The sequence below is a fragment of the Ornithorhynchus anatinus genome, chromosome 5 (assembly GCF_004115215.2).
Source record: "Ornithorhynchus anatinus isolate Pmale09 chromosome 5, mOrnAna1.pri.v4, whole genome shotgun sequence".
Classification (NCBI taxonomy): domain Eukaryota; kingdom Metazoa; phylum Chordata; class Mammalia; order Monotremata; family Ornithorhynchidae; genus Ornithorhynchus; species Ornithorhynchus anatinus.
In genome coordinates this window covers 71,884,424-72,001,499 of record NC_041732.1, presented here as the reverse complement: position 1 = coordinate 72,001,499, position 117,076 = coordinate 71,884,424, and the positions used below count along the sequence as shown (strand labels likewise).

Sequence of the window (117,076 nt, the reverse complement as noted above, 5' to 3'; positions counted from 1 at the left end):
CCTTTCGCCCCCACCCCCCCGGTTAACCGACACCGTCTGCTCCGGGCGCCCCTTTGCAAACACAATCACTGCAGTCCATTTCCCTGTTGCTCTTTTCCCGCCCGGTCGGGTTTTTTGAGTTTCCAAACGAATGTAAATAGGCATCCGTTTCCCAGCTCCTTCGCCCCCCACCCCTTTCATACGTAAATTTCCATTCTCCCCCAGTTAACAACTGCGGGGGAGACAACCGCTACGGCTTCCTGTGAGACCCCAGTTTCGGGCAGAAGCTGCCCGATTCTTTAGCCTGGCTCTAAGGGGACGATTTGTCCAAGATTCCTATTTCACAGGGGAAAAACTGTCCCTCAAGGTCAAATCTGCTCAAAGGCCCGGTGAGTCGGTGCCGTCAACCAGTCAATGGTATCTACTGAGCGCTTACTATGTGCAGAGCACTGTACGAATCGCTTGGGAGAGTCCAATACAACAGAGCTGGCAGATGCGTCCCCTGCCCACAGTGAGTTTTCGGTCTAGTTTATACTCTAGGCCTCAGGCCAACTTAAGTCACCAATACCTTCCTGCACGGTATCCGGGGAGGAGGCAATCACCGCACTCAAGTCCATACAGACCACCCCCAGTCGAACAAAATAAGCCTGAAAAGGATGTTCTCAATCATTCGGTGCCCGAAAGCACGAACGTTTTAAATAGCGATGGCAAAATGTCGATTAGACGGTAAAGGTAAGCCCGGCAATGGGCAGGGACTGTCTCTATCTGTTGCCGATTCGTACATTCCAAGCGCTTAGTACAGTGCTTTGCAGATAGTAAGCGCTCAATAAATACTATTGAATGAAAATGACCCCAAAGTAGGATTCAGCCGGATAGAAATGTATTAATTTAAAACAATATGCCCTCGTGCCTCAATATCGATGGCAAAATGACCCCAAAGTAGGATTCAACAGGATAGATGTATTAATTTAAAACAATGTGCCCTGGTACCAAGCGCTTGGAAGAAAAAACTGCCATTTATAAATTCCACTTATGGTAAAGTCTGCTTCCCGACCAGTCAGTCCTTGATTTCATTGACTAATGCCTGAATCAAGAATTACACAAATGCTTCCTGTCCTCCCGAACCATTTTTCATTTCGTTCTCCACTCTCACTTTCCCATTTGCTGAAATTCCGGTGTAGTTTTGTACCGAGTACATGCATAAACAAGAAAATACACACAGGTATACCACGGTGCTGCTTATTGCCCATAGATGGGCAGTTCACAAAGCTATTAACAGCAGCAACATTCCTCAGCCCAGGAGTTCGTGCCAATAAATTACTTGCACAGGCAGTGTGACAAAGCCAGAGTAGGCAGTTACTGTGATATTTGTAGGAAAGAGGACCACAATCATTTAGACTGGAACTACAGGCTTTAAGAGCACGTAATCCTTGCAAGTAATACGAGGGTTATTCAGCATGACTGCAGTGTGTATCAGCTTAACAAACTGGACATCATAAACAAAACATTAAACTGATTCATCTCCTGGACTCCACAAGTCGTAGCCAAGTGGAGAGGGGACAACGCCGGAGCAGAATGGGACAAAATTAGACCTAGCAGCTGTGGGTAGGCTTTCGAATTCCTACTTCCAGGCTCTACTACCCTTTTTTGCCTGCCCCCATCTGGTAAACAGAGAATGTGAACCGTGGTCATAAATGAGCCACAAGGCCATTCTGCGTGAACCGCACACCCAATAAATATAATCGATAATAAGGGGAGATTTAAGGTCCTTCCTGTATAGGCACTGTATTTCCCCCTGCCCCCTCCCCCCCCAACAACATGCCACAGTCAAGCACACTGACGTGACGTTAAGAAAAACAATACTCCCGCAACAAGTCATCCGGTGGCATCACTAGCCAAATGCACACTACCAGACTACCGAGTATTTGCCAAAGAGGTGCTTCTATTGGAAGGCTGCTGGACGGAAAATCATCCACCCCTCCTCAAAATGTGACCAAAGCATGACTGACATTCTTCCAGTATCTTGTTCTGAAAAATAAATACCTATAATTTCACTGTCGCATCTTTTTTTGTGGACACCGGCCTTTTGCTGATCCCAGTATTCCCAACTCGCTAGGAAACAGTTGAGGACGGATGTTCTTCAGGGCTAAAGAAAAATAAGCGGTTTCAATGATAACTTTTGCACACCCAGATTTATAGAAACACCAAGAAAGACAACTGAGTTTCAGTTCCTTCACCCATCAAATTGGCCATTCATTTTTCCCGAGGCTTCAGGGTACTAAGAGCAGTTCAATTATGCTAATAGCTTCCATGTGTGGGGAGAAAATAAGTTTGGTTTCTTTATAAAGACTTGTACTTTACACATGCAAACCACCGGTTCCCAAATTTCTTTCAGTGCCAGATGCACATATGCATTGCCCTGGTGGAACATTTGGTTTGTTTGCCCATAGTTTTAAGCAGTGTTAGGAAGGGCTAAAATATAGCTCGACATATAAATAGGATATTAGACTGTAAGCCGGTCATTGGGCAGGAATTGTCTCCATCTGTTGTCAAATTGTACATTCCAAGCACTTAGTGCAGTGCTCTGCACATAGTAAGCGCTCAATAAATACTATTGAATGAATGAATGAATATTAATAAACTACTACCTGATGGAGGCTACAGAATGCTGGGACATTTGAATATCCTCCACTGGGTCACTACAGTGAAGCAGGGCAAGGACATGAATAGAAAAATGATTAACATCCAATTATCAGTATTTAAAAAAAACGACGATGAATCCTTCACATAACCTCTGAAAACAAGATAGGAAGACTTCTCGAGTGGGGACGGGGGCAGGTGCGTAGATGTATTAACTGGAGGAAAATCCTTCAGAGGAGAAATAATCCTTGTGAAAGATAGACACTTTCAGAGAAGAGGTACAAAATAGATTACTTGGGAAAATTCTAATCCACCAGTTGATTGGATTGAGAAAGCTAAAGCCACACACATTTAGTAAATGACTATTTTTTCTAGTCATCCTAAAATAAGTGGTATTCATCACATTTTTAAACTTGCCCCAGCATGCTTTAGTGTTGCTCTACTCTTCTCCCAGTACTTTTATTCAAATTCATCTCAGAATTTACATTCGCCTACTTTTACAGAAAGGAATTATGTGCAGGGATCGGGATGGATCTACTCAGAGTTAAACTGGATTATTTCCAGATTCACCTCTTTATGCCGATGGTGTAGTACAGCTCAGCTGACAAATAGAACATTTGCTCGTATCTGCTGCAGTAACTAGGGCTCTCTAACACCCTCCCAAACAACTGCTCATGGGAAATAATAATAATAATAATAATGCTGGTATTTGTTAAGCACTTACTATGTGCCAAGCACTGTGCTAAGCGCTGGGTAGATACAACGTATTTGTTAAGCACTTACTATGTGCCGAGCACTGTTCTAAGCGCCAGGTTGTCCCACGTGGGGCTCGCAGTCTTCATCCCCATTTTCCAGATGAGGTAACTGAGGCCCACAGAAGTTAGGTGACTTGCCCACAGTCACACTGCTAAGTGGCAGAGCGGGATAAGAACCCACGATCTGTGACTCCCGAGCCCGTGCTCTAAGCTAGAACAATCATAAAAGTAGAAAAGTTGAAGGTATAGATTAAATTCCTACCATGAATTTTCACTTCTTGCTGCACATTCATCGAGCTATTGAGTTCAGTTGACGGATACTGTTCTATCCTTTAAAATACGAGGAAGCGTTAGTTAAGCATCTAAATCTCCTTAGATGTGCTAAATCTTCCACAGGAAGATCATCGAAAAGACAGACCGACAAAAAAGTCCTAACTGTTTTTTATTTGGGGCTGGGGGAGAGGGGAGGGGGCAGAATTCATTCATTCATTCATTCAATCATATTTATTGGACACTTTGTGTGATCAGAGCACAGTACTAAGCGCTTGGGAGAGTAGAGTACAACAATAAATGGACACATTCCCTGCCCACAACGACCTTACAGTCTAGAGGCAATGCAGGAAGCCAAGTACAGAACACACTCTCCTATTTCATCAAATCTATTTTAAAGTGTCGTAGGTTCCAACAGTAATAAGAATTTCCCCCTTTAAATTGTAAAAAGATTGCCTCACAGTAGAGTCCGTATTAAGCTCTTCTTTCACCAGTTTGGGCGAGTTTTCTAAACACAGCGAGTCAGGAATGAGAATTTTAAATTTTCATCTCTTTTTCTACTACTTTATGCACCTGGGCTGGCCATTTCACCTGTTTCTTCATTGGCAAAGTGAAGCTTCCATTGATTGTACTTAAGAGTTATGAGGAGCACCACTCTGAACATACAAACTGCCTTATCCTCTGCTCCCCCTTCCCTCCCCATCGCCCCGACGTGCTGCTCCCTTTGCTCTACCCCCTTCCCCACCCCACAGCACTTGTGTATAAATGTACATATTTATAATTATAATTCTATTTATTTTTATCAGTGATGTGTGTATAGTTTAGACTGTAAGCCCGTTAATGGGCAGGGATTGTCTCTGTCTGTTGCCAAACTGTATATTCCAAGTGCTTAGTACAGTGCTCCGCACACAGTAAGCGTTCAATAAATACTATTGAATGAATGAATCTATAATTCTATTTATTTATAATGAGGCTACTGACGCCCGTTTACTTGTTTTAATGTCTGTCTCCCCCCTTCTAGACTGTGAGGCCGCTGTGGGCAGGGACGGTTTCTGTCTGTTGCTGAATTGTACTTTCCAAGCACTTAGTACAGTGCTCTGCACATGGTAAGCGCTCAATAAATACAACTGAATGATTACTAACGATAATACTCATGGTGGTATTTATTAAGCGCACTTTCTTTGGACTAAGTGCTGGGATAATCCGATCCAAAAACAAGGCCCCCGTCCCCTATGGAACGAACAGTCTAAGAGGTCGGGAGAGCCGGGTCCTTTCTTCCCAGTTACAGAGGAGGAGACTGAGGCACGGGGACCGGGTGATTTGACCAAGGTCACACGGCAGGCCAGAGGCAGGGTTGGGGCCTAGGATTTGGGTCTTCTGACTCACAGTCCCGTGTTCTTCCCACTGGGTAACACTACTTGTAGTCAAAAGAATGGATAACCCCGTCCCTCTCAAATCCCGGCTGTGGACTCGTGTGGATGACCTCATCAGAACCACCCAGATCCCCGCCCTTATTTTTTGTTGCGATTTTTTGAAATGCCTTATTCCTGGTGTGCCCCGCCCCGTCTTTGGCTTTGCTGGTTGAGGGCCACTTGACTGCCCAGAGAGGAACTTTGACCTCCATCTATCACCCATCTTCCTATAAGGACCTCAGAATAGCACTGACCTTTTTTTGCAGTTGTATCATATTGCAAACTGTTACCTCATTTCATGTCTACCCTCAATTCTTAGGATACTCCCACCCAGAACTTCCATTTAAATTCGTCAAATTTAATTTCAGTCTTTTCTGAATTTTTCTCTCATTAATATTTGTTCTTTCATTTGTTCTACTCTCCTTAAGCCTCCTTACCGGCTTTCTCCATCTTGACTGCGAATCCCAAGGACTCTCAATTTCTACTCTTAGTACAGATGGATTAGGAGGAAAGGGTTTATCTCCTTTCCTATGGTTATCCAAAATATTAAAAGATACTAACGATAACAACGGTGTTTGATGAGTGCTGAGTAGGTACTAAGCGCTGGGGTAGATAAAATCGAATCTAATAGATCAAATCTAATGAGGTTCTCATCTAAAAATCTAACAGTGGTTCTCGCAGCGTCAACCAATGGTATTTAGGAGGACCTACTGTGTGCAGAGCGCTGTACTAAGCGCTTTGAAGAGTCCATTGCAATAGGGTCAGAAGACACGCTCCCAACCCACAAGGCCCTCACAGTTTAGAAGGGGAGAAGCTCCCTCTGGGCAGGGAATGTGTCTATTATAGTGCTGTGTCGCTTAGCGCAGTGCCCTGCCCTCAGAAAGTGCTCAATAAATTCAAACTCATTGATTGATTGGGAGACACATTAAAGTAAATGAACTAGGGTGAGGAACATAAGTGCTGTGAGACTGAGGGTGGGGTGAATAGACTGTAGTCTGTCAGCTCACTGTGGGCAGGGAATTGTGACTGTATGTCTCCCAAGAACTTAGTCCAGTGCTCTGCCCACAGTAAGCGCTCAATAAATACAACCGACTGATTGACTATCAAGTGCCGGGATTGTCTCTATCTGTTGCCGAATTGTCCATTCCAAGCACTTACTACAGTGCTCTGCACATAGTAAGCGCTCAACAAATACTATCGAATGAATGAATGAGTGCTTAACGGGTACAGATTCAAGCAGCCATTTGAAACTGATTCTGAAGATGAGAGAAAACTGTTTTCCATTAAGGATGAGATTTTACGTTTCACAAGTAACGTGAAAAATAAGTACTCAAATCCCTTACTCATTTTTTTGATTTGATGGTATTTGTTCAGCACTTACTATGTGCCAGGCACTGGTCTAAGCATTGGGGTGGATACAAGCTAATCAGGTTGGACACGGTCCATGTCCCACTTGGGGCTCACAGTCTTCACCCCCATTTTGCAGATGAGGTAACTGAGGCCCAGTGAAGTGATTTACCCAAGGTCCCACCGAAGACAAGTAGAGGAGCGGCAATTAGAACCCAGGTCCTTCGGACTCTCAGGTTCGTGCTCTATCCACTAGGCCAGGCTGCTGCTTTAATCTTCAAAAATATATGTCACCAATGGAACTACGAAGTATATATTGACTGCCAATAACCGGAACAAAATATTGCATTTTCATCTCCTGAATTGGTCATTTCACCCCATCCAAAATTATAAACGGGCACACTGAAAAAGCCATTTCAAATAAAAATAATAACTGTGGTATCTGTTAAGTGCTAACTCTATGCCCAGCGCTACGCTACAGGTTGGGGTAGATACAATACCCTCCGATCAGACAAGGTTCCTGTCCCATAGGAGGCTCGTAGTATAAATAGGTAGGAGAACAAGTATTTCATCCCCATTTTACAGATGAGGAAACTGAGGCTCAAAGAAGTGAAGACATTTGCTCACGATCACACACCAGGCAAGGGACATGGCTGAGATTAGAACCCAGGTCTTCTGACTCCCAGCCTTGTGTTTTTTTGATATTTTATATATATAATGTACTGAAACACTGCACACCAAACATAGGAGGAAAGAGGCCAAGAGAAGCAGGATGGCCTAGTGGAAAGAGCCTGGGCTTGGGAGTCAGAGGTGGTGGGTTCTAATCCCAGCTCCGCCACTTGTCTGCTGTGTGACTTTGGGCAAGTCACTTGAATTCTCTGTGCCTCAGGTACCTCATCTGGAAAATGGGGATGAAGACTGGGAGCCCCACGTGGGACAACCTGATGACCTTGTATCTCCCCCAGTGCTTAGAACAGTGCTCGGCACATAGTAAGCACTTAACAAATACCATCAATATTATTATTATTATTAGTGGGTCGTGCACAAGCTTGGGAGTCAGAAGGACCTGGGTTCTAACTCCGGCTCTGCCACTTGTCTGCCGTGTGACCTTGGGTAAGACGTGTAACTTCATTCATTCATTCGTATTGATTGAGCGCTTACTGTGTGCACAACACTGTACTAATGCTCGGAGTGTACAATTTGGCACCAGATAGAGACAATGCCTGCCCAACAACGGGCTCACAGTCTTCTCTGTACCTGTGACCTCATCTGCAAAATGGGGCTCAAGACGCTGAACCCCACAGGGGCGGGAGGCGGGGAGAGAGAAACCCGATTAACTTGGAGCTACCTCAGTGCTCAGCCCAGTGCTTGGCCCATAGTCAGGGCTCAACAGATACCATTTTTAAAAAAAATAAAAATCTCCAGAGGGAAAATTGAGGGGAGCTCTCACAAAAGGTGCGGGCGCGTGGCTCAGTGGGAAGAGCACGGGCTTTGGAGTCAGAGGTCATGAGTTCAAATCCCTGCTCCGCCACTTGCCAGCTGTGTGACTGTGGGCGAGTCACTTAACTTCTCTGTGCCTCAGTTACCTCATCTGTAAAATGGGGATTAAGACTGTGAGCCCCACGTGGGACAACCTGATTCCCTTGTGTCTACCCCAGCGCTTAGAACAGTGCTTGGCACATAGTAAGCGCTTAATAAATACCAACATTATTATTATTATTATTATTCATTCCAAGCGCTTAGTACAGTGCTCTGCACGTAGTAAGCGCTCAATAAATACGATTGACTGAATGAATGGGGGTTAAAAAATGTGAGCCCCAAGGGGGACAACCTGATTACCCTGGATCTAAACCCTGGATCTACCCGAGCGCTCTGAACAGTGCTCACCCCATAGTAAGCGCTTAGCGAATACCATCGTTATTATCGTTTGAGAATATTATTCTTTATTAGTAATATTATTATTATTATTAGAGAAGCAGCACGGGTCAGTGGAAAGAGCCCGGGCTGGGGAGTCAGAGGTCATGGGTTCTAATGCTGGCTCTGCCGCTTGTCTGCTGTGTGACCTTGGGCAAGTCACTTCACTTCTCTGTGCCTCAGTTCCCTCAGCTGTAAAATGGGGATGAAGACAGTGAGCCCTACGTAGGACCACCTGATGACCTTGTATCTCCCCCAGCGCTTAGGACAGTGCTCGGCACGCAGTAAGTGCTTGGCCCATAGTAAGCGCTTGGCACATAGTAAGCACTTAACCAATACCATCATTAAGGAGAAGCATTGTGGCTCAGCGGAAAGAGCCCGGGCTTGGGAGTCAGAGGTCATGGGTTCTAATCTTGGCCCCGCCGCTTGTCTGCTTTGTGACCTGGGGCAAGTCACTTCACCTCTCTGGGCCTCATCTGGAAAATGGGGATGAAGCCTGGGAGCCGCACGTGGGACCACCTGATGACCTCGCATCTCCCCCGGCGCTTAGGACGGCACATAGTCGGCGTTGAACCGAGGCCAACATCATCATCGTTAGTAGGGAAGGGGAGGAAGCAGAGGTAAAGCCAGGAGGAGGAGGAGGAGGAGGAGGAGGCGGAGCCGCCGCGCTCCCTCCTTCCTCCGTCGACCCCCCGGCGGAGAAGAAAAGAGGAGGGGTCGTGTGGGGAGCCGCGTCGTCCTCCTCCCGGGCGGGCGGGCCGGTCCTTCGCGGGCCGCCCTCCCCTCCCCTCCCCTCCCCTCCCCCTTCCCGCCGGAGCCCCGGCCCCGCCCCCTTCGCGCGGCCCCATGGGGCTTGGAGTCCCCCGCGCGGGCCGGCGCGTCCCCCCGCCGCCGCCCGAGACTACAACTCCCAGCAGCCCCGGCGCCGCCCTCCCGCCCGCCTCGGGCAGGGGGGCGGACTACATTTCCCGGCAGGCTGCGGGCCGCTCCCGCCCGCCCCTCGGAGACACGAGCCGAACTGGGCGTCGGGTCGGGGAGCCGGTCCGGTTCCCGCTCCCCGCCGGCCCTCGGCCCTCGCTCCCTCCCTCCCTCCCTTCCTTCCTTCCTTCCTCCCTCCCTCCGCCGGTCCCCCCCCCCCGCCCCCCGCCGATCTCCTGCCGGTTTCCACGCTCCCCTCCGCTGGAGCCGCCGCCCCCGATCATGGACTCCGGCTCCCGCGCCTCCGCTTTCCACCCCGAGGTGAGTGGCGCCCCGGCGGGATGGCCCCCGGTTCCCCCTTGCCCGCGACCCCGGTCCCTGGGGCCCCGCCGTGCCCCTCTCCGCCCCCGTCCTCTCCTCCCCTCCAGCTCCGGCCGCCTTTTTCCCCCCGGCCCCGGCCCGCCCTCCCCGCGGACGGGGGCAGGGTGTCCCTTGTCCCCCATTTTCTCCTCGGCGCCTCCTTCCCCTCCCCTCCCCTCCCCGCCCATCCGTCCCCGCCCCCGGGGCCCCAGGGGCCCCCCGGAGCCCCCCGGAGCCCCCCGGGCCCCGCCCCCGCCGCTCGGGCCTCTCCCCCCGCCGCGGGTGGGAGCCGCCCCCCGGCCTCCCTCCTCCTCCCGTGCCCGGAGCCGAGGCGGCCGGTCCTTCCCCCCATCCCTATCCCCATCCCCATCCCCACTTGTCGCCCTTCCTTCCTCCGGGATGATCGTTTCCTCCGCTGCCCTCCCCGGGCTCCATCCACGGACGCCCCCCTCCCCCTCCCCCTCCCCCTCCCCCTCCCCCTCCGAGGATGCCATCCCCTCCCCCCCAGGCCCCCCAGGCCCTCCAGGCCCCCCAGGCCCCGACCCTTTCTCCCCCCGCCCCCAGCAGCTCCGCCGGTCCTTCCCCACGCCCCCCGATCTCCCCCCATCCTCGGCCCCTTCGCGAGACCCCCTCCCCCCTCCTGCCAACGTCGTGCCCGCCCCCTCCTCCTCCTCCTCCTCCTCCTCCTCCCCCTCCCCGTCCCCGCCCCTCCCGGGCGGGCGATCGGTCGGTCGGTCGGTCGGTCGGTCGGTCGGTGTGTCTGTCGGTGGGCGCGGCCGGTCCCCGCCCCTCTCCGGCCCCGGGGGCGGGTCCCGGCCTTGTCCGGCGGGGGAGGGAGGTGGCGCCGGGGCTGGATGTGGCCGGGCCGGTTTGGGGGACCCGCTCCTCCTCCCTCCCATCCCCCTCTTTCTTCCCCCCGAGCCGGCCTCCGCCCCCCGCCCCCTCCCCGGCCTGGGATCCGCACCTTCCCGGGCTCGGCGGGAGAGCCGGGGGAGGGAGGGGCCTCCGGGCTCCGCACCCGCCGGCCGCTGCGACTCGGAGACCACCCAGCCCGGCCGACCCCCCCCTCCCCCATCCCCCGTCGTCACCCCCCGGGGCTCAGGACGGGCCCCCCGGGCCGCACCGGCCGCCGTTGCCCGTCCCGGGGGCCCAGCTCGCCCTCCGCCACCTGCTTCCCCGCTCACTTTCTTTTGCAAGTTGCCCGGTGAAATGGGGCGCTTTCGGACGGATGGTCCCTCCAGCCGGCGCGGGATTCGGGCCCGGTCCCTCCGGGGGGGATGGGCCTGAGGCCCCGCTGCCCGGCCGGGACCGGGGGGCCGGGAGGGGGTGGGTGGTGTCCCTTTCACCCTGCAAGGGGCGCGAAGGGGAAGCCTTGGACGAGCACCTCCCGGGCCCCGGGCCGGACGAGGTGCTGCTCCCTCCGGTCTTCGGGGCCCCGGGAGGAGCCGGGATGGAGACTTAATGCGGGATCAGAGACGGGAGACGGGCCCAGGGGTAGAATCTGAACCCCAACGTTGCCTCCCATGAGACCGCCCGCCTTCTTGCCGCCACCTGGTTCGGAGGGAGCGGGCGATGGCCGCAACAGAAAATGTGCACCGTCGTCGGAGCTCCCGATGGCGGTTGTGGAGAATGAATGAGGTGGAGGGGAAACCTCAGAGTAAATCCCTCATCTGGAAAAAAAAAAAATAACCCCACCTAACTACTGAGTATGGTGGCCTTGCCAGATAGGCGGTCAGGAGGTTTTTCTCCACCCTGCCCCCCTTCCGCCGAAACAGACGTTTCGGGGCCAGATGTCACCAGGCGGTCCGGGAGGCATCGAGTCGCGCCTCTCCACCTACAGTTGTGGGGAGAAAACTCGGGGATCTCTGGATGACTGTGTGAAATAACCTTCGAAATCGGTAAAAAGCCATGTCGCTACTGCAGCAGATAGGGGGAAGAAAATGTGTTTTTAAAATGGAAGGTGGCCAGATCGGTAGCGGAAGGATAGTCGTTAAAGCTCCTGCCGCGGGAAGGGACGAGGCGACGCTAATGGGGCACCGGGTTATCGGGACGATTTGAAGATTTTGAAAAGAATATATTCCGATCGCTTACCCGGTTTCCAGAATGCGCAGCGGGGTCTCGTAATATTTGTCTTTCACCCTCGTCGTTTTTCCCCCCGCGCGAGTGTACGTTCTTGCCCCTTTCACGTTTCTAAGCGTTTCACGTTTCTAACGCACGGAAGAAGAAGAAAAATCGTGAGTTCTCCTCCGACGTTCTGCTGGCTCGTTATTGGGATTATTTTCAAAATCTAAACTTCCTCTTCTGCTCTCTCCGTTTCTCGAACAGGAATACTCTCCCAGTTGCAAGAGGCGTAGAACCGTGGAAGACTTCAACAAGTTTTGCACTTTTGTCTTGGCTTATGCTGGCTACATCCCCTATCCAAAGGAGGTAATTTTTTTTTTTCTCCCTACCCCGGGCTTGTCCATTGTCACAGGAGGCTCGGCTCTTCTCTCGAGGGCTCAAAGAGAAGTGTTCTGTGATAACTTGGTGAGGGCCACCCGAGGCGGGTCATTACCGTGGGCACGGACTTCGGTCACCCGAGGCCTTTAACTTGAATATTTTGTGAAATTCATCCGAGAATATGGGGACCTACCGACTGTGTTACAAAGCGGTTGTGACGAGGAGGTGACTGTTTAGATTTCCAGAGTCTTTTGGGAAGGAAATCGATCCGTCGGTAAACACGAATGATTGATTGAGTGATTGGAAGGAAATCACATAGGTGGTGTCAGTCTAGAGAGGCTGAGCAATCATTTGATAGTTTTCACCTGTTGCTGAGGTGGGCTTTCTTTGCCCACCGCAAAGTTACCCAGATGTCGTGTTGCCAGGTGGTCTGAGGCGGTCACCTCCATTGGAGCTCACGGTCTCCCCAGGGACGATTCTTCCCGACTGTCCTGTCGGCAGAATCAAAGGGTGCGAATATTCGTAAAGATCGACGGGAATCACAGATATATGCGCGGTACAGCTTAGCGACTTGTGGCAGTGGTGAAAGAGTTTACCCAACTCGCCCCGTAAGCCCAAAGAGGGGGGTGGCCCCTACAGCTGGGAAACGAGGATCGAACAGAGGCCGAAGGGGGAAACTCGTGAAATCCACCCCCCGCCCCGAAAGCGTACTTTTAAATCAAGTAGCTGGTGGCTGAGATTCCCGTCAGGGACTCCAGAAACCCCACAGCTAACGGAAGGCCTTGTTTCTCTCTCTCTCTCTCCCCCCCCGGGTAGGAGCCCACTTTGAGAAGCAGTCCCAGCCCGGCCAACAGCACCGCTGGCACCGTCGACAGCGACAGTTGGGATGCCGGCTTCGCCGACCTCCCCTCGGCCGTGTCCCTGCCGGTCAGCGACCGATGCTTCACCCACTTACAGCCTTCCCTGCTGCAGCGAGCCAAACCGAGCGGCTTCTTGCTGGACAGAAAGAAAACCGATAAGCTGAAGAAGAAGAAGAAGCGAAAGCGAAGAGACGCCGAAGCGCCTGTGGCGGAAGAATACATGGGAAGCCTGCTGAAGCTGGAGGCCGCGGGTCCGTATGCCGAGAGGCCCACCAGCCCGGCCCTGCAGGACATCCCCCAGGCCCCCGGCGACCGCTGCTCGGGGTGGGATTCCGACACTCCCTCCAGTGGCTCCTGCCCAGCGGCGACTCCCGATCAGGGCGTAGAGATTAAGACTGAGGGCAAACGGACTGTCATTCGGCAAGGGAAGCAGGTGGTGTTCCGAGACGAAGACAGTACCGGCAACGACGAAGACATAATGGTGGACTCGGGTAAGAGGCCTCCTTTCCTTTTATCGAGCGGGAGCCGGGGAGAGACCGCTTTTGCCACCCCCCTCCACCCCCCCGGGTTGGGAACCGACTCTTTTTAACATGCCAAGGCCTAATCTCACGGGATCCGGGGGGCCTCGTGCCTTCTGTTAAATCGGAGGAGAGGGTCACCCTTTTGAACCCCCACCCCCAGAAGCTGGGCCGGCCCGGGTGGCCTAGTGATTTTCATTCCTCGGAGGCCCGGTCGGGGGGAGCCGTGTGTCTCTGGATCCCTTTAGCGGGGCAGGGCCAAACGTGAAGATGACCTGAGAGGTTTTCTTCATTGAGATGTATTTCCTTCCTTCTAGATGATGATTCCTGGGACCTCGTCACCTGCTTCTGCATGAAACCTTTCGCCGGGCGACCAATGATCGAATGTAACGAGTGCCACACCTGGATTCACCTCTCCTGTGCTAAAATCCGGAAATCCAACGTTCCCGAGGTATTCGTTTGCCAAAAGTGCCGGGACTCCAAGTTTGACATCCGCCGCTCCAACCGTTCCCGGATGGGCTCCAGGAAGCTGTTTCTGGACTGACCAGCGAGCGGGAAGACTTTGAAGGAACGGAAGTGCTGACGCGTTTTCCTTTCCAACCTGAGCTGTAAGCAGTGGTGCAACCGTAGTCCCTCTGACATCCAGGTGCCTAAGTGAAAAGGACAGGTTGTCCAGTGTATGAAACTGTATATAGCCTGTGACTTGGGGGGGGGGGGTTAAAAAGTCTTTGTCGGCCAAAGCTGCTGCTAGAGCCATGTCCTCTGCAGTCAAGGTGGACTAAATGCCCAAGTGTTCTGTGGGGGTTTGGTTCCGCTGAAAATGAGGGTACGTGTTCGATATGAATTTTTGTTATCGTCCCCGACTGGAAAAGTGCTAGTTTTCACTCCCGCTTTCGACTCTGCCAGGGGACGGGCCTCCAAGGGGGCAGTAGCCGGGGGAGCGGGGAGGAGGAGGAAATCTCTGGTCTCTGTGGATTAATAAGTAAACAGCCATATGTTTTAACTTAACCGTTCGCTTCTTCCCGAGTGTAAGTCTTTGCCCTGAGTGTCTGTCTGTATAGCAAACCTAACACCGCTCTTTCCTTAGCTAACTGTCACTCGCCCGCTGCTGCCTACCGTCGGGGGGAGGAGCCGGTGGACCGCACGGGGGATCTCACTCTAGCCTTGCTCTGGGGAGAGCGCCGCACCTACGATGGCCGGGCATTCGCAGATCCTCTGCCGGTGCATCGAAAGGAGTGGCTTGGGACCGCTGCGGTTTGGAGGGGTCGGGCGGAGGCAGCCAGAGTCTGAAACGTTTTCCCGTGTTGCACGATGTTTTAAAAAAAGAAAAAACAAAAACAAAAAAACCCACACAAACATGTCTCTTTTGCACGATGAAGGCCAGACCGAGTCTTTGGCAAATTCTTAGTTTGCCCAGTTCTCTCGGAACGTGTCCCGTTTTGACTAGCCAGTGGGTAGAGAGGATTCGCTTTCTCAAGTTTTGGAGCAGGTTGACTCTCTCTTCTTCCTCGAAGAGACCGAGGCAGGACCGTAATAGGCGGTCATTAAAGGATGCTACTATCGCTCCTCCTTCAGTGGGGCGTGGAATTCCACTCCCAAGCTGATGGAAATCCACCCTGTACCCAGTGGGCTGCCTGGGCCCTTTGGAGCTGAGTTTTTGGTTTTTTTTTCTTTTTCTCCATCAATGATTTCCCAGGCTAAGTTGTGTAACGTGACGGTCTCTCTCTGTCGGTTTGAGTAGACGGATGTCAAACTTCTGAATCTCGGCACTCTGCTGGACCACAGAGCAGGCCTAGAGAGAATCCTCTAGCTAAAACCGACCTGTATTTAGGGACCCAGGACTATCCTGAAGGAAATGAACTGAAGAAAACCAGGGAGTTTGGGTGTCTGTCATCCCAGGTAAACTCTGCTATGGGGCAGTCGGCTCTATGGACTGTCCGACTGTCCTGCTTTGGGGGTCTGAGACAAGAACTTAACGCTTCTTTCTCTGTAACCCAATTGATGAAAACACTGTATTTATTTAGCAGTTCAAACTTTTGTTCTTGAAAATGTTCCTTGTTAGTTGATCGATGTGTTTCATAAACATTGTGCCCTGAAAGGGGGTTTGGAGGGAAGGATGGAGATGCCCGGTTTTTTTTTTTTCACTGGTTTTTTTCTGTTTTGTTTTGTTCCCCCCAGAAGAGACTGACCGGCAACCCCTCCCCCTTTTTGACTAAGCTGCCACTTTCTCACTTTGGTTTTCTTGCAGCCGGGGCATCAGATCAGAACCTTCCAATTTCCCTCAGTGGAAAGCTGTAATACTGTCTCACTACAATCTCCATTTAATCACCCCCTCCCCCTTTTGTGGCGTAGTGTCCTCTACACGGACGGTTTATCCTGCAAATTGTTCTTCGAGTTCAGATACAGTTAGAATAAAAAGGAGTGAAAAATGGAGGTCCTGAAACCCAAACCCAAGGGCAAATTTCTACTATAGAAAAAAAAATGAAAAGCCGGTTGTAAAATCATCCTCTCCCCTAAAAAGCTGTCCTACACTGGCTAGGGCATGGCACGCACCAGAAGCTCCAGAACAATTTGCCAAAGAATTTTTTTCCCTATAGAAAGTCTGCCCATTTGTCTCCACCAAGAGAAGTAACCAAAGTATGAGAATTTTTTTTTTTTAAACTCCACAAAGCGCTCTGGACGCTGTGATCTTGAAAATTCAGGAATAAGTGTGGTCTCGAAATGTAACCGTCCGCAAAGTCTGCTGGAAATACCTGTGGAATGTTCTCTGCCTGGAAATTGATCCGAGAGGTCACAGCCCTTGGTTTTTGTTTTTCTTGTTCTATCCCTTAATATCCTCCCCTCTCCTCACCAAATGCCTGTGAGTGGGGTCGGAAAAAATCCAGATTTGTTGTTTTCCTGTATTAGATTGAGTTGGGGAGGCTGCAATCGGCTTCATTTTATGCGAATTAGGCATGGCCCCTTCCCGAAGGCCAGGCAGGTGGAGTTTGGGGCATCTCCCTCAAACGGGCTCTCCCTTGGGTTGCGGCCAGACATTTAACATCGTTTACAAGGTTTGGGGTAAATACAAAGTCTATGTGTATAAAGAGAAGCTGTTTCTGTGAAACTCTGTATATTTGTAAATAAAAATATTGATACTTTAAAGTTCATGCCCGGCCTCCCACGTCTAATTTGTTATTGATGAAAAATTTTCCGTTTCCTCGGGGACTAGACTACGTGTCGACGACTGGGTAAAACCAACCTCCTTTGCCATAGAGAGAGGTGAAAACTACCTACAGCTTCTGGATGGTATTAAGATCAAGCTAATTCTTAGGAAAGCAACCCTAAGGCTAACGGAGGTGTGCTTCACCTCCGAGGGGGATTCGCCTTCCATTTTGTGGATGATTGGCTACTAAGATGTGATAAGTAGGCCTTTACCGACTAGTAATTCCAACATCTCAGCACACCTCAGACAACGGAGGTGACAAAAAAAAAAGGCCTGGACTTGATTTTTTTTTTATGCTTTTTGCCCGGTAGATACTTTGTTCTTCATTAGCATCCTATCCATGGTTAAATGGGCAAGGAAGAACTAAAACTCAATCCATCATCAGTGGTATTTACCAGACGGCTAATCGCAGATTACTTTTATGGACAGGTTTACCGTTGGACCTCGTTCCTGTCCTCGAGTTTCTTTCAGCATGTCTTTCCAGTTTCCTCCTGGTTCTTGGCGAAACGTTCGATTACAGTTTTGCTAAAATGGGCGTGTTTGGCCATAATCCATCGGGTATTTATTAAGAGTTTATGGTGGGCCCGGCACTGAACTAAACCCTTGGGAGAGTGCGATACAGCGAGGGTCTTTGGGAGGGTTCCTGGGTGCGGGGGGGCTTTCCCCTTATCCTCCCCGATGCCCATCGATTAGACGTAATGTGGAGTTGACGGCAGTAGAGAAGGCTGTAAGCCCTTCTCCGATAGAGTTTGGGGGAGATGTGCCTTGGAGAAGCCCAAGACTCAACTGGGATTTGAAGATGATGATGGTATTTAAACGCTGACTATGTGCCAAGCACTGTCGTAGTGATTTGGTGAGGGGCAGGGGGGAGTAGGCCCTGGGTTGGGGAGGGAAGGGGGACAATCGTTCAGACCGGTAGCTTGGCAGCAGGGGTCGGGGAGGGTCGGGGCAGGGGCCAGCCGCTGGGAAGGGCCCTCCGCTTGCACAGCGCCTGGCCAGGGGTAACGCGTCCGGCCTGATTCGGACCCCGGCGGGGTGGCCACCGGTCCGGGGGTCCACGGGTCAGCGGGTCTGGGCCGGGGAGCCAGCCTGGGGGCGGTGGGGGGCTTCCCGGCGGGCTCGGGATTCCCCCCCGCCCCCCATTCATTCATCCAGTTTCTGTCACAGCGTTTAGTACAGTGCTCTGTACACAGCAAGCGCTCAATAAATACGATTGAATGGAGTGTTTGCTGTGTATTGAGCACTGTATCAGCGCTTAGAACAGTGCTCTGCACATAGCAAGTGCTTAATAATAATAGTAATAATAATAATAATAATGATGGTATTTAAGTGCTTACTATGTGTAAAGCACTGTTCTAAGCGCTTGAGGGGGATACAAGGTGATCAGGTTGTCCTGCGTGGGGCTCCCAGTTTTAATCCCCTTTTTACAGATGAGGAAACTGAGGCCCAGAGAAGCGAAGTGACTTGCCCAAAGTCACACAGCTGACAAGCGGCTGAACTGGGATTTGAACCCATGACCTCTGACTCCCAAGCTCGGGCTCTTTCCACTGGGCCACGCTGCTTTTCAATACAATAATAAATGTGATTGAATGAATTAATTCAATCATATTTATTGAGCCCTTGCTGTGTACTGAGCACTCTATCAGGGAAGTGAGAGAGAAGCAGCATGGCTCGGTGGAAAGAGCCTGGGCTTGGGAGTCAGAGGTCGTGAGTTCTAATCCCCACTCTGCCCCTTGTCAGCAGACCTTGGGCAAGTCACTTCTCTTCTCTGGGCCTCAGTGACATCATCTGTAAAATGGGGGTGAAGACCCATGGGGGACAAACTGATGACCTTGGATCTCCCCTGGTGCTTAAAACAGTGCTTGGCACATAGTAAGCATTTAACAAATACCAACATTATTACTATTATCAGCGCTTAGACCAGTCCTTTGCACATAGTAGACGCTTAAGAGAGGAGCAGCGTGGCTCAGTGGAAAGAGCACGGGTTTGGGAGTCAGAGGTCATGGGGTTTGAATCCTGGCTCTGCCACTGTGTGACTGTGGGCAAGTCACTTCACTTCCCTGAGCCTCAGTTCCCTCATCTGTAAAATGGGGATTAAGACTGTGAGCCCCATGTGGTTCAACCTGATCACCTTGTACCCCCGCCCCCCTGCACTTAGAACAGTGCTCTGCACATAGTAAGCGCTTAACAAATACCATTACTATTGTTATAAAGAGATGCCATCATTATTATTATCGTTATTATGTAAGTGCTTAACAAATGCCATTATTATGATTAGTCGCTTGGACAGTAATAATAATAACAACGATGGCATTTGTTAAGCGCTTACTATGTGCGAAGCACTGTTCTAAGCGCTGGGGGGGAATGGAATACAAGGTGATCAGGTTGTACCCCGTGGGGCTCACAGTCTTCATCCCCATTTTGCAGATGAGGTCACTGAGGTACAGAGAAGTGAAGTCACTTGTCTAAAGTCAAAATCTGCAACAAGCAGGGGCCACACCGTGCTCACAGTCCAGAAGAGGGAAAGAGGAGGGGAAGGAGGGGAAGGCGGGGAAGGGTCGGTCCAGGAGGCGGCCCCTCCCCCTGCTGAGGACTCCTCCTCCCCCTTTTCATTCATTCATTCATTCATTCATCCATCCATCCATCCATCCATCCATCCATCCATCCATCCATCCATCCATCCATCCATCCATCCATCCATATTGATTGAGTGCTTACTATGTGCAGAGCACTGTACTAAGTGCTTGGAATGTACAGTTGGGCAACAGAGACCATCCCTGCTCCATGAGGGGGGGGTCACAGTCTAATAATAATAATAATAATTATTATGGTATTTATTCATGTGTGCCGAGCACTGTTCTAAGCACTGGTGTAGATACAGGGTAATCAGATTGTCCCCCGTGGGGCTCACATTTTTGAATCCCCATTTTTACAGTTGAGGGAACTGAGGCCCAGAGAAGTGAAGTGACTTGCCCAAGATCACACAGCTGACACGTGGTGAATCCGGATTAGAACCCACGACCTGTGACTCCCAAGCCCGGGCTGTTGCCACTGAACCACGCTGCTTCTAGACGAGGGAGACGGACAGCAGGGCAAAAGAGAACGAAACAAAAACAAGACCACATCATCAAGATGAATAGAATCAAGGGGATTCATGCATTCATTCAATAGTATTTATTAAGCGCTTACTATATGCAGAGCACTGTACTAAGCGCTTGGAATGGACATTTCGGCAACAGATAGAGACCATCCCGGCCCAATGACGGGCTCACTCTTCCCCCTCTGTCTTTCCCCCTCTAGACTGTCAGCTCCTTATGGGCAGGGAATGGGTCTATCGACTCTGTGTACTGTACTCTCCCGAGCGCTCAGCTTGCCGGCTGTGTGACTTTGGGCGAGTCACTTAACTTCTCTGTGCCTCAGTTACCTCATCTGTAAAATGGGGATTAAAAAACTGTGAGCCCCACGTGGGACAACCTGATTACCTTGTATCCCCCAGCGCTTAGAACAGTGCTTTGCACATAGTAAGCGCTTAACGAGTACCACCATTTATTTATTTATTTATTTTTACAGTGCTCTGCACGCAGTATTCATTCAATAGTATTGATTGAGCGCTTACTATGTGCAGACCACTGTACTAAGCGCTTGGAATGGACAATTCGGCAACAGACAGAGACCATCCCTGCCCAATGCCGGGCTTATAGTCTAGTCGGGGGAGACAGGCAGACCAAAACGATAGCAATAAATGGAATCAAGGGGATGTACACCTCATTAACAAAATAAATAGGGTAATAAAAACCTATGCAAAATGAGCCCAGGCGGAGGGGAGGGGAGAAGGGGAGGAGCAGAGGGAAAAGGGGGCTTAGGTGAGGGGAGGTGAAGGGGGGAAGGGGGAGGGAGCAGAGGGAAAAGGGGAAGCGCAGTCTGGGAAGGCCTCTTGGAGGAGGTGAGCTCAGGATGTCCACCTCACTCAGAAACTAAAGAGGGTAATAAATGATGTATAGTAATGAGGCCGGGCTGAGGAGGCTTGGGGGCCCCGGGGGGGGCCGGGTCAGGGGTCAGAGGTCAGGGGTGGAGGCCAGAGCTCCCCGGGCCTCCCTCCTCCTCGTCCTCCCCCGGTGGTTGGGCAGGTCCCCCGCGGGTCCCCGGCGCCGCCGCCGCCGCCATTTTGGTGCGGGGAGGAGCTTGGGGGGGCGTCGGGGGGGGGAGGGGGGGGAAGTGGGGTGCGGGGCGGAGCGGGGCGCGGGGCGGAGCGGGGCGCGGGCCATGCCGAAGTCGTGCGCCGCCCGCCACTGCTGCAACCGCTACAGCAGCCGCACGAAGCAGCTCACCTTCCACCGGTCAGACACGCACCGCCCGGGCCCCACCAGAACCCGGGGGCACGGAGGACGGGCAGGGAGGACGGGCAGGGAGGACGGGGCCGGGGGGGCACCGGGAGGGAGAGGCCGGGCCGGGCCGGGCACAGGCCGGGGCACAGGCCGGGGCCCAAGCCGGGGCACAGACCGGGCGCGGGCGGGCCCGTCCCCGTCCCCTCCTTCTCCCCGTTTTTGCCCCCTGCCGCTCTTCCTCCTCCTCCTCCTCCTCCTCCTGTTGCCATGCCCCCCGGCCTATGCCCCCCCCCCCGGCCCATGCCCCCCGCAGCCCGGCGCCCAGGGCACAAACCCCAATCCCCAAACCCGGGCCTGGGACCGCGGGGGCTTCTTTCCCCCAACCCCTGGCCCCGTGGCGGCACCGCCCCCCACGATCCCCCTCCGTCTCCCCTCCCCGTCCCGGACCCCCCCGATCCCCCTCCTGGATCCCCCCCGAGATCCCCCTCCCCCTCCTGGGCTCCCCCCCCGAGATCCCCCTCCTCCCTCCTGGACCTCCCCCCCAACATCCCCCTCCCCCCTCCTGGACCCCTCTCCCCGAGATCCCCCTCCCCCCTCCCGGACCTCCCCCCCCAATATCCCCCTCCTCCCTCCTGGACCCCCCCATATCCCCCTCCCCCCTCCTGCACCCCTCTCCCCGATATCCCCCTCCCCCCCAGATCCCCTCCCTCCTCCACCCCCTCCTCCCCCGAGACCCCCCTCCCTTCCCTTTCCCCCTCCGGCCCGGCCTGGGGGCTCTGGTGCTTCAGTGGGTGCCGGGGAGGGGGCTGGAATTCTAACCAGGCAGGAATGACCTTGTCGCCCCAAATTAACACTAACACACACCCGCGCTCTCTCTCTCCCTCTCTTTTCATTCATTCAGTCGTATTTCTGGAGCGCTTACTAGGTGTAGAGCACTGTACTGAGCGCTTGGAATGGACAGTTCGGCAACAGGTAGAGACCAACCCTGCCCAACAACGGGCTCACACTCTAAACGGGGGAGACAGACAACAAAACAGATCACTTAGAGACACACACACACACACACATGCACAACCCCCCGCCCCCCGTCCCCAAGAGTGACCATCATCAGCAATATTTACTGATATCCACACATCTAAGCCCCCATTATCTCCTACCTCTGCGTCGCCAGCTGTGTGACGTTGGGCAAATCACTTTACTTCTCTGTGCCTCAGTCACCTCATCTGTAAAATGGGGATTAAGACTGTGAGCCCCACGTGGGACCACCCGATCACCTTGTATCCCCTCAGCACTTAGAACAGTGCTTTGCACATAGTAAGCGCTTAACAGATACCACCGTTCCCCGACTAGACTGTGAGCCCATCATTGGGCTGGGATTGTCCCTATCTGTTGCCGAATTGTACATTCCAAGGGCTTAGTACAGTGCTCTGCACATAGTAACCGCTCAGTAAATACTGTTGAATGAATGATCTGTGCACTCGAATTCCCCCCTTTTAGCACTTGCTATTCACCCCTCCTCAGTCCCATAGCACTTAGGTACTATCAATCAACCATATTTTGAGCACTTACTGTGTGCGGAGCACTGGACTAAGCTCTTGGGAGAATAAGATTCAACAGAGTAGGTAGACCCACGTCCCCCGCCCACAGCGAGCTTAAAGTCTAGAGGGGGAGCCGGTCGCTAATATAGATGCATAATTTATAATATCAAGAAGTATTGTGTCATGGGTGGTGGGAATCAGTGGTGTGACAAGATGCTTCATTGATTCGATGTTTCAAGTGATTGAGTTCCTATTCACCCAAACAATAGCCGCCTCGTAGATCAAGTGTGGAGGAGAGGTTTTTTAGCAGTGGAGAGAATAGGACCGGTCCCTTCGTTGAAACAGATGGATGAGGTGCTAATGAAGAGGATGTTTTCGAGGTTTTTTGGGAGCGCTCTCTCTACCAGCAGAGACTCGGGGACACCATTTTCTCAAGCTCTTGGACCATGGCCTCCGGGAAGGTTGATTGAGTCGGGGTTGGGGTGAGGGAGGGCAGGAGGAGGGGTAATAATAATAATAATGTTGGTATTTGTTAAGCGCTTACAATGTACCGAGCACTGTTCTAAGCGCTGGGGTAGATACAGGATAATCAGTTTGTCCTATGTGAGGCTCGCAGTCTTAATCCCCATTTTACAGACGAGGGAACTGAGGCATTGAGAAGTTAAGTGACTTGCCCAAAGTCACACAGCTGACAGGTGGCGGAGCCGGGAACAGGTGGCGGAGCCGGGAGTGTCTCCCTAGTTTTAGTCAGAAAAACCTGGCAGTGGCCTGACCGTTCCCATTTTGCTCTCCCCCGCAGGTTTCCGTTCAGCCGGCCAGAGCTGTTGAAGGAATGGGTATTGAACATCGGCCGGAGCAACTTCAAACCCAAGCAGCACACCGTCATCTGCTCTGAGCACTTCAAACCCGAGTGCTTCAGCGCCTTCGGGAACCGCAAAAACCTGAAGCAGAATGCAGTGCCCACGGTGTTCGCTTTTCGGGAGGCTGTGCAGGTGGCAGCAAAGCCCGGTCCTTTCCTTTTGCCCCATGGCGGGAGCGGGAGGCGAGAGGGGAAGTTCTTCCAGTGGGTGAGATTCTCAGGGAAGTCAATCAATCAGCGGTGTTTATTGAGCGCTGGCTGTGTGCAGAACACGGTACTAAACGCTTGAAATGAAGCCCCGGAACTCTAGAACGGACACAGCCCCTGGCTGTTGGGCAGAGAAACATATCATTTGGCAGAAGTAAGGGAACTTGTCTTTCTGGGCGACTGTGATTTAAGATCCCTTAAGAAAAAATCTCAGTAAAGAACAAGATGCCCAGCCGATAATGGCCCAGGCCTTTTCCCTGCTTCCGACCTCCCTTCGGGCTCATGCCCTTGTGCCTGGCGGTGACCTTTCTGAGGCCACAAGGAGCAGATTCCTAGCAAAATTCAGATCTCCATCGTCTGTCTGCCTCAGTGCTTAGCACACAGTAAATGCTGGATGAAAACCCCAATGTAGTCATTGGGTCCTAGCCCCAGGAGGCTGGAGGTTGGGGCCTTTTTTCTCGTATGACTCCAGATTGATTCAGAAAAAATCATTCACCCTAGCAGGTGGAATGTAGGATATGAAAAATTTCCTCAAGTTGAGCAGTGGTTTCCCTGTCTCTGTCAGGGAGCTCAGGCTTTTGAATATAATAATAATAATAGTGGTGTTGGTGAAGCGCTTATTATGTGCCAAGAACTGTTCTAAGCATTGGGGAAGATACAAGATTATCAGGTTGTCCCACGCGGGGCTCACAGTCTTAACCCCCATTGTACAGATGAGGTGACTGAGGCACAGAGAAGTGACTTGCCCACAGTCACACAGCTGACAAGTGGTGGAGCTGGGATTAGAACCCACAACCTCTGACTCCCAAGCCCGTGCTCTTTCTGTGAGCTTCCCCAAAGCCTGAATAATAATAATAATAATGACTGTGGTATGTGCTAGGCGATAAGCATATGTCAAGCATTGTGCTGCCAATTTCTGGGATAGACACAGTACCGTCAAAGTCAGGAACAGTCCCCAGCGCACATAGTGCTCACAGTTTAAGGGGGAAGGAGAAACGGGTATTTAATCTCCATTGTACAGCTGAGGAAACTGAGGCCCAGAGAAGAGAGCCATCCTGTTAAACCCACTCTCAAAGTTTGTGCTGAGTGAATGTTCCTCTTGCAGCTGGTCACGGAGAACGCAGGCCCCTCCCAAGGCAGAAGAAACGCAAAATTACAAAAAGAATGTATGTCCGAGTCCCGGTCACTTAAAGGTTTCAGAGAGAATAATAATAATAATAATGTTGGTATTTGTTAAGCGCTTACTATGTGCCAAGCACTGTTCTAAGCGCTGGGGTAAACACAGGGGAATCAGGTTGTCCCACGTGGGGCTCACACTTAATCCCCATTTTACAGATGAGGGAACTGAGGCACAGAGAAGTTAAGTGACTTGCCCACAGTCACACAGCTGACAAGTGGCAGAGCTGGGATTCGAACTCATGAGCCCTGACTCCAAAGCCCGTGCTCTTTCCACTGCGCCACGCTGCTTCTCTAGAAGCCGGTGCCTCATCTCAAGTTCAGCATCTTGGATACAGTGGAGGTTCAAATGCTACTGACTCAATTATTTACTGAAGCTGAGGATGGGCAACTTAAACTCTGAGCAGATGGTAGCCTTCCTACCTCTATGTTGTTACCTTATTGTACCGGAGCTCTCAAATCAAGACCTGTTCCCCCTCCTACTTAGATCGTGAGCCCTAGGTGGGACTGGGACTCTGTCCGAACCGATTATCTTGTACCTACCCCAATGTTTAGTACGGTACTTTTTTTTTTAAGGTGTTTATTAAGTGCTAATGATAATGGTATTTGTTAAGCGCTTACTATGTGTCTGGCATGTACTAAGCTTTGGGGTGGATACAAGACAACAGGTGAAGACACAGTCCTTGTCCCACATAGGCCTCACAGTCTTAATCCCCATTTTACAGAAGAGGTAACTGAGGCATAGAGAAAGTGAAGTGACTTGTCTAAGGTCACACAGCAGACGAGTGGTGGAGCCGGGATTAGAACCCAAGTCCTCGGACTCCCAATTCCCCGCTCTTTCTCATTGTAAGCGCTAAGCAAATACCAAGATTACGATAATTATTTCCTAAATCCACCTATAAGGAAAGTTGAGTAAAAGACTTTCCCCATCATCACATTTTCTCCATCTTCCCTTTCCATCAAACTGCCAGGGTTTTCAAAGAGGTCAGAGGTTTTGGTTCCCATTTAAGAGTTTCTAATTTTCTCTCTAGCGCCAGGAAAAGATTATGTGCTTCCACAATTAGGAAAGCTCAGGGCTGGTTGGCTGCTGTTACTTCTCTTAGGAGAGGCCAGTGTTGGAAGGATTTCACGGGGGAGAGACGGGTAGCGGCTGATGGATGTGTCTGGCCTGACTACCAAGCCCAGAGGGGGCGAGACCCACACTAATTTTGTGTTGCTGCTTTTCAGGACTTCCCAACTGCAGTGGCCGAGAGCAGAGGGAGCAGCCCCGGAAGGGATGTGGAAATCGCATTTTGTGAAGAGCGACAGTTACTTACTGGTGCTGAGGCCCCTGACAATGAGGTAATACGTTTTACGCCTGGTGGCTCACAGTAATAATAATAATAATAATAATAGTAATAATTATGGCATTCGTTTAGTGCTTACTCTGTGCCAAGCACTGTTACTTGGTAGGTACAAATTAAATGGGTCAGACACAGTCCTTGTCCCCCATGGGGCTCTCAATTCTAAGTAGGAGAGAGAAGAGGAATTGAATTCCCATTTTACAGGTGAGGCACAGAGAAGTTAACGTGACTTGCCCAAGGTCACCCAGCAGGCAAATGGCAGAACAGGGTTCATTCATTCATTCAGTCAGTCATATTTATTGAGCACTTACTGTGCGCAGAGCACAGTACCAAGCGCTTGGGAAAGTACAATACAACAATAAACAGTGACATTCGCTGCCCACAACAATGGGCAGTATAGAGGGGGGAAGACAGATATTGACACAAATAAATAAAGTTACAGATATGTACATAAGTGCTGTGGGGCTGGGAGGCCGGAAGAGCGAAGGGAGCGAGTCAGGACGATGCAGAAAGAAGTGGGAGATGAGGAAAAGTGGGACTTAGTCTGGGAAGGCCTCTTGGAGGAGATGTGCCTTCAGGAAGGCTTTGAAGTCGGGGGGGAGAGAAATTGTTGGATTTGAGGAGGGTGAGCGTTCCAGGCCAGAGGTGGGATGTGGGCCGGGGGTCGGCGACAAGACAGGCGAGACGAAGGCATAATGAGAAGGTTGGCACCAGAGGAGCGGAGTACGCGGGCTGGGTTGTAGAAGAAGAGAAGCGAGGTGAGGCAAGAGCGGGGAAGGTGATGGAGGGCTCTGAAGCCAATGGTGAGGAGTGGATGGGCAACCACTGGAGTCTTTGGGTCTTCTGGCTCCTGGGCCTGTGCTCTTTCCCTAAAGCCAGGCTGGCTAGAAGAACAAAGACTGTGTTTAGACTTGGGCAGGGATTGTCTCTATCTGTTGTCGAATTGTCCATTCCAAGCGCTTAGTACAGTGCTCCGCCCACAGTAAGCGCTCAATAAATAAGATTGAATGAATGAGCAAAGGAAGCATTCACGACGGTAGGGGCTCACCACCTGGGGTGAATACTCTGAGCAATCAGTGAATCCATGGTACTTACTGAGCGCTTACTACGTTCACAGCACTGTACTAAGCATTTGGGAAAATACAATATAACAGAGATGGGAGACACATTCCCTGTCCGCAAAGAGCTTACAGTCTAGGGGAACAAGGAATGTGCCGGCCGCTTGGGGTAGTAAACCAATCAGCCTGCGTGGAGCTCAACAGAAGTAGCAAATTCGATCCCTGCCCTCAAGCTCTACTATCTGTGCTGGAAAGTTTGCAAGAATGCCTGGGACCTGCCTTGATTGGCCTACCGTGAGTTTTGTCAGATTATTTTAGGGTCAGTTTGAGCAGGGACTGTCTCTATCTGTTGCCGATTTGTACATTCCAAGCGCTTACAGTGCTCTGCACATAGTAAGCGCTCAATAAATGCTATTGAATGAATGCATGATTTGGGGCTCTCTCATTTAGACTGTAAGCGCACTGTGGGCTGGGGACAGATCTATCAATTCTGTTATATTGTATTTTCCCACGTGCTCAGGACGGTGGTCTGCACCCAGTAAATGCTCGGTAAATGCCATTGATTGATTGACCAGTCAGTTGAAAGCCATTGATTTCAGCTGTTGCAGAAGTGGATTTTTTCAGCTGTGAAATGGCATCCTCTAGCCTGGCTCCCCACTGTGCCCCCTCCCCGACCGGCAGCGGCCTGGAGCAGCAGTTGCTCCCCTGGCCCCCAAGAAGCTCCATCTCCCCACCCCCTCATGCTCTCTCCCTGTAAGTGCTTCCCCTTTTGCTTGAATATTTGAGTCCCAAGAAGAATTGGCCACTAGAAAATGAGGGGTGCAAAATGGACCATACAGATCAGGTCTTTGTTCTGGATTTTCATACGTGGTCAGGACCTAGCTGAGACAAGGAGATGGGATGTGGCATAGTAATAATGATAATAATATTAATGTTGGTATTTGTTAAGCGCTTACTATGTTCAGAACACTGTTCTAAGCGCTGGGGTAGATTTACAGGGTAATCAGGTTGTCCCACCTGAGGCATATGGTCTTAATCCCCGTTTTATAGATGAGGTAACTGAGGTACAGAGAAGTTAAGTGACGTGCCCACAGTCACACAGCTGACAAGTGGCAGAGCCGGGATTAGAACCCATGACCTCTGACTCCATCCCGTGCTCTTTAATGGTATTTATTAAGCACTCACTCTGTGCCAAGTACTCTTCTAAGTTAAGTGACTTGCTCAGGGTCATATAGCAGACAAGTGGCAGAGTTGGGATTAGAACCCAGGTCCTTCTGACTCCCAGGCCTGTGCTTTACCCACTAGGCCGTGCTGCTTCCCCTAATAGTATATTCTGTTAATGAGATGTACATCACCTTGATTCTATTTATTGCTATTGTTTTTGTCTGTCTCCCCTGATTAGACTGTAAGCCCGTCAATGGGCAGGGACTGTCTCTATCTGTTGCTGATTTGTACGTTCCAAGCTATTAGTACAGTGCTCTGCACACAGTAAGCGCTCAATAAATACTATTGAATGAATGAATAGTAACGATGGGATTTGTGAAGTGCTTACCACGTGCCAGGCACTGTACTAAGCACTAAGGTGGATAAAAGCAAATCGGGTTCCTCTGTGAGCCCTCAGCTCCTTCAGTCATCAGCAAATCTCCTTCCACCCTATGGAACAACTGCATGCTGTGGTTTTTTGAAAATGGTATTTGTTAGTGCTTACTGTTTGCCAGGCATTATTCATTCAATAGTATTTATTTATTGAGCGCTTACTATGTGCAGAGCACTGTACTAAGCGCTTGGAATGTACAATTCGGCAACAGATAGAGACAATCCCTGCCTATTGACAGGCTTACAGTCTGGGATGGAATCAAGCTAATCAGGTTGGATACAGTCCATGTCCCACATGGGGCTCCCGGTCTTAACTCCCATTTTACAGATGAGGTAACCGAGGCACAGAGAAGTTAAGCCACTTGCCCAAGGTCACACGGCAGGCAACTAGTGGAGCTGGGTTTAGAACCCAGGTTCTGATTTTGTTCCCCAAAATTGAGGGGCCACCGTATTGTAAACTTTGTTAGTCTGTAAGCTTCTTGAGGGCAGTGTATAGTGTAGTGTATAGTGTAATTTCCCGAACATTTAGGACGGTGCTTTGCGCCCAGTAAGGACTCAACAGATACCACTGATTGATCCAAAGATCGATGGAACAGAACTCCTCGGATTGATTAGCTCCTTGCTTAACCAGGCACCGGCCACTCGGAAAGCCTGCCTGTGAAGCGGCATGGCCTAGAGAAGAGAGGCAGCATGCTGTAGTGGCCAGAGCACGGGCCTGGGAGTCAGAAGGACCTGAGTTCTATTTCTGACTCCGCCACTTGTCTGCTCTGTGACCTGGAGCAAGTCACTTCATGTCTCTGGGCCTCAGTTACCTCATCTGTAAAATGGGACTTGAGACTGTGAGCCCCACAGTCTCCGATCTGCTTGTATTCACCCCAGCCCTTAGTACAGTGCCTGGCACCAAACACCATAGTTATTATATATTAGTGGATAGGGCACGGGCTTGGGAGCCAGAAAGACCTTTCATTCATTCATTCTTTCAGTCATTCAGTCGTATTGAGCGTTTACTGTGCGCAGAGACTGTACTAAGCACTTGGAACGTACAATTCGGCGGCAGATGGAGACAATCCCTGCCCCACAACGGGCTCACGGTCTAAAACAGGGAGTCAGACGTTAAAACAAGTAGGCATCAATACCATCAAGATGAATAGAATCATAGAAATATCCCGGCTCCGCCACTTGTCTGCTGTGTGACCTTTTGCCAGTCACTGGACTTGTTGTAACCCCGTGCCGCTTTTTGGAACCCCAACAGCAGCCTGGGCTCCCCGAGCTGCCCTGCCCATCTGGGCAAGGCCCGAGTCTCACCCTGGACCCGGAAGTGGGCGTCGGTGTTCCCCCCCCCCCCCCCCGGACCACAGTGGCCCGTGGCCCACGGGATTGCTCTCTAGCCTGTGTTCACCACCCCTCCCCCACCTCTGTTCCCAGGCCTTTCTCTGCGGAGCCACTGAAGTGGCATCTCGCCTCCTGCCTCCTACACCCGCTGAGGCAAGAGGCTCAGCCCCAGTTCAGACTGCGGATCACAGCTACGCCCTCTTGGACTGCGAGTCACTGAAAAGAAAGTTCCTCCTCACGCTGGAGGAGAACGAGAGGCTTCGGAGGCGTTTGAAGGTGCAGAGGCAGGAGGTCCGGAGGCTGACCGGCTGCCTGAGGGCCTGCAGCTGCCTCGGGGCCCGCGAGGTGAAGCGGCCGCCGCCGCCGTGGCGGAGGAGGAGACCGCAGGCCCGAGGGCCGCCCGGGAAGCGGAGACTGCGGGCCCGAGAGCGGCCCGGGACCGGAACCTAGCCTGAAGCCCCCGACCTCTCTCTCCAGTCGGTCAGTCGTATTTATCGAGCACTTACCTTGTGCAGAGCACCGTACTAAGCTCTTGGGAGAGTACAGTGTAAGAGAGGCGCTCCTCCCTTAACTCACCTGTGCCGTGAGGGAGTGGTGGCGGGTGGCAGGTGGTCCGGTGGAGAGGAGAGAAGATGCAAGGGAGGGATGGGAGCAGAGAAGTTGTACAGACTGGATTGACACCCCCCCCCCCCCCCCCGGAGGTCAGAGATGGGGGAGGCCGAAATCTGCGGAGGATGAGGCCGAGGGGGCAGAATCCACGATGTGTAAGTGGGCGTGCGGATTGAGGGCGGTGCCGGACAGAGCCTCTGGGCCGGGATCAGCCTGCCCCGGAGCCTATTCGGCTCCGCCTGGTTGAGCGCCTGTTCCAGATTTGAACAGGGGTCAAGGAGCAGATGCAAGCGGGGGCTGAGACACCCTTCACCCCCTTTCCCAAGACGGAGACCGGGGCTCCAAATCAGATTGCACCCTCGGGACTGGGCGGGGGCTGAAGAAGCAGCTTTTCCCAAAGTCTGGGAGAGATCAAGCCGTTTCCCGGATCCATTCCTTTCCCTCAGCGGCTACCTTCCCCCCGTTTGGGCCCTTGTCCTGTGCCTGTGATGGTAACCCTGACTACCATTCCAGCCCCCTCACCGTTCAGGCCGTACTTGGCATTGTTGCCCAGATCATCTTCCCAAAACATTATGCTGCACATCTCCCCCGCCCCTCGATATCCCCTACTTCCAACGTAACTTCCCTCGCCTCGAATCCGAGCTCAGCATTAGGTTCCCGGCGGTCTGCTCCCGCACTCCATCTTACCTATCTACTTTTCGCCCGCCCCACCGTCGGCTCACCCGTTTCCGTCCTCCCGCTCTCACCTAAAAGTACCTCGCTCTCATCTCTCCTCCCTCTGGCCCCTCCTGGTTCAATCTTTCCCCCTGGCTTGGAACTCCTTCCCTCCCCTGAAAAAAAAAACTACCACACCTCAGCGGTCACCTCCAGCACTGATCTATTTATTCCTATCTATCCATCTACCACCCTCACATATATGTATAGTCACTTTTTTACTATCCTCTTTGTAAATATCTCTACGTCCATCTTCCCCCATAAGAGCCTAAGCTCCTGGGGTGGGGACAGCGATTGTGTCTTGTGTTTCTGTTGTACTTTCCACAGGTGTTGCATTTAACGGATGCTCAGTAAGTCTCCTTTTCAGCTATCGTTCCTGGTGATGGGCTCTCCCTTCAGGAAAGACAGACGGGCCTCCGTCTTGAAACTCCAGGACCCAATAATCATCGCAAAGACATTGCTTTTAGGGTTAATGGCCTGTTAAGCACCACTCACGTTTTGGTCCTGCCAGTCATGTTCCTGCCGGGGCCCGGGGCGCGGTGAGCGAGTGGAGCGAGTCCTCTGATGATGATATTTGTGGTATATGTTAATTACTATGTGCTAGGCAGTGCACTATGCACTGGGGTAGATACGAGATAATCGGATTGGACCCAATCCCATTCCCACATGGGGCTTACAGTCTTAACTCCTGTTTTACCGATGAGGAAACTGAGGCACAGACAGGGTAAGTAACCTGCCCAAGGTCACACAGCAGATAGTCTCCCCACCTTCAAAGTCTTATTGAAGGTGCATCCCCAAGAGGCCTTGACTAAGCCTCTTCTCCCACTCTGCATCACCTCGACTTGTTCCCTTTATTCATCCCCCCTGCCCAGCCCCAGAGCACTTAATGTACATATCTGTAATTTTTTTATATTAATGTCTTCTCCTCTAGACTGTAAACTCATTGTGGGTTAGGAAGTGTGTCTGTTATATTGTACTCTCCCAAGCACTTGGGACAGTATTCCGTGCACAGTAAGCGCTAATAAATACAATTGACTTACTGACCGGAGTTGGGATTAGAACCCAGGTCCTCTGACTTTCAGACCCATGCTCTTTCCACTAGGCCCATGCTGCTTCCCAGGGCCTTAGCTCCGTGTGGGCAAGGATCACGTCTACCAGCTCTCTTGTACTTTGCTTTTGTAAGTGCCCAGTATAGTGCTCTGCACACAGGAAGTGCTCAATAAATAGCACTAACTGATTAAAATGGTTTTTCGTATGCAAGGCCCATTTGTAGCCAAAGCTATTGCAGAAAATCCCGATTCCACTGTGGTCCTTGCCCCGCCACCTAGCCAGCTAATTTACCGGATTCCGGTTGGGCCTGTCCACCTTGCAGGATACCTTAAAAAAAGAACAATAATAATGAAAACTGTGGCATTTGTTAAGCACTTTCTATAGTCCAAGCAGTGTACTAAGTGCTGGTGTAGATACAAGATAAGCAGGTTGAACGCAGTCCCTGTCCCACATGGGGCTCACAGTCAAAGCGGGAAGGACAACAGGTTTTGAATCCCCTTTTTACAGATGAGAAACCAGAGGCCCAAGGGCAGCACGGCCCAGTGGGTAGAATACAGGTCTGGAAGTCAGAATGTTATAGGATCGAATCCCAGCTCCCCCACTTGTCTACTTTATGACCTTGGGCAAGTCACTTAACTTCTCTGTGCCTCAGTTACCTCATTGGTAAAATGGGGATTAATACTGTGAGCCCCACATGGGATAACCTGATTACCTTGTAACCTCCCCCCCACCCAGTGCTTGGCACATAGTAAGCACTTAACAGATGCCATCATTATTTTTATCTACCCCTGCGCTTAGTATAGTGCTCAGTACATAGTAAGCTCTTAAAAAAAGGAGCCATTTGGCCCACGTCACCCAGTGGCAAATGGTAGAGATGAGATTAGAACCGGATCCCGTTTCCCAAACCTAAGCCCCACTGCTTCCTTAAGTGGTTCTTCTATCAGAAACCTTCACCTTGGATAGTTTAGGGTCAGCAGGTAGAACCGGAACTAGACCCCAATCTTCTTCCCAGAGCACTGCTCTTTTCATTGAACCACCAGCAAGGCTAGCTGGCCTCAAGGAAGTTGGCCTGCTGCTGCTGCTGCATTTCAAGGTTTGACCCTTCAGTTTGGACACCTGGGATTCAGATTCTTCGGCCGTCTGTGGAACCGTACCTTTTCTCTCAGATTAGGGCTAGGGGAGGGCCTGACTGGTCGCTCACGTATCATCGTTTCCCAGTTTTGGCCAGGAACGGCTAAATGCAATTGAGAACTTTCAGTCTTCCTCAGTTGTGGGTCGGGTGGATGACGTGGAAAAGACTCATTCATTTTGGGAGTGGTTTCTCTTTTTTTTTTTTTATTTTATAGATGAGTGAATGGAGCAAGGGTACCTGTAAATCACCTGTGAAGTCAATTAAAACTAAAGACACTCCAACACTCGGTTTCTCTTTGCCTCCTGGGTTCCCTGTGGGTGTGTGACGGTTTCCCAGGTCTGCCCCAACCACCCTCCCCACCTAGAAGAGATAAAGGGGAAAGGTCAGGCCCACCTTGCTGGGGAGAGAGAGTCTAGATCCGGGCACCACCGATGGTTCGGGGGGAAAATGGGAGATTTGCTTCGAAAGGGCTCCGTGCAAGTCCCACTGGCCACACCTTGCTCTCGCTCATAAAAATAAGCCCCATCCCCGGCTTTCCGAAAGGGTTTATTACGCCAACACGGCGTCTCCCGTAGAACCGGCTCCCGACACGACCGACGCCCGGAGGAGCCGTCGGAGGTCCCGGGATCCCCCGGCTGTCGAAACCGGCCGTACGGTCGGCACGAGGTTTATCGCGCGACCGACAGTCGGAGCTCCGGGTCGGAGGGACGGTCTCGCGGCGGAGGCGGACCTAGCCGAACTCCCGCCGCCGCGACGGTAACGGAGCCTGGGATGAAGGAAGGGGCTATTCCCGATTAGTCCGATCCCCGGGGCCGAGGAGTCGGAGGGCACGGGAAGGGGACCGGGCGTCTCGGCGCTCTCCGGGAGTGGCGATCCGGATTCACGCTGAGGCGACCGCATCCGTCGGGAGGGCGGCGGGGCCCGGGGGGAGGCAACGGACGACGCCGTTTCGCGACCGAGACGAGAGGCCCGTTTGCGTGTCAGGTGATTGTTTACTGCGGCAATCTGCCAGGCTTTTCAAGTGTACAGTGGCCGATCCCATCTAGTACCTTTGCGTCTCCGGGACGGGGTGGGGTGAGGGAGGGGAGCGCCGGACCCTGTGCCACCTACAGGGAGGAGCGGCAGTGCCATCTCCTGGATGTCTGTCAGCCCAGCAAGGGCCCGGACAGGCTTGGTTCACCTCCTGCCCCTTTCAGAGGTTAGGCGGAGTGACCGTGGGATTTCCTCCACCCCCCCACTTTGGCACATCCCCAAAACATCGTCTCGGCTCTTTCCCCCTCACCCGCTCCTCGGGACCCGCTCCCCGCCCACCCAACGCCTCCTCCCTCAGCGGGCCGGGGAGGCGATCTCCGGACCGGGGTCGGCCCCGCTCTCCCCCGCGCCGCTGGCGAGAGGCGTGGGCTTTCACAGGGCTCCGGTTGCCCCGGCGGTGGCGGCTCCGAGGACAGATGCGGGGGGAAGGTGCGCTCTGAGTGCCCCTCCCCCCCGGGGACGGGAAAAGCAGACAGGGCCTTCCGAGCCCACCGATCCCCCCCGTCACGGTAGGGCTGGCACATCGGGGATCCAGAAACCACTTCGAACCTACGTCCCAGAAACCACGCCAACGGGAAATGGAGGGGCTGCGGGGAGGGGCTCGTGCTCTCGATCCTAGAAGCGGGGCAAGAGAAGAGACTCTCTGATCTCCTGGCTGTGGATTTCATTTTCAGTCTGGTCCTCGGGAAAAGTGACTCTCGGAAGCCAGCGAGCCCGGGATGTCCCACGTCACCCCCACGGCCCCCTCTCCATCGGGGGTGATCCTCAAGAGGCCGGACGACCGTCGGCCGTACGGCTCTGGTCCGGGGCAGTCGTCGCCGTGACGCCGCAGTCCCCAAGAAAGCCGGGGCAGGCGGGGTTTGTGCGTCCCTTCGCGGAACCGGTAAAGATACCACCTTCTACGGGAATAATATAAAATAAAAACATCTGTTGGGCTTCTCTTGCTCTGTTTCCGAACTCATCGACTCCCAAGCGAAGAGGCTTGGCGGCTTCTGGGGAGTGAAATCCCGACCCCTTGTTTCCTCCGGACCTTTATCCGTCTGCGTCCACCCTGTGTGCTGTTGGAGGGGAGAGAGAGGCAGGATTGTAAAGGTGACATTTTCCAGGAGATACCTCCTCCTTCAAAACGCCTCCAAAGGGCCTCGAGGCTCAACGGCCAACCAGAGCAAGGATGACACCGTCCTTCCTTATCTGACAATTATTCTCCCCCCTCCCTTCAAAGCCTTATTGAAGACGTATCTCCTCCAAGAAGCCTTCCCCGATTAAGTCCTCATTTCCTCTCCTCCCACTCCCTTCCGCACTGCCCTGACTTACTCCCTTTATTCACCCCCCCCCCCCCAGGCCCACAGCACTTACGTACATATCTGTAATTTACATTAACGTCTGTTTCCCCCCTAGACTGTAAGCTTGTTGTGGGCAGCCCTCGCGAGTGCTCAGTACAGTGCTCTGTTTGCAGTAAGTGCTTAATAAATACGACTGACTGACAGCACCGCATGCGTCGGGAAGAAAACGGAGCGGGAAACCAAAGGGGCAACTCAGGCTCTGAAGAATCATCCAGATAAAAGGCAGACATTCAATACGGACTTTTCCAACTCAACTGGCGGTGAGGTTGCAGCCCCGACCACAGCGATTCGGGCCGCAGAAGACGGGACGAAGCCAAATAGGTTTCTTAAAATCTGATATCCTGCTCCCTGCCGTGGGCAACCGAACAGAACGTGCTGCGGTCCCCTGGAGCAGGAGCAGGGTGTGGCGCGGGGCGGGGAGAAGAGTGGGTCAGAGACGCTACTTACATTGCTTTGGTATCCTAAGGGCCTCACTGTCAGCTGACATCACCTGGTGCAGAACTCCTCGGAACTGGTAGAGGACCTTCAGGCTCTTTTCTTCACCCACGCAAGGATCGTAGAACCCGGGCAGGCCGGCCTGCAACAGATGGGGGAGGAGTACCCTGAGGACAACTGGCCTGTGGCCAAGTGACTGGAGCACGGGCCCGAGAGTCAGAAGGACCTGGGTTCCAATCCCGGCTCCGCCACTTGGTCTGCAGTGTGACCTTGGGCAAGTCACTTTAACTTCTCTGTGCCTCAGTTACCTCACCTGTAAAACGGGGAATAAGACTGGGAGCCCCATGTGGGACAGGTTCTGTCCCCCACCTGATTAGCTTGTATCTACCCCGGCACTTAGTACAGTTCCTGGCACATAGTAAGCGTTTAACCAATACCACTCCAGCTATCCTACCGCCCAGGGCTCAGGGCAGGGTGGGCGACTATCGTGACCTGAGGAGCGCCCGCTAACAGTGAGGGGGAGGGAAGGAAGGAGGGTTTCGACTCTGGACACGCAGCCGCTTCGGTCCGTGGAGGCTCCTCCTGGATTCTGAGCCGGCCCCAGATAGTTTGTACCTACCTGCACATTTCTCAGGGCAGACACTGCTGATCTTGGAGTCACCACAGTTGGGAAGGATTGAGGGTCACGAATAAATGCCCTGCTTTACCGGGCGATTAGTACGATGCTCTGCCTGCAGCAGGCACTCCATAAATACCATCCATTGGGAAGAAATGTCAAGGGTAGTGATAAATATTATTATTATTGTGGTATTTATTAAGGGCTTGCTAAGGGCCAGGCACTCTACTAAGCGCCGGGGGAGATACAAGGTAATCAGGTGGGACACAGTCCCTGTTCCACACAGGGCTCACGGTCTTCATCCCCAGTTTAAAGATGAGGTAACTGAGGCCCAGAGAGGTGACCTGCCTAAGGTCACAGAGCAGACACGTGGCGGAACCGGGGTTAGAACCCAAGTCCTCCAGACTCCCAGACCCCTGATCTACTCAGACCCAGCCCGAGTCTAGTCAGTGGACCAGAGCCAATCCATCGGAGGCCGGGGTCAGGCCCGGGGGCCGTATTTTGCTCACTACCGATGTAGCGTTCTTCCCTTCCCCCGAGTCTGCCTTCCCGGTTTTGCCAGAACGTGGTGATTCTTGAAGTTCTGAGTGCCAGAGGCAGCCATTTTAGTCATCATCGAAAGCATTTTATTGGCCTACTTTTTCTTGGCTCTGAAGCTGTACGCAAATTCAGGGTCAGTAGCCCCTGTGACTAAGCTAGAACTAGATGAGACCAGTTCTGAGCAAGGACACTGGGTTGGGCCCTGGGGACAGGAAGGGAAGGAAGGGGAGGAAGCCACAAAGTGCAGCGATTCGCTCCTGCTGGGGCTGAGACGTGTATTTTACCAAGGGAGTCGGCTCGGGGGGGCCCCACCCATTCCCGGTTTTCAGGCGGGAGCCCAGCGAGGGACCCGGGCGGCCTCGGACCGGCCGCGCCGGGCGGAGGAGCGGTTACCTTGGGGGCTTCCGTGAGGATGAGCTTCGAGTCTTTCACCAGGCACTGAAGGGGGACCGTCACGTCGATCACCTTCACTTTCTCGTTCTTCCGGCTCTTGTCATTGACGAACTTCCCGTACCAGGCGTTCACGATGATCAGCCCTGTGGCACACGTGCACGTACACAGTGACCCACGGGGGTCCCCTCCCCCGGGTCTGGACACCCGCTCTGAAGCCCAGCCCCCTCCCCACTAAAAGACGAACCCCACCGGCGTACCCATTCTCGACTCTTCTGCCTCAATGATCCTTCGGACGGATTCCTGCATTAGCCGAACCTGCCAAGGAGGGAAGAGAGGCCGTTAGCACGCTCTCTGGGTCCAAGCGGCCATGAACAGAGAGAAGAAACTGGAGGAGCGCACAACAGGTCAACGGGTTTAAAAAACCAAATCCCGACAGAGACCACGAGGGAGCTGAAAACCACGCGTGGAGACTGAGGATGCCATGACCCCCTCAGACGTCACAGTCCCCAGCCAACCAAGCTCTGCATCCTTCAGACTGCAAAGGGGGATCCGCTTCCACCAGTACTTACTTCGACAGTGTCCTCACCGGTAACTAGAGCACCGCCCAGGCTCGGGGAGTCGGAAGGACCTGGGTTCTAATCCCAGCTCTGTCACTTGTCTGCTGGGTGACCTCAGGCAAGTCACTTTACTTCTTTGTGTCAATTCCCTCGCAGGACCTGCTTACCTTGTATCCACCCTAGCACTGAGAACAGTGCCTGGCACATAGTGAGCGCTTAACAAACACCGTAAAAACCAACAGAATAGGGGTCCTAAACCTAGGGTCCACGTTGCCCCCTTTTTGCCTTTGGTGCCGCCACAGGTACACGGTTGCCCCGTGGTTCCCATAAGCCTTGGTGGTCCAAGAGGTCTCTGGGAAGAAATGTCAAGGGTAAGGATAAATAATAATACTATTGTGGTGTTGGTTACGCTCTTGCTAAGTGCCAGGAACTCTAAGCGCTGAGGGAGATACAAGGTAATCAGGTGGGACATAGTCCGTGTTCCACATAGGGCTCACAGTCTTAATTCCCCAGTTTACAGATGAGGTAACTGAGGCCCAGAGAGGTGAAGTGATGTGCCCAAGGTCCAGATCTGACTGCTGAGGCTCAGGGGCTCAGTCTGGATGGGGCGGAAGGGCTCGGGCCGTCCAGAAGTCTCCAGGAGCCGAGGTGATGCAAGCAGCTCCTGGGTTAAGGTGAGCAGGCTGGAGCCCTCTGTGGCATCACCAATCGGGGTGCGAGGAAAATCAGTAAGGCCCGGTCACTCTCCGCCGCGGCACCTTCTAGCCCCGGGGTGAAATGAGTGGCACAGCTGGGGGTCAGGGAGGATTCTTGTCCAAAGCCGTCCAAGGCTCAGGGCTGTTTAGGGCAAGGTGTGGGCAGGGGGTGGAGAGAGCAGGCTCGTTTCTCCAGGCATTGGGGCAGGCGGTGCTTACAACAGTGCTTGGCACATAGTAAGCGCTCAAAAAATACCATAATTATTATTACTATTATAATCCAGGCTGCTCCGCCACAAATGCCATAACATTCAGAGAGTGGGCCAATGGGGAATGGGGGTCGGGGAGAGGGGTCTGGCCCGATGCAGGGTGAAGGGGGTGCCCCCTTCAGCGGAGTTTTCAACAACACTCACCGCAGCCTCGGCCTCCTGCTTCTTCTGGAGAATGTCCGTGGCGGTGCTTTCCCTTTGCTTCTCCAACTCCCTTATGCGAGAAAAACACAAGGTGCTCGTGAGCTCCACGTTTTGCAGCAACGGTTCAATCAGGCCCTCTTGCTGGATTCGGGCCAAGGCCCGTTCTAGAGCCCGTTTGATCTTGGCTCTGCCGTTCTGAGGCCCCATCAGGCAAAGCCCGTCAAACGGAGGCCTTTCCGTTTAACCTACCCCATTCAAAACACCAGGACGCCCGGAGCTCTGTTCAGAAATCAGATCTCGCCCTCAGCTCCCCCGCTCCACGTCCAATCGGACAAAACCTCAACAGAACCATGGGAAAGTGAGAGGTTCAAGTCGCCAGGTGCGGGTCTCCGGGAACACCCAAGCCAGCACGATTCTCTTCCCACGGACAATACCTCGTCTTAGATGTCCTTTTCCTAGCAGAGAGCCCCCTCTCACTCTCAGTTTCATCCCTTTTAGGAGCAAGGCTTTGGGGTACTGGAGCTTTCGGTCAGTGAATTCTGAGGGCTCTGAGTCACAGTCAGTCATCAACCACTGGGGTAACCCGGGATAATGAGATTGGCACAGTCCCTCGTCCCACCACAGGGTTCACAAGTGGATGAAGAGATAGGGAGAGCAGGGATCTTACTCCAGTTTACACAGGAGAGGCACAGGGAAGTTTAGACAACTTGTCCCAGGTCACACAACCGGACAGTGATCTAGCATGAATCATCATCAGTGGCACCTATCCAGTGCTTACTAGGTGCAGAGCACTAAACTAAATGCTTGGAAGAGTACAATACGACACAGTTGGGAGACACGTTCCCTGCCCCACAATGACCTTACAGTCTAGAGGGAGGAAGACAGACATTTATACAATGTGTGACTTACAGATATGTATGTAAGTGCTGTGGGTTTGAGGGTGAGGCAAATATCAAACGCCCAAAGGTCACAGATCCAAGTGCATAAATGACGCAGAAGGGACAGGGAATCGGGGAAAAGAGGATTTAATCGGGGAAAAGCTCCTGGAGGAAATGCGACCTTTGTAAGGTTTTTGAAGGTGAGGAGAGTGGTGATCTGGTGCATATGATGAGGGAAGGAGTTCGGGGCTTAAGGGGAGGATGTGGGAAAGGGGTCAGAGGCGAGACAGATGAGATCAGGGCATAGTGAGTAAACTGGGGCTAGAGGAGCAGAGCGTGCGGGCTGGGCTGTAGTAGATCAGTGAGGCAAGACAGGAGGGGGTGAACTGACGGTGCTTTAAAGCCAGTAGTACGGAGTTTCTGTTTGATGTGGAGGTGGATGGATAACCATTGGAGGTTCTTAAGGAGTGGGAAGACGGGGACTAAATGCGCAGCAGAGACTGGACTATTTGGTTCCTCGGATGCCAACCTTCCCACTGTATCTCAATCTCGTCGCCAACCTCTCACCCACGTCCTGCCTCTGGCCTGGAACACCCTCTCTCCTCGTAGCCGACAATTACTCTCCCCCTCCCTTCAAAGTTTTATTGAAGGTACAACTTCCCCAAGTGGCCTTCTCCAATTAAGCTCTCCTTTCCTCTTCTCCCACTTCCTTCTGTGTCTTCCTGATTTTTCTTCCTGTATTCACCCCAGCTCCCAGCTCCACAGCACTTATGTACATATCTGGAATTTATTTATATTAATGGGTCTCCTCCTCTAAACTGAAAGCTCGTTGTGGGCAGGGAAAGTGTCTACTGTTATACTGCATTCTCCCAAGTGCTTAGTGCTCTGCACACAGTAAGAGCTCATAAATGCAACTGACTGACTGACAGGGTGAGGGGGCAGATGCAGTAGTCAAGGCGAGATAGGATGTGTGCTTGGATCAGTATGGTAGTAGTATAGACAGAGAGGAAAGGGCAGATTTTGGCAATGTGGTGCACAAAAGGATCTGGTGACAGATTGAATATATGGGTCGAATGAGAGAGATGAGTTGAAGACAACTCCAAGGTTACGGACTCGTGAGATACAGAGGATGGTCGTATCCTCTCCGGTGATGGGAAAGACCTGGGGAGAAAAAGGTTCACTAAGGAGTTTTGTTTTGGACACGTTTAGCTTGAGAGAGAGAGATGTCCTGAAAGCAGGAGGAAATTCGAGGCTTCAGAGAAACAGAGAGGTCGGGGCTGGAGATGTAGATGTGGGAATCAACTGCACACAGATGTTAGCTCTAGTCATGGGAGCAAAGGAGTGCTCCATGAGATTGAATGTGTATGGAGAATAGAAAGGGAACCAGAACTGAGCTTTGAGGGACCCCTATACTATCAAAGGTAGGGGGGAGAGGAGGACCCTACAGACGAGACCGAGAAAGAGAGGTCAGAGAGACAGGAGGAGAACCAAAAATGGGGAGTCAGGGGTCCTAGTCAACTCCCAGGTCCAGTTCTGCCACTGGCCTGCTGTGTGTCCTGGTGCTAGTCACCCAAGTGCTCTGGGCTTCAGTCCCCTCAAATAGATTGGGAGCCCTATGGTGAGCCCATTTGCATATATTTTTATTACGCTATTTATTTTGTTAATGAGGCCCCCTTGATTCTATTTACTGCGATTAATTTGTCTTGTTTTTGTCCATCTGTCTCCCCCAATCGGACTGTAAGCCCATCAATAGGCAGGTATTGTCCCTATCTGTTGCCCAACTGTACATTCCAAGCGCTCAGTACAGTGTTCTGTACATAGAAAGTGCTCAATAAATACGATTGAATGAATGAACGAATGGTGGGTCAGGGACTGTCAATCTCATTTCCCCAACACCCGTGTGATGTTTCGCAAGTGGGGAGTGCTTAGTAACAGACAAACTCGGCCTCCTGCCCTGCAGGAGTCGTCAGCTGGAAGGCAGATCCTGAACCAGGCCCGACTCACTTCTCTTTCTGAGCCCTGAGGTAGGGTCGGATGACCAGGCGGTGCATGGCGAAGTAGACCACCAAGGGTCCCACGGTGGCATAAAACACGGCGCTGGGCAGGAGCTGATCCGTCAGGTGGATGGGGAAGAAGTACGTCTGGCTGGCCCTGTTGAGCCTGGAAAACAGTGAGCGGAAGGGAAGCCGGGGGTGAGCTGTATCGTCAGACGTAGGACCGACTCCCATTCATTCATTCATTCATTCATTCATTCATTCATTCATTCATTCATTCGTATTTATTGAGCGCTTACTATGTGCAGAGCACTGTACTAAGCGCTTGGAATGTACAAGTCGGCAACAGATACAGTCCCTGTCCTTTGACGGGCTTACAGTCTAATCGGGGGAGACAGGCAGACAAGAACAATGGCAATAAATAGAGTCAAGGGGAAGAACATCTCATAAAAACAATGGCAAATAAATAGAATCAGGACCCACAGCCACTCTTTCCTGCCATGTCCACAGGCACACAGGTACTCTCCATCCACAGGAAGGAAGGGAGGAAGCGTTTTAAATCAACTAATTCTGGGGGTAAAAGCTGGGTCTCCCAGGGAAGAACGGTGGGGCCTGGTTTTAGGAGAGAGAGAAGTGGGGCTGTCGCCATTCTTTTTCACACTCTCTTCGGACTGTTTACACCCTATCCTGGGGAGGAGGAAATGGAAGCTCACACCCGGTGCTGGAAAAAGTTTGGGAAAAGCAAAATTCTCGGAGGGAGCAGGCTTCGTGGGACTCTGGTGCCATCTGCTGGCAAAACCGGAGATCACACTCCAGCCCGAGAACCAAGGGCTCAATGGAGGTTTGGCACCTGGACACCACATTCAAGTGAGAAATGTTTTGGGTTTTTTTTGGGGGTGGACACAGCTAAAATGAGACAGAAGAGTAACATTCTGGGAGTGCATTTTAGCCACTCATCCCAGATAGGAAACGGCTCACACAACAGACTGTTTGGAAGGGGGATTCTACAGCTGGGGAGGAACGGGGATACCCACGGCAGAGATGGAAACGGGACCCAGGAATTCCCTCCCCCTTCCCCGACCTCCCCGGGGGTGGGGGGGGAGTGGGGGGAGAGGGTCCAGGAGGGCGTGGAACTGGGAGGGGCAGAATGCCCAGCTGTGCAGCCCCCGACCTCGTTCCGAACCGCGGGGCCCCGCCTGCCTGGTCACACTTACTTGATTTTGAGAGACACTCCCTGCGGAACGCCCACGCTGACGGTCGCTCCCAAAACACTGTGCCTGGAAATCTTCCTCTCTGCTCCGTATTCCACCACCGTCCCGAAAAAGCCGGCCCTGCGGGGAAAGAACCAGTAACCGGGACTTCGGGGAAGACTTTGCAACCTCCACTGGACTCGGGCACTGGGCACGACCCCTCCCTCCGTCCCCTCCTTTCTCTCCCTCCCTCTCTCCCTCGACTTACTTCAGGGAACCTTTCACCCGGGTCTGGTCGTCATCCTGGAATTTGTGCTGGTAGCTGATCATTGCGAAGGAGTGGGGGATCCCGAGCTGAGGGGAGACAGTGACGGGGAGGGAAGGAGAGGGGAGGTTTCAAGCACCCTCCACCCTAGGGCGATACATCCCCGCGCTCTCAGCTCCAGATAAGCCTTCAGAGAAGCCATGCTTTCGTTACTCGGGGCTCCCACCCTTTCAGCTGCTGAAGACAAACCTCGGGGTTTCCATTTCCCTTTCTTCAGCTGGGACAGGGGTGGGGGTAGCTGGTCGGTCCAAATGAGTGCTCTTCTACGGCACAGCCAGGGCTCACGAAGTGGATGTGACGTACTTCGTGGTACCTACATTCTGACGCCCCCCCGGACGACGAGAGTACAAATGCTCCCACTCTAGACTTGAAGGTCCTTGGGGCACGGAACGCATCTGCCAAATCTACTTTATCAAGTGCTTAGCACACAGTGAGTACTCAACAAATACCATGACTGACTGACAAATAGAGTTGGCTCCTTGAAGGCAAGGACTGGGCCTTAAACTTCTGGATACTCCCCAAGTGCCCCATACACAGTGCTTTGCTCAGGGTAGGCATCAGTCTCTATCAGCAGCAGCAGTAGTGGGAGGCAGCGGGGCCTGGTGGAAAGTGCACGGGCCCGGGAGTCAGAGGACCTGGGTTCTAATCCCGACTTTGCCACATACCTGTGGTGTGACCTTGGGCAAGTCACTTCACTTCTCTGTGCCTCAGTTCCCTCATCTGCAAAATGAGGAGTCAATACCTGTTCTCCCTCCTACTGAGACTGTGAGTCCAATGTGGGAGTAGATCATCTTGTATCTAACCCAGCACTTAGTACAGTGCTTGACACATAGTAAGTGCTTAACAAATACCACAAATTATTATTAGTGATTGAGGTACATTTGGTCTGGACAATCTGGACAAAGGGAACCTCCTCCGGTGATCCACCGTAAAGGTGGGATTAGAGCCAGGCTTTTTGGGTATCCAGTATTTGCCTGGAGTTCCACGCCCCGTTCCCTACGGTGCAGGATCTTGCCTTGCAATTTGAAGTGGGGCAGGGAGTTTGCCAACAGGACGTCAAGCATTGCCCCGGGGGTGGAGGCCCCAGCTAGGGACATCAGAAACCGGGCAGAAACCCTGCAGGTGGCTCTGGCCCCTCTCCCCACAGGCTCCCCCGTCTCACCTGAAAGGCCACGGTGAAGTGGCTGGTTTTCGTGTCCCGGACGATGCTGGTGTTCATGGCGGACTGGATGCCCCACCGCCACTGCAGGTAGCCCATGGTGTTCTTGTCCAGGTTCCGGGCCAGCACGGTGGTGAGGCCGGGCCGGATGCCCCGCGATGAAAACTGCAGGGCGCAGTTGGTCGTCACGAAACTGGTGGGGCGGAAGTCGCAGAGGCGGGAGGGGTCACCAGCAGTGGACAGAGATGTCTCTTGCCCTCTGCCCTTTCCGCTCAGCACTGCCAGTGTCCTGCCCTCCCTTTTTACAGCAAATTCCCTAGTGGGAGAGCAACCCTTCTCCATCCTCTCTCCTCCAACCCGGGACTCGGCAGGGAAGGCCGGTTGAGGGGTTCTGGAGGCTCCCGGGAGCTCTGGACGCGAGGCAGCCAGACCCGCGGGCACCGACGCCTCGCTCGGGCTACAATGAACTGGCACGCGGGCGCGAACCGAACCCGGTCCGGACGTGGCCGCGGCTGCCTGGCCAGAATCAGGCGAGGGAGTGAAGTCAAAATGAGGGGTGTGCGATGGACCCCAATAAGAGGGGGGGCTTCACTTGCTGGTAGTTGCCTAGGAAGGTTAGTTTTAAAGGGGAACCTGTGCCATCTGCTCATTTCAGATGGGTGTTCAGGCCAAGAGAACAACGTCCGCCTCAGTCTCCGCTTAACTGAGGGGGGAAAGTGAGGAGGAAGCCAAATCTTCCCCAAACCAATGGAGTTGGGCACAGCTCAGTTTTCTTCCGCATAACTGTTTATGTGTGTTTGTGTATGTGTATGCACGTGTGCACTTAGGTTATGAAAGCACTAATGGTAAGGCACGCAAGGAATTTTCCTTTGGAGCCCACAAAGTCAAAATATTCACAGAGCCATGCCCCCAACCAAGATTCATCTGGGTTGTCTGAGCTCACACCGAGGCTAACTTGTTCTGCCGGCACAACCCGCACCCTTTCCCCACTGGAACTCAAACGTAAGCTTCCACAATGACAAAAACCATCAGAGCCTGTTACTTTCGGTGGTAGCGGGGGGACAGTGCGAGCCGAGGGGAGGGTGAGAAAGGGCTCTCTGGGCTTAGTGTCAACTCATCGCTCTCTCGGAGTCGGCCGGGAAAGCAAAATGAGAACGTTTCACACAGCAGAGGAAGGGAGGAAGGGTTTCCTTTCCTCGAGCAAAACGTGGAAGACCACGTTTCGGAGCTGAAGAAAGATCTGTCTCTTCCCTCTCGGCAAGAGTCGGTAACAGGGACGAGCGCACATACTTACCATCGTGGCGTAAGATTACGGAACAGCTTCAGGCCAAAGAGAGGCCCCTGAAGGTCTCCAGCTCCAAATTCTAACTGAAGTTTAAACATAGAGGAAAAGAGTTAGAAATGCTTCTCTCCCACCACAGGTCTTATTTAGCTTCACGCCCCCACCTTAAATTCAGTGAATTCTACTCGAAAAATACCATTACTCCTACCTGGTCAAACAGACTTCACTTAATGTTCCTCCCTCCCCCTCTTCCCCTCACGGCCGCAGGTCTCTGGTCTGTCCTGGACAGAATCTCAGTTCACCTTGATTCAGGGGCGGGGTGAGAGGCTACCGGGCCGAGGGAGGGGAAGGGGTTTCGGTGTTGGTGGTCAGGAAGGGGAACCAGAGAGGAAAATGGGTAGCTTCTAACACCTGTTCTCAAGGCCCAGAGATTTCTGCTTCACTCCCTCGGAAGAGGAAAGGGAATTTAGTTTCCCAAATTTGAGAAGACAGAGAGGAGAGAGAACAGAAAGGAAGAGCGAGCCTCTGCAGAACCCCGGCTTGCGGTCACATGGTGGCCAAACCCTCCTCCCTCTACTCCAATGCTTCTTTGCCTACATTTCCATTTAGTTTCCCTCCACTGTCTATGGGTCTCGCCGGTGACTGGAGACGGATCTTAGGGGTCTGGGGTCAAACTCCACCCGCAATTCATCAGTGGCACGGCCTTGGGGTTTTGCCAACGCTCCCGCTGTCACATTTACTAGTGTCAGTGACTCTCAAGGCAACTATTCAGTGCTAATTTGAGGCTGAATGGGCTGATCTGCAGAAGAGGCAGTTACACTAAGCTACCTTCCTGAAACAGTCAAGTGGTGCCACGTCACGGAAGGAAAAGATATAGTAGTAATAATAATGGTGGTTGTTAAGTGCTTACGAGGTGCTAAGCACTGTTCTAAGCATGGGGGTAGATACAAATTAATCAGGTTGGACACAATCCATGTCCCACATGGAGCTCACACTCTTAATCCCCATTTTACAGATGAGGTAACTGATGCCCAGAGAAGTGAAGTGACTTGCCCAAGGTCACACAGCAGACGTGTGGCAGAGCAAGACCAGAACCTGGGTCCTCCTGACTACCAGGCCCGTGCTCTATCCACTGAACCGTGCTGCTTCTCTCCAGCAGACTCTCAACTGTACAGTCTTTGTGGTTAGGGAACGGGTCTACCACCTCTGCTGTATCAGACTCTCCCAAGCGCTTAGTACAGTGCTCTGCACACAGAAAGCACTCAGTAAATGCCACTGATGGATGGACAGAGAGTGTTTTATATACTGAGAGCCGAGGGCTACAAGGTAGGACTGGAGATTCCCAAGGAAAATCTAATCTTCTCCCTCTGCCCTCAAGCCAGGGGCTGATGGACATGTCTCCAGACTTCTCCCCACCTGAGAATCCAAGCAGCTGGCCGGGGAGGGGCGTGACTGCAGACCGTGGGGTGGGAGATGGGTGACCACGCCAAAATTTACAATTTGTGGCCCAAGATGCCCCATCTATTCTGACATCCGGGCGGCTCCTCTTCTGTGCTGCGTACGGTATTCACGAAACCGTTTCTTTTGAGCTTAATCGAGGGGTCTCTGGGAAATGACTAGAAAGGAGGGGGTCCGGCCGAAAACTACACCCGGCCCGCGGTCTTACCTCTCCCCAACCCTTAGCAGAGGTCACCCTCCTGAGAGCAAAGTTAATCGATCCGCCTCCATTTCCATTCTGAGTCGAGAGGCTTCCAGAAAGGATGGCCGTGTCTGTCGCCGTCAGGGGGGCCTGGGAAATGACATTTACTGGCATTGAATGAACCCGGGCTATAAGCAGCTCCAATTACAGCAGCCTAATGAATACATCATAAGTACATAGTCAAAACTGCAGATGATTACACGGTTCAAAAGCAAACGGGGGATGGATAATTATCCAAACTGCTTTACTTTCCTCTCAGCTGTGGTGCTTGGCTATTTGAACTGCAAGTGGCCACCACGTTAATATGTGGTGCACGGGCCTTTCGAGCCAAACTTTGCAAATCCGGGGGAAGCAAATGGCCCGGGGCTCTCTCACCCTACCCGACGGCATCGCCCGGGACCCTCCCCTCCTCGACCTTGCCGGTCAGACCGGGGGGTTTGTTCTAGGAAACTGGCCTCGGCAGCTCCCTCCTGGGTCAAGGTTCCCGAGGCCTGGACAGCCACACTCAGGGAGAGCCATCTTTCAAACAGAGCAATCATCTCTACTTGGCTCTGGGAATAATAATAAAAATAACTGTGTTATTTGTTAAGCGCTTACTATGTGCCAGGCACTGTACTAAGAGCTGGGGAGGATACAAACAAATTAGTTGGACACAGTCCCTGTCCCACATCAGACTCAATCCCCATTTTACATCACAGTCTCAATCCCCATTTTACAGATGAGGTAACTGAGGCACAGAGAAGTGAAGTGACTCGCCCAAGGTCACACAGCAGACAAGTGGCAGAGGGCAGATTAGAACTCACGAACCACTGACTCCCAGGCCCGTGCTCTATCCACTATGCCATGCTGCTCCTCGGGACGCCTCTCACCCCATCCCACCCGAATCACAGCTCACAGATTACAGGACATGGTAACTGCGAGGAACTGGCAGCTGTTTTAAAAAAACAGCCATGTTCACTGTGGCTTCCCTGGCTCCCTTCCCAAGAACCACTCTGAACCTCTACATCACCTGAATCTATGACAGGGACTGTGGGCCGACCTGATTATCTTGAATCTACCCCAGCGCTCAGGACAGTGCTTGGCATATAGTAAGCACTTTCAAAATCCAATAATGATAATAAGGATGATGCTAATAATAGTAACAGCATTTGTTGAGCACTTACTGTGTGTCAAGCACCGTTATAAGCTCTGGGGCAGATACAAGCTAATCAGGTTGGACACAGTCCCTGTCTCACAAGGGACTCACAGTCTTAATCCCCATTTTACAGATGAGGAAGTGAGGCAGCATCTCCCTCCAAATCCAATGCCGGTGGCTTCATTGGGTGAAATGTCAGGGTGGCAATTAAAACCAGGCCCAGCCATCCCGGGGACTCTTTCCTCCGGTTGATCATCGGTTCCCTTCCTAAAAAAAGACGTGACCACCCCTCCGCCCTCACCCCGGCAAGGCCCCTTCCTTTCATTACGTCACAGTCCGGGAATGGGGCCTGCCTTGCCGGTACCTCAATTGACTGGGAGATGTGCATTTTGTTAATTTCAATCTGGGGGAAGCCGCTTCCCGGGACATCTTCGTATTCCTCGTCGTAGCGATCAAAAAGGTCAGTGGCATCTACTCCAACACTGATGGTTCCCTGGGGGCAGACAAGCAAAGCAGGCCGTCAGCGGGAACGCGGGCCCAGTGGGGGCAGGCTCAAAGGCAACAGGACCTTTCGGCAGCTGCCACGGGTTAATTAAACAACTCATCTGGCGACACGTTTCACCGGATCCAGGCAGGGCACGGCCACTTTCCTCCCAGCGAGCTGGGAAGGAAGCATGAATGTCACAGTTCTGAGCTGAGCCATTTCAGAAGAACGCGTCAAAGGCACCTGAGCTACGGGAGGAAATAAAGGGGATGTGGTGTGAAAATTAGGCCACGGGGAAATTGGCACAATGGGTCCCATCTCATGGCTTTGCTGAATGAAACCTGGGAAACTCCCGCCACCCGAACAATTGGCTACTCTGAGCAAGAACTCTTCTTGCCTCCAGAATCTCTCCCTTGGAGAGTCGATTCTGAATCCCAGAGGTGAAAAGCTTCTTCCTTAAACGCAGAGAAATAAAACAACAAACAGGAGAGTAAACAAATCACCTCCTCCTCCAGATATCGGTTCATGAGCACAGAACAAACTCATTGAAGGATAAAAATATACCCGAAGGAAGCCAAGCTCCTCTGCTGAATTTCTAGTTCAATTCTGACGCTTGGAACGGAGCGGGCCGCCGGCTGGAATGCTCATTACCCAGAAAACGAAGGCAACCTCCTTCTGTTTATTTTTTTTTTTTTCTGGATCTTCTCAGCCCAACTGCCCGGCAAATTCAGGACTTCATCTGAGGCGTTAAACATGACTGATCTTCCCACGCTGAGACGAACCCACAAAATGTCTTCAAATCCTAGCTGGCTTTTTGGTTTCTCGACAACGTGCCCTTCCCGCTGGCCTCATTTTTTCCGGCTGCCAGAGCGTACATGCACTCGCAGCCTCCGAGAAGGCCGCCCAGATTCCCTTGGGAAAGAAAGGCTCTCGGCCGTTTATTCCTCCACACTTACACTTTCCCGTCTGGAGTAGCTTCGAAAGAGCATTTTTAGGTAGCGAATGACTCCTGTCCTTCTGGATCTACCGGCTCGGTGGCGTTTTATGAGATAAAGGTAAGACCGAAGATGAAAATAAACGTCGAGCCCAAGGGGTTCATTCTGGCTTTATTTCCCTTTCCATAAGCACACATCCATTTGCCTCCAAACTTGGTTTAGGACAAAGTTTTCGCGGGAGCTGGTGTTTCTCAACAGGTCACCGGGGGCACATTAGCTTTCAGGAATTTAAACCCAGCCATCCCTCAGGTTGTGCTCTTTCTGAGGCTCCTTAAAACAGGACCAAATTAACGGCGAAAACTCCAGTGTGTCAGGAGCCGTGGAGGCTCTGCAGCTCTCTGGTGCTGCTCCAAGCCTATGGGAAGTGATTGAAACGGAACAGCCAGAGGAAGCTAAGCGGAGATTTCAGGTTCAAGTGCCAACTACGCTTGATGAAATTCAAATAAATCTGTTCCACAGTGTGATTGATCAAGTGATTTTGAGTTTACAAGAGCATTTCTTTTCGCGGGGAGAGGGGGGCCGTGCGGATGCTTGTCGGCTTCTCTTCAGCCGTCTCGAGGAAATAACCTCTCGAGAATGCAACGGTCACAGCAGCGGCAGAACTAGATGGATTTTCAACTCCAAGTGCCAAACGGGGGCTTGGCTGCTGCTTGTAATTCCCTCTCACCTTTGAGTTAATGTGCTTACACAAGTAACCAGAAGTTTGGAAAGGAACAAGAGTCAGATTTCAATTGTGAAGCGAGAAACAATAACCCAAAACAATTTAGCCCAAAGCGGAAAACAAGGATCACCTTCCCTTTCCTCATTTTTTCCTGACTTTCAGGCTCCAACCACTGTCACTGATGAGATCCTTGCTTTACTCCTAGAAACAACTTTGAAAAAGTCGAATAGGTTTGCAACACAAAACACTTCTCATAAATTCAATAATTTGAATAAGACCAAGGTCTTGGATGTTTTTTCCCAAGCACCTTCAAATCTATTATTATTACTATTACGATTAATAATTGTGGTATTTATTAGGCATTTCTGCCTCAAACACGATGTTAAGCGTCATGGATACATACAAGAAAATTAGTCCCAGGTCCTGTCCCACAAAGGGCTCACAATCTAGGAGATAGAGAGAGGCAGGGGTCTTACCATTTTCTATGAGGAAACTGAGGCCAAGCGGAGTTAACTGATTTGCCCATGGTCACCCAGCAAGCCAGGGATGGGGTGGCGGCTGGGGGAGGGATGAGAACACAAGTGTCCTGACTTCCATTCCTCCTTACATTTCCCTTAGCCACACTGCTGCTCAAGGATCTCATTTCATTCTCACAACATCCTGTGAGTAGGAAGAGGCAGTTATTATTATCCCCACTTCACACTTGAAGAAACCAAGGTCCAGAGGGGTTAAGTGGCCTGCCCAAGGTCACACATCGGTTCTGCGCACATCTCCTCGTTCCTCAGAAACCTCCGACGGTTGCCCATCTAGTTCCTCATCGAACAGGGACACCTCACTTGGTGGGTTTTGAACACTGAATCAGCTCCTCCCCGCTTCTCACCAATCGATGTTCCTCTCCCACTACGGCTCAGCCCGTTCACTTCGCTCCTCTAACACCGGATTACTTACTGAGCCTCCATCTTGTCTCTTCTGCCACGGTCCCCTGGGTTATACCCTCCCCTCCTGCCGGGAACTCCCTCCCTCTTCATCCCTGACAGACCACAACTCTCTCCTTCTTCAAAGTCCTACTAAAATAAAAAATCAGATCTCCTTCAGGAAGCCTTCCCTAACTACCAACTTCTCCCCCTTATCCTCCTCTCTCTTCTGTTGTCGCCTCTGCACTTGGGTCCACATCCCCTAAACACCCCCACCTCGCCCCCCCCGGCATACGCTTTTACCCTGCCGTAATTTATTTTCATGTCAATCAAGTGCATTTCCTGAGCGCTTACTGAGGAGAGTATAATATGATAGAGTTAGTAGTCACGCCCCCTGCCCCCAAGAAACTCACAGTCTAGAGGAGACAGACATTAAAATAAATTTTGGATATGTACAAGTATACTGTTGGGCTGGTGGGGTGAATAAAGTGTACAAATCCAAATGCAAGGAAGATGCAGAAGGGAGTGGGAGTAGGGGAAATGAGGCTTTAGTTGGGGAAGGCCTCTTGGAGGAGATGTGATTTTAATAAGACTTTGAAGGTGGGGCGAGTGACAGTCTGTCATAAATGAAGGGGGCGGGAGTTCCAGGCCAGAGGCAGGACGTGGGCAAGAGGTTGGCGGCGAGATAGAAGAGCTGGAGGTACAGTGAGTAGGTTGGCATTAGAGAAGCAGAGTGTGCGGGCTGGGCTGTAGTACAAAATCAAGGAGGTAATGTAGGAGGGGTGAAGATGATTGAGTGCTTTAGAGCTGTTCGCGGAGGTGGATGGGCAAACTAGACCAACAGTTCCTGGCGAGCAAGGATCACCGTCTTCTGACTCTATTGCACTCTCCCAACCACTTAGTACAGAGCTCTGCACACAATAAGTGCTTTATAAATACAACAGATTGGTCAAGCTTGGCCTAGACTTAGACTCTCCCGACTCCCAGCTCCTTGCTCTTTCCATTCACATTGCCTCAATTTGCACATGTATATTCTGGCGCCTGGTTGGAGTCACATGAAGTCACTGAAGTGTGTCGCTCATTTCTCTTGCCATTATCCCCCCACACTCTGCCACCTCCCTCTAGCCCTCTGTTCCCTATTCGGCTACAATAGAAGTTCATCAATTCTGGTTCAATTTTTCAGTTATTCTAGCCGGACACTGTCCCACTGAAGCCAAGGAGTTTGTGAACTTCACCAAGGAGGAACGGATGATGGAGAGGTAAGGGGATGAAAGGGCTGCAGAGTAAATGACCAATCTGCTAATGAAAACTCTCCCATTCCCCCTCTTCCCCTCTACCTCCCTTCTCCTCCCTGATCCTTCGGCTTCTGAAAGAAAACATCGGCAGCTGAAGGGATTCACGGAGCAATTTCTGCTCTGCCCACTCGATCCCCAAGAGAACACCCAAGCCCCAAGAAAACAGAAATGGTTGCACCTCTTCTTCACCTCTCCATTTCATCTCCATCTTCCCTCTTCACGCCGGCCAGATCTACACTGAAAAACCACCTGGAGAACTGGGGCCCCAGATGCTTTACTGGACTCAATTACCTAGATCTTCCAAGATGAAGTAGTTTCTTGGCCTGGACTGTCTAGATAATTTGGACTTGAAATTAAGATTTGCCATTTGACTGTAAGCCCGTCAAAGGGCAGGGACTGTCTCTATCTGTTACCGATTTGTACATTCCAAGCGCTTAGTACAGTGCTCTGCACATAGTAAGCGCTTAATAAATACTACTGAATGAACGAAGGTTTGAGAGTCCAGAAGGTGCCTGGGGCCCCTGTGCTAGAAGGCAGGTTACCACTTAAAACGGCAACCAAGTTTTCTGCTCCTCCCAGTCTTTCTAGGTGCGGTTCTCTGTAGAAAAGACGCTCTTCAAATCAGGTGTTTTCCCTTTGAAGATTCGTAACCGGGTCCATGTCTAATTCCTCCTCTAGACTGTAAGCTCGGCATGGGCAGGGAACATGATTGCTACTTCTGTTGTACTGTACTCTCCCAAGTGCTTAGTACAGTGCTCTGCACATAGCAAATGGTCAATAAATTTGATTAATTCCCATCCCCAGCACTTAGTATTCATTGAATAATTATATTTATTGAGCGCTTACTGTGTGCAGAGCACTGTACTAAGCACTTGGGAGAGGACAATGAGAAGCAGTGTGGCTTAGTGGAAAGAGCACAGGCTTGGGAGTTAGAGGTCATGGGTTCTAATCCCTGCTCCACCACTGGTTTGCTGTGTGACCTTGGGCATGTCACTTGATTTCTCTGTGCCTCAGTTCCCTCATCTGTAAAATGGCGATGAAGACTGTGAACTCCACATGGGACAACCTGATTACCTTGTATCTACTCCAGTGCTCAAAACAGTGCTTGGTACATAGTAAGTGCTTAACAAATACCTTCATTATTATTAATTATTACAATACAACAATGAACAGACATTCCCTGCCCACAACAAGCTTACAGTGCTCTGCACACAGTAAGCAGTTAATAAAGGGGTTTATTATTTTCCAAAATACAAGCTGCTCACGAGCAGAGAGGATCCTACATTAAGCCAGCAGCTGCTCTGCCATTCTCTCTACCGAAGAAGTCTGACAAGCCACTTTCACTAGACCCACCCCACAGAGCCAAGCCAGTTCATTTAAAAGGTTGAAAAAGAAAGCTGGAGCATCTCTCCTTCATTTGGTCACATCTGAGCGGATGCCTCATAAGGGATGGTCTGGCTCCAATTAGCTCTTCCTTCCTCCTCCGCCCCAGCTCCCAAACAGGACCTAGAGGCGGGGAAGGCTCGGTGTCTTCGGCAGACCCGGCTAGTCACTGTGGGATCTCAGAGCAGCAGGATTTTCCGCTCGAAAGAGAGTGGTTGCCCAACTCTGGAGCACCAGAGCCCTCTGAGGCCCAGGACTGACTTGCACCGTGGTTCGGGGGAAGGCCCCATGGTTGAGGATTTCTATCTAATCAGAGCTCCAGGGATCTCTGTAATTGAAGTTCTCGGTATATGGAAGATTTAAGCACGCTCCCCTCTCCAACTTGCTTGGTTGGCTGGGGGAAGAGAGGGGAGGGAGGTTGCTGTATAGGAGAGGGGGACATTGGCTTGCCTTCACTCTCCCGTCGTCCCTCAAGAGAATAATAATGTTGGTATTTGTTAAGCGCTTACTATGTGCAGAGCACTGTTCTAAGCGTTGGGGTAGATGCAAGGTCATCAGGTTGTCCCACGTGAGGCTCAGTCTTCATCTCCATTTTACAGATGAGGGAACCGAGGCACAGAGAAGTTAAGTGACTGGCCCACAGTCACACAGCTGACAAGTGGCAGAGCGGGGATTCGAACCCACGATCTCCGACTCCCGAGCCCGGGCTCTTTCCACTGAGCCACGCTGCTTCCCAGAGAAGCAGCATGGCCTCCAGGAAAGAGCACAGACCTGGGAGTCAGAGGGCCAGCGTTATAATTCTGGCTCCGCCACTTGTCTGCTGTGTGGCCTTGGGCAAGTCACTTAACTTCTCTGTGCCTCAGTGTCTTCCTTTGTACCATGGGGGTTAAATCCTACTCCCTCCCAGTTAGACTGAGATTCACGTGGGACAGGGACTGTGTCCAACCTGATTATCTTGTATTTTGCCCAGTGCTTAGTACAGTGCTTGGCAGATGTTAAGCCCCTAGCAAGGACTACAGTAATTATTATTTCAGACCCACATGAGGAGACGTGCTTGATTCATCCCAGTCTTCATCCTAGTCCCGCCGCCTGCCTTGAAGTCAATTTCTCAAGAGCATGACTGGTATGGCGGGTGGCTGGTTTCGCCAAAAGCTTGAACCTCAGAGTCTCGTGCCTGAGCGACCCATAGCGTGGCTTAGTGGAAAGAGCCCGGGCTTGGGAGTCAGAGGTCATGGGTTCTAATCCCGGCTCCGCCACTTGTCAGCTGTGTGACTTTGGGCAAGTCACTTAACTTCTCTGGGCCTCAGTTCCCTCATCTGTAAAATGGGGATTAAGACTGTGAGCCCCCTGTGGGACAATCTGACTACCTTGTATCTACCCCAGTACTAAGAAGAGCGCTTGGCACATAGTAAGCGCTTAACAAATACCATCATCATTATTATTATTACCAGGCCAGGCACAGGACAAAAATGTATTTTTTTTTTTAAATCAGGAAATAGGAAAAATATTCTGAGCATTTCAAATTCTGGTGGTCTTGATTAGATGCTGCAATATTGCCATAGTAGAACCAGTAATAATGTAGTGCCTGTGTGCAAAGCACTGTGCTAAGCACTGGGACAAAACACAGGAGACAAGCAGGCGTAGTCCCTGCCCCTCAAAGCGCTCCCAATCTAAGAATAGAGGGGAGAGAGAGAGGGCTGGAGACGGAGATGTAAAGAAAGATAAAAGGTCAAAAACAACATGAGACAGATAGAAAAAGATAAAAACAGCAAGAGCAATAGGGTGCCGAGGCTAAAAAAGCAGAGTTTCCGGCTCCTCGTAGGTCAGAGTCCAAGAGTCAGGGCTAGAGGCCGCATATTGAAGGCCCTAAGCCCCAAGACGGCAGAGAAGGGGAAATGGGAGCTTCACAATGGTCTAACTGGGTCATATGGGGGCACGGAAGGCTACCGCTGCTTCTGGCATCCTTCCCGCTGAAGCAAAGCAAGCAGAAGAGTGAGGGTCCCAGGCTGGATGGAGGGGACGGAGTGCCGGGGATCCCCGTACCGTTTTTAGGGCAGGAAAACTGTAGCCTTACAGCAGAAGCCTTCTTTTGTGCTCTGCAAATGAAGAATTCTCTCTACCAACTCCGATTCAGCTCGCCGCGGCTCCGTCGCAACAATTTCCCGGAGATTTCATTAACCCGACTTTCTTTCCTTTTCGCGTAACAAGGAAACTTTCGAGTTTTTCCCATTTCAATAGAAACCCATTTCTGCATACGGTAAATTGCCCCTTGCTGCTTTTGAAAACTGCCAAACATATGGGTTGAAACAGCTTTTCTTCTTCTGCGAAATTATCCTGTCAGCAAAGTCACAAAGCCAGTTTTATGACATCAGAAGCATTTCCACAAAAAACAGACCAAAGTCATAATCATAGGTTCGCTCTCTGACAGGTACAACAATCAGGAGCAGCAGCGGAGGAAACTGCTTTTTTTGCAAAATGTCGCGCTCCCTTAAATCCGAGTAAAATCACCATAAATCTTTTCTAAAAACATTCCAGGCTTATTTAATAACTTTACAGAAAATATGCCTTGGTAAATGTTCCTGGTAAAGTTTAATTGATTTAAGGGAATTGGCAAAGCCCAAGTCAGGAAAGTAGCCAGTCTAAGAATAGAAAGCAGTAACGGGAGGGGGAAAGAAAGCAGTTTATGCATCAGCCACCGTGGTGGTGGAAGAAAAATCAAAGAACAATCAAATCGTCCAGGAAGCGATGTAACAATCTAGGTGGAAAGCCTTGTGTTACAAGGTCAGAGAAATAAAGCAGAGAATGCCCTCAGAGACAGACAATCAAGCACCGAGCACCAATCCTAAACTTAATACTCCATCCCGCAAGGAACCAGGGCAAGTTCATTAAAAAGGGAGTAATAAAGTCGGGAGAATTCTGCCGTGGACCTCGCTATGTTCTGGAGAATTTTGAAGTGGCCACAATCCACAGAGAGGGAGGATTTACGGGCATTAGTGAAAGAAAGGAATTAAAATAATCAATATGAAATGAAAATGAAAATGGCACAAATCATCCCTGCTGGATGATCTTTGTCTCGAAAAGGCAAGAAGTGCAGTTAGATTATGCAAATGAAATATAGATCTTCCAGGCAGGCCTGCGTGCCGGTCTCATTAAGCTCTCAGGCTCACCCAGCCGCCCGAACTCAACCTGAGTCTCGGGGCTGTCGACCACCCCGGTCTTCTCCCTCGAGACCTCTGGTGAAAGAAACCTGGGTCTTCTGGTTTTTTACACTGCAGGAGAGCCTGGGCCGGACTCGCTCGAGAGGAAACCCCGGCATGGGATTCCATTCCTTCATTCAAAATGGGGAGAAAGAGAGCGGAGGCGCAAAGGGATTGCAATGCCACGGTGTCCAACCCGATTTGCTTATATCCGTGCCTGGCACGTAGTAAGGGCTTAACGAATACCACAATTATTATTAACAGCAACAATTAATAGTTATCATTGTCTATCAATTAGCGTGACTATGCCTTATTTCATACACTTGGCCAGGGGGAATCCCAATCCAGTTTGGAAAACATCATCTCCCCCTTTCCCCTTCTAATTTCAGAGTGATTTGGAAACTGGGAGCTGCTTGTTCGGTAGGTCCAAAGGAATGCACCGTCCTTCCCCAAGGGGGTTGGTTTCTGTTCTCGGGATCCAGAGCTGGTTTTAAGGAGGGCTGAGCACTGCACTAAGCAATGGGGTAGACAGAAGCTAATCTGGGTGGACACAGTCCACGTCCACTTTGGGACTCACAGTATTAATGCCACACTGCTGCAGCTCTCTAATGTAATGCTACATTAATGCTGTAGCCCCACAGCACACGTGCATATACCTCTAACTTTTTTATTTATTTTAATATCTGTCTCCCCCTCTAGACTGTGAGCTTGTTGTGGCTGGGGAATGTTCCTGCTGTTGTACTGTCCTCTCCCAAGCGCTTAGTAAGAGTGCTTGGCACACAGTAAGTGCTCAATAAATATGACAATGAATGAACGACTGTGTTACAGAAGCAGCATTCACTTAGGAAGAAGGCTGGAGAGATGGCTGGGCTGGATGCAGATTGGTTTTGCTTGAACCCACAGAAAGCAAAGCTCTCGCTCTTCCCCTATTCCCCTGTGCCCTCCATGCCTCCCTGGTTCAATCCTTCTTTCTTAGCCCCAAAGTGATACCTGCTGTGTGGAAGTCAGTGCCAACCCGTTGGTCAGTCAATCCTACTTATTGAGTGCTTACTGTGTGCAGAGCACTGTACTAAGCACTTGGGAGAGTACAGTCTAACGGACGCGTTCCCTGCTCACAATGAACTTACAGTCCAGAGGGGGAAGACAGATAATATAAATAAATCAATTACAGATACACACATCAGTGCTGTGGGGCTGGCGGGGGGTGGTGGGGGATGAATAGGGGAAGCAAGTCAGGACGACCCTGAAGGGAGCTGAAGAACTAAGCAGGAGCACCCAAGAAGCTCTTGCTCGGTAAGAACACGCAGTCTGCTAAAATGCGGGGCGATGTTCTCCATGAATCCTGTGTGACGGAAAACTCGGGTTTCGATACCCTACCTTTGAATGGCATCGTGTGATGGCGCGCGATACCTAATTCTAACATCGTATCATGTCGTATCCAGACAGACGCACGGTGCCAGAAGACATTCCCTAATGTCCTTTACGGTACTGTCTCCAGAATGCATAATGGGAGAACCAAGTTTATTTGTGTCTGACAATTAATCCACCCAGGGGGAATCTGGGTTACACAAACAGGACTGGAATCTAGCAGGAGCTCCCACGGAGAAAGATGCCAGTGGGCACGGGAGAAAAGCCGGGGTGTGAGAAATAACCCTCAACCGAACCGTGAGACTTCAGCGCTGTGCTCTCTGGAGCCCCGCAACCAGCGCAAGTGTCTCCTTCAGCCTCTGCTGTGGGGTCAAGGAGGGAAGTAATTACAACCTAATCAACCAATGGCCACAAGGCCTATCCGTTTCGCCTCATTCCCCTAGAATGCTCCAGGCCAGATCAGAGTGTTTGCCCCCACTGCCCACCTCCTCCCAAGCCCCTGGGCAGGGCTTGACTGGGTTGTAGCATCCTACAAAGTGGGGCTGGGGTGGTCTGTAAGCTTCTCGAGGGCAGGGACGGCATGTCTTGAATCTGCTGTACTCACCCAACTGCTTTGTATTCATTCATTCATTCATTCATTCAATAGTATTTATTGAGCGCTTACTATGTGCAGAGCACTGTACTAAGCGCTTGGGATGAACAAGTCGGCAACAGATAGAGACAGTCCCTGCCGTTTGACGGGCTTACGGTCTAATCGGGGGAGGCGGACAGACGAGAACAATGGCAATAAACAGCGTCAAGGGGAAGAACATCTCGTAAAAACGATGGCAACTAAATAGAATCGAGGCGATGTACAATTCATTAACAAAATAAATAGGGTAACGAAAATATATACAGTCGAGCGGATGAGTACGGTGCTGTGGGGATGGGAAGGGAGAGGTGGAGGAGCAGAGGGAAAAGGGGAAAATGAGGCTTTAGCTGCGGAGAGGTAAAGGGGGGATGGCAGAGGGAGTAGAGGGGGAAGAGGAGCTCAGTCTGGGAACGCCTCTTGGAGGAGGTGATTTTTAAGTAGGGTTTTGAAGAGGGAAAGAGAATCAGTTTGGCGGAGGTGAGGAGGGAGGGCGTTCCGGGACCGCGGGAGGACGTGACCCGGGGGTCGACGGCGGGATGGGCGAGACCGAGGGACGGCGAGGAGGTGGGCGGCGGAGGAGCGGAGCGTGCGGGGTGGGCGGTAGAAAGAGAGAAGGGAGGAGAGGTAGGAAGGGGCAAGGTGGTGGAGAGCCTCGAAGCCTAGAGTGAGGAGTTTTTGTTTGGAGCGGAGGTCGATAGGCAACCACTGGAGTTGTTTAAGAAGGGGAGTGACATGCCCAGATCGTTTCTGCGGGAAGATGAGCCGGGCAGCGGAGTGAAGAATAGACCGGAGCGGGGCGAGAGAGGAGGAAGGGAGGTCAGAGAGAAGGCTGACACAGTAGTCTAGCCGGGATATAACGAGAGCCCGTAATAGTAAGGTAGCCGTTTGGGTGTACAGTGATGGACATTCAAAAAGTACTCAATAAATACTACTAGTTGATTGGGGTTGCCAGTAGTGTGGACCCGGTGGTATTCGTTAAGCGCTTACTATATGTCAAGCAGTTTTTAAAACACTGGAGACGATACCAGATTATCTGGTTGGACACGGTTCCTGTCTCACCTAATCGAAGTAGGAAGGGGAACAAGTATTGAATTCCCATTCTACGGATAACTGAGGCACAGAGAAGTCAAGCGACTTGCCCAAGATCACACAGCAGGCACGGGGTGGAGCTGGGATTGGAACCCAGTTCCTCCTACTCTCAGGCCCTTGCTCTTGCCACTAGGCCACCATGTTCCTCTAGGCTACATCTTTTGACAGTTCCAGAACCCACCCAAAACCGAATTGGCCTTACCGGAGTAACCGGGACCACACAACAGCACTTCAAAGACTCGCTCATAATCGGCAAAGGCTGAATGCTTTCTCGGTTGCCTGCTCCCATGGTGGGCAATTACCCACCCCCAAGGATCAGAACTTTCCAAGCCCTTTAGCCCATCTCAAAAACAAAACTCTAAAACTGAATAAAGGAGGTTTAAAAAAAAAATAAAAGGCCCGCACAGCCGACATCTGGTTATCACTCAACATTTCTGGTTAGAAAATGTTTTATTTATTTGGAGGCACTTTATGGAAGTAGTAAAATGTTGGAAATTTTAAAATAACTTGAGTTCTTGTATGAAATGATCACAGCTGGGCTCTCTCATTCCACAGGAACATGGCCCAAAGACACATTTCCATAGAATTCCAATAAGCCATTGCTGTAAACACCCAGATGGCTAATTTTATCACAGGACACAGAGGCACAGGATTACAATGCAGCTCTTTCCTTTTCGCTGCTCGCGATGCAGCAAGGCTCCCGGACAAAACCACGAAGCCCTAAGGAGCGGAGAGGTACTCCCGCCGCCGTCCCAATCTTTCCTTCCACACCGTCGGCTGCCAACAGGCGGATTTTGAACCCCGAGCGGGGTGGCTGTATTCTTAGCTCACTACCCCGACCCCGGCCTCGGCCCAAGCCCTCAGCCCAGAAGTTAGGTAGCGTGAGCTCACCAGTCCAACGCCGGGTGCCCAAGGGCTCTTTAGGACACACGATGAGGGGCCCCATTGACTCTGGCCTCGGAGATGTGATTCACCTAAAGGCTTTAGGAGACCCGCCTCCCGCTGACACAGATCCACTTCTCTTCGATTCTCTCCCCGGCACCTGCCTAAGAGGAATGAATGCTGGACTCTTGAATGGACCGCTCGAGGAGCGGCTCTCTGAGAGAGGTGGGGATGGGGTCAAGAGAAGAAGAAATCACAGATATCTACAAAAACCAGAACCTTGAACAGAGAGAAGGACCTCTGACCTCTGGATGGATGGGCTTTGTTGAGACTCGAGGCTTCACAGAGCAGCAAAAGGTTTCGAGAACGTATTTGGCCAAAGCCTCAGAGTTTAATAGCAAATATCATCAGCGTAGTTCTAATTACGCTGGGGGGTCTGATAGGAATCTGGAAAGCCTGGTTTGTAGCCAACCAATCAAGCCCAGTGGCAGTGCCAGCACAGTTCATTTTTCTCTGGAAGATTTCAAGATAAGTAGCCAGGAGCTCCGGTTTTCCTACGAACGGCTCTTGCCGAACAGTCACTGGCCATAAGAAAGGGAAATTTCAGGGAGTTCGAGGATAACGATCATAATACTACTAATAATGATTGGGGCATTTCTAAAGCGCTTACTATGTGCCAGGCACTGTGCTACGCACTGGGGTGAAGCCAATTGGGTTGGACACAGTCCCTTGTTCCACACATGGTGCTCAGTCTTAATCCCCATTTTACAGATGCGGTAACTGAGGCCCAGAGAAGTGAAGTGGTTTGGCCAAGGTCACAGAGCAGAGTGGTGGCGGAGCCAGGATTAGAACCCAGGTCCTTCTGACTCCCATGTCTGTGCTCTTATACACTAGGCCACAGTGCTTGTGAATGGTTGCTTCTTCTCCGTTGGATGGCCTGATCCTCATTTGGCAATTCCCCCGAACCCACCGCCCACCCACCACCTTCCCTAGGGATACTTTTTCATTAGTCCCCCAGGGTCAGGGACATCTTGAATATACTGAAACACGTGAAGCGTCATGAGGCTAGAGAGGAGACAAAGGCGATACTTCACGGTGGCAAGAGGATGTTCAAATAACTCTGCCTCGGTGATCTGAAAGATAGGCCGGGCCTGGGATGTGACTGGGAAAAAATCCTAATGACCACCTTCCCCAGTCATTTGGGGGGCAGGTTTCCCTTTAGAGGATTCTAGTGATGCAACTGGAGGATTTATGCAGCTCCACCACTTAATAATAATAATATTTGTGGTATTTGTTACGTGCTTACTATTTGCCAGGCACTGTACTAAGCCCTGGGGTGGATACAAGCAACTCGGGGTGGCCACAGACCCTATCTCACGTAGGGCTCGCAGTCTCAGTCCCCATTTTATAGATGAGATAACTAAGGCCGAGAGAAGTGATTCGCCCAAGGTCACACACCATCACCTTGCCCCTTCCTACCTCTCCTCCCTTCTTTCTACCGCCCACCCCGCACGCTCCGCTCCTCTGCCGCCCACCTCCTCACCGTCCCTCGGTCTCGCCTATCCCGCCGTCGACCCCTTCAAAACCTTACTTAAAAATCACCTCCTCCAAGAGGCCTTCCCAGACTGAGCTCCTCTTCCCCCTCTACTCCCTCTGCCATCCCCCCTTTACCTCTCCGCAGCTAAAGCCTCATTTTCCCCTTTTCCCTCTGCTCCTCCACCTCTCCCTTCCCATCCCCACAGCACTGTACTCGTCCGCTCGACTGTATATATTTTCGTTACCCTATTTATTTTGTTAATGAATTGTACATCGCCTCGATTCTATTTAGTTGCCATTGTTTTTACGAGATGTTCTTCCCCTTGACGCTGTTTAGTGCCATTGTTCTTGTCTGTCCGTCTCCCCCGATTAGACTGTGAGCCCGTCAAACGGCAGGGACTGTCTCTATCTGTTGCCGACCTGTTCATCCCAAGCGCTTAGTACAGTGCTCTGCACATAGTAAGCGCTCAATAACTACTATTGAATGAATGAATGAAAGGCCCTCTGACTCTGCCCCGGGGCTGAAATTCTCAGGCCGAGGAAACGGGCCTCGGTTGGGAGAGAGACCTTCCGGCAAAAACGGGCCTCGGTTGGGAGAGAGACCTTCCGGCGGAGCACCGCCAAACGTTCCCGCCTCGGCTGTTTCCTCGGCCCCCCGACAAGGGACGGTCTCTCTGCCGTCCTCAGGAACTGTGGGGAAGGCTGTGGCAGGCCTGCTTCCCAGTGATAAGGATGCTTCAACAACTCCGCACGCTCTAGCACGTCCCGTTCACTCTGGCACCGTTAGATGAAGTCACTGGTTTTCCAAAACAATCCCCAGCACCCGGAGGACTGCAGATCCACCCACGGGCGCTAAGTCCTTCCGGGACGTCTCTGGTTGACGGCGCCGCTCCCCCCGGCGGGGCTGGGCTCCGGCTTACCTTGGGGTTCGTTCGCTGCTGCAGCCTCCTCTCTTCCCTCTCTCTCTGCAGCCGCTCAAATTCCTCTCTAATTTCAGCTGGGGTTCGCCTCCTTTCCACAACCTGCCCACAGAGCGGAGGAAGAGAAGTTATCACGGGCTGAGACGTGGAGGGAACATAAATTGGGAAGACAAATCACCAATAACCACCAGGGGTGGGGACACCCTGCCAGTCACCCCGAAGCTCAAACTGCCCCGTCATTAGAACAGGCATTATCTCACTCCTTTTTATCACCAGTGCCGCTTTCTACCACCCACACCCACGCCCGGATCTCAGAACTCTTCCTTCTGGTTTGAGCTTGGATGTGAACGGGGGGGGGGGGGAGAGGGTTGCTTTTCGTCAAGAACGCTGGCCCCAGATGGGAACTGGGCGGTTCCAAACTGCTGCTTTCAGAGCACCTGGGACAGGGTGGCTTTTTCCCAAGCCACCTGCCTCCATGTGTCGTTTTCTGCATCCAGTTGTTGAGCACCCCACTGTCACGAGGGGTTCACTGCGTCGTTCCAGAGACAAAGCTCGGCTCGACGCATCCCCTGAGAAACGGGGAAGAGGCTGGCGTTGCTCTCCTCCGATTTCCATCCCGGAAGCCGGCTGAGAGCCTCCCTGACCTGCTCCGACACCACGCTGTAAGCCTGCAGCCATCAGGTCAAGAAACCGGATGTGCAGACTCTCCTCCTCCCCTGCCCTCCCAACCCTCCCCTTCTAGACTGGGAGCCGACTGCGGGCAGAGAATGTGTCTGTTATTCTGTACTCTCCCAAGTGCTTAGTAGAATGCGTTGCACACAGTCAGCGCTCAATGAACAGGATTTAATGGATGAACGCACAGCCTGATCTTTGGTCACTGAAATCAGGCTGCCATCCCACGGAACTTCAAAAACATCGAAGCCCAGGATGTCCCCCACACTCTAGAGACGGAAAATTCCCCTTCGTCTTTCTTTCAGCTCCTCGGTAACTTATCTCTTGAGCTAAAGCCTCATCCGATTCAGACCACAGGAGTTTGACCCAAATCTAATCATGAAAAATTTCCTAATGAATCCTAGGCAACTAAACATTAAACCCCAGAATCAAAGCCCAGGAGGCTCTTTGTGTGTACCGGAGCCTCCGCTAGAACGCTAGTGGCAATAATTAGTGATCTGCCTGAGCTGCTTGGGCGTGTTAATGAACTTAGCAATTAAGATCCATTCTTGAATTCAAGGGACCCTCCTCTCACGGCAGCGAGTGGATCTGGGTGCCTGCTTCATCCGTCGCCGCGTCATTTAGAATTACGGGTTCCGTGCACACACCAAAGGGGACTTGGCTACTAGACAAAGGATGTTTGCATTCAGTTTAATGGGTGGAACATTCCAATATTGATAAATTGGTGGGGGGGAGATAAAGGGTTTCTGTCTTCACTTTATTTAGCACATCAACCTAGAGGTGACTTCGAATAGGTGAGAAGAGATGTAGAATAAGAGGGGAGAAGAGATGGGGGAGGTGGGGAGCTTTAAAAATAGTATCTAAGTTCAAATGAACAAATGAGTGAATGAATGATGAACAAATTAACGAGCATTTATTCACCCGACACATCCACCATGATTCATTGAGTACCAACTCTGTGCAGAGCAATGAACTAGACCTACAGAATAAGAGGAAAGGATCTGGTGTCCCGGCTCAAGGAGTTTACAATCTAATGGTGGAAGGGTTAGTCAGCCAACTGTATTTATTGAGCACTTACTGGGTGCAGAGCACTGTACTAAGCGTTTGGGAGAGTACAATATAACAACAAACACATTCCCTGCCCACAACGAACTTATGGTCCATACCTTAGTATAATTGAAAAAGAAATTACAGACAGGTACATTAAGTGCTGTGGAGTGGGAGGGAGGATTAATAACTGGAGCAAGTCAGGGTGACACAGAAGAGAGTGGGGAAAAAAGTAAAGGAGGGCTTAGACAGGGAAGGCCTCTTGGAGGAGATGGGCCTTCAAGAAGGCTTTGATGGGTGGGGGAGAGAAATCGCCTCCCCTCCTTCAATTTCTCTCAGTAAAAGACCAAAATGAGGACGAACCCAGCTGTTTGCCAAACCTCTAATAATAATAATAACAGTAATAATAATAATAATAATGCTGGTATTTGTTAAGGGCTTACTATGTGCCAAGCACTGTTCAAAGCACTGGGGTAGATACAGTGGCTCAGTGGAAAGAGCGTGGGCTTCGGAGTCAGAGGTCATGGGTTCGACCCCCGGCTCTGCCACTTGTCAGCTGTGTGACTGTGGGCAAGTCACTTAATTTCTCTGTGCCTCAGTTACCTCATCTGTAAAATGGGGATTAACTGTGAGCCTCACGTGGGACGACCTGATTACCCTGTATCTCCCCCCAGCGCTTAGAACAGTGCTCTGCACATAGTAAGCACTTAACAAATACCAACATTATTATTACAGGGTAATCAGGTTGTCCCACAAGGGGCTCACTGCCTTAATCCCCATTTTACAGATGAGGTAACGGAGGCACAGAGAAATTAAGTGACTTGCCCGAAGTCACACAGCTGATAAGTGGCGGAGCCGGGAATAGAACCCACGACCTTTGACTCCCAAGCCCGTGCTCATTCCGCTATGCCATGTAGCTTCTCTACTTAAAGGCCAAACATGGTAATCTCTCCAAAAATGACCTGGCCGTTTCAGATGAAGATGGCTACAGATCAGGTCCCGTATGGGCTACATTCACGCCTTGAAAATAAACTCTGTTGCTCATTTACTTTGGAAACCGTGATTTTAGGCCAACTTTTCAGAAAGGGAGAAAAACCTTCCTTCTAGAATTCTTAAAAGGTCACAGCACTTTAAAACAGTGTGGAAAATAAGTATCAAAATTTATTCTCCCACAAAAATCAATGGACGCCACATACTTTACCAGTGGTCTAATCCAAATCATTACTGGTGAGTAGTTACTGGCAAGACAGCTTTAAAATGATAGTATTGCTTAAATCATCACCCGGAGAATAAATTAAAAATAAAAAAAAGAGTCTCTGTGATTACTTCCATAGCCCCACGACCTCACAAAAGACATGGCTTAGATTATATTTAACTGATACGGCAAGGCTTTCATATTCCGCCGTCCGTTCAGCTCACAGATCATCAAGGACGAGCTTTCCTATTTATAGCAGTTTCACTTTCTCAAAGTAGCTGTGGCTTGAACTATATGCCAGCCAGGTGCAGTTTTTCAAAGTTACCATTATCGTCTCTCAATCCCTCCCCATCTCTCCACCGGGGGAGGGGGAGGGGAAGGAGGGGAGAAAGAGGGGAAAAAAAAAGAAAAAGAAAAGGGAAGCCGAGAGCGATGTAAATAATCAAGTGTTTATGGTTTAACCTTGAAGGGCACGAAGCAGAATTCTAATAATGTCAGAGGGGTGGTGGCTTTTAAATTCGCCCTGACCCCTAAGCTACTGAACCGGTGGTTCTGTGCAGATACTAATCTCACCTGGATGGGTACTGATGACCTGGCACTGATTCGCTGCCGAGGGGGCGGGCGGATGGTGCGCTCAGGGATGGAGAAGGACCAGCGCCAGCCTTGAGGTCTATGGCTGTCAGCCTGCTCTGCCTTGGGAAAAAGGGTTTCGCCCTCCCTGTGCTCTACGGGCCACTACCTAAATCAGAGTTGGGGGGATAAAGTTTCATAATGAACCCCAATCCTGACTTAGGACATGCCCCAAACCTTGCACCGGAACACGAGTGCCTCCGTAGAGGCGCAGAGGCACAAATGGATTTGATGGAAAGAATTTAGGGGTTAAAACTCATCTAAGCTCTGCAGGATCGCGAGAGCCGGGCGAGTGACAGGCTCCACAGAGGCCGGAGGAGGGGAAGATTTGTTGTCGAGAATCCTAGCTGCTTAACCTTTGCAAGCTTGAATTAATAGCTCTAAATTACTTTCTCTCTGACACGCTCGGTGACATGCTGAAGAGAAAAAGGTTCCAGAGGTGTCAGTTCATTCCATTTCTGGTCGTCAGATTATAAAGCAAGTTACCAATTCCAGACACATCCTGCAGGGCTAACTGCAAGGTTAAAATGGCTGCCCCCTCTAGAGCACAGGAGATGGGAAAAGGGGTGTTTTCAATCATTTACATGCAGCCTGGTGTTTCATTCCCCGCTCCCACAGGCCAACTAGATCCCAGCCTCTAGTTATTTACGCCCCAAACAACGAATGTACATAACCGGGAAGACCGGGATGAAACCAAGTCACTTGTTCCTAGAGTTTTCTAAATTAATACCTAGACAACCAGACCCTGAAACGTGCCACGCCACAGTGGTTCCCACCCGTCACTTTCAGGACCTAGGGGAGAACAGAGCTCCGCAAGTTTCCGGCCCCTACTCCGGGATCCCGTCCTGATTGGGAAAACCCAGCCGGGAGGGTGGAGAGGCACGGAGGCCTTTCTGAAGACGACTTCTTGGTAGGACTCCAGTTACCCATTATGCTGCATTGCAGTAACTACTAAATGGGCCCGCGAGGCATCACGGGCCTGATGAAAACAGAGGGTTTCGGGCAGAAAATTTACCCCCGATCAAGCTAAACTGGGCTTCTCCTGTTTAAGCGGAGTCCCGGGAGCAGCGTTCCCAGAGGCAGGCCCCGACACCATGGGGGCAACGGGGACAACTACTCCACGGGTTTCTGGCCTTCCTCGACTAAGCCTTCCTCTCCTCTTTTCCCACTCCCTTTTGCACCACTCTTCCTTGCTCCTTCATTCATCCTCCCTCTCATCCCCACAGCACATACGTATATGTCTGTAATTTATCTATTTGATGTATTTATTTACATTAATGTCCGTCTTCCCCTCTAGACTGTGAGCTCCCTGTGGGCAGGAATGTGTCTGTGATTTTGTACTGTCCCGAGCTCTTAGTACAGTACTGTGCACACAGTAAGCGCTCAATAAATACGGTTGAACGAATGGCCGCAGGGGCCGAGTCAGACAACTGTTTGGGTTGGACCGTCGGCCTCGCCCATCTGCTCTAAAAGACGGGAGTGCTCCTGGGCGGAAGTGGAGAGAACCAATGGTTTTGGAAGAGGCTGAAAAAAACCCAATTATCAGCTTTTCTGACCCAATTGGTTCGTTGAAGCCACTCCCAAGACCCACTCCGCTTGTTCTTCTAAGAGAGCCCACCCCGGCTTTGCACCCCACCCCTACGCTCCAGGGTGGCTGCCTGCAGTTCTTCAGAGCAGATGGTCTCACTGACATCAAGAGACCGACTTCAGGATTCAAGGCAGTGGGATTGAGGGAAATGGCCACCTGTGCAACCACACCTCATGCTTGAGGCCAACCGACAGGGCATTCGAAATTCTCGGGAAGAATAAAAATAAAGGGCACCTGTCACCTGAGCGTTGGGAAAGGGCATTAATTCTCTTGGGTTCTTCTCTCGGGGATATGGGCGATCTTGAAAAGGCCGGATCGGGCCTTCTGCCGTCTCCCGGGAAATAGGGACAGCGATACCTGCTTGGGGGCGGACACTGCCCTACGGAACCATGGCGAAGAGCCGCGCTTTGCGATCCCCAGAAGGTGAGGCGTTTAAGGCTCGATAAGCACCTGGGCTACCCACCTGTTTACCCAGAAAAACATTTGGGAAATAGATACCCCACTACGGAGGTGGTGATGGTGGGGGCAGGGGAGGTGGGAGCAGCTGAAAAAGCTAATAGCGCTTAAAATATCAGCCACAGCGTGAAGGGAATGCAGCTGCCTCCATGGAGCGCAAGCTATTACTAGAGTGGGATAGTCCTCATATTAAACAATTCATCCAGCTGCAGGAATTCCTTGAAGGCTGTGGATGCCAGCTCCATCGAGTGAGCTCGCATAGTTAGGCTCTTCCTTTACAGTATAAGTAATGGGTTCAATTTATCTACAGTATGTTAAGCTCCGACGCATCTCGCCGCGAATACCTGGGGAGGGATCTTCGTGTGCTCTACGCTGCAGGCATTTTTATCTGGAAACGCCGGCACGGTCCCAGGGCGGATCATCAATATGAAATACCAAGATCCGACTGGGAGAGGAGAGGATCTGACTGGTCCTCTCTGCTTTCTCCCTCAAGTGGGATGGAAGATAAATATTCCAAGGCTAATTCTACGGTGTGCTCGCCACCTGTGACGAGCTCCACGGTTTTACAGGGGCTGCTGGAAACCTTCGTTAGGATGGGATCCTTCTGCTCTTATCGGCACGGGCAGTGATGGGAGACTCTGCCAGCTTCTTTCACCGCCTCCCCCCGCCCCCCGACCGATCTTCCGTGAAGTGGGAAGTCTGGTGGTTTGGCATCTGGTGGTTTGGATGGGCAGACCAGGGAAGAGTCAGCCCTCTGGGACCCAGAATGCCTCCAGGAGGAAACCCAGTCCTAGAGAGGCAGTGTGACCTAGTGGAGAGTGCACGGGCCCGGGAGTCAGAAGGATCTGGGTTCTAATTCCGGTTCTGTCAATTGCTTGTCGTGTGACCTTGGGCAGGGCACTTAATAACAGTAATAATGATGGCATTTGTTAATGCTTGCCATGTGCCGAGCATTGTTCTAAGCACCGGGGTAGATAAAGGTTTATCAGGTTGTCGTACGAGGGGTTCACAGTTTTAATCCCCATTTTACAGATGAGGTAACAGGCATAGAGAAGTTAAGTGGTTTGCCCGAGGTCACACAGCAGGCAACTTCACTGTGCCTCAGTGTCCTCAACTGTACATTGGGGATACCCGTTCTCCCTCCTACTTAAACTGTGAGCCACAAGTGGGACAGAGACCGTGTCCAACCTAACTTGCACCCACCCCAGCGTTTAGAACAGTGTGAGGCACATACTAAGCGCTTAACAAATATCATAAAAAAGCAACCACCCAAAAAACCTGCAGTCTACACTACAAAGTGCATCCTGAAACACTTTCCCTTGCTGTGGTATATTAGGCATAAAAAGGCATCTAGTGAATGCATAATCCTTTATCCCTGCGGCTGAGAGGGGCGCTGTGGGAATCGGGAAAGCTCTGTGGCTCAGACAGTCTGAAAACGCCTAAGACTAAACTCGGCGCTGGTCCGGAGTCGGCTGCTGCCCGAGGTTCGGCAGGTTGCTATTAAGCAGGGATGGAAATCGAGGCAGAAGCCAGACATGCTTCCTCCCTTCCCCATCTCTGTAGCTTCGCCTGTCACAAGGAGGCAGCTTTCATGATATCAAAGGCAGGGGCAGACCCGCTGCCTTCTTTATAACCCCAAATGGAAAAATCAGAGGGAGAAAAGAGGGCAATCCTTCACTCTCCCAAGGCAGCCCCGGGCTAAAGGAATATTCATTCAATCTTATTTATTGAGCGTTTACCGTGTGCAGAATATCTCAAGAGGAATAATGATAATAATGAATAATTGTGGTATTTGTTAAGGGCTTATTATGAGCCGGGCACTGTACTAAGTGTTGTGGTAAACACACAAAATCAGGTTGGACATTGTGCATGTTCCACATGGGGCTCACAGTAGTTACCCCAATTTCACAGATGACGTAACTGAGGCACAGAGGAAGTGAAGTGACTTACCCAAGGTCACACAGCAGACAAGTGGTGGAGCCGGGATTAGAACTCAGGTCCAGGAAACAGGAAGCTCACAAGACACTGAATAAGTGGGTCTCAAATACAGCGATTGTTTTTCATGACAACACCCCGTGCAGAGGCTTCTGAAAGCCCCGACCCCAGCTCCATTCTTGGAAATAAGCATTAGACAACCTCTTTTAATAAGATCTGGCCCCTTGCTGACCCGGCTCCCTCTACTGGAAAAGCTCTTAACATGGATGAAGGGCAGGGGGCTTATTGGACTTGAGTTTCTTCACACGAATGCCTTTTTCTTCAAGAATCTGTCCAAATTTCATAGTTGTCTGTTTTTAACGGCATTGCTAAAACATAAGGTATGAAAACTCTCTTACCTCCCATCCTTCCATTTCCAGGCCCCTCCTCCCATATATATCGTAGATGGCCCTGGTTTGGGGGTCACTGAGCACTGCAAATTAAAATCAAACATGTTCACAAAGTGCAAGACTCCATTTTCAACCCATGCTTTAACACCGACAGCAGTAAACGTCCCGCCTCCCTCTCCCCAAACCATTCTTCCCTCCTACCACACTCTGACCCCCGCACCCCCCACTCCCGCAGAAATGCTCTCCTGTCTCATTTTGTGATTTTTCCTTCTTTTTTTTGGTAAGCTCAGGTTTGAGAACTAGGCTGTGGTCCCAGTTCAGCCTCTGGCCTGCTGTGTGACCTTGGTCACATCACAACCTCTCTGTACTCCAGTTTCCTCATCTGTAAAATGGAGACGATAGCCATCTCTCCTTAGCTCACAAGGTTGAGGGGATAATACACCGGAAACATCTGAAAACTAAATGAGGCCTGAACGCATTACTTCAGGAGCTGCTACAGAGAGTCACGTTTTCTCCTGTCGATCGATCACTGGTATTTACTGAGCCGTGACTATGTGCCAAGCACTGCACTGAGCACTTGGGAGAGCACAATACAACAGAATTAGAGGACACGTTCCCCAAGAGTTTACAGTCATGGGGGAAGGGGGTGGTGTCTATCTGACCAGTCCCCCACATCAATCTCCAAGGTCCTGCTGACTCCGCTTTTTATCGGATTGGGTATTGGCTCTTGAAGGGTCGAGTACAGGGGTAAAAGTTTTCCAACAATCAATCAATCATTGAATGGTATTTATTGAATGCTTACTGTGTGCACGATACGGAACTAAACGCCTGGGAGATTACAATACAACAGAGTCGCTAGACTCGTTCCCTGACCACCTGGAGTTTAAAGTCTAGAGGGGGAGACAGACAGTAAAATAGATTGTGCATAATTGCGGTGGGGCTGGGATCGGGTTGACTATCGAGTGCTTAAAGCCACGTATCCAAGTGCACGGGTGTCACAGAAGGGAGAGGGAGTAAGAGAAATAAGGGCTTAATCGGGGAAGGCCTCTTGGAGGAGAGGTGATTTTAATAAGGCTTTGACGGTGGGGAGAGTGGGGAACTGTCATATGTGAAGGGGGTGGGAGTTCCAAGCCAGAGGGAGGATATTGGCCAGGGGAAACAGGTGAGATAGGTGAGATAGATGAACTCGAGGTACAGTGAGTAGGTCGGTGCTGGCCAGTAAACTGTGCAGGCTGGGTTGTAGCAAGGTAAGATAGGAGGCGAAGAGCTGACATTGCTTTAAAGCCGGTGGTGATGAATTTCTATTTGATGTGGAAGTGGATGGGAAACCATTGGAGGTTTTTGAGGAATGGGGAGTGGACTCAATTTTCTTCTTTAGACAAAGGATCCAGGCAGCAGAGTGAGATATGGAAAGAGTGGGGAAAGTGCAGGGTTATCAGCAAGGAGGCTGTTGCAGTAGTCACGGTGGAATACGATCGGTATTTCGATCGGAAGAGTAGCAGTTTGAAAGGAGTGGAAAGGACGGATTTTTAGTGACGTCGGGAAGGTAGAACTGACAGGATTTGGCGACAGACTGACCACGTGGGTTTCACGAGACAAATGAGTTGAGGATAACGCCTCGGTTATGGGCTGGTGAGAAATGGAGGTCGATGGAGTTGTCTGCAGAGGTCAAACCTCTCCCCTAATGACTTTCCACTTGACCAAAATCCCAGACGCCCACAGTCCCACTGTCTGGTTTCCCCAGCAATGGGGCCCTTGGAAGAGATGAATGGATCTGCAGACCCGATGACACTGGACTCGGAAGAGAGATGGGCCTGGGAGTACGAAGGTCATGGGTTCTAATCCTGGCTCCGCCACTTGTCTTCTGTGTGGACTTGGGACAGTCACTTCACTTCTCTGTGCCTCTGATACCTCATCTGTAAAATGGGTATTAAGACTGTGAATCCCATGTGGGACAGGGACTGTGTCCAACCTGAGTTACTTGTACCTACCCACGAACGTTTAGTACAGTGCCTGATGCATAGTAAACTCTGAACAAATACCACAGTTATTATTGTTGCTATTATTATAATTATTAGTAAAACAGATAAGTGCCTACTTCATTAATCTGTACACAACAGTCACTGGGTTTTGGCGCAAACATGCAGGGAGATGCTTGGGCTCAGAGGCCAGTAGAGAGATAATCAGAATGCTATATTGTTAAAATGAGGGGTTGAGTTCATCCCTGGGCCCAAGGGATTTGACACTTGCAGAAGCAGAAAAATAATAATAATAATGTTGGTACTTGTTAAGGGCACTTATTTGTTGGTATTTGTGCCGAACACTGTTCTAAGCACTGGGGTAGATACACGGTAATCAGGCTGTCCCGTGTGGGGCTCACACTTTTAATCCCCATTTTACAGATGATGTAATTGAGGCACCGAGAAGTGAAGTGACTTGCCCAAAGTCACACATCTGACAGGTGGCGGAGCCAAGATTAGAATGCATGACCTCTGACTTCTAAGCCCATGCTCTTTCCACTGAGCCACGCTGCTTTTCTAAGCAGAAGAATTTAAAACACGACTTGAGAAAGCAAGCAGAGGGCCATATACGTTCCTTTCCCTTAAATAATCCTCTCAGCACAAAGGACAAAAATGACTGGCCGTGTGAACGCTGTTATCTAAAGTGTCAGTTCTACCTGTAAGATTTCACTTCGTATTTTGGGTGGGGAACCTCCTTCTGACAATGGACATTAATCTAGATAGGAGGAGATGAAATATTGGCAGAAACAGTTGTGTGCTAGGGTTCGGCATCGCTGAACGCTTCAGTCTCCACCCGGAATTAATCACGAACAGAAACCCTGCCTTAGAACAGAATGGACCGGACTATGGAGAAGACTTTTGTACGGGCATTCCAGTCTGTGGAGAAGGAAGAACCTATCGTACAACTGGACTCTCGAATCTCATTCTGCAGACAAAATAGCTAACAGCTCTTGCAGGCCCAACTACTTCGCACACAAAAACACAGGGAGGAGGGGTTTCTTCTCTTGGAGTCTGAGACCAAAAGCTAAATTGTTGCTTCAGTATCTTGGAGGAACTAAGCTGTTCAGCTCTGAATAGTGGGCTTCACATATAGGCAGGAACTGCTTTTCCTAATAATTTGAACATGCATTTTTAATAAGCAAAATCCATCCCGGATCCATATTTAACTGATGGACCAGAAAGGCACAAAAGGAGACGATAAAATCTCTTAGGTTTTATTTTCCCTTCCAATCTGTAGGCAAAATATGCGTGTGTGCGTGCGCACAGACACACACACACTGATATAGATCCACAGGAGATACTTTGGAGTACATTCAGTTATTGGTTTAAATTATTAAGTCACTAAATTATGTATCAAAGTATCTCCTGTAAATATCAATTTGCCTTGAAATAGAAAAATAAACAAATAGGTGTATATCCCCATCACCCAAAGGGCAGGGCATCGTTTGGAGCCACAACGCCGATGGATGGGAACATGCTGGGAGACTGTGGCTTACGTTTTCCCCTGTTCAACCCAGACATTCACCACGGTGAATTCAGCGTATCTACTTTCACTCTGTTTCTTCCAAGAAGAGACGTCGGTGGCTGGCCTTTCCTCTTCTATTTCATCCTTTTTCTTTTTCCACCAAAAAGGCCCGTTCAAAGGAAACCGGTTCAGCAAGCCTCAGGATTCCCGAGGAAACAACCTCTTTGGGCTGTACCCCTTTTTTAACCCTCCGGTGGTTAAATAACTACCCTGCGCTCGTAAAATGCTTCTCGACTGTTATTAGATCTTCCTCGTAATACTCCAACCCCATTTTACAGATGAGGAACTGGAGGCCCGGAGAAGGGCGGTGTGACTTGCCTGAGGGAAGGAGGTGGGTGGAGAAGGGGTGCGTGAGTCAGTGGTACAGCCAGAAATAGAGCTGAAGTGTGCCTGGGTTTGGCTTAATATACCAAACCACAGCATTAAGGAGGCACAGAGCACATTTCAGGGGAGAGTTTGTGGGCGGCCTAGAATTATGAAAGGAAAAATGACTTACTGAACCAGATTTTCCCAAACCTGAAATCAGTTCCCGGTTGTAAGTGGGCTTCGTGCTCCATTGACAACTTGGATATACCTTCGTGGCCGGAGAGCAGGAAGCTTCCGACGAGGACTTAAACCCGAGGACTAGATAAGGTAGCAGGAAAATTCCACCCCTAATGACCGGTCTTTAACCAGAGCCCTAGTGGGATTTGTTCATTTTCCTCAGGCAATCAATGGTATTTATTGAGCGCTTACAGGGTGCATCACTAGCACTCACTTTGAAAATCATTTTGAAAGCCAATAAGTCAGAGCCCTATTTAGACTGTGAGTCCCGTGTGGAAAAGGGACCGTGTCCGACCCGACTGATCTGCATCGATCCCTACACTCAAAACAGTGTTTGACACATAGTAAGCGCTTAACAAATATAATAATGAGAATAATAATGAGAATGAAAGCTCCCACGGCAGCAGAGCCTACTGGATAGAGCACGGGCCAGGGAGTCAGGAGGTCATGGGTTCTAATCCCTGCTCCGCCACTTGTCTGCTGTGTGACCTTGGGCAAGTCACTTCACCTCTCCGTGCCTCAGTTACTTCGTCTGTAAAATGGGAATTGAGACTGTGAGCCCCATGTGGGACAGGGACTGTGTCCACCTTAATCAGCTAGTATCCACCCCAGCACTTAGTACAGTGACCGGCACATAGTAGGTGCCTCACAAATACCACAGTTTTATTATTATTATTATTACTACAAAGTTTATGGTTGTGAAACAACCAGAGAAACAGTCTGTTTCCAACTGGGTTTCAATGAGTTCAAAGAGTTTGACTATAGCACACTTTGGGCCAAGGGAGTCTGCTCCAGAAAGAACCCAGATTTCCATTTCGTTGGCAACGACCGGTCACGACCTTTCCTCCGGGTCTTCGGCTACTCCCAAGAGGCTACTCGTACATTTTGGGAGCCCAATTAAGAGGGATGTAAATGACTTTGGCCATGTTAAATCTAATTGGGGTGGGGATGGGGAAAGAAACGCTGACCGGTCGGGAACAGAGAGCCACACTTTCTCCTTCTAATCTCAGGGATTTAATAAGGAATCCTTTATACGCTATCTCCCTTTCTTTCTTCTCCCTTTAGGCTAAACTGCTGGCCGGCAAGTTGCTGCTGCAGCAGTTCTCGGGAGTGAGGCGGGTTATTTTCCTAACTCTTTTATGTTTCACCTACTCCTCCCCAAATCTCCAGAAGGCTGCTCGCAAACTGTATCAATAATTCAGACAACTGTAAAATGAATCCAGCCACCCAGATAACAAGAACATAATCAGAGGGAAGTGGTTGCCATCAAATCCTTGAAATCGCTGGATTCGGAACATCCGCCTTGGCCCGGAGAGCGCCAGCTGATAAGATTTCATTGTCTTGGCTAAGCCAATCTATCTCCCACCCTGCTCTGAACTTGCACTGGTCACCGAGACCTCATTTTAAGGCAAAATTGTGAACTGAGATACGAGATAAGCTTTTATTTGCACTCTGAAAAACCCTTCATTTCCGAGAATAACCCATTTTGGAATTTTCAGCCTGTCTAATTTTAGGAAAACGCCTCTCCCGATGCACTAAACGGCTCCTGGCGTGAATTACAGCCAATGCACTCGAGAGGGCTAGATCCTCGTTCTGACTAAATACATCACCGCACATCAACTCTACACAACAAACGCTTGCTGTCGGGGCTGGTGTATGAGGGTCAGAGTTGGCTACTTGGATTTCCTCTCCCGGTTTTTGAGCTGTAATTTGACCCCACCGGGCTGAGTTTGCTCTGCAGAACAAAATAGTTTGAGTTGTGTGCCGGAGTTTCTTCTTAATCAAGGTGGTCTTTTATCACTTCACTTGTATGTGAGATGGTGGAACGTCCTTGGTCCAAACCCTTTGGCTCTGGGGTTCCCCTTAGAAGGAAAGAGTGGAACCCAACTCGAAAGCATAATAATACTAATAATTGCGGTATTTGCTAAACACTATGTGCCAGGCCGTGTTCTAAGCCTGGAGTAGATACAAGATAATCAGATTGGACACAATCCCTGTTCCACATTGGGCTCACAGTCTTAATCCCCATTTTACAGATGAGGGAACTGAGGTTCGGAGAAGAGAAGTGACTTGTCCAAAGTCACACAGCAGACAAGTGGCAGAGCAGACAAGTGGTGGAGCCAGCATCAGAACCCAGGTCCATGCTCTATCTACCGGGCCAGGCTGCTTCTCAAATTCACAAACTCCCCTCCCCGCTCCCCCAAGATCCCCAACACGATCTCCTGCTCGGTTCCCTCTTATTGGACCGGTAATGATTTCCAAAGCCAGAGACTGCTTTTTTTTCCCCCAAGTCAGTCGGTAATAAGTGCGAAACTAGCCATCACCTTTAAACGGCACAGAGGACTCTCTTTCTCTAGACTCCATAATTCAGGTATTATAAAAGACTGCCGGGGCAGGTTTGACAAATACCGAGCCCTCAACTGACCTTCATAAGCCTGGTGAACAAGGTTAAACAGCTGCTCGGCTTGCGATTTGAGCTCGGGGTCTCGGTGCTTGTCTGGATGGTACAGCATGCACAGCCTGCGGTAGGCAGCTTTTAGCTCTTCGGGAGAGGCCTGCGAGAAGAAAAGAAATTCAATTAGAGGACGATCAATGCTATTTAAACATTATCATCATCAGGATCAGTCCTGAAATGGGAAACTGTCAGCCACACTCCAGCACATTTAGCTCTTCTAAATACAGACTATAATGAAGTTATGCTTTATTACTTTAATAAGGCTTTTTGCACAGGTTAATAAAGTGATCAATTATGTACATCAATAGCAATTGCATTTTGATGGGACACAAGGTTACCAGGTGGGGGAAAAGGAAGGGAAGCCTGGGTCTCGGCACTGGCTCGATCTTGAATGGAAAACAGCAGACAGTGGCTCCTTCTGTAGGGAAGCAGCATGGCTTAATGGATAGAGCAAGGGCCTAGGGGTCAGAAGGGCCTGGGTCCTAATCCTGGCTCCGGCACTTGCCTACGGTGCGGCCTCGGGCAAGTCACTGCACTGCACCTCAGTTCCCTCGTCTGTAAAATGGGGAGACTGTGAACCCCATATGGGACAGGGGCTGAATTCACCCTGATTAGCTTGTATCTACCCCAGTGCTTAGAAAAGTGCTTGACACACAGTAAGTGCTTAATAAATACCATTATCATCATCATCATCATCATCATCATCATTCTGTAGCTAACCTATTGGAAGTAAATCAAGCCTGGATGCCCAGACGGGGGCTGCGTGGCACGAAGAGAGATATACCCCTTCGGCTGAAGTGCCGTGCACTGAAAATCAGGTTTACAGGTTTTAGCACCGGGACACTGTTCCATTTCCAGGTTCAAATGACAAATACAGATACTACAAATACCCACATTTCCACTTCTGTATCCCCCAAGGAGTGGCTCCCCCTTCTTCGTCCCAGAGTGCTCTCTGCTCTGTGGAGGGGAAGCGTCATCACCATCACCATTTTTCTTCTGGTCACTACGATGCACTCCATAAAACAGGCAAGAACGTTTTTACCCGGTCTGCGGTGAAGGCGGCAGGCCACCCCTAGGAAGAGCACGCATTCGCTCCCCTTCAATTCCAACAGGGCTTGAAGGTTAAATAAATTAAGGAACTATTTCCAACCAAGAAGGATGGAACATTTTGTGAAGTGAGACCCAAAGACAAGAGGAAAAATGGTTTTAGGATGAGCCTTTCACACTGTGGAAGAACCGATGGGGGGAGGGGGGGTGGCGTGGCCAGCGAAGAGCAGGAAAGGAGGTAGATCAGAAACTTTCCTCTCGCTGCCCCGCGGAAAACAGGAGGCGCTCCCAAATTAGAATTACTGTAAGCACAGGAAGCCTACAGCATCTATCTTGCCAGCCTCTCTGCAACAATGCTTATTCGTGAGCATCTGTCTGGACTCTTTGTGGTCTGTCACAGGTTCTGCGGCCGCACCCCCCCAAAAAAAACAGCCTAGCTCGAGTCCGCGCTGTTGGCATTTGGGAACAGTGCCGCACTGCCCAGGACCAAAATGGTAAGAACAGAAGTATATTTTTGGGTCACTGACAACCTGCCAGAGGAGGCAGGATGTCAGTAGCTTGGGCTACAGGACAGGATCTGGCACTGGATCTGGGCCCCGTCTGTACTTTGGATCCACCAGTGGCTGGACAAGAGTCCAGAAGAAGAAAAGCCTCAAGGCCAAAAATGTATTTCAAGGGGAAAAGGGGCCAAAATTGGAAACTGTTGCATTTACCCTTAATTTCTAATGAACCATAACGCCTGCCAATGAGTGTCTTCTGGAAACCATTTATTTCATAGGTGCCAGGAGTGAGAAAGTTTTTCCCATCCAAAGACAATTGGAAATAAAAAAGCCATTTTATTGCATTTTGAAAATCAAGCTGGAGTGATGATAAACTTTCTAGGAGGACTTGGTTGTCCTAAAATAATGCCAGTGGGTTCAAGGATGTGATATCAGTGAGTTCAAGAAGGGTGTGGATAAATTCAAGGAAGATGGCCATCGTGGGCCATTAAGCAGAAAATAATGGAAATAAAGTATGTACAAATGGTATTTATTTAGTGCTTAATATATGCCAGGGACTGTACTGAGCACTGGGGCAGATACACACTAATCAGGTTGGACACACCCCATGTTCCGCACGGGGCTCACAGTCTTAACCTCCATTTTACAGAGGAGGAAACTGAAGCACAGAAATTAAGGGGTCTACCCAAGGTCACAGCTGACAAGTGGCAGAGCAGGGATTAGAACTCAAGTCCTTTGCCTCCCACGCCTGTGCTCTTTCCACAAGGCCAAGCAGCTTCTATGTCAAGGATCAATATCAAGGAAGGTGGTGATCACAGTATTTCCAAGTATCTTGTTCCTTTTGATGGAGACAGAATTCTGAACTGGATGATTTATTCATCACCTATGTTTATGGCTACTCTCCGGCTCTTTGAGCTTTTACACTTGTCAATTTATGTCTGCTTGCCTTTGCGATTTCAACTGTAGGTCCAAAGAGGACAGGGATCACATCTAATGCCCCCCGAGCGCGTAAAACAGAGCTCCGCGCATAGCAAAGATGCCCAACCATGACGATAACAGAGGACCGCCTATGGCCGGATTCAGTGTGGTGCTTCTCCTGTTTTCAAATCAGAGAGGCAGATGGTCTTCTCTTCAAAACCTTATTCTTCTCCTCCCCAACTCTCACTACCTCGGTGCCACCCATTTCTTATTTTCCAACAACTTCCGATCCGTCACCAACTTGGCCATTTTTAGCCCAGTAATATTTCTCCGACCTATTCACTTCCCTCCATTCGGACACCCCCGTCCCAGTAAAACTCCCATCCCTTCACCCCTGGGTTACTGCGAAGGCTTCCGTGTTAGCCTCTGCCTGCTGCAGTTTCTCTTCAATGCAGCAGCATGAATCATCTCTCATGGGCACCAACTGGATCAAATCACTCCCCTCCTCAAAACCACCGAATTGAAAGACCCCGACCAATATCCGCATAGTATTTAATTAGCCCCTACTGTATGCAGGGTCCTCTGCTAAGCACTTGAAGGAAAGCATTCATTCAATCAAATTTATTGAGGTCTGTGTACAAAACACTGTACTATGCGCTTGGGAGAGTACAATCTATCAACAGACAGAAGCAGGGTGGCTCAGTGGAAAGAGCACGAGCTTGGGAGTCAGAGGTCGTGGGTTCTAATCCCAACTCTGCCACTTAGCTGTGTGACTTTGGGCACATCATTTAACTTCTCCGTGTCTCAGTTACCTCATCTGGAAAACGGGGATTAAGACTGCGAGCCCCACATTGGGACAACCTGATTACTTTGTATCTTCCCAGCGCTTAGAAGAGTGCTTGGCACACAGTAAACGCTTAACAAATACCAAAATTATGAAGCAGCATGGTTCAGTGGAAAGAACACGGGATAGGGAGTCAGAGATCATACGTTCAAATCTAGGCTCTGCCGCTTGTCCGCTGTGTGACTGGGCAAATCACTTAACTTCTCTGTGCCTCAGTTCCTTCTTCTGTAAAATGGGGATTAAGACTGTGAGCCCCACGTGGGACAACCTGATCATCTTGTTTCCTCTCCAGCGCTTAGAACAGTGCTTTGCACACAGTAAGTGCTTAACAAATGCCATTATTATTATTATTGTTAACAAGCTCACAGTCTAGAGGGGGAAACAGGCATTAATATAAATAAAAAAATGTTAGAGATATATCCAGATATAAACATATGTGCTGTGGGGATGGGAGGGAGGATAAATGAAGGAGCAAGTAAGAGTGGTGCAGAAGGGAGTGGGAGAAAAAGAGAGGAGCGGTTAGTCAGGGAAGCTCCTTGAAGGAGCTGTGCCTTCATTAAGGTTTTGAAGTGGGGGAGAGCAATTATCTGTCTGATATGACGAGGAAGAACAGAAACAAAATTCTGCCCCCACCTTGAAGAAACTTGAAATCAATGGAGGAGACTTGGCTCCCCTCTAGACTGTAAGGTCACTGTGGGCAGGGAACATATCTACCAGTTTTGTTATACTGTCTTCCCCCAAGTGCTTGGTACAGTGCTTCGCACACAGTAACACTCAATAAATATGATCCATTGACTGGAGAGAGGAAGCTGTAAATGATTTACAAATGGCAGGTGACATGAAAACAAGGATCCAAATGGATTCACGAGCTTTCACTAATGGGGAGACAGATATACAACTATTTATGAATACAGTAATTAAATATATTGTCCATACAATGCACTTACATACTTCTGTAAGTGCTTGGGAAGGTATAAATACATATGAGTGCTTGGCTGACACGACTTGGGCTTGGGGAGTTAATCATGGAGGGCTTTTTAAGTGAGAAGCAGCTTGGCTTAGTGGATAGAGCATGGGCTTGGGAGCCAGAGGAGCTGGGTTCTAATCCCGGGTCTGTCACTAGTCTCTTGTACGACCAAGGGCAAGTCCTTTGGTAAGTCTGTGCCTCAGTTATCTCATGTGTAAAATGGGGACTAAGACTGTGAGCCCCACATGGGGCATGGACTGTGTCCAACCTTATTAACTTGTATCTACCCCAGTGCCTGGCACAAAGGAAGTGCTTAACAATACCACAAAAAGATGAAAAAGGAGGCAGGCTGTGATCTGTCGGATTGTTTTCCGCCATCTTCAGAGAAGTTCCTGGCTGCAGGAACAGTGCGAGCTAGAGAACGGAGGTGAGGGTCAAATACAGCTTGAAAGTTGTCTTAGGAGGAACAAAGAGAGCGAGCTGGAAAGCAGTGGGTCAAGAGGGCTGATAAATAAGATGGGGAGAGCTGGTGGAGAGTCTTGAAGTCAGTTATGAGGAGTTTTTGCTTGACGCTTCCAAGTGGGAAGCCATTGGAGGAATCTGAGGGAAAGGATGACGTGAGCTGAGCCCCATTTTAAGAAGATGAAACTCGAAGCAGCTTATATTATTCCTTTAAGCACTCGATAGTCACCTCCCTGGCTCAGCCCCCCAGCACTTACGTATATATCTATAGTTGACTTAAATTAATGTCCACCTCCCCCTCTGGACTATAAGTTTGTTGTGGGCGGGAAACATGCCTACCATCTCTTTTGCATTGTAATCTGCCCACAGTAAGCGCTCAATAAATACCATTCATCGATACCGTACAGACTGGAGGGGAAAGAAAGAGGCTGGAGGCAGGGAGACCAGTAAAGAAGTTGATAAAATATTCCAGCTGTGATATGCCCAGAGCTTGGACCGAAGCGTTAGCTGTCTGGGGAATGCAGGAGACAGTTGTAAGAGTTGCAAAGATTTACGAGTCGGGTGAATGTCAGAGTTGAAAAGGGTGGATTATGACAGCAAGAATGAGGGTTTCCACGACTAAGGGTTTTTGACAGAGTTGGGAAGTTGGGAGAAGGAGAAGGTTTTGCAGAAAATATGAATAGTTCGCTTTTGGACATGCTAGTTTCGAGGGGCTGGTGGGACACCCAAGTACAGACGCTGTGGATGCAAGAGGAAATGAGAGACGGTAGGTTACAGGAGAGGTGAATTTGAGGGTTGGCCATATAGAGGTGATAGCTGAAGCCAAGTGACTTGGACGTGCTCCCAAGGAAGTAGGTGCAGAGGGAGAAAGTGAGAGACACCTACAGTTACGGCCTGCAAGGCAGAAGGGAAACCAGTGAACGAGACTGTTAAGAGATGATCAGAGAGGGAGGATGACAACCAAGTTAAATGCCAGGTAGGCGATACCAAACTTTGCTAGTGTTTCAAGGAGGAGGGAGCGGTCCACGGTGCCAAAGGGGGCTGAGTAATCAGAGGATTAGAACGGACCCGTCAGAACTGGCTGTAAGAAGGTCATTGGTGATCTTAAAGAGTGCAATTTCAGGGGAAGGAAGGGATCGAAACCTAACCAAAGTGGGTCCAAAAGAGAGATGGCGGAAAGGTACTGAAGGCAGTGGGTGTGTACCACCTAGTCCAAGAATTTGGAGAGGAATGGGAGCAGGGAGTTAAGGAGGTAGTTGAAGGGGGGGAAGGGGAGTGGGGGGTTTTTGGTATGGGGAAGACTTGAGAGTAGCTGACAGCAGATGGGAAGAAATCATTCGATGATGAAAGCCAGGAGACAGCACTGAGGGACGGGAGGAGAGTGGGAACAAGCGTTTTGGGGAGGTGAGAGAGGAGAGGGCCAGAGGTCCAGGTGGGGAGTGGAATTAGTGATCAGGCAGGAGACTTCTTGAAAATCAGCAGGGAAGCAAGACAAAGATGAGGTGGGGAGAGTGGCGTGACGAGGAGACGCAGGGGTGGGGGATGATCTGGGGAAGTCCGTGTCTGATCGCTTCAATATTATCAACAAAGAAGTTGGCATGGGCATCATGGGCTAGGGACGTTGGTGGTGAAGGATTTGGGGGCCTCAACGGGGTAGATGAAGGTTTGGGAAAATTGGTGGGGGTTGTAGTTGTGTGGTGCAAGAAGGGAAGAATGGAAGAGGTGACAGGCAAAAAAGAGAACGGAGTTCTAGCAGGAGAGAGTGAATCTGTAATGGCACACATTTGGAGCTGGGCCTGGATTTCCCCCACCTACCCTTGATTTGATCGTCTAGATGGTAAACTCCTTGTGGGTGGGGAGCGTGCCTTCCAACTCTGTCGTACTCTCCCAGGCGCTAGGTACAGTGCTCTGCACATAGTAAGAGCTCAATAAATACCACCGACCGACTGAACTAAGTAGGTGAAGAAGATACAGAACTCGGAAATGCTGTGAAGGTAACAATCCTCTTCAAAGCTCCTGCCAGCCGACTCCCTCATACCTAACTGTCCTCTTTTCGCTAGCTTGGGCCCTCTGTTTCGCCCAAGTCAACCCACTGCACCACCTCTTGCCTCCATCTTTTTTTTTTTTAACGCTCTTTGTTAAGCACTTATGTGCTAGGCACTGTATTAAGCGCTGGGGGTGGATACAAGCAAATCAGACCGAAACAGTCCATGTCCCACATAGGGCTCACAGTCTTAATCCTCATTTTACAGAAGAGGTAACCGAGGCACAGAGAAGTTAAGTGGTTTGCCCAAGGTCACCCAGCAGACACACTGGGGACCTGGGATTGGAACCCAGATCCCTCTGACTCCCAGGCCTGGGCTCTAATCACTTGCCCACCCTGCCTCCATCCTACTTCTCATACCAACCCGACAGATGTCCAAAATGGATTCTTTTCCACACTTCCCTTTTAACAGATCCTCCTCAGTCAAGATTTCTGTGATTGCTCTCCCAGTTGCCCTGCCCTAGCACTCACTCCATGTTGGCAGCATTAGCGTGGAACAGAGTGGAGCAAGGTTTCCATAAATAATTCGTCTTGGGTGCTTGCCTCCTCCATGAGATTGAAAGCTCCTCACGGCGGGGATCCTGACTTTGTTGCCTTCTGGCATGTTCCCCAGGCCCGAGCCTCAGTGCTTCGCACCAAACAGGTGACAGCAAAAAGTCAGTTCCTGAATGCTGCATGTTTTCACCATGCATTTTGGGGAAATGCACTGTTGTGGAATTAAGGAATAGGTTCCAGACTATATGATTCTGTCTAAATTCTGTGTGATGCAGCTCTTGAGGATAAGGGGTTTCTTTATGGCGTTTCTTAAGTGCTTACTATGTCAAATGCTGTTCTAAGCGCTGGGTTAAATAGGTGGGACGCAAACCCTGTCCCTCATGAGGCTCACAGTCTAAATAGGAGGGAGGATGGGAGAACTGAGGTTCGGAGAAGTGACTCGCCTGAAGTCACCCAGCAAGAGCCGAGATGAGACCCCAAGTCCTCCGACGCCCAGGCTCGCGCTCTTTCTCCTAGGCCATGCTCGTTTTGCCCACATCCACAGCAATGGCCAAGGCAGGAGTTTTTCAGGGTGACTGCAACATGAGGTTCACTGGGACCCACGAACCCCATATTATTGCACAACTGACTACTGTTGATGGTGGTGATGATGGTTTAGGGACCTCTGTTCAGAATTTTCCGGAGAATGGGCTAGAAATGAAAAAAAAATAAAAGCACTTAGAGTGGGGCAGAGAGCACATGGCCATACTTTCTTTGAAATTCACTTTATCTAGGGCTCTGGAGCAATACTGAAGGGGCAGCCTAACTCAAGTCCAGTCACCTCTTCCTCTGCTCCCTACCACGTGTGTTCTGCAGCCACCTGTTCTCCATCTCAACTTCCTAGACGGCTCCTTTCTCCCTTACCACAGTTGGAAAGTTTAGTGCCTCTTGGGCTGCTAAATGAGCACATAAATAATGATGAATAACTGCGGTTTCTGTTCAGAGCTTATTATGTGCCAAGCACTGTACTAAGCACTGGGGTAGATGCAAGATAATCATATCCCACATGGGACACACCACCTAAGTAAGAGGGAGAACAGGTATTGAACTCCCACTCTGCAGACGGAACTGAGGTACAGAGAAGCCAAGTGACTTGCCCAGGGTCAAATGGCAGGTAAGAGGGGAAGCCGGGATTAGAACGCAGGTGGTCGGACTTCCAGGCATGCGCTCTTTCCAGTAGGCCGTACTGTTTCTCACATATGTAGAAAAACACAATGTAACGATTACAATGATTGGCAAATAATAGATCAGTTTCCAAGACACCGTTTGCCAATTTGATCACTGAACTACGACTAGAGAGTTGGACAGAGTTTCTTACTCCTTTTGCACATTTTGTGACATTTCCTCTCCTGCCTCAAATACTGACAGAAGGGGGAGGGGATAAAACTTCTTGAGATAAAATGAGCTCTCTCGGAGCTATCTCCTCCTGATTATTGAAATTAAACTAGATGAGAAGGTAGTGGAATATGCAGTACTGAAAAACCTTCTTTAATCAAATTAATAAATTGTTTAATGTGTTATCGGTTAGGTAATGGACATGAGCAGCTTAATTTTTCATAAATATCATGTTCAATACAATGTAAGATTGGGCCTTGCATCATAACGGAATAGCGACAGTCACTGGCTCAATATTTCATGAAGGATAACCTCTTTCACCCCCATAAAAAAAATGACATTTCAAAATGTAACGACAAAAAAAATAGCCACTAATAATGGTATTTTAAAGAAACTCTTATTTCTAAACCCTAGACAAAAATGAAAGGGTGCACCACTTTCTATTCTGGGATTGAAAAGTTTCACTGTACCCCTACCTGGTTACATTTTCACAGGAAAGTAAATTCATTATACATTAAGCTTTTATGTACTTTTTAAGTCTCAGTGAATAGACCCTCTGAGTCACAACTGTAAAGTTTTGAGGCCTGCCCCCAGTCTAAAATGGGGCGCTAAGCCAATTAATTGCATTTATTGAGTGCTTACTATGTGCAGAGCACTATACTAAGCCATTGGGAGCGCTCAATACAACGGAACTAGCAGACCCGTTTCTTACCCACAATGAGTTTACAATCTTAGCTACTGAAGGAAACAGGCAGGCAGATCAGATGATTTATAAATAGAGGGAGGAGGAAGAACAAGGATATATAGGCAGATAAAGCACAATATATCATAATGACAGGTGGATAAATAATGGACTATTTAACTGACTATATACGTGTTAAAGGGTTGATGTGACTAAGAGTGCTTAGGATTCATCAGATTCTCTCTCCAGACTGTTATGGCATTTATTGAGTGCTTACTGTGTGCAGAGCGCTGTATTGAGAATGTACAATACAAGAGAATTGGCAGACATTCTCTCCCCACAAGGACCTTACAGCCTAGAGGGGGAAACGGACTGTAAAATAAATTATGGCTATGTACATAAGTGCTGTGGAGCTGATGGGTGAATATCAAGTGCTTAAAGGGTTCAAATTCAGGTGCACAGGTGATGCAGAATGGAGAGGGAGTAGAGGAAATGAAGACTTAGCCAGGAAAGACCTCTTGGAGATATGACAAAAAAGGCTTTGAAGGGAGAGTGATGAATTACTATTTATCAAAGGGGAGGAAGTTCCAGGTCAGAGGGAGGACATGGGCAAGGGGTTGGTAGAGAGCTAGTAGAGATCGGGGTACAGCGTGTAGCAAAAAGTAAGCATTCCAGAAATCCCACTGATCGATTGGTCAGAGAAGTTTTCTTTAGTTTTAGGAGGGCTTTCAACATGTGGAGACCTGCGGTCTGGTGGATTGAAAAGGGAAGAGGGTTCCTGATAAGGGGAGTGATGTGAATGAGAATTGGAGATGGGAGAGTCAAGAATGAGGGGCAGTTATTAGATGGGTTTGGGAAGAGCAAGGAGTATGAGCTGGTGAATGGAGGGTGTGGGGGTGATGAGAGTCAACATGGAAGATGGAGTAAACTGATTCGGGGCGAGCCTTGAAGCCAACAAGCAGGAGTTTGTGTTTGTCGGAGAGGAAAATTATTAGCCCCTGGGGACTTTGGACGAGTGGGGATACCTGAACCGTGCAATGTTGTAAAATGACGATCAGCAAGTTCACTTTGGGCAGGGGCCGTGTTTCCCAACTCTGCTGTATTGTGCTCTCCCCAGTGCTTAGTGCAGTGCTCTGCACACAGTAAGTCAGTAATACCACTGGCTGATTGAGAGAGGACAGAGGTCGGCAAACCAGTGTGGAGGCTGATAGCGTCATCTATCTAATCACGGCACAGTGAGACCCCGAACCAGAGTGGTGACCCTGGTTAGAGAGGAAGGGGGAAGATCTAAGAAATGTTGTGGAGGAAGAACAGGAAGGATTTAGCCGTAACATCTCTGCTACCTTCAAACTACTAGACCATTGCCAGAGTCACTAACTTGCTTCCCAACTGAAGCATCTGGAGAAGTATTCTGGCTATGGGATCTGTCTGAGCAGCACGACGGAGTGCATAGAGCACGGGCCTGGGAGTCAGAAGGCCGTGGGTTCTAATCCCAAACACAGTGCCAGGCACCGTATTAAGCGCTGGGGTAGACAAGCTAATCAGGTTGGACACAGTCTCTGTCCCTTGAGGGGTGCAGTCTTCAGCCCCATTTTACAGATGAGGTAACTGAGGCACACAGAAGTTATGCGACTGGCCCAAGGTCACACACCAGACAGATGGCGGAGCTGCGATTAGAACCCAGGTCCTTCTGACTCCCAGACCCGCGTTCTATCCGCTAAGCCAAGCTGCTGATCTTCCACTCAAAGCTTGTTGGCCCGAGTCAGCTTGAATATTATGGAATCTCTCTCACAGAAAAGCATCAAGTCACTAGTTGAAAAGGTGGCTGGCTTGTCTTTGCCTTTCCCTCCAATTAACCTCCCACTAGTTTAACTATGACCTGTCAAACTGTCTTGTTGGGGCAAAATACTGTGTCTCCAAGGACCATCTGAGAGATATTTAGAAACGGTGTCTTGGTGATTTTGTGTCTGCTGGAGTGGTGCTATGTGAGGTTTCTCCAGGGACAATTTGCTTTAAAGCTGTTAAGCTTAAATTATGTTCAGAAGAAATCTGAACAATAATGTTGAACATTTACGTTCATAAAAGGGAGGACCCAGTGTTAAGTTTTAGTATTTTAAAGCCTGCAATTCTGAGCTAGACTTTCATGTCAGGGTCTTCATGATTGCATTTTAAAAATTACGCCTCAAAATCGCATTCTATTGGCTATTGGGAAGTTTGCCTAATTACTACAACTGCAGATTCATCACTGTCCATATGTTCTGTACTAATCTGATTTTTAAAACTGCATCAGCTAATAAAAACCAATAATTTTTGGTGACACGTTAGTGTTCCTGCAGCATTTTAATGGGGTGGGGGGGAAAGGGGAAGAAACAAATTTGGTAGCTAATGAACATCAAGGCGGGATGGCAGCTCTTTGTGCTGACTAAGAACTGCTTTGTGACTGGAAAGGTGGTTAAATGTTATTGGATCCTGTCGGGAGACATTGCATCGCGTAAAAGGCTGAGCCCTTTGGAAGGTGGCAGAGGACACACTTGTCAAAAAAAAAAAAAAAAAGGAGCAACTGAGTTGGGCTTCGCTCCAAACTCCATTTTAGGTAAGGACACGGCCGGAAATGATAACTTAAAAAAATTCCTTCACTTGCTAACCCTTCGCTATCAGCATGGCACGGGTGGAGTGCTGCCCTGTCCTCACTCACTGACACTTCCCTGTTCCTCCCCATCAGCGGGAATATTTTCTGGATGTCTTGGAAATCCCAAATGACCAAACCCAGGAAGCTCATCTCCAAACAGACAGGTACATCAGCCTCAGTTTCATCCCTACAGTCAATAATAAGTCAAGGTCACTGGGGTGCCGGCTAAATTCACCGAGGTGGCCCTACAGGTAGGACTTGGGTTCTTTTGATCTGGTGGTTTTTTTTTCTTTTCTGGGAGGTTTTTATCTGGCCTTAGATCCTAAAATAACCCTGAGAACAAACTTCCCTGCATTTGAGGCAAATTTTCAGTTCTCTTTCCTTAAATAATCATTCAGACACTAATCCCTAGCCGTCATGAGTGGTTGGCTGCAAGACAGAGGCTTACACTTTCCTGCCAACGGTGATGCTGGTACAAGCAAGATCCCAAACAATCTGCTCTCCCGGATTACAGAAACATCAGGGGAAGATGAGAAGCAGTGGGGCCTAGTGGCTATAACAAGGGTCTGGGAGAAGGACCTGGGTTCTAATCCGAGCTCCGCCATTTATCTGTCATGTGTGACTTTGGGCAAGTCACAACTTCTCTGTGACTTGGTTCCCTCAACTGCGAAATGGGGATTAAGACTGTGAGCCCCATGTGGGACTATGTCCAGCCTGGTTAGCTTGTATCCACCCCAGTGCTTAGTACAGTGCTTGTCACAAAGTAACCGCTTAACATACTATACATTTTTAAAAAAAAGATAATCACAGGCTGCCAAATAGGAGGATAAGGATGGCAATGGATAGACCCATCTTCTCCCTTCTAGTAGAGCTATCAGAGTCTGGGGGCGGGGCTTCGTAGCCCAATAACTCACTTTTGGGTTCAGCTAACCACTGGCTGGGCCCTTCCGTCTAGGCAACAAAAGCAAGCTTTTCATAAGCAAATATGAAAAGCATCCAATTAACTACTAGTGTGAATTACACCAATATGTATTATTTTCCAGGGTAGGGGGGGAGGGAGGCACAAGGGTTCTTCAGCTCATTTCCATATGACTTAGATGGACCCCCAGCTTTATTTTAGAGCTTAGAACAGTGCTTGGCACAGAGTAAGCGCTTAATAAATACCATCATTATTATTTCATCTACTTCAGGCCAGGTGCAAGAGCCAAGCTGGAACGTCAGTCATAGTTCTGCCATTCTCAGGGGAACCAGTGAGAAGCAGTGTGGCCCAATGGATAGAGCACGGGCCCGGGAGTCAGAAAGACCTGGGTTCTAATCCCAGCTCCGTCATGTGTCTGTTCTGTGACCTCGGGCCAGTCGCTTCACTTCTCTGTGCCTCAGTTACCTCATCTGTAAAATGGGGATTAGACTGTGAGTCCCATTCGGGGCAGGGACCTGATTAGCATGTAGCTACCCTGGCGCTTAGTACAGTGCCTGGCACATAGTAAGTGCTCAACAAATACTATCAAAACAAACCCCAATCCAGTGTCAAGTGTTGAGCTCCCCAGGTGGGAATGGACAGGGCTGGGTGGGTCTTACCTGCTGAGAGAAACTAGCCCAAGTCTCAGATGCAGAACCATTTTAAAATAAAAAACAAAAACAAAAAAACCAGTTGCTCTGCGGGCCCCACAGTGAAATAGTCTCCTTCCAAGTGGCTTGTTACTGCACTTACAGCAAATCCTGACAAAACAAGAGGTTGCTAGGAAGTCTGCTCTTCTCACAAAGCCAAAAGCAGTGAAAGAAAGGGATAAGAACAAAAGAGCCTGCCTGGGCAATTCCAGCAATTCCAGCACACTCGGTTCTGCCAGAACACATGGTTCCACAGAACAGAGAGAAACAGCGTGGTCTAGTGGAAAGAGCCCGGACCGGGAAGTCGGAGGACCAGGGTTAATAATAATAATAATAATGTTGGTATTTGTTAAGCGCTTACTGTGTGCAGAGCACTGTTCTAAGCGCTGGGGTAGACATAGGGGAATCAGGTTGTCCCACGTGGGGCTCACAGTCTTAATCCCCATTTTACAGATGAGGGAACTGAGGCACAGAGAAGTTAAGTGCCTTGCCCACAGTCACACAGCCGACAAGTGGCAGAGCTGGGATTCGAACTCATGAGCCCTGACTCCAAAGCCCGTGCTCTTTCCACTGAGCCATGCTGCTTCTACTCCCAGCTCTGCCACTCGTCTCCTGCGTGACCTTGGGCAAGTCACTTCACTTCTCTAAGCTTCAGTTCCCTCACCTGCAAAATGAGGATTAAGACTGTGAGTCCCATGTGGGACATGAACAACTTGTACCTATCCAGTGCTTAATACAGGGCCTGGCACATAGCAAGCGCTTAACAAATACTATTAAAAGACAAAACAAAATATGATGGCAAAATCAGGGAACGGTCTTTCCAACATCACAGTTCAGTCTGGATACAGCACGGATCCCTCCCACTTAGACCGTGAGCCCCATGTGGGACAGAGACTGTATCTGACCTACTATCCTGTATCTACCCCAGTGTTTAAGTCAGTGCTTGGCACCTAGTAAGTGCTTAACAAATCCCATAATTATTATTATTGGATGGAGGGTGAGTGCTATCCCGTGAGTCTTCCTTAATGCAGTAGTAGGCCGTAAGGCGCAACCCCCAGGATCTAAGCCAGGACCTTAGGCCGGTGTGAGCATGGCCTAGTGGAAAGAGCACGGGCCCGGGAATCAGAAGGACCTGGGTTCTAATTCTGGCTCTGCCACTTGCCTGCTGTATGTCCCTGGGCAAGTGACTTCACTTCTCTGTGCCTCAGTTCCCTCATCTTTAAAATGGGGATTAAGTCTGTGAGCCCCATGAGGGACAGGGACTGTGTCCAACCTGATTAGCTTGTATCTTACCCCACCACTTAGAACAGTGCTTGACACATATTAACTGCCTAAAAAAAGCCATTATTATTATTACTACTATTATCCTGCCTCCAGCAACAGCCACTGCCTCCCTGTAGGGTCCTGGCCATGAGGTACTTTGATACCTGAACGCCACGGCTGTGCCAGGGGAGAGCTCAGGGGCCTGGACTTAATCGGCTTACAGGAAACACCCAGCCCCAAAATGTGATAGCTGGGCGAGGTTCATTAAAGGTGCTTATCTGGCCTCTCTCTCATATGGTCTTGAACTGCTGACTACACACTCCGACCTTAGCAAAGTACCAGGCAAAAACCCGGGACCCGAGTTTGAAGAGAAAAGTAAAGAAAAAGTTTGTGACAATCTAGTCTATGGTATCGTTGGTGTCTTCGGTCACACCCACACAGTATTTTAGGATCGTAATTCAGTAACAATCTTTGAAAACTAAGGGGGTGGTGGTGCGTGTGTATGTAGAAATACACTGTTTAACTCCCCAAACAAAGAATGTTTGGCAATTCAACCAGAACAGCAGGACTGGTTGTACAGCACAAGTACTATCAACCAATCAATCCATCAATGGTACCTGAGCATATACATATACAGCACTGTGCTAAGCATTTGGAAGAGTACAATATATGAATTGGTAGCTATGTTTCCTGCCCACAGGGGACTTAATCTGGAGGGGGGAAATCACACACAGTAAGTAGCTTCTAAAAAATTCCATATTCTGTCTTAAAGTGACACCAAATTACAAACTGCTTCAAAAGTACAAGAAAATGGCCCCATTCTAAACTCCAGAGTAAATTTTCCACAAATGACAGAGACGGCAAGGTAGAACACAGTGGTACTGGAGGTTGCAAACTCTGGAACGATATCAGTACTCATGATAATTTCTTGTGCGCAGAACCTATATCAGGCCCTTAGGGTAGTAAGTGGCCTCAAACGGAAACTCTAGCAGCTTCATATCCTGGGACGTGGAGGAAAAAGCTCAATGATGATGATGATGATGATGATAATAGCAATAATGGCATTTAAGTGCTTACTAGGTACCAGGCACCGTACTAAGCGCTGGGGTAGATACAAGGTAATTGGATTGGACACAGTCCCTGTCCTACATGGGACTCAGTCTTAATCCCCATTTTACAGATGAGGTAACTGAGGCCCAGATCAGGGAAGTGACTTGCCCAGGGTCACACAGCAGACAAGTGGTGGAGCTGGGACTAGAAATCAGGTCCTCTGACTCCTAGATCCATGTTCTTTCCATTAGGCCGTGCTGAATAGTAATTAAAATAATAATGACTGTGGTGTTTGTTACATGCTTACTACGTACCGAGCACTGTAGTTCACACTGAGGTAGATACAAGATTATCAGGTACCACGTGGGGCTCACAGTATAAGCAGGAGGGAGAGCAGCTATCGAGTCCCCATTTGGCAAAGGAGGGAACTGAAGCACAGAGAAGTTTGGTGACTTACCCAAGGTCACACAGGTCAGTTCTCTCAACCCACCGGCAACAGTTCTGCAATCAAGGTTATAGTCAAGCACTACAGGCTGGAGAGCAATGATCTCTAGATGCTCAAAAGCAGGAGATGGGGGGCAAGGTCTCTAACTTTCACCTCTAATTCTAGCCCAGAGGGGAAAATTTGGACATCTCAAATCCCGTCTCTCTCCACAGGCATTAAAAAAAAAATCAAATGCATAGAATACTTTCTGTTGCTTTAGTAACTTGTATCTGAGCAAAAAATATTAATTACATTACTGAGGTGGGGGAGGAGAAATAATAATCGGTGAAAAAAATCAGGGTTTTACTGAAATAAATTTACAGTGGACAGTAATGAGAGAAGCAGACAATTAGGGGAAAGGCAATTACCACATGGACTTTAAAAACCCACTTGAGAAAAAACTTTCAGCCATCTCTTGATGGAACTTGCTTAATATTATTATTATTATTAATAATAACAACTACATTTAGGGAAGAAGAAATCCAACTTTATTCTGGTTCTTTGGCATTTAGAATTACAGCCTTATCTTTGAGGGGAAGCGGCTAACTGCTGCATTGTACTCGCCCAAGAGCTTAGTACAGTTCTCTGAACATAGTAAACGTTCAATAAATACCATTGATTGATTGATTGATTGATAGACTGATGAAGAGAACACTGAGTGATTCCTACCTACTGTTTCAGAAACACATACCGAAGAGCCCAAGGGAAGAAATGAGTTCTGCATTTTTTTCCCTTTTTGCTGTTCCCATAATTATAAAGGACTTGGAAATCAGAGGTCGTGGGTTCTAATCCCAGCTCCGCCACTAGTTAGCTGAGTGACTTTGGGCAAGTCACTTAACTTCTCTGTGCCTCAATTACCTCATCTGTAAATTGGGAATTAAAACTGTGAGCCCCACATGGGACACCCTGATAATCATGTATCTATCCCAGCGCTGAGAACAGTGTAAGCGCTGTTACTAAGAACATACTAAGAACATAGTAAGCGCTCAATACCATTATTATTATTACTATTATTATTATTAAAGGACTAGAAGAGAGGTTAACAACCTTTCTGTGCAGAGCAGCAAACAAGATGAAAGCTTTGTGCAGTTGGCTCAGAAAGAGCCAGTTGTATAATTTAAGCTCAGCTTACCTTTAGCTTATTTCATTGTGAATAAATGGCTATAAATGCCCCGTCTCCTGCACATTTCCCCCGGTGGCGTCTGGGCCAAATCTAACTGTCACTCGTGGGGCCCAGGGCTTCGGGACTTTGGTTTTCTGGGATCTCCCCGCACAGTCCCCATGATGTTACTTTACCACACTACATTCAGCATGAACTGACGACATTGTCAGGCTGGGTGGAGAAGGAAGGGGAAAAGAGGGGAAGGGAGAGAAAGGGAAACAGGAGGGAACGAGACGGAAGGCAAAAGGGAGAAGAAAGGGAGAGAGGGACAGGGAAGGGAGAAGAGGGGAAGACGGGTGGGGGAAACAGAGGGGCAGGGTGGCACGATGGAACTGGCACTGGCAACGGTTAGTCTACTCCCTCCAACTCTTCTTTCCAGGCAACTCTCTGGCCCCTGAACTCCCCCTGGCCCATAGCTGCCTGGGGGGTGCAGGAAGGCAGGGATTTCATTTAATAATCATAATAATGTTGGTATCTGTTAAGCGCTTACTATGTGCCGAGTGCTGAACAGTGCTTACCAACTCTCTTGCATTGCACTCTCTCCCAAGCTCTTAGAACACTGCTCAGTAAACACCAGTGGGAGAGAGGGCAGTGCTCAAAGGGCCGGGCCCACTTGCAGATCACAGGGACCCCGCCGTCTTTCTGTAGGGAACTCCACTGAGGTCTCCGGGGTCAGGTGATACCGGCTCAACCTAACTCGGAGCAGGACACTATTCTGCAGGATGGGACTCTCCCAAGCGCTCTGCACAGTGTTCTGCACCAAGTAAGTGGTCAATAAATCCCAGTGATTGGTTGACTGACTCTGAGTGTCCCTCCCCACCCCACGGCAGGTATCGGCGCGAGATGCTGTTGTTGCTCGGGCTCGATCAGGGCCGGGGCAGGCCTTCCTGTCCAAGAGCTGAGGGGATGGGGGTCTGAGGCCTGTTTGTCTCTTCCCCTGACCTCTGCTCCCACCCACAGCGATCCCACGGGAACCTTCAGGGAAGGAGGGAGTTTTCCATTTCGAGTGATCTGGGTCTGGCCAGGGCAGGGGTCACCCATCCACCCTGCCTGATAGAGGGGTCCCAGGCGGCCTGCTCATGGTTCTTTGCTCACAGGAGCTAGGGAGCCTGCCTAAGGCTGACTCCTCTCACCCGAATCCATCGGCAACCGGTGGTATTTACTGAGCACTTACTGTGTCCAGAGCACTGTACGAAGAGCTTGGGAGACAGTTCGGAGCCACAGGGTGCGGAGACGCGAATCCCGCCTTCCCGTGCCCGCCCCGGCAGCAATGGGGCGGCAGGAGCTCAGAGCCCAAGCGCCATCCGGTGTGGCACCGGGAGTGTGGGGTGTCTGGCGGGAGGCTCCCCACCCTGCCCTCTCCCCAGCTGGAGAGCCACGTTTGGCTCCAAACAGGGCCACAGATCGCCAAACCCCAAACCGGAAGAAGCCAGCCGGAATCTCCGTTAAGGAACACCCGTTCTCCCTTCCAGACACCGTTTCAAATAGCAGTCTCTCAGATCTCAGAAGACCAAAGCACACCTTCGACCCCCTCTCTCGGCTCCCTGGGCCCTACTTAATGAAATTATTATGAAATAAGAAGGATCGTCTCGCTTCCCAGTGTGAGACCGGAAGACGGTCTCTTTGTTCTCTAAAGGAGAAAATTAAACACACGAGGAAAGAAAGTTGTTTAAGGCCAGGTGGACACTGCCTTGCCCAGTCTGTTTCTACCATTATACCTTTGGGGGACTATTTTTATAGTGGAAGCTAACTAGACTTTTGCCCAATCCCTTGATGGCAACTGCTTTGTGGAACTCAAACTTGATCCTTGGGGAAATGTCTTTCTTTCTGCTCCCAAACCGCTTCTTGAGATTGCGGAAAGGGAGTCATTTGCTCCTCCCCAAACCCAGGAACTCCGAAGCAGTTCCTTGTTAAAGCAATTTTGGTACAGATAGCTCTTTCCCTCCATTACACCTATAAAGCAGCATGGCTTCATGGAAAGAGCATGGGCTTGGAAGTCAGAGGAGGCAGGTTCTAATTCCGGCTCCACCACTTGTCTACTGTGCCTCAGTTACCTCATCTGTAAAACAGGGATTAAGACTGAACTCCACATGGGACAACCTGATTACTGTTTAGAACAGTACTTGGCACACAGTAAGGGCTTAACAAATTTCATTATCATCATTAAAACCCACAAGGTGTACAGCGCTCTGCACACAGTAAGCGCTCAATAAATACGAGTGATTGAGTGGTCGCTATAGTTAGGCGGCACATAAACTGAGCCACGTGAACAGTGACAGGGGTCCACAGTCTAACGAGGAGAAGAAATGAAGGGGAAGAGGAAGCCGTAAAGGAGAAAGCTGATCTCCTGTGCCCCACCCTTCCTTGCTTTGCTGCCATTTCTCACCCAAGTTCTTCCAGTTCAGTTTTTTCTTTTTAAGTGGTACTTGTTACTATGTGCCAGGCACTGTACTAAAGCGCTGGGGCAGAAACAAGATGATCAGGTTGGACAATGCTTCTGTCTCACCATCTTAATCCTCACTTTATAGACGAGCTAACAGGCCCAGAAAAGAAGTGGTTCACCCAAGGTCACACGGCAGGCAAGGGGTGGAGCCAGGATTAGAACCCGGCTCCTCTGACTCCCAGGCCCCTGCTCTTTTCCACTAGCCCACGTTGCTTTCCCCGACCCTCCTCTGGGCCCTTGGTGGGGAGAGACGAGATGGATCCTGAGACGTGAGAAACTCTGATACCAGACATTCTCCCTGGTTACTGTACAACCAGCAAACCCAGGTCAAGTAACTAAAGAACTGATTCCATTTTTTCTCCTCTCCAATTAAACTTCCAAAGCTTTGACTTTAGGTTTGACCTCTCACCCCTATAAAATCTCTCTTGAGGATAATGTCTCTTTCCCCTCTAGACTATAAGCTCACTGTGGTCAGGGAATGTCCCTGTTACACTGTTACAGTGTACTCTCCCAAGTGTTTAGTACAGTCCTGGGCACACAGTAAGCATTCAATAAATGCGACTAACTGAAATGGAAACTCGGTCCGGAGCCCGGGTTTAGTGCCTTCCCAACCCCTTCGGGTCGGGGGGCGGGGAGGGGGAGGGAAGGGGGTCAACCTGCGAGGCGAGAGCAGTCCGTCCTCGATAAACCGGACAGTCCGAACACTCCATCATAACTCTGCCTCTAGGAAAGGTGTAAAATGGGCTCTCATTAATTCGGATTTGACCGTCTGCCCTAGAAGGCCCGTTGCTTCGTACTTCGCTAATTACTTTCATTCAATCATATTTATTGAACACTTACTGTGGGCAGAGGGTCATACTTAGTGTTTTCAAAGAAGCGAATCCGAGTGCTCCTTGTGGGCAGGGAATATGACTACCAATGCAGCTGTACTGTACTCTCCCAAGTGTTTAGGACAGTGCTCTGCACACAGTAAGCGCTCAATAAATACCACTGATTGACTGACTCCCAAATATCAGCTCCATAAAAATCACGGGACCAAATTTCAATGCTCCGAATACTATCCGAATCACCTCAGAAAGCCGAGGCAAAGGAAGCTTTACCGCTGGGCCAGGTACCCTTCCAAGGTACGGTCAGCATTATGGGGTAAGCAACAGGGGTTTTTTCATTTTACTGCCTGGGATTTTTCTGAGTGAGGGGCTAGTGGGTTATTAAAAGTTGGTGCATAAGTAAGTTTCTCAAAGCAAAATATGTAGTCTCAGGGGCTTCTGGTGGCAAACATATGGAATTCACCGTCACAGAAGGCTATGCCAGCCTGAAATAACAAAGGTTATTGCTATTGTTCTTGTCTGTCTCCCCCGATAAGACTGTAAGCCCGTTAAAGGGCAGGGACTGTCTCTGTTACTGATTTGTCCATTGTACAGTGCTCTGCACATAGTAAGCGCTCAATAAATACTATTGAACGAATGAATGAATGAATGAAAGGTTCAAGAGGGAATCAGTTAAAATCTTAGAAGTTCCTAACGGGAAAAGTGCAGGGGGGAAGATGTTAGTGATAGCGAAGGGATCCACTCACTCTGTCCCACTCTCGCCTCTTCTACTGCCAGCCTTTTGCTTACATTTTTCCTCGTCTGGAACGCCCTTCTCCTTCACATCTGGCAGACCATTACTCTCCCAATTTTCAGAGCTCTCTCGAAATCACATCTCCTCCAGGAAGCCTTCCCCAGTGAATTTCTCAACTCCCCGCTTTAAATCCCTTCTACTGCTACCTCAGCCCTTCTGCGCCGCATGCTGGATACGCCGCTCCCATCACCGATTCGTATTTCCTGATTGCACACTGTGTGCAGAGCACTGTACGAGTTGCTAGTCACAATCGCAGGCGCTTAAGGTCTATCCTCCACATCGCTTAATTACTATACTACGCATCTTTAATACCTTCTATCTATAATTTTAGAGTCGATCTTCCTCACTAGATTGGGAACTCGGAAGGATTCCGAGTCCTAATCTGACTGTCCTCTCCCAAGCGTTTAGATCAACGCAACGAAGGTGCTCGACAAACTCGACCGATCATTCGATCGGTACGTGCCCCAACTGTTAGGATGGTTGTCTAGTAAGGCGATCTCCGCGACGTTCCTCCAAAGGATCCAGCGGCTACCGCCCGAGACGAAACGCCGATCTGGTTTTAGCCAGGAATGGGTTGGCTCGGGGACTTTAATTAGGTGAAGCGACCGGCCCAAGGTCATCCAGAGGGTCAGGGTCAGAGTGGGGATTGGATGGACGGTTTCTGGCCCGAAGCCCAACGGGTTGAGGATCATTATTAAGACACAGGCTCGAGACCACGTGGGTGTTGGCTCTTTCTCACGAGAAAATCCCTCGGGGATTATCAAGAAGGCAGAGGGCTCGACCTCCAGAAGCCACACGTGGCAGACGCTGGGGCTGCGCGTTACAGTTCCTGCTTTGCCCCGGATTCACCTTGTGACCTTGGGCAGGGCTAACCCAGGCCAACGGCTCTGGGCATCATTACCTCGGGGTCGGGGGGGCTACGGGGTGGGGGAGCTTCTCTCCCTGCCCTGGGAAAAATGGAAACGAAAGTCCGATGGTTATGGCTCCGCATCTCGATCAGCGAGGCCGGTCTGCAGCTAACAATAATAATGAGGGGATTTGTTAAGCGCTTACCACGCGCCAAACACCGTTCTAAGCGCTGGGGTGGTTACAAGGTCATCAGGTTGACCCACGTGGGGCTCACAGAAGCAACGTGGCTGAGTGGAAAGAGCCCGGGCTTGGGAGTCAGAGGTCTCGGGTTCTGGTCCCGGCTCCGCCACCTGCCTGCCGTGTGCCTTTGGGCAAGTCACTTCACTGCGCCTCAATGATCTCATCTGTCAAATGGGGTTTAAGACGGGGAGCCCCGCGTGGCCCACCCTGATGAATCTCGCAAGCGCCTAGCAAATACCGTCATTATTAATATCAATCCCCTATTTTACAGATGAGGAAACTGGGGCACCGAGGTCTAGGGACTCGCCGAAGGTCACGGAGCAGGGTAGGGGTGGGATTAGAACTCAGATCCTCCGACTCCCAAGGCCGGGGTCCGGTTCCTGGCCCCGGCGGACGAAGGCGGGACCCGGCGGCCCAAAGGGAGCCTCGGGAAGGGGCAGCCTGCTGGGCCGGGCCGCCCAGGGGTCCGACCCCCGAGGTCTCACCTCGCCTCCGCCCCTCGCCCCCGCCTCAGTTTCCCCGGCGCCGCTCTGTTGGGGTGGGAGAGGGAGGGACACCCCCCCAACCCCCGGGGGCAGAGAGGACCCCGCGCTGGCGGGGGCGGGGGGCCCCGGGGGCACCAGCAGGAGGAGGAGACCGGGAGGAGCAGGGAGAGGACGAGGAGAGGAGAAGGAAGCTGGGGCGAGGAGAAGGAGGAGGAGGATGGAGAGAGGAGGAGGAGGAGGAGGAGGACGGGGGGAGGAGGGGCAGGAGGAGGAAGCTGGGGAGAAAAGGAGGAGGCCGGGCGGAGAAGGAGGAAGAAGAGACCGGGGAGAGAAGGAGGAAGAAGAGACCGGGGAGAGGAGGAGGAAGAAGAGACCGGGGAGAGGAGGAGGAGGAGGACGGGGAGAGGAGGAGGACGGGAAGAGGAGGAGGAGGATGGAGAGAGGAGGAGGAGGATGGAGAGAGGAGGAGGGCGGGGGGAGGAGGGGGAGGACGGGGAGAAGGGGAAGGAGGAGGAGGAAGCTGGGGAGAAAAGGAGGAGAGCGGGCGGAGGAGGAGGAAGAGGAGGCCGGAGAGAGGAGGAGGACGGGGAGGACGGGGAGAGGAGAAGAAGGAGGAGGCCAGGGAGAAGGAGGAGGAGAACTGGGCGAGGAGGAGGAGACCAAGCAAAGGAGGAGGAGAAGGAGACTGGGGCGAGGAGGAGAACATTGGGGCGAAGAGGCCAGGGCGAGGAGGAGGAGGCGGCCGGGGCGAAGGAGGAGGAGGAGGAGGAGGAGAAGAAGGCCGGGCGGGCGGGGCGGGGGCGGCGGCGGCGGAGGCGGCTGCAGGGTCACGCGGCCTCGGCGCCCGCGGCCTCCCCCGCGCCGGCCTCTCCCCGCTTCCCGCGGCGGGGCCTCGGCCCCGAGTCCCTCCGCGAGCCGGCGGGACGGGGGCGGGGGGCGGCGGGGGGGACGGCCTCACCTCCCTCCGCACGTTCAGCAGCGAGTAATAGTCCTCATTGTCCAGCTCCTCCTCCCCCAAGGCCGCCGCCATCTTCGCCACCTTTGACCCCGCGGCCGCGCGCACGAGGCGGAGCGGCGCCGCCGCCGCCGCCGCCGACGACGCACAGCGGCCCCTCGCGGCTCGGAGGGGCGCTGCGGCCGCCCCAACGGGGGAGCGCATGCGCGGTGGCGCGCGGGGGGGGGGCGGGGGGAATCTGTCTGCGCGCGCGCTCGCGCGCATGCTCCGTGGCCTCCCCGGCTTGGGGCCCTCGGGGAAGGGGGGGAGGGGCCAAGTTCAAGGACTGAACTGGGGGAGAGAAGAAGAGGCGTCGAGGGCAAGAGGGAGGGTGATAAGCATAATAATGAGGATGGTTTTCGTCATCATAATAATGTTGGTATTTGTTAAGCGCTTCCTAGGTGCAGAGCACTGTTCTAAGCGCTGGGGGGAGAGGCAGGGGCATCAGGTGGTCCCACATGAGGCTGTCAGTCTTCATCCCCATTTTACAGAGGAGGCCACTGAGGCCCAGAGAAGCGAAGTGATTCGCCCACGGTCCCACAGCTGACAAGTGGCAGAGCGGGGGGATAGATCCAGGGTCATCAGGTGGTCCCCCATGAGGCTGTCAGTCTTCACCCCCATTTTACAGATGAGGCCACTGAGGCCCAGAGAAGCAAAGTGACTCGCCCACAGTCCCACAGCTGACAAGTGGCAGAGCGGGGATTCGAACCCATGACCTCTAACTCCCAGGCCCGGGCTCTTTCCACTGAGCCACGCTTAAAAAATATGCCATCGTATTAAGCGCTTGGAGACTAATAATAATAATGGTGGTATTTGTTAAGCGCTTCCTGTGTGCAGAGCTCTGTTCTAAGCGCTGGGGGAGAGACAGGGTCATCGGGTTGTCCCAAGTGAGACTCTCAGTCTTCATCCCCATTTTACAGATGAGGGAACTGAGGCCCAGAGAAGTCCAGCCCTTACTGTGTTCATTCAATCGGATTGATCGAGCGCATAAGGTGTGCAGAGCACTTGTACAGTGCTTTGCCCATAGTAAGCGCTTAACATATGCCACCACTGTACTAAGCGCTTGGAGACTACTAATAATAATGATGGCATTTGTTAAGCGCTTACTATGTGCCGAGCACTGTTCTAAGCGCTGGGGTAGATCCGGGGTAATCAGGTTGCCCCACGTGGGACTCACAGTTAATCCCCATTTTGCAGATGAGGTCACTGAGGCCCAGAGAAGTGAAATGACTTGCCCACAGTCACCCATCCGGGATTCGAATCCATGACCTCTGACTCCCAAGCCCAGGCTCTTTCCACTGAGCCTCGTTACAATTCAGCAACAGAGACCACCCTGCCCAACAACGGGCTCACAATCTAGAAGGGGGGAGGCAGACGACGAATAACATCAATATAAAAACAAAGCAAAACCAGTAGACAGGCATCAGTGGCATCGATTTAAATAAATAGAATTATAGGTATATACACAGGAATAAAATTATAAATATGTACATATATACACAAGTGCTGTGGGGCGGGGAAGGGGGTAGAACAGAGGGAGGGAGTCGGGGCGATGGGGAGGGGAGGAGGAGCAGGGGAAAAGGGGGGCTCAGTCTGGGAAGGCCTCCTGGAGCCAAACACTGTTCCAAGCACTGGGGTAGTTACAAGGTCATCAGATCGTCCCATGTGGGACTCACGGTCTTAATCCCCACTTTACAGATGAGGTCACTGAGGCCCAGAGCAGTTAAGTGTCTTGGCCAAGGTCACTCAGCAGACAAGGGGTAGAGTCGGGATTAATAATGTTGGCATTTGTTAAGCGCTTACTATGTGCCGAGCACTGTTCTAAGCGCTGAGGTAGACACAGGGGAATCAGGTTGTCCCACGTGGGGCTCACACACTTTTAATCCCCATTTTACAGATGAGGGAACTGAGATGCAGAGAAGTGAAGTGACTTGCCCACAGTCACACAGCTGACAAGTGGCCTAGCCGGGATTCGAACCCATGACCTCTGACTCCAAGGCCCGTGCTCTTTCCACTGAGCCACGCTGTAGTAGTAATAGTAATAATAGTAGCCTGTTGTCGGGTAGTGATTGTCTCTATTTGTTGCTGATAATAATAGTAATAATAATAATGATGGTATTTGTTAAGCACTTACTCTGTGCCAAGCACTGAGGTAGATACAAGGTAATAGGGGCTCCTAGACGTGGGGCTCCCGGTCTTAATTCCCATTTTACAGATGAAGTCGCTGAGGCCCAAAGCAGTTAAGTGGCTTGGCCAAGGTCACACAGCAGACACGTGGTAGAGCCGGGATTAGAATAATAATCATAGTAATGATAGTATTTGTTAAACGCTTATTATGTAATAATGTTGGTATTTGTTAGGCGCTTACTATGTGCAGAGTACTGTTCTAAGCGCTGGGGTAGATCCAGGGTAATCAGGTTGTCCCATGTGAGGCTCACAGTTAATCCCCATTTTACAGATGAGGTAACTGAGGCACAGAGAAGCGAAGTGACTTGCCCACAGTCACACAGCTGACAAGTGGCAGAGCCAGGATACAAGCGGCAGAGCCGGGAGTCGAACTCATGACCTCTGACTCCGAAGCCTAGGCTCTTTCCACTGAGCCACGCTGCACTGTTCAAGCCCTGAGGTAGATACAAGGTAATAGGGTGTCCCACGTGGGGCTCACGGTCTTAAATTCCATTTTACACATGAGGTCACCGAGGCCCAGAACAGTTAAGTGGCTTCCCCAAGGTCACACAGTAGACAAGTGGCAAAGCCAGGATTAGAATAATAATAATAATAATACTGGTATTTGTTAAGCGCTTACTATGTGCCAAGCACTGTTCTAAGCACTGGGGGAGATACAAGGTCATGAGGTTGGCCCTCATGCGGCTCACAGTTTTAAACTCCCTTTTACAGATGTGGTAACAGGCACAGAGAAGTTAAGTGACTTGCCTAAATCACACAGTTGACAAGTAGTGAAGCAGCTTAGAGAAGCAGCATGGCTCAGTGGAAAGAGCATGGGCTTGGGAGCCAGAGGTCATGGGTTCGAATCCCAGCTCTGCCACTTGTCAGCTGTGTGGCTGTGGGCAAGTCACTTAACTTCTCTGTGCCTCAGTTACCTCATCTGTAAAATGGGGATGAAGATTGTGAGCCTCATGTGGGACAACCTGATTACCTTGTATACCCCAGCGCTTAGAACAGTGCTCTGCACATAGTAAGCGCTTAATAAATACCAACAAAAAAAAAAATAATGGAGCCGGGATTAGAATAATAACAGTAATGATGGTGTTTGTTAAGCACTTACTATGTGCCAAGCACTGTTCTAAGCACTGAGAGAGATACAAGGTAATCAGGATGTCCCCCATGGGGGTCTCAGTTTTAATCGCCATTTTACAGACGAGGTAACTGAGGCTCAGAGCGGTTAAGTGACTTGCCAAGGTCACATAGCAGGCAAGTGGTGGAGCTGGGATTAGCCCCCCTTTTCCTCTGCTCCTCCTCTCCTCCCCATCACCCCGACTCCCTCCCTCTGCTCTATCCCCCTCCCCGCGGCACTTGTGTATATATTTAGATATTTATTATTCTATTTATTTTATAAATGATGTGTATATATCTGTAATTCTATTTATATTGATGCTATTGATGCCTCTTTATTTGTTTTGTTGTCTGTCTCCCCCTTCTAGACTGTGAGCCCGTTGTTGGGTGGGGATTGTCTCTAGTTGTTGCTGAATTGTACTTTCCAAGCACTTAGCATGGTGCTCTGCACACAGTAAGTGTTCAATAAATATGATTAAATGAATGAATGAATAATAATGATAATAATAATGATGGTATTTGTTAAGCGCTTACTATGTGCCAAGCACCGTTCCAAGTGCTAGGGCAGATACAAGGTAATCAGGTTGTCCCACGTGGGGCTCCCAGTCTTAATCCCCATTTTACGGAGGAGGTAACTGAGGTGGAGAGAAGTTAAGGGACTTGCCCAAGGTCACCCAGCAGACAAGTGGCGGTGCCGGGATTAGAACCCCTGTCCTCCCGACTCCCAAACCCGGGCTCTCGCCACTCGGCCACGCTGCTTCTCGGCAGGGTGAGGGGAGAAGGTGGAGGTAAGGGGCTGGAGGCTGGTCGGGGTAGGGGAAGATGGAGAGGGGTCTACCTAGGAGAGTTGGGGTAGAAGAGTGGTGGTGGGACGCTGAGAAAAGCAGAGTTGGGAGAAGGAAACTGAGGAAAGGGGAAAAGAAGGGGCTGTCCCTAAGACGGGGAGGAGAGGGTTCTGTGAGAAGGTGGTAATCAAGAGGCTGGGGGTTAAGCGGTGTCTGTGCCGGCCCAAGTGAAGGAAGAGATTGGATTTCTCCACAAACCATCCATTGGGCCCAAGTTACGCCCTATCGGTCAGTCGATCCATCATATTTATTGAGCGCTTACTGTGGGCAGAGCACTGCACTAAGCGCCTTGGAGAGTACAAGATAACGGACTTGGTAGACACATTCCCTGCCCACAGGGAGATTACGAGTGCTCCACCGTGTCGCACAGCCATGGAACACCCTTCCCTATTCCAGGAGGGTCTGGGGCTTTAAAAGCAACAAGCCAATTCTAGAAGCCTCACGGTTTCACCGATCCCATAAAAATTGCCCGCTTACTCTTGAAACCTGAGCCGCGCCTCTCCTCAGTCCTGGATGTGGAGGAATCCCTCCTGAAGGAGGAGTTGGGAGGGCCCGGCCCAGTGGTTAAGGCGCCGGCCTGGGCGTCAGAAGGAGCTGGGTTCTAATTCCGGCTCCGCCACTCGTCTAATGCATTCATTCATTCATTCATTCAACAGTATTTATTGAGCGCTTACTATGTGCAGAGCACTGTACTAAACGCTTGGAATGTACAATTCGGCAACAGACAGAGACAATCCCTGACCAAAGATGGGCTCACAGTCTAAATGATGTGCATATGTACGTAAAAGAGATATATATCACACACTCCAAAACCTCCTGAAGTCCATTATGTTGAGAAGCAATACTCAGTGAATACATTTAAACAAAACAAGTTAACCAACTCTTCAAAGGGAATTTAGATGTTTGGCCAGCTTTTTATACCTACCGAACTCCTGAAATGACAATGCATGACCTTGGGCAAGTCACTTTGCTTCTCTGGGGCTCAGTTACATCATTTGTAAAATGGATATTGAGACTGTGAGCGCCAGGTGGTGCAGGGACTGTGTGCAAGCCCATTTGCTTGTATCCACCCCAGCACTTAGAATTCATTCAATAGTATTTATTGAGCGCTTACTATGTGCAGAGCACTGCACTAAGCGCTTGGAATGTACTATTCGGCAACAGATAGAGACAATCCCTGCCCGATGATGGGCTCACAGTTGGTGCCTGGCACATAGTAAGTGCTTAACGAATACCTTGTTTATTATTTATTATTCTCTGGGCCTTATTTAGCTCATCTATAAAATGGGGCTTAGGACTGTGAGCCCCATGTGGGAGGTGGACTGTGTCCAACCTGATTAGCTCGTATCTACACCAGCGCTTTGTACAGTGCCTCGTTCATAGGAAGCACTTAACGAATACCCACATATAAATAAATAAATAAATGGAAATCCTCTGGAGTTTGCCATCACTCGGGAGGGTGGAGGCCTCCCCCAACAGTACTTCCAAACTCCCAGTTTATTCTCTTCCTTCTGCCTCCTGGCCCTCCGTTGCCCGTAGGGTGTCTGACTCACTCATTCACAGAGCAGTTTCCCATCAGGTGGGATAATGAGGTCCCTCGCTCCGGGGCCGCACATCCAGCCAGCCGCCCACTCCTCGCCCAACTCATCCCAAATCCCCAAGTCCCCTCCTACCGCCATCACCCAGCAGGACTTTTCCATCCCAGGCATTTGCCGCGAAGGTGGCTCCCACCTGCTTATTTCTCTCTGCTGTTTCCTTCGCCCCTTCGAAGGAAAAAAACCCCGAGACTCACTCGACTGTCTTCGTTCCAGTTTTGACCCTTCTCGATCTCTTCCGGATATCCCCTCCGGCTGTCCCCCCTGCTCGCCGGCTTCCTTCTCCTTCGTAGACGGCAAGGAGGGCCGCCCCAACTCGTTTTCATTACCGCCATATATTTTATAAACACCCTGTCACAACTTGGTTGCCTTCCTGCTGAGGCTGCATCCGTTTTGCTTCCTAGTGAAATTGCCTCTGGCAGGTTTACATACCTTACAGCGCTCTGTTTGGGAGAGTCATTTTCATGTAAATTTGGGTCTCCAAAATTTCACTGTGGAGTCTAATTAATTTAAACCCGGGTTCCCCTCTTTTGGTACATTATGAAAAGTGTCATGGTTATGTAACCTAAATTATTGAAATGTTTTGGAAATTGGCAGAGAGGGCGGGCAGGAGCGTTGGGGAAGCGGCCATGTTCTGGCCACCTGTTTGGTGCCTACCTACCTGCTCCCTCTTTTCATTATTTCTCCATCGTGTCTGTTCATTAGCAGACTCTCAGTCCAGGCTCATCCCCGTTGCCCTTCACAAGAGCCCCCCTCCCCGACCGGGACCACCCAACCACCTGCCAGCAGGTTTGAAGAGTCAATTTCTCCCACTTCCTTATCTCTGCCCAGATGTTTGCCATATGGACCTCGGCAACGTTCCTTCTCTAGCCTGGCGCTTTCAGAACACTTTGGCTGGCGGCCTGCCGATGTGCCGGGATGGGTTGTCTAGGAGTGTTAGGTGAGCGAGAACTGACCACCGTTTGGGCTTGCCACGCTGAATTAAACTCTTGTTCTTCGACGGGCTGGAGAGAGCCTATGAGGCCAGGCTTCGCATTCCCTCCTATCCTATCCGCGGTTTGGACAATTTTTTGGTGGGGCTTCCGCCTTTTCTTCACAGCAAAAATGAAGGAGGCTTAAGGGCAGAATTTGGAATCAGACACTTGGTGTGGCAGAAGGTCAACAAGGTCAGATTGCCAATTGACACCCACTTTAGGTTAGGGAAAGGGTGGAAAGCTGTGGTGAGCAATCTGATACTTCATTCTGCTCTCTAGCCTCATGGAAATCCCATGGGATGAGGAATCAGGAGACCTATATTTAATGCCAGTTGTGCCACGGACTTGCTGCGTGATCTTGGTCCACTTGTTTTGTTTTGTTGTCTGTCTCCCCCTTCTAGACTGTGAGCCCGTTGTTGGGTAGGGATTGTCTCTATCTGCTGCCAAATTGTACTTTCCAAGCACTTAGTACAGTGCTCTGCACACAGTAAGCGCTCAATAAATACGATTGAATGAATGAATGAATGAAAATCACTTACCCTTCCTGGGCCTCAGTTTCCTCACCTTTTTAATGAAGACGAGATCGATCGAGAGCCCGTGCGGAGCAGGGACTGGGCCTGGACCGATAATCTTGCATCCATTCAGCCCTTGGCACCTAATAAGTGCTTAGTAAATACGAGAATTTCTATTTATTATTTCGGTTCTCCAGGCAGCGCTGTCTCTGAGGATCCCAGAAATGGAATGACAGGTTTTGTTTTTTTAAGCAAAGCCCAGCTCAATGTTCTGGAGGCCGAGGGACCTGTTTTCTGCCACCACCCAAAGCAGATGGATTGGGGCTGGGGGATCTTCTGCCCTGCTCCTCTCCCTTGTCCATACGATTCGGCAGTAGACTACTGAGAGTGTGATGATGAGAAATGGAAAGGAAGTCTTCGTCTCAACCCAGCCCCGAGAACGGGTTTGTTGTGCGCTTTGCACCGGAGATAGGCTATCTGTTTCTTCCCCTTGAAGAAGCTTGTTATATGTTGGGAGAAATAATGGAAATTCAGGAGCAATGCCATTTTCTAAGTTAAAAAACAGCTCACCTCACCAAAGCGGCAGGCGGGACTCAGCTGTGATTTCAGCTCCCTGCCCTGCACATTTGCTCTTTCCTTCTCGTTGGGCGAAGCCACAAAGCAATTTATCCCACAGCAGTAAAGCAAAGTCTAAAAAAATCCATTATCGCTTTCTCTTATCTTTAAACCGAAGATGTAACAAAATTTATCTCTACTGTTCATATTCAGAATGACCCAAAAACATTTGGTCTCCCAACACAGGGGCTGCATTTAGCCTCTGAGGAAGCTGCCTGCGTTTAATGACTGCTCTGCCCCGCGCTGGTGCCCTCGGAACGTGTGCTGGAGGTCATTCATTGCTTCCTCCGCTTCCGAGTGATCATGGCAACGCTGGGAGAGGAGGCGAGCTGTCTGTCCGAGTCTGTCCTCCCGTGTCAGGAGCTGCCTCCCCGCACCTGCTCTATAATTCGGGAGGAGAAATGACCTATAATCTTTTTATTATTCTCTTGTCACCGGGTCCAGGACAGGTCCTTCCCACCTGCTTCTGCCTCGTCTCCCTCAGCTTGCCCTGTCTGGGGGCTCTCCCTGGTCGCGATCGCTCTACAGGGGTAAGGGGCCTTGGGATGTGACTCTTCCCCCTTCCATTTCCACATCTGGTCTCGGGGGTTCTCTCCGGAGGTCAGGGTGGGTGCCGCACGCACGGCAGGTCAAAGGCCTGATGACTGATTGATTCATTCAATATTTATTGAAGGCTTACTGTGTGCAGAACCCTCTACTAAGCACTTGGGAGAGTACAATATAACAATAAGCAGACACATTCCCTGCCCACAATGAGCTTACAGTCCAGAGGAGGTTGATCTAAGACTGACTCAGGCTGTGAAGCAATCTGTCAGTCAATCGTATTTATTGAGCGCTTACCGTGTGCAGAGTGCTGTACTAGGCCCTTGGGAGAGTTCGATATAAAAATAAGGAGACACATTCCAAGCCCACAACGGGCTTACAGTCTAGAGGGATGCAGCAAGTGGAGGGGCGGCGTGAGGCTCTCGATCAGTTCTACTCTCCTCTCTCTGAAGAGAAGCAGCGTGTCTTAGTGACAAGACCCTGGGCTTGGGAGTCAGAGGACGTGGATTCTAATCCCGGCTCTGCCACTTGTCAGCTGTGTGACTTTGGACAAGTCACATAACTTCTCTGTGTCTCAGTTACCTCATCTGTAAAATGAGGACTAAGACCGTGAGCCCCACGTGAGACAACCTGAATACCCTGCATCTTCCCCAGTGCTTAGAACAGTGCTTGGCGCATAGTAAGCGCTTAACAAATACCATCATTATCATTACTATTATTACTCTTTACTCTCTATAGCTGACTCCAGTCTCGAGGCGACATTGCCAGGGAGTTCACCGGCCAACAACGCCCACATGTGTGTCTCTTTATTTGTTAGGAATTTATTAGTTTACTTTTATTATCATTTAATAACGCTATCTTCTATCATTTGAATCTCTACAGTTACTCTTTATATTTGGGAATTTATGGTCATTAGAATGTACATTCCTTAAGGGATGTATGCATGTTTCCAAGTGGCTCTTGCAATGTTCTGCACCCATTAGATGCTCACTATAGTGTTCAGCTCTCAGTAGATGTTCAGTTCAGCCTTGCAGTTGCCACTGCTGGTAATCAGCCAGAGCTTAGTACACTGCTCTGCACACAGTGAGCACTCAATAAATACAACTGACTGGTTGAATGACTGAAGGAGAGTTGAAAATTCTCTGGGTTCCATCATTCCTCAGGGTGATTTTAGACCTGGGCCATACAGGCCTGTCTCTGGGGGTCCCACATATAGAGAAGCCTGAGAAGGATGGGTTGTGGGTCAATCAATCAGTTATTATGATGATTAATGAGGATTAATTAGAATAATTAATATTCTATCCATTAGACCAAGCTGCAGGTAAGAAATCTCCTAACTTTATTTGGCAGGGTTTGGTAAAAAGCCCCATGGAGGCGGAAGCAAGTATATGATAGCTTTCTGCAACCTAAGGCTCTCAGTATTTCAGTTTTGGAGGAAGTCTAAAAGAGAGGAAAGTCTAAAAGAGGGTTTTGTAACTGAATTTTCCCTTACGCTTTTCATCTTGTGATGATGGTGTTTTGAATTGTAGCATTCTTGGTTGTTCAATTCATATCACTCGTTTGTTCTTTCACCCAATTTTCAAGTCAACCTTCACTTTTGGTGAAGTACTCAGTACCTTTCTTAGAATCAAAAGAAATTCCTGGTGTGTCTTGGGGATCTGTGTCTTTGGGGTAGGCAGTCAGAGAGCGGATGGAAAATTCTTCCCTAAAGGCAGCTATTCTGCGCTGGGGCTGGGCTAGACACCTGTACTCCAGCCAGTTTGAGGAAAACATTTCAAGTCATTGGATAGTGGCAGAGAATGGCTGGCAATTTTGGGATGCTCTAGCTGGGAAATGCTTCTTAAGGGAGAACAAAACCCTGGGGACTGTAATTTTCAGAAACCTCTAGCATATTCAGCTTGAGGACAGTCCCCGGGTGGGTAGGCTATAGTTGGGACCAACACAGGCTGAGGAAAACCCAAAAGGGGGAATTTTAACTAGGGAAACCCCAGGGGGCAATAATAAATAAAATAATAAAAAATAATAAAATAAAAAACCCCAACAATAATAATAAAAAACTGATGATGGTTTTTGTTAAGCACTTACTATGCATCAAGCACCGTTCTAAATCCTGGGGTCGGTACAATTTAATCACACTGGACTCAGTCCCTTTCCCACCTGGGGCTCACAGTCAAAGGAGCAGGGAGAACAGGGATTGAATCCCCATTTTACAGATGAGGAAACTGAAGCCCGGAGAAGTTAAGCGACTTGCCCAAGGTCACGCACAGAGGTGATCGGTAGAGCCGGGAATGGAACCCATCTCAGGCTCTATCTTGAATAACTGCATGGTTTCCTTAGCTCTCAACCAATTCTGTTGGCTAGTTGATTGACTTGGAGTCAGCGTTCCCAATTTGCAGGGGATTTACCTCGCTCTCTTCCATCACCGTGGCTTCTAGAGGGGGCGACTTCAGATGGTAAACAATAGAAGGAGCCGCTTCAGGGTGCCCTGTCAGGGGGTGTAAGCAAGGCGCAGGGGACAACTGAAAAAACAAAACTGCCTCCTCTGCCTTGGCTCCTGCTGCTCAGAAGCTGAGCCTGCCTTCAAGACCTCGTTTGTTCATTCATTCAATCATATTTATTGAGCACTTATCGTGTGCAGAGCACTGTACCAAGAACTCGAGAGTACCAAATAACTCTAAACAGATAGATTCCCTGCCCACACTGAGCTTACAGTCCAGAGGGACGAGCTTACAGTCTAGAGAGCTTGTTGTGGGCAGGGAACATGTCTACTCATTCTGTTGTATTGAACTCTCCCAAGGACTTAGTACAGTGCTCTGCATAGAGTAAGCACTCAATAAATACAATTGATTCATTCATTCAATAGTATTTATTGAGCGCTTACTATGTGCAGAACACTGTACTAAGCGCTTAAAATGTACAAATCGGCAACAGATAGAGACAGTTCCTGCCCATTTGCTAGATAAGCATGGCCTAGGGGAAAGAGCATAGGCCTGGGAGTCAGAGAACCTGGGTTCTAGCTTTGGTTCCTCCAAATGCTTGCTGTTTGACCTTGGTCAAGTCACTGAACCTCTCAGTGCCTCAGTTTCCTCAACTGTAAAATTGGGATTAATTCCTACTCTCTTCTACTTAGACTCTGAGACCCATGTAGGACAGGGACTGTGTCCAACCTGATGAACTTGTATCGACTCCAGCGCTTAGAACAGTGCTTTGCCCATAGTAAGCGCTTAAAGAAATCAATCAATGGGATTTATTGAGAGCTTATGGTATACTGGCTCTGGAGTGAAGTGCAGGGAGGGTGAGGGATCTTTCCAGAGAAACGTCCTAGACTTGGGCGGGCTCAGGCTGACTTCCCTTTGGTGGCATTATGGTGTGTGGGTTGCTGGTGTAACAAACACAGCATCGTGAATGTCTGGGGTGGCCATTTTGGGGAGATGGGGAGGCCATTATTTTTCCCCCGCCTCAGGACAGCCAAATGCTTGAAGCGTGTGCCGCTTCTAGAGCTCCGACAGGGAGAACTTGGATGACAGTTTTGCTGGCTCATAATTATTAAAGTTAATAGCCCGTCCATCTCCTCATTTCTTCTAGCTATTTTGTTGATGACGAATGTCGTCTCCGGCCCATTTAAGACACTGCCGCTGAGAGCTCAGAAAGGGTTAAGCTCAAACCTGTTACGGGATGTATAAAGGGACCAGAGGATGGCGGGGAGATTTTAGACTCCAGGTCAGAAACAATTGCTAATAATGCACCCTGCTGAGGAAGTACTTTTCTATTGCATTTTCCTCCGTGGAGATTTTTTTTGGGTGACCTTTGTGAACATAAGTAGATGTTCCCATACTTACTCCTCAGTTTCTTACATAGGTGGTTTGCCAAGATCATTTCAGAGGCAACAAGAGCTGAAAAAAGAGCGTTTCCCAGTCAAAAGCTTCCCCGGCCCCAAAATAGAACCGGAGATGGGAGAGAGGTGAGTTGGAGGAAAGGCCGCCCTGTTGATATCCTATAATCACAGGGCTCCGATTCTCTAGCCAGCAGAGGGCAGCCATACGGTCCCAGCCTAACCCAAAAATGGATTTTAAAATATATCTACTGGATGGAATTTGAAGGCGTACAGCATCTAGGAGAAAAGGTTTCAGAAAAAAAAAAATGGCTTCCCTTACCACGTCGTGGTGGTAATGAAACCTTATAGAAGTCAGAGTGAATATTAGCTTTTGCAAAGGAGAAGGTTCCACGTGAAATCTGGCTTCCATAAGAGCCCTGCGATGGCACAGAGAAATGTATTTAGACTCAGTCTGGGTTCCCCGTAACTCCCTCCCCATTTGGCTGACGCTTTCAGGAAAATAGGATCGGGAGAAGAATCGGAAGAAGACGGCTTTCCTCTCAATCCCATTTCTTAGTGGTTTTTCGGAGTCACCATCGAACCTGGTTCTAACACTGGAACTCTAAGGTCCTGGAAGACTTAGCCTGCTACCCTAGCCGAGTCAAGGCATTCTTGTCAGCGGAGGGGGAAATGACCCTGCTATTTCCCAGGGAACAAAAGCCCCTTACTCAGATTTCAACCAGTGTCTCTGCACAACTGAAACCTTGGTTTCCTACCCCCTCAAATAGGTAACTTTCACCTGAGGGGAATATTAAAGAAGGAGGGGGGACATGAGAGAGAGATAATAAAGCCTGGACCACCTGTAGCTAAATTTGCCACCTCAAGAAGCAGGCCTCAGTTAATCTTCCACCTGGACTGCTGGAATGTCAAAGGAATATTACCCTAATTCCAGAGGCTCCAAGAGTTCCAGCGCTAGGCCTGGAGCCCGAGTAGTTTGTGGGCAAACTCAGAGAACGTTGTCCCTCCTGTTTCTTCAGTGAAGAAGAAGAGAAATGTTTTCACTTCTGAGCAATCTGTTTCTCCAGAAGCTGCCCACCTATCAGGCTCATTTTCCTCATGTGATGTTCGAGTGACTCGTTCTTTGCAAAAATACAAAAGGACGAAAGTTCCGAGGTTTGGAATCGCCATGGCAACGCCCCAGATTCCCCACTGCACTTGGCCTTGTAGTGATAGTAACGGTCATGCCATTCCTCTTAACTTGGCTCAAGCCACGTGATTCCCACGGGGGTCCGTGACATGTGTGTATTGCGAGTTCCCGCTTTCTTTTTTAAGGGCCGGATTTCCTTCGGCTGGGTGGGTTTCTGCTGACCCCATTGTGTCTTTCCTTGCGTCCAACACGATGTGTTTTGCTTTCTCCGGCCCATGGGAAGCACTGGGAGCCATTTCGCCTCCCAGCTGCTCTGCTGACAACTTCTTTGCTTTCTTTCCCCCTCGTTCTTTGACCCAAGGAGGCTCATTTGAGAGCAGCAGCTTCGCTCCTCATGGGTTTATCCGTTCCAGCTGCTCCTCCTTTTCCCATCCAGGCCAGAACCTTCTACTTGTGACATCACAGCTGGTCTCCATGGAGACGGGGGGCAAGGATGTGACGGTCCCATTAGTTAAATGCATGTA

General features: G+C 50.3%; 3 protein-coding genes across 3 annotated transcripts; 2 read left to right on the top strand and 1 right to left on the bottom strand.

The window, feature by feature from the left end:
* Positions 1-9,460: 9,460 nt before the first annotated feature.
* On the top strand, positions 9,461-16,561 carry PHF13 (PHD finger protein 13). Its single transcript, XM_029066367.2, has 4 exons — positions 9,461-9,556; positions 11,921-12,022; positions 12,851-13,385; positions 13,730-16,561. The coding sequence occupies exons 1-4, from the start codon at positions 9,518-9,520 to the stop codon at positions 13,954-13,956; spliced, it is 903 nt and encodes a 300-aa protein (XP_028922200.1). The 5' UTR covers positions 9,461-9,517; the 3' UTR covers positions 13,957-16,561.
* Positions 16,562-20,869: 4,308 nt separating this feature from the next.
* THAP3 (THAP domain containing 3) lies at positions 20,870-32,010 on the top strand. Its single transcript, XM_029065378.2, has 4 exons — positions 20,870-20,954; positions 23,280-23,472; positions 25,950-26,063; positions 30,145-32,010. Exons 1-4 carry the CDS (start codon positions 20,881-20,883, stop codon positions 30,499-30,501), a joined length of 738 nt encoding a protein of 245 aa, XP_028921211.1. The 5' UTR covers positions 20,870-20,880; the 3' UTR covers positions 30,502-32,010.
* Positions 32,011-34,083: 2,073 nt separating this feature from the next.
* On the bottom strand, positions 34,084-103,287 carry DNAJC11 (DnaJ heat shock protein family (Hsp40) member C11). Its single transcript, XM_029065375.2, has 16 exons — positions 103,178-103,287; positions 79,024-79,153; positions 72,519-72,592; positions 64,598-64,699; positions 49,607-49,735; positions 48,075-48,197; positions 46,421-46,494; positions 45,130-45,319; positions 43,911-43,996; positions 43,667-43,783; positions 42,463-42,618; positions 39,581-39,650; positions 38,173-38,230; positions 37,916-38,058; positions 36,379-36,508; positions 34,084-35,646 (listed from the first exon to the last, which is right to left on the bottom strand). Exons 1-16 carry the CDS (start codon positions 103,247-103,249, stop codon positions 35,621-35,623), a joined length of 1,680 nt encoding a protein of 559 aa, XP_028921208.1. The 5' UTR covers positions 103,250-103,287; the 3' UTR covers positions 34,084-35,620.
* Between the last annotated feature and the right edge of the window lie 13,789 nt (positions 103,288-117,076).

Excerpts from the sequence above, each read along its gene's own strand:
- PHF13 (XM_029066367.2), top strand. The coding sequence starts at position 9,518 with ATGGACTCCGGCTCCCGCGCCTCCGCTTTCCACCCCGAG. Across the intron at positions 9,557-11,920 it reads CCTCCGCTTTCCACCCCGAG|GAATACTCTCCCAGTTGCAA; the intron begins GTGAGTGGCGCC and ends TTTCTCGAACAG. Across the intron at positions 12,023-12,850 it reads ACATCCCCTATCCAAAGGAG|GAGCCCACTTTGAGAAGCAG; the intron begins GTAATTTTTTTT and ends CCCCCCGGGTAG.
- THAP3 (XM_029065378.2), top strand. The coding sequence starts at position 20,881 with ATGCCGAAGTCGTGCGCCGCCCGCCACTGCTGCAACCGCTACAGCAGC. Across the intron at positions 20,955-23,279 it reads AAGCAGCTCACCTTCCACCG|GTTTCCGTTCAGCCGGCCAG; the intron begins GTCAGACACGCA and ends TCTCCCCCGCAG. Across the intron at positions 26,064-30,144 it reads CTGAGGCCCCTGACAATGAG|GCCTTTCTCTGCGGAGCCAC; the intron begins GTAATACGTTTT and ends CTCTGTTCCCAG.
- DNAJC11 (XM_029065375.2), bottom strand. The coding sequence starts at position 103,249 with ATGGCGGCGGCCTTGGGGGAGGAGGAGCTGGACAATGAGGACTATTAC. Across the intron at positions 79,154-103,177 it reads TGCTGAACGTGCGGAGGGAG|GCCTCTCCCGAAGAGCTAAA; the intron begins GTGAGGCCGTCC and ends TTCTTCTCGCAG. Across the intron at positions 46,495-48,074 it reads CTGCTAAGGGTTGGGGAGAG|TTAGAATTTGGAGCTGGAGA; the intron begins GTAAGACCGCGG and ends TTTAAACTTCAG.